General features: G+C 53.4%; 1 protein-coding gene and 1 pseudogene across 4 annotated transcripts; one reads left to right on the top strand and one right to left on the bottom strand.

The window, feature by feature from the left end:
• Nucleotides 1-46,458: 46,458 nt before the first annotated feature.
• Nucleotides 46,459-62,753, bottom strand: LOC117072192 (annotated as a pseudogene).
• Nucleotides 62,754-62,797: 44 nt separating this feature from the next.
• On the top strand, nucleotides 62,798-101,538 carry ELFN1 (extracellular leucine rich repeat and fibronectin type III domain containing 1). Of its 4 annotated transcripts, none has more exons than XM_033193239.1 (2): nucleotides 62,798-62,952; nucleotides 97,870-101,538. In XM_033193239.1, the coding sequence occupies exon 2, from the start codon at nucleotides 98,169-98,171 to the stop codon at nucleotides 100,653-100,655; it is 2,487 nt and encodes an 828-aa protein (XP_033049130.1). In that variant the 5' UTR covers nucleotides 62,798-62,952; nucleotides 97,870-98,168; the 3' UTR covers nucleotides 100,656-101,538. The 4 variants fall into 4 exon arrangements, with proteins under 4 accessions (XP_033049130.1, XP_033049128.1, XP_033049129.1 ...); XM_033193237.1 differs by lacking the exon at nucleotides 62,798-62,952 and adding an exon at nucleotides 95,928-96,044; XM_033193238.1 differs by lacking the exon at nucleotides 62,798-62,952 and adding an exon at nucleotides 96,328-96,641.
• Nucleotides 101,539-142,078: the final 40,540 nt, after the last annotated feature.

The following is a 142,078-nucleotide window of genomic DNA, read 5'->3' as shown; positions in this document are numbered from 1 at the left end:
TAGGCTGTGCGGAGGGAGAAGTGTGCAGCTGCCACCTGACTAAGGAGAAGGGGCGGAGGGGCTGGTGTGGGGAGAGGCAGAAGCCCCTGTGACTCCAGCCTGGAGCGAGGCCCTGCAGGAAGACCCAGGACCCCGTCTGCATCCCACAGGCTTGGAGCCTTGGCCTCAGGGAACCTTGGGGCCCACGGACCCCGCTGCTGCCACGCAGTTTGTGCCTTACCTGGGTTTGTGCTCATGGGCGTTGATCTGGGTTGAGGGCCACAGCCTCACTCCTGTTTTTATAGACACTTGGGGTCCCAGCCCAATCTGCCCAGGGGTTCCCTGAGGCTCTGGGGTCCCACAGACCTGGGTCAGAAGCCCCACACTGGCTCCAGCTTGCAGGGTTGCTGGGTGAGTCCCTCCCTGCCTGTGGGCTTTGCACTCCTGCCTGCAGAATGGGGGTGCAGAAGCACCTCCTCATTAAATGCTCAGGTGGCTTGAGTGGGCTGATGCCCAGGGCCTGCCCCCCTTGGGGGATGCCCACGACACCCACACTGCCATCCAAGTTTGGCTTTGGGCGAGTTCCCAGCTGCCTGCAGCTCTGTCTCGTCTCCGAGAGGCGGTCATGTTCTGCCTGCCCTCCAAAACGAACGGGATGGAAATGCGTTGGGGTGAGAAGGACCTACCCAGTCAGACCGTCCTGGCTTGGGGAGGACCAGGGCCGAGGGCTGGGGCACCCCGCAAGGTGCGATGTCTCCCTGCCTGCCAGGATGCCGAGTTCCCCACTGACTGGCCTTGGTCTGGGCCTGTTAGCCTGGGAGATAATGGGACGTGAAGCACGAGGTTTCTAGTCAGTACAAAGGAACCAGCAGGCTTTTTATATCTTGTTCTGTCACCCTGGCCAGGCATTTTATCTGTTGCCTGCTTGACAGCCTGTCATAGAGCCAAGCCCTGCCGGAGTCCCGGCCCAGCCTGTCCCAGGGTGGGGGGCTGCCTGCAGAGCGGAGCCAGCAGAGTCCTGAGCAGCCCCTGCAAGGGGAGCTCCCGTTGAGGGACCAAGCGAGCCCTTGGCCCAGCTCCGCAGCAGGCTGTGCCCCCGGAGCACCCAGCGTGGAGTCAGGAAGGCCCCGTCTGTATGAGTCTGCTCTGGCCGCAGTAACAAACCCCACAGACCGGGCAGCTTACACTACAGGAATTTATCGTCTCACATTCTAGAGGCTGGAAGTCCGAGACCAAGGTGTAGGCAGGCTGGCTTCTCCCGAATCCTCAGCCCGTGGCTTGCAGATGGCAGCATCTCCCTGTGTCCTCATGGGGCCGTCCCTCTGTGTGTGTCTGTGTCCTGATCTCCTCTTCTTACAAGGACACCCGTCCGATTGGATTAGGACCCACCCGTATGGCCTCATCTGGTCTTAGTCACCTCTTCAAAGGCCCTGTCTCCAAACACAGCCCCATTCTGAGGTCCTGGGGTTCCAAGCTTCCGCATTTGAGCTTCGGGGGCACCATGCAACCCGTAACACACCCCTCTTCCTGGAAAGTCCTCTTCCTGGCACCCCCTGACCCTTCCTGAGTGACTCAAGGCAGGCCCCTTCCCCTCCCAGCCTCCATGACCTACAAGGACGGTGTGAAGACAGGCCAGGATCATTGGGGTCATTTCTATGCCAGCTTGAAGTGCTGCACCTATGGGACCCTGCAGGTGACAGGAAGGGTGGAGAGGGGGCCGGGCACCGCAGCATGTCTGCGGCATGGATGCTGGAGCCTGACACCTGGGCCTGGACCCCAGCCCTGCCACATACGGGCCATGTGACCATCAGCAAGTTAGATAACCTCCCAGGATCTCACGTCCTCGTTTGGCAAACAGAGGCAGTCATGATCCTTCCCTTTGGGCCAGTGCACAGAAAGAATGAATGAACATGGGTAAGGTGTGCCTGGTGAGTGCTGTCCGGGCTGAAGGAGGAGTTCGAGAAGGCGGCTTTACGAAGGGAGGTGGCCAGGCATGGTGGCTCATGCCTGTAATCCCAGCACTCTGGGAGGCTGAGGCGGGTGGACCACTTGAGGTCAGGAGTTCCAGACCATCCTGGCCAAAATGACAAAACCCCATCTGTACTAAAAATACAAAAATTAGCCGGGCATGGTGGTGCATACCTATAATCCCAGCTATTCGGGAGGCTGAGGCACAAAAAGCAGAGGTTGTAGTGAGCCGAGATCGCACCACTGCACTCCAGCCTGGGCGACAGAGCAAGACCCCGTCTCACAAAAAAAGAAAAAGAAAAATAAAAGGGAGGTTATTTGGGGTGGAGTGGGCCTCAAACCGTGGGGAAACATTTGTGCTTAGTTCCATGGGCAGCTTTGGGGATTTGCTCCACAGGGACTCCCAAGAGATCAGTGTCCGCAGGGTGACGCCGGCGGTTGGGTGACCAGGAGAGGTAGAGGGGAGAGCGGGCCTTTGCTGAGATCCTGTGGAGGTGATGAGGTTGGAGGAGGGGCCATGTGGAGGAGACTGGCTAAGAGCAAGGAGGGGACAGCCTCAGGGACCACGCTGTCTGGTGCAGTAAGGGGGTGCTCATCCCTCCCCAGCACAGAGCCTGGTGAGTAAATTCAGGTGCACAAGGCCAGCAGCTGCCACAGCTGGGCAGTAGTGAGCTCCCTGGCAATGGAGGAAATCAAGCACATTCTGATGCTCACTGAGTAGGGAGACTTGACTGGGAGAAGCAGGAAGACCCGCATCATGGAGGGGTGGCTTTTATTTTTATCAGAAGCAGTGGGGGGAGTTCCGAGTCCTGGGAATAAACACTGGAGGAGGTGATTGGAGGAGATGGCTGTTCGGGTCCAGGGCTGAATCCGCGATAGTTGCCTGGTTTTCTGCATGAATTCTTGCTTTCACGGAGGCCCAGGGGTCGGGCAGCACGGTAAGTCAGGCTGTGGGCTCAGGGTCCACACACCAGCAGCCCTGGAGGAAGTGATTTCTCCGGAGTCAGCTTCCAGCGGGCTCTGAGGTTTGCAGCCGTTGACCTGGCCTCAGAGCTGAAGCTCTGCCCTGCAGAGGCCCCGAATGTCCACCCAGGGGCGGCTTTCAGGGCCGGCGTGCCCCGAGCCAGGCAGATGAGGGTGGTTGTGAATGGAGGCCGCTGTCATTTACTGCCTCTGTCCCTAGGGATGAGGCCGGAACCAGGGAGCTCCTGCCAAGGAGACAGATGTGGAGGTGCCGGCTCCCCTCCCAGAGGAAGCCCGATCAATCCCCGCAGCCGCAGAGCCCCGCCGAGCTCCTACTTAGGCCTGGTTTTCTCTCACGATGGGGGCTTGGAGCGAGCGGCCTTCCCATGGGAGACGCAGGGGAAGGCCCGCTGTGGGAGAAGAGGAACTGAAGTAGTGGCCATGGCTGGGCCAGTCCATTTGGCAAGGACACAGCTTACAGGGGGTGCTGGGACTTTTGGCCTTTTGCCAAAGCACCCTGCTCCCTGGAGCCACCTGCCCGGCCCTCCCTCAGGCTGGTTTGGCCCCAGCCAGGTAGGTTCAAAGTCCTGTGCTGCTGGAGTGGAGTCCAATAAGCCCCTCCTGGCAAGACACTGCCCACCAGGGCACCTCAGGACGACGGCCTGGGCAAGAGGCCCATGGACGGGCGCCTGAACAGGCCCAGGACCCCTAAGCTGAGGCTGACGGACAGAAGTGTGGGAGAAGCCAGCCGAGGCTTGGGAGGGCACTCAAGGTGGAGGCACCAGTATGAGCCAAGGCCCGGAGGGAAGCGCTAGATACAGCCCTGGGTCCTCTAGGCCAAGGATGGGGACCTTTTCTGAGAACATGAGGGTTTCCATATTGGAATGTTGAAAGGCTGGCTCCAGTCACAGGCTGAGGGAGGCTGGATCGGAGCTGGCAGGAATGGAGGCCCAGACTTGCATGGTGGAGCGGACGGAGCCAGGCAGCATCAAGGGGTAAGGCCAACCTGTGTAGCCTCAGAGAACTGAGACAGGGACCCAGGACCTGAGGTCTGCTCCAAGCAGGAGGCCGTGGGCAACCACAGTCTTGCCCTTGGGTGGGGGAGGCTCTGCTCGAAAGAGGGTGGGGAGAGCGACAGGAGCACCCGCATCAGGGGTGGGACTTTTCCCTGAAACTTGACTCTTGATGCTTTTGTAAGTGATTAAAAATCCCCCTAACCAACAATGCCCGTATCAAACAACGCCTCCTCCAGGAAGCCACCCTGGGTTGCCTGGGACGGAGATCAGCTCCCTCTTGGTATCTGTGGCACCAGCTTGCTGTGGGGAATGTTAGTGCCCAGGCTGGGTGATCTTAGGCAAAGGACTGGACATCTCTGAGCCTCAACACCACCCTGACTTTATCAAAGGACTAATAAAGTCAAGCTCCAGGACTGCTGAAGGAACTGAGATGGGGATTCTCATGAGCTAAACTGTGTCCCCAAAAGACACATTGGTGTCCTGTTCCCAGTATGTGACCTTATTTGGAGACAGGGTCTTTACAGAGGTGATTAAGTTAAAGTGTATTGGGGTGGGCCCTGATCCGGTGTGCCTGGTGTCCTCATGAACAGGGAAAATTTCAGCCGGGCATGGTGGCACATGCCTGTAGTCCCAGCTACTGAGGAGGCTGAGAGGCAGGAAGAGCACTTGAGCCCAGGAGGTGGAGGCTGCAGTGAGCTGTGATCGCACCATTGCACTCCAGCCTGGATAACAGAGCGAGACCTTGTTCCCCCACCCCCGATGTTTTGTTTTGTTTTGTTTTGTTCTGTTTTTTGTTTTGTTTTGAGACAGAGTCACTCTGTCGCCCAGGCTGGAGTGCAGTGTCATGATTTTGCCTCACTGCAACGTCTGCCTCCCAGGTTCAAGCGATTCTCCCGCCTCAGCCTCCCTGGTAGCTGGGATTACAGGCTCATGCTACCACACCAGGTTGGTCTCTAAATCCTGGCCTCAGGTGATCTGCCTGCCTCGGCCTCCCAAAGTGCTGGGATTACAGGCATGAGCCATTACGCCTGACCTCAATTTTTTTTTTAAAGGAGGAAATTTGTGCACAGACAGACATGCACAGAGGAAAGACATCCCTGTGACTGAGTGACGTGTCTACCAGCCACGGGGCACCGGGGCTTGCTCAGGGATGCTGGAAGAGGCAGGAAGGATCCTCCCCGAGAGCTATGAGAGGGAGCGCAGCCCTGCCAGCCCCTTGGTTTTGGACTTCAGGCCTCCAGAGCTGTGAAAGAGCAGATGCCTGTTGTCTTAAGCCCTGCAGCGTGTGGCACTTCTTTATGGTGGCCCCGGGACGCAGATACAGGGACAGATGTGGGCTCCCTGCAGAAATACTATGAGCTCCTTGTGGTGTTACACCAGCGGCCCCCCTCACCTGCCCTGTCTGTGTGGCTTGAGGTGCAGACTCACGGCACCTTGTTGGCCCTTCTTGCCCCAGGTGCTCCATGTAGATGCTAATATGTGATGGAGGAAAGAAATAGGGGGATCATGCATGCACACATATACACGTGTGGACAAGCATGCAGGCATGCACACAGACACACACACGTGCACATACGTGCAGGCACATGCACACAAGGACACATACATGTGTACATACATGCAGGCATTCACGCACACATGCACAGGCACACACCGGTACATGCATGTGCACAAGCATGCAGGCATGCTCACACACAGAGGCACACACACACATACATGCAGGCACACATACACAAGGGCATATGCATGTGTGCACACACACAGGCTCACATATACACACATGCACAGGTGCACAAGACACATACGTGTGCACACATATACAGACATGCTCACATATACACATATGCACAAGTGCACACAGGTACATACTGTGCACCCACACAGACATGCTCACATATACACACATGCACAGGTGCACAAGACACATATGTGTGCACACACATGTGGACATGCTTACATACTCATATACACACATGCACAGGTGCACACAGGTACATACGTGTGCACACAGACATGTTTACACATATACATGCACACAGGCACTCACACACTTGCAGGATGTGCTTGGACACAGGCCCAGATTAGCACCCTGCTAGAGATGGGGACCAGCTCCTACGCAGACCCCGCCCTGCCTGCCCATCCGCCTCCTGGAGCCAGCGGGCATCTGCGCCCCAGTGCTTGGCTGCAGTGAGTCAGGCCTTGGGGAGGAATGCACCATGCTCAGCTCTGGGAGCAGGCCAGGGCACCAGTCCTGGGGGCCAATGGCCCAGCGTGTACAGGCTGTTTGCTGAGGGTGTGCTTTGGGGAAGGGCATACCCGGGTTCCAAAGCGCCTATTGTGAACATCTACTGTGTACAAAAGTGACAGTGATGATCTGACCAGCCTGATCCCTGAGGGGCTCATGGAGGGAAGCTGGGGAGGAGGGAAGACGAGTCCTGAGGCCCCCCTTCATCATAACAGCAGGAGGGGTGCGCCGAGCTCAAGGCCACGTTCACAGGTGGCTGCTGACAGCACCTCCATCTCCACCCAGGGCCCCCCCGGGGTGGAGGCTGAGGCCCCTCTACCATTTCCTTACCAGTCCTAGACATCACAGGTCTCTCCTTCCAAGTGAAACATCCTGGTGGTTGAAACTTGTTTTAAGAAATAAGATACCTCTGGGCACAGTCCACGTAGGAGCCTGCAAAATGTCACTCCTGTTATCTTCTCATTAAGCCCTATTTTAGTCTGAATAAAGCAGAATGAATCACAGGGGACCAGGTGAGCAGCCCTGAGGCCTGGGCCATTTGCCTTCATCAGTGAGGAGGGCGTCTGCACCCCAGCCTTCAGCATGTGGGGGGAGCAAAGGGGGCGCCCAGCCTCACCCCGCCCAGTGCACCCCTGCAGCAGCCAGGGAGGGCAGGCCCTGGCTCCTGGGAACATGGCGCCCAGCTGCCATCCACATTGCTGCTGGTAAATATGGACAATTCAGAGAAATGAAATAAGGCAGAGAGAGAAAAAGCGACATCCATGATTCTGCCAGGCTACATACGTGTGTGCGTGTCTGCATATATCTACACACACGTGTATGCTCACACACAGAGCCACACATCACTTGACAACAGGGATATGTTCTGAGAAATACATGGTTCTATGATTTTGTCATCGTGCAAATATCCTAGAGTGACTCACATGAATGCAGATGGCAGAGCCTACGCCACGCCTGGGATGCGCGGTACAGCCTGTGGCTCTGGGCTACAAACCTGCACAGTCTACCCCACGCCTGGGACGTGCGGTACAGCCTGTGGCTCTGGGGCTACACACCAGCACAGGAGGTGACTGCATTGAACACCGTAGGCAGCTGCAACACAAGGGTAAGTGTCTATGTTTCTAAACACATCTAAACTCAGACAAGGTGCAGTAAAAAGAGGGTATTATACTCTTCTGGGACCACCATTGCATATGTGGTCCATTGGTTACCAAAGTGTCCGTGTGTTGTGTATATACATATATACTTTTTCTTTTTCTTTCCCTCCCTCCTTCCCTCCCTCCCTCCCTCCTTTCCTTTCTTTTTAAAAATGTATTTACAAATTTGGGATTCTTCTTACTAGAATCCCCAATTTGCAATTTATTTGATTTTAGGGTTTTTTTTTTTTTTTTTTGAGATAGAGTCTCCCTCTGTCACCCAGGCTGGAGTACAGTGGTGCAATCTCAGCTCACTGCAACCTCCACCTCCCAGGTTCAAGCGATTCTCCTGCCTCAGCCTCCCAAGTAGCTGAGGTAACCAGCCCAGTAACCAGGTGCTCACCACCACACCTGGTTAATTTTTGCATATTTAGTAGAGATGGGATTTCACCATTTTGGCCAGGCTGGTCTTGAACTCCTGACCTCAAGTGATCTGCCTGCCTCGGCCTCCCAAAGTGCTGGGATTACAAAGTACTGAGATTACAGGTGTGAATCACCGTACCCAGCCCCAGTTTGCAATTTATAATCTGCTGTCTCCTCACCTAATGTTAGATCCCACGGCTTATCCTTGACAGAAGATGCCAATGAAGGTCGGCATTTCTGCAACCTCTGGCTTCCAGGTAGGCTGCCTCCCTCCCCAACTTCCTCTGATCATCATGCAGCTGAGGAACAGATGGGGAACCAGGTCCACAGAGAGGTATGGCCACCTTCACGGGGTCATACAGGTGAGCAGCCGCGGAGGCCAGAGCTGAGGCCACCAGGGAGCTCCTTGGGTGTCCAAAGGCTTAAAAAATTCTGGTTGCCTTCCTGGCTGAGAAATGATATGGTGGGTGATGCAGATGAGGGTCCAGGGTGTCTGCCCCAGGGAGGATGACCAGCAGATGGTGCAGCCACGTGGAGGACACCTACGCCATGCATGAGGCTGGGAGACTGTGCTGGGGGAAGAAGCCGCTCGCCAGGAGGGCATATCCATGAGCCCAGGTGTGTGGAATTCTGGAACAGACTAGATCCACCCTGGACTAACCTGGACTAGAACTAACAAACTAGAACTAATTCTAGAGCTAACCTACGGTGGAAAACATCAGAATGGCAGTGGCCTGTGGGGGGCCAGAGGTAGGAATGCACTGGGCAGGGGTATGCAGCAACCTTTTGGAGCATTGTCTTTTTTATTTTTCAGAGGAAGGGTCTTGCTCTGTTGCCCAGGCTGGAGTGCAGCGGCTCAATCATGGCTCACTGCAGTCTTGACCTCCTGGGCTCAAGCCATCCTCCCACCTCAGCCTCCCGAGTAGCTGGGACCACAGGCATGTGCTGCTATACCTGGCTCATTTTTTAATTTTTGTAGAGATGGGGCCTCCCTGCATTGCCCAGGCTGTTCTTCAACTCCTGGGCTCCAGTGATCCTTCCACTTCAGCCTCCCAAAGTGTTGGAATTATAGGCATGAGCCACTGCGCCTGGCCTGATGTCTGTCTCTTGATAAGGGTTTGGGCTGCAGAAGTGATCCATTAGTCAGAGCATTCAGTGACTCCTTCAGATTTATACTTTTCATGGTATGTGAATTTTACTCAAAGGAATAAAAAATATGAAACGAATATTGAACTCTAGTTCACGACAAGCAGTTGGCCTGTTAAGGGGAAGAGCGTACTGGTGCCTGCAACTTGGAAAGAGATTGATTTCTGGGTGGGCAGAGGGACAGAAAAACAAGATGAAGTGGGTCTAGTGAAACGTCAGTTGTGGAATGCAGGTGACAGCATCTGGGTGTTCGCCGTGAAATCATCTCGACTTTTCTAGGTGTTTAAAACATTTCAAAGTTCTATGTGAAAAGCAATGAAAAAGAATCTGGGCTTTGCAGACAAACTGCTGGGAGGTGGCCACGGCCCAGTATCTGTGTGGTCCTGGGTGGGTTTCTCAGCCTCATGGTGCCTCAGGATCCTCACTGTTAAGTGTGAGTGGTAATAGCACCACTGCCCACAGTGCAAGTGAATTAACATAGGCAGGGCACTTAGACACTGCCAGGCACACAGCAGGTGCTTAATAAATGTGCCCTTTGTTGACAGTATTCCTCAGCCCTGATAGTAGCCACGTGTGCCCCAGCAACTCGGAGATGCTGAGGGACAGCTGGGGTTTGCACTGGGTTCAGGTGCAGGGGACCCCAAAGAGCCCAAACAAGCTTGAGAAGGGAGGAACAAAGTGGGAAGACTCAGCTGGGTGTGGTGGCTCATGCCTGTAATCTCAGCATTTTGGGAAGCCAAGGCAGGAGGATCACTTAAGCCCAGGAGTTCGAGACGAACCTAGGTAACATAGCAAGACTCCATCTCTACAAAAAAAAAAAAAAAAAAAAATTTAGATTAGCTGGGTGTGGTGGCACATGCCTGTAGTCCCAGCTACTCAGGAGACTGGGGTAGGAGGATCGCTTGAGCCTAGGAGTTCAATGCTGCAGTGAGCTATGTTTGCACCACTGCATTCTAGCCTGGGCAACAGAGCAAGATTCTGTTTCTAGAAAAAAAAAAGCAGGAAGACAGACTCACACTTCCCAATGTGAAAACTTCCTACGGTAATGAGGACAGTGTGGTACTGTGGTAAGGACAGATATGTACTGCAATGGGCTGGAACTGAGAGTCCAGAAATAAACCCTTGTATTTTCACTCTGTTTATTTCCAATAAGGGAACCAAGACAATTTGATAGGGCTGGGGGAAGAGGAGTCCTTTGACACATGGTGCTGGGCCAAGTAGCAGCCACATGCAAGGGAATGAAGATGGACCCTTACCTCACACCATATACAAACATCAACTCAAGATGCATCCAAGGCCGGGCATGGTGGCTCATGCCTGTAATCCCAGCACTCTGCAAGGCCAAGGCAGGTGGATCACCTGAGGTCAGGAGTTCAAGACCAGCCTGGATAACATGGTGAAACCCTGTCTCTACTAAACACACACACACACACACACACACACACACACACACAATAGCTGGGTGTGGTGGTGAATGCCTGTAGTCCCAGCTACTCAGGAGGCTGAGGCAGAAGAATTGTCTGAACCTGGGAGGTGGAGGTTGCAATGAGTCGAGATCCTGCCACTGCACTCCAGCCTGGGGAACAAGAGCACAACTCTGTTTAAAAAAAAAAAAAAAATGCATCTGAGACCTCAACAGAAGAGCTAAAACCATGAAACTCTTAGAAGAAAATACAGAACTAAATATTCGTCGTAGGGAAAAGATTGTCAGATGCGACATCAAAAGCTCAAACAACCAAAGAAAAAGTCGGACTTCATCAAAATTTAAAATTTGTGTGCTACAAATAACGGCAACATGAAAATGAAAACCAACCCACAGAAAGGGAGAAAAACATTTGCAAATTATACATCTAATTAGGGAGTGTGTCTAAAACATATTTTACAAGTCTTACAACTCGATAATAAAATTATAACCCAATTTAAATATGAACAAAAGATTCAAATGGACATTTCTCCAAAAGATATGTAAAAGTTCAATCACACAGGAAAAGATGCTCAACATCATTAGTCACCAGGGAAATGCAGATCAAAACCACTAGGAGATACAACTTCACACTATCTAGGATGGCCATAATAAAAAAGACAGATAATAATAAGTGTTGAGGCTGGGCGCGGTGGCTCAAGCCTGTAATCCCAGCACTTTGGGAGGCCGAGACGGGCGGATCACGAGGTCAGGAGATCAAGACCATCCTGGCTAACACGGTGAAACCCCGTCTCTACTAAAAAAATACAAAAAATTAGCCGGGCGAGATGGCGGGCGCCTGTAGTCCCAGTTACTCGGGAGGCTGAGGGGAGAGAATGGCGTAAACCCGGGAGGCGGAGCTTGCAGTGAGCTGAGATCCGGCCACGGCACTCCAGCCTGGGCGACAGAGCGAGACTCCGTCTCAACAAAAAAAATAAATAAATAAATAAGTGTTGAGGCCCGGCACTTTAGGAGTCTGAGGCAGGTGAATTGCTTGAGCCCAGGAGTCTGAGACCAGCCTGGGCAATATGGTAAAACCCCATCTCTACTAAAAATACATAAATTTGCCAGGCGTGGTGGTTCATGGCTGTAGTCCCAGCTACTCTGGAGGCCAAGGTGGGAGGATTGCTTGAGCCTAGGAGGCGGAGGTTGCAGTGAGCCAAGACTGTGCTGCTGCACTTCAGCCTGACAGTGACAGAGTGAGGCCCTGTCTCAAATGATAAAGTAAATGTGTTGGCCGGGCACCGTGGCTCATGCCTGTAATCCCAGCACTTTGGGAGGCCGAGGTGGGTGGATCACCTGAGGTCAGGAGTTCAAGACCAGCCTGACCAACATGGAGAAACCGTGTCTCTACTAAAAATACAAAATTAGCTGGGTGTGGTGGCTCATGCCTATAATCCCACCTACTCTGGAGGCTGAGGCAGGAGAATCAAACCCAGGAGGCAGAGGTTGTGGTGAGCCGAGATTGTGCCGCTGCACTCCAGCCTGGGCAACAAGAGTGAAACTCCATCTCAGATCTCAGGAAATAATAATAATAATAATAATAATAATATTATTAATATAAGTGTTGACAAGGATGCAGAGAAATAGGAACCCTTCTACATTGCTGCTGGGAACATAACGTGGTATCTATTTTGACAGAGTTTGTGAACTCTTCAAAATGTGAAAGATAGGCTTACCATATGACCCAACAATTCCATTCCTAGGGATTTACCCAAAAGAAATGGAAACACATGTGCACGTGAGAACTAGTACATGATATATCTAGCTGTGTGACTCACATTTCCAGCATGAAAACAGCCCAAATGCCCATCAGCTGATGAACAGGTAATAAAATGTGCTCCAGCTATTCAGTGGAGTGCTATTTGGCAATAAAAAGGAATAAAATACTGAAATGCTACAACATGGATGAACCTCAAAAACAATGCTAAGTAAAACTAGCCCATCACAGAAGACCACGTATTGTCTGATTCCATTTATAAGAAATATCTACAACAGGCCCGACGTGGTGGCTCATGCCTATAACCCCAGCACTTTGGGAAGCTGAGGCGGACAGATCACTTGAGGTCAGGAGTTTGAGACCAGCCTGGCAACATGGTGAAACCCCATCTCTACTAAAAATACAAAAACTAGCCGGGCGTGGTGGTGTGTGCCTGTAATCCCAGCTACTCAGGAGGCTGACATGGGAGAATTCCTGGAACCTGGGAGGCAGAGGTTGCAGTGAGCTGAGATCACACCACAGCACTCCAGCCTGGGTGACAAGAGGGAGACTCCATCTCAAAAAAAAAAAAAAGAAAAAGAAAAGAAAAGAAAAGAAAAAAAATCTAGAATAGTCAAATCCATAGAGACAGAGCAGATGAGTGGTTGCTTACCATTGTTGGGGGATGGTGAGGAATGATAAGTGGTTGATAGTGGATATAGGGTTTCCTTTTGGGGTGGTGAAATGTCCTAAAATTAGATGGTGGTGATGGTTGCACAATCCTGCAAACATACTAAAAACCATCGAATTGTACACTTGACATGGGTGAATTGTACGCTATGTGCATTATCATCAAGAAAGCCTTTTAAAACAGGTAGCCTTGGGTTCCCATCCTCACCTGCTCTTGCAGGATCCCCTTAGGCAAATCACTCCCTAAAATTCAGTTTTGTCACCTGTAAAAGGGGAAAGGAAGGATTGCCTCCCTGGATTACAGTGGGGACCAGATGAGACGTTAGAAAACAATTTTCCATTTTCATTTTCACATTGAAATTTATTACAAAGGAACACGTCTGCACATTGCACAGAATTCAAATGGCATTACAGGGGCACACAGGGAGAAGTCTCATTTTCTGGGGTGATGGGAATGTTCAGTATTTTGAGCCAGGTAGTGATGGCAGCCAGTGTCCACATTTGTCTGACTTCAGAACTGTAGTTCCCAGCAGTATAAAACTGAAGAACTATGAATTTCACTGTCTGTAAATAAATAATACATTAAAAATATTTTTTTATATTGAGTCCCCAGCTGGGCACAGTGGTTCACACCTGTAATCCCAGCACTTTGGGAGGACAAGGCGGGTGGATCACCAGAGATCAGGATTTCGAGACCAGCCTGGCAAACATGGTGAAACTCCGTCTCTACTAAAAATACAAAAATTAGGCCGGGCGCGATGGCTCAAGCCTGTAATCCCAGCACTTTGGGAGGCCGAGGCGGGCGGATCACGAGGTCAGGAGATCGAGACCATCCTGGCTAACACGGTGAAACCTCGTCTCTACTAAAAATACAAAAAAAAAAAAAAAAAACTAGCCGGGCGAGGTGGCGGGCGCCTGTAGTCCCAGCTACTCGGGAGGCTGAGGCAGGAGAATGGTGTAAACCCGGGAGGCGGAGCTTGTAGTGAGCTGAGATCCGGCCACTGCACTCCAGCCTGGGCCACAGAGCGAGACTCCGTCTCAAAAAAAAAAACAAAAACAAAAACAAAAATTAGGCGGGCGTGGGGGTGCATGCCTGTAATCCCAGCTACTCGGGAGGCTGAGGTAGGAGAATCACTTGAACTTGGGAGGTGGAGGTTGCAGTGAGCTAAGATCACACCACTGCACTCCAGCCTGGGGGACAAGAGCGAGACTTCGTCTAAAAAAAAAAAAAAAAAGAATCCCCTTCCACCCTCTCCCCCAGCCTTGGAGCCCCCAGGTTCCTACAAGAGGCACCCATTATTTCTAGTTTCTTGGGTCTCCTTCAAGAAATCAGTGTGTGCAGGCAAATAAAATGTCATTTCGTTACCTCCTTTTTGTACACAGTCTTAAAAAAAAAAAAAAAAGGTGCCATATACACTGTCCGGCCCCTTTTGCTTTTTCACCCTAAAGAACATCCACAGATGAACTCCAATCAGTCCACCTTTATCCGGCTGGATGTGCCATGATGATTTAAGCACTCCACTGTCAGCGGGCACTTAGGATCCTTCCAATCTGCTGCTATTACAAAGAGTGCTTCGGCGAATAACCTTGTACAAAGCAATATATCATTTTTCACATTTGCGAGGAGTATCTGGAGGACAGATTCCTCGAAGCAAATGCTGGGCCAAAGGGTGTGTATATTTGGAATGTTGACATTGTTTCAGAGGTTCCAAGGGTGTCTGCTTCCCCACACTATTGCAACAGGGTGTGTCCTTAGACTGTTTAATCTGTGCCTATCTGATGAGTGAACAATCACATCAGTACAGTTTCCAACTAAGAGTGAGCGTAGGCACTTTTTCATTTGTTTAAACATCCTTTTGATTTCCTTTTCTGTTCATTACCTCTGCCTTTTTTTTTTTTTGCCTCTTGGCTATTTTTTTCTTATTGATTTGTAAGAGCTCTTTATATAGAGAGGGAACTGGCTCTTTGCCTGAGATAGAAATTGGACATACCATTTAATCTATGGCTTCGGGGTTTTACGGGCATTTGTTGTTCTTACTGTGAAGTTCTGGGAACTGGAAGAGATTGTCACCATTCTTCTCTGGTTACCATTTTCTTAGGATGGGTGTCGGGGGGGCGGAATTCTCTCCCCGCTCCTTCGCAATTTATCCCAGCTGCTCCGTCCCTCCCCTGCTTCCCACAAACACACTCAGGCAACCGGGTCATTTGCTTCCAGCCAGGCCATCCTCAGCAGAGAGGGGGCACAGGAACCACCTGCAGGGGTGCAAAGGTATCAAAGCCATCAGGTGAGTCCTCATTTATCCTGGAAGTGGGTGCGGTCATGTGGGGCTGGAGTGGGGCACTGAGGCCTGGAGGGGAGTCAGTCTGTCCTGCTCTCTCCAGCTCACACTCTGCTGGATGAAACTGACACATCAAGTCATTGACTGTACAATACAGTGAGAACTTGCCCAGGGAATCCCAGGGTGTCCAGGGACACAGGATTGTCAGTGGCAGGGTGTGGGGGAGGAGGGGTGTGTGCGTGCTTCCAACCACCTAAGAAAAGTGTAGCCCTGAGGCCCCACAGCCCCAGGCCCCTCCAGCTCTTACTGACCAGCCTCTCCCCCATGAGTAGCTGGGTGGGTCATGAGATGGTGGTTGATTTGTTTCCATAAAAATGAGAATCTTATTGGCAGTTTAGCTCTTTTTTTGTTTGTTTTTGAGACAGACTCTTCTTCTGTTGCCCAGGCTGGAGTGGAGTGGTACGACCATAGCTCACTGCAACCTCCTCCTCCTGGGCTCAAGTGATCCTCCTACCTCAGCCTCCTGAATAGCTGGAACCATGGCGCACGCCACCGCACCCAGCTAATTTTTTATTTTTTGTAGAGATGGTATCACTATGTTGCCCAGGCAGGTCTTAAACTGGGCTGTTTTATTCTGAACGAGGACCTTGTCATGTACATCAGAAGGGCCTGCTGAGCCCTGGATCTGGCGACGGTGCCCAGGTGGCTGGGGGTGCACCCACCATCCCCAGCTCTGCCCTGGGTCTTGGCCCAGCCGACGCATCTCTGGAAAGACAGGCTGTCTGATGGACTGGCTGTCACTGCTGCATTGGGGCTGCTGCCGGGCAGTGGCAACACCTCAGAAAGGAGGCCTGAGCAAGTACGTGTGTGTGGAGCGACTGCGTGAATGCGTGTGCATGCAGATGGGAACATGCTTAGTACAACGGCCTTCGAGTCTGACCATCTGGATTCAAACCCTGGCCATTTCCAGTTTATGGTGACCCTGACCAAGGTACTTGATCTCTGGACCCCTTGATTTTACCCTCTGGGAACTGGAGATCTTCATAGCTAGTTCACTTCTAGGGTTACCGTGTGAACTAAATGACTTGATGTCAGCCCCCAGCCACTAGGATGCTCCATCACGGGAGGGATGGTCATCGTGCCACACCAGTGTGCGTGCGTGTGTATGAGGGTTACTTGGGGTGGGGCGGGGTGTGTGCAATTCGGGGGTGTGTGAAGCAGGATGCCTTTGCAACTCTCCGCACAACCACAGTGAGGGATATGGGGTGGGGAGAGATCCAGGTCTTCCTGTCCCAGTGAGGCTGTGGCATCCTCACGTGGGGGACAGGCTTGTGGAGGGAGCTGGGGTGGGTAACCACACGCGTCTTCCCTGGATGTGCGTCTTCCCTGGATGTGCTGTAACGTGTCTACACCACATAGGCTGCCTCTGGGTACCTGTGTCTGCTGGGGGAGGGGGATCAGGAGGAGATGAATGTCAGAGAGAAAGAGAGGAAGACAGAGAAGAAAAGGAGAGAGGAGAGGAGGAAAGGGAGACAGGGGAGAAGAAGAGGAAGAGGAAGAGGGAAAGAGACAGAAAAGGAGTGGTGGGGAGGAGAGGGAGAGGGAGAGGGAGAGGGAGAGGGAGGGAGGGAGAGAGAGAGAGAGAGAGAGAGAGAGAGAGAGAGAACAAACATATCCTCTGACAGAGGCAAATAGCGGCCGGGGAGAGGGCTCCAGAAGAGGCCAGAGACAGATAGCCTCCAACCCACCTCTTCTCTTTGGGTCTGTCCTGGGGTCACCCATTCCCAGCCTGAGGTGTGTCATGCTTTTGAGGCACAGCAGCCCGAGGCCAGCCAGGCCCTGTGAGGGGCCCTGCCCTCTCACGGGTCAGGAAGGCATATGTGAGCACTGGAAGGAGCTGCAGAGGGAGTCAGTCAGGGCTGAAATCCCTAAGCGCCCTGGAAGGCCCGCAGGACAGCTCCTCTCTTCTAGCTTCCTCCAGGGAGCCAGGTCCGGGACTCTCCAGGCCCGCAAGTAGGGGAGGGGGGAAGTGAGAGAAAGGGGCTGTGTGCCCACCTAGGCCACTGCGTGCTTCAGAGCCGGGCCCCTCCCTGAAGAATCAGGCAAGAGACCCCCCCAGGCTGGGCTCTGCCCGCTCTGGCTCCCTGTTCCCTGGAGGTCCGGGTGCCCCCGCGCAGGGACTAAGGGCTGGACAGCCGCAGGCAGGGGCTCCGTCCTTGGCCTCCACCCTTCGTGTCCAGCAATCTTGGGAGCAGGTGGTGGCACTTCCTCCATGCCCTGGCCTGAATCACGGTCTCAGTGTCCCCAACCCCATCCTGCAGGAACAAGTGTGGTGGAGGCTCAGGATCGGATGCCAGGAGCTCAGAGGGCGGGCGGCCGCCCCGCGGGCTGGACGTAGTTTCTGGGCTGTGGAGAAGCCGCTGGGCCCGCATCCGGACGGGAGCCCCGCGCGTCCATCCCCGGCTCGGCCATCCTCGGGGCGCGATCTCTGAGGCCTACCACCCCTGTCCCGGGACCTCCTCTAGGAAGGACGCCCGGGGAGCTGCCCCCTCTCCTCCAGCAGTCACCTCCCCTCCCCCTCCCTGCCTTCTTGATGGTGTGGGGCTCCCTGGCCGGGGCGCGGCGCTGGCAGCGGCGTCCAGAGGGTCGTGCCCAGCGCACGCTGGGGGTCCCAGGCTCCGCAACACCGCACACCGCGGGTTCGTGAAGCGGCGCGCGGGGGCTTAGCCCGGCGAGGGCGCTCTTGAGCCTGGTTTGGAATTTTTAGCCCACGCGAAAAGCCGCAGGCTGGGGAAGGGGCGGTTGGGAGTGGGAGACGCCCTGGGAAGCCGTGAGACCGCTCGGCGAGGGCTCGGGACCACCAGGGAGCGGCGGGGGACCCCTCGGCTTAGAGCCCGAGGGAGCGACTTCGGATCCGCCGGGATTCGGGAGGCGCAAGAAGGGGAGAGGGAAATCCGTTAAACCGAACCTTCCGGGAATCGGAAGGCGCCGGGCCGCTCCCACGCCTCCCCCTCCTCCCGGCCGAAAGGCAGGGGGCGACGCACTACGGCGAGGGAAAGGAGGGAGGGGTCGGCGACCTTAGGGGAGGGCGAGTCCCTGGGGACGTGGGGCCCCTGGGGGCCGACCACCCTCTCGCTCCACCTCCCCGCCCCCAAGTGCCCCGCTCTCCCCCTGCCCAGCAAACGCGCGTTCTGCGGGCTGTTCTTTGGCCCTCGCGGACGCGCGCGCCCACACAGGGTCTGACTTGGGGTCAACTTCCACTCGATTGCCGGGCGCGTGGGAGCACAGCCGTGTCCGCACCCAGGTGCCCACCTCCCTGCGCCACCCAGGGTCCCGACCCCCAGACCTTCGGATGCTTCTCTTCCAAACCGAAGCCTGGGAGCCGCTGGGTGGCCCGGGGCGGAGGCAAGGGGCGCGCGGGGCGGGCCAGGAGGAGGGGGAGAGGCAGCCTCTCGGCTTCCCACGCCGCCCCCGAGGCTGGCTCCAGGAACTTGCCCTCCGGAACCCCCCTCCGGCCACCCCCTAGCCCACCGACGTGCGGGCAGCGACCCCGCCCCCTGCCCCTACGGCCCCCGCCGCGGCCCCCGCCCCCTCCCCAACCCTCCCCGCGCGCTCTCCCACATGAAACCTTCCATCACGCTCAGAAAGAATGTGCTACAACCTCGGCGCTGCCGCGGCCGCCGCCACTGCGCCCGCGCCCGAGCCGGAGCCGGAGCCGGAGCCGCCGCTCCCCCGCCTGCCCGGCCAGCCCCGGGCTCCGAGCGCGCGGTCCCCGCAGCCGCCGCCGCCCCGCGCTCGCCCCGCGCTTGACGCAGTGAGCGCCGCAGCCTGGCTCCCGCCGGCTCCGCTGGGCTCCGGGTCGCAGGCCGAGTCCAGCCGGGCGGGCTCCGGGAGGGGCCGGCAGGGCGGGAGGGGGAGGAGGGCTGTCTGGAGCCAGCGAGCCCGGAGGAGGAAGAGGAGGAGGAAGGAGGGGAAACCGCCGCCGCTGCCGCCGCGCTCGGGGAACCTGGGTGCGCGCGCTCTGCTCGCCCGCGACCGTGCCTCCAGCCCGGGGCCCGCACCCCGGCCCAGGTAAGAAGGAGCCTGCGGTGCATGGGGCTGTCCGGGGCCGGGGGACCCCTCTGCCGCCGCTGCGGGATCGGAGGGTCCCCGCCCCTGGGGGAGGCAGGGAAGAAGATACTCTCTCAGGGGGCGGCGGAGGTCAGCGCAGGGTCCCCAGCGGCTCTTGCAGCCCGGGCCACCCCATCCCGGGTGCCCTGACCTCAGAGTCCGCGCCAGGGCCGAGTCCCCCCGCCCGCGGGGCTCTGGATGCGGCGCTCGGGGCCCGCGGTTCCGGGGTGTCCCCATCCACCCACCCGGGTTCGGAGGCGGGCGCACCCGAAGTTCGCGGCCGCCGAGCCTGGGCCGGACAAACTTCCCTCCCCGACGCCGCGGCTGGAAGGGCCAGGACTCTGGACCCCTAGGGCTAGGGAGGCGCCGCGGGGACCCCGAAACTTTACCGAGCGCGCTGAGAGCAAAAAGCCGACTGGGCAGAAAGAGGGGGAGGGGGTTGGACGCGCCTTTGAGTGCGCTGGGGTAGCCGCGGCGCCCCAAGTTGAACCACAGACGAACCCCTCTTCATCTAAAACCAGGTCTTGGAGGCGGAGGTGGGGAGGGAGTAGGCTGTGGGTGCCTTGCCTTCGCAAAGGCTGCTTGGGGGGCGCAGTGCCCCGCCCCGCCCGCTTGAGCCTCCGGAGGGGGTGTTACGGGACCCCCGCCCCCACCCCAGCCGGTGGCCGGGCTAGCCTGCCCGCCGCTGCGGAGCTCCCGGGAAGGACCCGCTCGCGGCTATTAATAGGCGTCGGTGACCCGAGCCTCTCCCGGTCCGGGAAGCCGACGCGGTGGGGCTGGGCTGGGCTGCCGAGTGGGGCGGGACCCCGGGGCCCAGAGCGGACCCCCAGCTCTCCTGGCCCGCTTCCGCCGCTCTTCCCTCCCTGCCGCCTGCTCTCCTCCCATTATCCCCTCTTCGATCTCGGGGTGTCGCCCCCCCGGAACTTTTTCTCTTCCCAAACTGCAAGGTGACCACCCGGTTAGGGTCCTGGTCCGTACCCGCGCAATCTCAGCACCGTTCCCGACCAAGTCCTCCGCCGCGGGCTGAGCGCGAGTCCCCGGGGCCAGGCTGCCCAGGGAGGAGCAGGGACTTCCTACAATCCGAGCCCTTCCTCCCAACCCACGGCGAGCGCAACACATTCGCCCGCCCCTGCGGCCCCATCAGAGGGCGAGAGGAGGTCGCTGAGGGCAGCCTCGGGGGCTGTGGAGGGTGGGTGGCACCCGCGAAGCTCCTGGAGCGTTTAGGGATGCAGCTCGGGCGGCGTGTGCAGGGAGGAAGCAGCGTCCCGACGTCCCCCATTCAGCGTCGCCTTCGCGCGCCCCGAGGGCCCAGGAAGGTTCGGTCTCCCCCACCCCACCCCTACACTCAGGTCAGACCCTGAGTGGATTTGAGGATCTGGGGGACAAGGAATACGGAGTCCTTCTTCTGCCTCGGTGTCTGCAGAGCCCAGTCCGCAGGCAGCGTGGGGATCTTTGTCCCCAGGGCCAGCGCCGGCCCCGCCCCCCTCCCCGTTAACTCCAGGACTCCGCCGCCCTCCAGCTTCCAACCTCTCGGCTTCACCGCCGCGTCCCGTCCTCTCCTCGGTTCTGGGTCTGGGGGAGGGGCAGGGGGCGTGGAGCGCGGCGTTGGGCCCCGGACAGATGTCCTCGCGGCGGCGGCGCCCGCGTCCCGGTAACAGAATTAATGACTTACACGCAGGCCGCCAATCGGCGCGGCCACGGGGGAGGGGCGGCCTGGCCGGGACTCCGGGGACTGGGTCGCAGCCGGACGGCGCAGCCTTCCCTCGGGGTTGGGGGGCGGCCGCGAGGACTCGACCCCCGCCGTGCAGCCCCGCCTCCAGTCCTCTGCCCTCCCCTCCCCCAGCTCCAGGTTTCGCTCTCTGCTGGGGTCCTGGCTCCTCAGGTTGCGGGATCACGCCTCACACTCCCCCGCGCGTACCCCTACCCGCCCCTCCAGTTGACCTCTGAAGTTCTCCGTGGATCTCAGCCCCGAGTGGCCGCAGAACTGACCTCTGGGGTCAGGCAGTACCGGTCAAGGGCGCTCTGAAGAGGCCCCCGGCCTCAGTTTGCACCCCGAGGAAATGGGCTCATAATGCCTGCTCTTGGGAAGTAGCAGGACGTCCTGGTGCGACTCCTCTGGGCAGGCGCCCAGCACAGCGCAGGGCACACGGGGGACACCTGCGAAGGCCAAGGAGGTTCCTTCCAGAGCTTCGGCTGCGCTTGGCCAGCACAGGGCCTGGGGGAACCTGCTGGAAATGGGGAACCAGTACCTCTCTTGGGGTTTATGTTTGGCAGGCGGAATGGACAGGCTGGGCCGGTGGTCATCTGCACAGGGCTGGCCAGGCCAGAAGCTGGAGGGTACCTTACCGGGACCTTCCAAGCCCGACCAAGGAAGCTCTGGGGGCCGACCAGCTTCTCCCTAGTGGAGCTGCCGCTGGGGAGACCTCACAGACAGGCAGGGAGGAGAGGGTGCCCCTTTCACCGCCGGCCTCCTTCCACAGGCCCAGGCCTGGCACATCTCAGGCTTGCAGTATCTATCTGGTGGGTAAACAAGGACCTGCTCTTGGCCTGCGGCCTGGCTCTGACCGTGGTCCAGGTCGGGGCAGAAGGAGAAAGGCCAGAGCTTAGGTGTTCCAAACCACCGGTGCTCTTCCTGCTGGCCCCTGGGGCTGTGCTGGGTTTCCAGGTCCCCTGCCCCCCCAGTACTTGCATGAAATCGTGGGGACACTGGTTTTTGTCCTAGCACTCCCCTTCAAGGCTCTGCACCCCCATCACGGGAGCCCCACCCAGCCAGCCAAAGGAGGCCACAAGCTCTACCTTCCTAAATTCGGGCCAGTTCTGGAGGCCTGGGAGCCAAGGCAGCTCGGAGCCCACTCCCCGATTCTGGCTCCTGGAGAACCCTAGGACCCAGGCGTGTCAGGCCCTGCAGCCGGGCTAGGCCGGTCCATATAGGACTGAACGGCGCCGTGGGCGTTCATTCACATTCCCTCTCCGGTCCCCACACATTATAGGATTTATCTTGATTTGCTGCCTTTGAATTGAGTCAACTCTTTTGTATGCTCGTTGAATTGCCCAGCTGCTGGCGGCGAGCGGAGAGCGTGCCGGGGGTACTGAGGCCGGGAACCAGAGGCGGGCGGGGGACAGGAAGCGGGGAGGGGGCGCCGGCGGGGGCGCGCGGGCTACGCGGGGACTGGAGAGGGCCCCCAGGCGCCGGCCGTTCTGGAACGCGGGCTTGTCCAGGCACCTCCGGGGCCTGCCCGGCCCAAGCATGGAGTCTCGAGGGCTCCTACCGGAGTCCAGGCTGCCCCTGGGGCTCTGCCTCCGACGCGCTGTGTGGGGCGAGACTCTCGGCCTCTCTTGACTCAGTTTCCCTTCCTGTAACATGCGGACGGGGGCTTCTGCACAGGCAGGTTGTCAGGGTGAGACTGAGCCGAAGAGTGCTCGAGAATCCCCTTAAGTCCTCCCAGTGGTTGGAGTGAATGAAGGAAGGAAGCGAGGCCCGGCTTGCGCCCCGCGTTCTCTGCCCCTAGGTCCCTGCCCTCCCGGATAAGGGGCGGACAGACGGGAGGACCTGAGAACACCTTGGCTTTGCTTGAGGTGGTGGGAGTCGCGGGTGGCTCGTTCAGCCAACAGCTGTCGCCCCCACTCCCCCCACCACCTTTTAGATGTGGGCGGAGAGGGCCGGGAACGGGACCGCGAGGACGCCCCCTGCGCTTTCTAGGACCTCCCCTCCTCCCCCAGCCCCTGCGCGTCGCCGGGAGAGGGAAAGAGCGGGGCGTCGCGGGGAGCCGAGGAGAGCAGGGGCTCCGGAGGCCGGGGAGAGAAGGGGAGGGCCAGAGGCTCCGAGCCGGACTCGCGCCGGAGGAAGAGGGGGTGGAAGGGAGCGCGCAGGCGGGCGAGGGAGCGAGGGAGCGAGGGAGCGAGGGAGGGAGGGAAGGCGAGAGGGAGGGAGGGAAGGAGGGAAGGGGGGCGGGCGGGGGCAGGGCGAGCTTGAATTCCCCCCCGGCCGCGCGGCAAGGGGCGGGGCCGCGCGCGCAGATCGATGGGCGAAGCTGGGGAGGAATTTCAATCCCGGGAGCGAAGTTAGAGCTTGAAGGACGGCGGCGGCGGCGGGCGCAGCCCCGGAACCGAGGCCGGGCGGGCAGGTAAGCGGCGAGCACGGCCGGGCGCTGAACCTGGGGGACTTGGGACCCGTATCACTCCCGGGGAGCGGCGCGGCCAAGCCCCCCGCCACCTCGAACCCCGGGCGTCCCCGAGTGCGCGGCGTGCGCCCCCGGCCCCTGCTGCGCCCCCAGGCCCGGCGCGCGATCCGAGCGCAGCGGGCAAAGTTGGAGGAACTTGGCGGCGGCGGAGCGGGCGCAGGTTCAGCCCGACAGAGCCCAGGGGCCCGGGTTGGGGTCGCTGCCGCAGCCCGCACGCTGCCCCGTCCCTCCGAGAGGTACCTTCCCCAGCTCCTCTCTCCCCTCCGTCCCCCTTCGCAGTCCGCACCCCGCCCCGCGCCCCCAAAACGCGGTCCCCTGCCCTTCCCGGAAACCAGGGGGCTGTCCTCACCTCCTGGCTGAGTCGCTGACCCCTCCCCGGACTCCCACAGCCCTCCCAACTGGGCCGCCCTCCCCCAGACGCTGCGAGCCTCCTCGCTCGGCGCGGGGACCGTCCAGCCACGCACGCGGAGGGGTCACATTCCTGGTACCAGCCCCTGAGTCCAACCCCTGGCGCGGCGGGGGGGGGGGGGCTTCGCTCCGAACTGAACTTACTGGGTGCTCCCCACCCCTCGCCCCACCTGAAGCCCATCCTCGTCGTCGTTCCTTTGGGGGGGGGATGGGAGGAGGCTGCCAAGCCTCCGTGCCCCGACCTGCCTCTAAAGACAAGCGCCCCTATTTCCATCCTTTGAAACCCGCAGGTCACCTGCTTGATGCTGAGGGTGGGGCGGGGGGCACTGCCTGCCGTTACCGCACCCCACCCCCATAAAAACGACAGCCTCTGAGATGAAAGTCAGGCTTTTCCAGGTCTCAGCTGTGTGACCTTGGGGCAGGTGAATCTCAGAGCCTCAGTTTCCACACCTGTGAAATGGGGATAGGCTGATAATGCCTTCTGGAAGAAACGAAGGCGTAGCAGAAAGGGTGGAGGCCGGGCCGAGCCAGGTGTACATGTCCCCCAAAAGCCTCCGTGCCAGCACTTTCCCTTCCTGCACACCCAGAGTGAGGCCTCTTTGGACCCTGTCTTGGGTGGGCTGGCTCTGCCGCTCACTCCCTCGATTGGGCTAAGGGCTGTGCGGAGAGCCTGGAGACAGAAACTGTGGAGGGACTGGGAGCCAGGAGCAGATATAAATGGCAAATCTCCCCACATTGCCTCTCTGAGGGGCTGCCCCCTAGAGAGACCCCCAGCCTCCAAAGAGGTCTTCAACTTGCACCCAGCCTTGGGGGAAACCCCACTGAGTGGGACATAGGTTGCTTGAAAAGCACCAACATGCTCCTCTTCTGTGCCTGGCTGGCCCCTGACCTCCTTCCCCCGGGTCCCTGCCCCTGCCACCTTTTAATTGAACAAGCATTGAGAAAACTGGCTCACAGGACCCAGCCCAGGTTTGCACCCCACTCCACCAAAGGTGGGGGGACACACTCCAGAGGGCCGTGCATGGGAGCAAGTCATCCCCCTCACCTGGATTTGAGGGGGTTTGGAGTCCAGCCAGGACTCCAGCACTTGTGTCCCTCATTTTCCTGGGCATATGGTGGTCACAGAAGACCTGGGGGTCTCCAAGTCAAAGGTTGGGGGCCATGCCCCTCCCCCATCCTCCAGCCAGCTGTGCAGCCCCCTTCTCCTCCGCCACAGAAGCAGGCCTGCTCTGTGCGTATAATTCAGGATGATACAGCAGGCCCAGCAGGCAGCTCCTGACTCCCAGAAAAACCAGTGGGCACCTGAACCAGAGCCACACTCCTGAGGCCTGGTAAGTCTGGGGTAGGGGTGCAGGAATGTGGTGGGCACCTGCACCCGGGACCAGAGGAAGGGAGGGAGGGCGGCATCCCTTCCCCACCGTGCCCCGGGGCTGCCACTGGAAAGCACTGATTTTTCAAAGAGTCTTTGGAGGCAGGTTCCCCACACCTGGGCCAGGGAGAGGCTGCTGCTCCTCCACCTCCCTACCACAGTCCCCACCAAGAAACAGGTGTCTGGGGCCCCAGTGAGAGCCCAGGGCTAGAGCCTGGAGTAGCTGCCTCTCTTGGACCCCGACATTTGAATATTTTCACCCTAAATGTATACTTGTAGGCTTCACCCGCTCTCCAGAAGAGAAAAATTAATGGGACTAAAATATGACCACAGTGCCTGGGATCAATGGGGTAAAATTGGAGTGGCTGCCTGGGTCCCATGTTGGTGGCTGTCTCTGTCTGTTTCCAGCACACACCCATCAGCTCGAGATTTTGGCAGAATTTTCTAAGCATTCAGGAAAGCCTTCTTCTAAGGTTCCCCTGGGGTCAGAGCCCCCACCCCAGGATCCCTACCCCCTAACAAGCCCAGTCACCATTTTGGTAGGGGACTCTGTTTCTCCATGCCAGACTCAGACGCCATCGCATTGGAGGAAATTTATGAGCAGAGGTGCTTGGACTTGGGGTGTTCATATATCTTCACAAGAAAGAAACAGGCAGGCCCTGGAGATGCCCGGTTGGGTGGTGCATAAATACACGAGGGGGCTGGTGGGGGCAGGATTAAAAATGCAAGTGAGTGACAGGCGATAGATCTCCAGGGCCGGGTGACGAGGCCATAAATTTCCGGATGTGAACCTGGAGCGGATGGTGGCATTGCCGCGGACACTGGATACATTTGTCATCTCTCCAGCTCCCCGCCCCTCGCTCGCTCTTTTTTGTTTTGTTCTGGATTTGGTTTCTTCCAGCACAAGCTCGGATGTCAAGTGGCCTTGGGTGGGTCTTTGTGGGGGTGGCTGGTGGTGGAGCCAGTGTGGTGGATGATGGCGCCCTCCATTCCAGCACCTGCTGTGCAGATGGGGAGACTGAGGCCCAGAGCGGGGTGGGGCCAGAGAGGGTGGTGGAGGGGTCCTGTGTCCGGTGTCTGTGTCCTGTTACGTTGGTTCAGGTCAGGAAATTCCAGCAGGGTGAGAAGTCTTGGTTGTTGGGGGCTGCTGCCTCCCCTCATCCCCGTGCACCCTGAGCCAGTCGGCGACACCACCAACAGTGAACAGGAAGCGGGGGGGGGGGGGGGGGCAGCTACGGCCACTCGCATCCAGCACCACAGCTCCTCACCTCCCCCCGACATCCCCTTCCCAAGGCTGGTGGATTGAGACCTGGCTCTGTCCCACCTCTTCCAGCCTCTCGGGGAGGGAGGGCAGGAGGTGGAGAGAGCACCCTGGGAGCACTGATGGCAAAGGAGGGCGGACTGTGTGCCCTACCTGGAGCCTGGGACAAAGCCCGGAGGAGCTCGGCTGCCTTGGAACGGGCATCCCCAGATGGAAAGACAATGGTCTCACAAATAAATGCGCCTCCTTTCCCACGGAGATCAGCCGGTCCAGTCCCATTTTCCTGAAGGGTCCAGCGTCGCCTGAGGTCACACAGCGAGTGAGCTGGAGCTATAGCTGGACTAGGCCTCCGCACCTGTAGGGCACCTGCCCCGTCCTGGGGCAGCCAGGGTCTTGGTCTTGGAGAAGAGCTGGAACCCAGGCTGAGGCGGTGGGGGGTCCAGCAGGGCTTGAGGGACCTTCAGAGGGGAGGCAGAGAGGACTACTCCTCCACTCCCTGCTCCAGGCCATGGGGGTGCGCGGGAGCCAGTGGGGAAACAGAGTCAGGTGGCGAGGACCACTGCTCTGCTCCCTGCTCTGGGCCATGGGGGGGTGCACAGGAGCCAGTGGGGAAACTGAGTCAGGCGGCGAGGACCACTCCTCTGCTCTGTGCTCCGGGCCATGGGGGGTGCACAGGAGCCGATGGGGAAACTGAGGCAGAGAGGACCACTCCTCTGCTTCCTGCTTCTGGCCATGGGGGTGCACAGGAGCCAGTGGGGAAACTGAGTCATGGAGGCCGGTCCACACCGCCCTCCCCCACCCACGTGGCCAGGACTCCTGGGGCTGTTCTGTGGTAGGAGACCCTGGAGTCTCAGGATCTCGGTTACTCAGCCCCAGTCGCCTCCCTTCTGCCCAGCAGTGAGTTCCTCCGCACTCACGGCTTCCAGGCTCCCCTCCGCTGTGAGCCGGACCCAAGCTCCTCTTTGGGGCTGAGGAGGAGGGGTCTGACTGGCCCCCGTAAGGTGGGCAGCATTTAGATAACCCCACAGGAAGAGGTGGGCATCCGGGCAGGAGAGGCAGCGGAAGGGCAGGTGTGAGGCCCCCGGAGCCATGAGGCGGGTGGGGAGAGAGGCCTTGACAGTGGACGATGACCCCCTGCCCGCGGTGTTTGCCCTGATGTCTTCCTCCATCAGTTCCGGGACAGACTCAGGCAGCCACAGTGGGAGAGACTGGTGGAAAGGACAGGGCCTTGCCTCCCCATGGGTTGTGCCCAGTGCCCCTGCATGAGGCTGGGGTATATTGGGATACCGAGCTCTGGGCTTCTGAGGGAGGGGTGGGGACAGAGGAGGCGCAGCCGGGCGGGAAATGTCCTTCGGCCCAGCCCAGCCATCCGTCACCAGTCACTGTGTTTGCTAGAGCCTCCAATTCAATATCTGAATTTTAAAAGATAGGGACACTGAGGCCCAGACAGGGCAGTGGCCGCAAGCCACTGAGGCTTGCAGGCAGCGGTATCTGGGCTCAGCCCTGCTCCCACGCTGGGCTGCCCACACCTCATGTCCGACCTCAGCTGGGAGAGTGCCCCTGGCCTTACCGATGGGGACCATGAAGCCCATGGCGTAGAGGTGAACTGGCTTGTCTGGGAAGCCAATTTCCACCCCTGCATACCCCCAGACCTCCTGTGGCCCACTACCCGCTCTAGGACCCCACGCCACAGAGGCGCATCTCTTTGCTGTCCACCACCTCCGGTGGTGACTTCTGTCAGAGGGCTTGTCACAGAGCACCGATCGTACTGAGAGCTTCTCACCGGCGCTGGACATGTGGCCGGGTGGTGACCGAGGGCTTGGGGGTCTGTCCATGTGACAGGTGCACACCCCAGCATTGCTGCCCTGACATTTGGAGGCTGTTGGGTTGGGTCCAGGTGGAATCCTGCCTGGGATGGAAACCCCAGGAGATGATTGACAGCGTGGAGGCTCCCCCATGTTTACTGACAGATCTGAGTCTTATTTTCAGCAGGATCAAACTCAGGCACCTCTTAGTCATTAACTCCGTCTAGTTTAATAAACACAGATACAAACACAGCCAGCCATGTGCCCGCCCTACGTGGATGAGAATCCCGGCCGACTTCCGGAGCCAGGAGCGGGGTCTGGAAATGGGGGGCCATCGGGGGGCTCCCCAGACCCTTGGCTGGTGCACAGGAGGCACTGCAGGGAGAGGGCTTTGCAGAGCACACAGTGAGGCAGCACTGGCCTGGAGGGACGAGTCAAGGACAGCTGTGCGCCTTCACAGTCCTGCACTGTTGAGACAGAGCCCGAAGTAGTGGCTGGGAAGGTGTCCCGGAAATACCCACGACATAGATGCCCCGCCAGGGTTGCGTGAAGGGGCAGCCAGTGCTTGGCTCCCTCACCACCATCTTGACCTCCACGGCCTCCCTAGAAGCCCAAGGGGCTGGGGACCCTCAGGATGTGTCTCCTGGGCCTGGACTCTGGGCTGTGCTGTGGCTCCTGCCTGGCCCCCCACTGGTCAGAGGCTGACCGACGGAGACTGGCTGGGAGGGGCACTGGGATGCTTCCCAGACACGTCTGGAAGGTGGCAGCTGGTTCCTAGACCAGATCCCAAGGGAGATGGCATTAGCCAAGTGCCTGTCTCTGCCCGGAGGGTGGTGGTAGTGGCTCCAGGGCACCCTGGCTTCTGTTCCCAGGGCGACAGTGTTTCCTGGAAATCTCGAACCCCCTGGTTTGTTGTGGCTCCTGAAGAGGGCCCCCCAGTCTGTTGTCTCCCTGCCTGAGGGGAGCCTGCACTAAGGCCTCTGCCCTCCTCACCGAGGGACCGTCCCTGTGTCTGTCTGCCCAGCAGAAGCCGTGGAAGGGCCTGGCCTCTGCCTTCCTCACGGAGGGACTGTCCCTGCATCTTTCTGTTCTGTGGAAGTGGTGGAAGGGCCTGGCTGTAGATCACGGGGTGATCCGGGTTGGGGAGCCTCTGGTGTTCGGCATGACCTGAAGTGGGTCCCTTCCCTTCCCTTCCCGGAGCCTCGGCTGGGGCGCAGGGGTGGGCGGATGGCTGTGGGGAGTGTAAATGGCTGACACCAGTTCTGGAAAGGGCAAAGCCACTGCTCCTAGCAGAATCCCCAGCCCTTCTGATTTGCCCTGCAGGACCCTCAGACTTGTAGCCCTGGATCCTGGATGGGGCGCAGCTTTGGTCCCTGCGTCCCTCTGTGCCCTGCCATGCAAAGAGGCAGGGAAGGAGGATGCTGGGGAAGGGAGAGCAGGTGCAGAGACCCTGCAGTTGAGACATGCTTTGTGTGGGTAAAAGGCAAGGCCAGTGCAGCTGGCCGTGGGGGCTGAGAGGTGAGCGGGAGAGGCCCCAGGGTCCGGGCTGCTCCCGTGTCAGAGCTCTTGGGAAGAGTTGGATAGTGCTCGGATTGCTTCAGGAAGTCTCTGGGGAGTTTGCAGCAGCTGAGAGACCAGGCTGGCTTTAAAGGATCCGTCTGGTGTCGATGGAGAAAGGGTTTTTAGGGGCACACAAGGGAATAAGCCACACAGGGGACTGCCGACGTCTGAGAGCTGTGAGGGTAGCCCATACTGGGTGACGACGCTGGCAACGGAGAGACAGGGAGGCTGTAACTTCTGTTTTGACAGTGCTTAGAAATTGGAGCTACATTCCTATGGAGAAAAATACTCTGTAAGGCAAAACCTATTTTCCTATTTATACTCATTAGGAAATGAGGGAGGCGGTCCTGTGGAGAGGAAGGTTGTGCAAAGCAAGTCTTGCTTCCCTTTGACAGCCATTAGCATTTCAGAGCTGTGTTCTGGGGGAGATAAACCCCTCACAATGGACTGGTATGAAACAGCGGGGTCAGCTTGGCACAGAACCCCTCAGGGTGCCCACAAAAGTGGAGCTCAGGGCCCATTCTTCAGGTATCTGGCATCCGGCTTCCTCCAGGAGACGGGATTCTCAGATCTTCGTTTGCGTGTGGCTCTGGGTGCAGATGGGTGTCCGAGTGAATACGGGAGCAGGCACACGTGTTCACATGTGTGTGCGTGTAGATTACTGCCTGTGTGAATAGAGGAGTGTGCACATGTGTGTGCGAACGTTCACAAGTGTGTGCATGTAGATTCGTGTCTGTGAATACAGGAGTGTTGTCACATGCATGAGCGCACACGTGTGTAGATGAGTGTCTGTGTGGATAGAGGTGTATGCACACCCTCCTGGCCCCGCCCACCCCTTTCACCTCTCAGGCACCATAGTGGGCAGCCGATGTGGGTTCATGAATGGTCGTGGCTCTGATGTGAATTTCCTTCAGTCTGAGGGTTAGGTTCTGTAAAATGAATTTGTTGTCTGCTTTTTCTCTTTTTTTTTTTGCAAATTCAATCGAGCGGATGGAGGCTCTGAGATGCAGGGAGACTGTGGAGCTCCTGCGGGCTCCTGGTGGGTCTGGGAGCGGCTGGCTCCCCTGTCCTTGGGGTAGGCGGGGAGGGACGTCAGGAAGAGAGTCAGGCCCCTGAGGTGTTTGCTGTCTGACAGACATCCGGGCTTATTTTTGTTCCTTCATTACATTGTCCCCACGGAGCAAGAGCATGCTACATCTGAGGGCTGTGAGTCTCCAGAGACAGCTTTTCAGAGAAACAACTCACCAGAAATCCAGTGTTCCCGTGCCCGAGTCCACACCAGTCAGGGACCAAGGGGACTCGGCTGAACAGGCAGCTCCCAGCCCTGGGCACCTGTGCCCTCCCCATGCACAGTGTGCGTGCCCCCGTGCTCCCACACACACTGGGGAGGCATGCCCAGGTGTGCACAGGCACAGGTGCATGCAGACACACACCATGGGGTCCTGGAGTGCAGCCTGTGCCAACATGGGACCTCAGCTCCCGTCCCACCATGACCGCCTAGGGCACCTGAGCCTCACACCCCACACCTGGGCTCAGAGCAGCTCTTCTGCCCCACCCTGCGCCCTGCATGCCGGTTGTGGGTAAGGCCCACACCCCTGGAAATCTTCCGACAGACCGGAGGGAGGTGCTGTGTGCCCATTTCACAGACCAGAAGGCCGAGGCATGGAGTGGGGAAGTAATGTGGTTCAGGCTCACAACTCACGTGTGCCAGAACCCAGCATAGCCTGTCTCAGACACCCCTGGGCTCCCACCCCACATTTTACAGAAAGGTCGGTAAACAGCCTCAGCACCTCCCACAGTGCCCAGACTGCCCCCAAGCCTCCTCCGGCGTCCTCTTCCTGCACCCACCACCAACCTCAGCCCCGCTGCCCTTGCCCGGCCCCAGCAGTCATGGGTGTGGCCCCTGAGCCTCGGCTCTCACTGTGCCTCCGCCTGTCCGTGTGGGTACCAGGGCACCCCCGCCCCCCGCGACGGTCTCAGTGACCACCCGGCTTAGCGAGTGAGGGAGTATTTGGCACAGTAGTGAAATCGGGAGTGTGGGGTGTGGGCATTGCGTGGACACACTGCAAGTTGGGATTTGGAGCATGGGTGATGCCAGAGTGGTGATGTCAGGGGCTGGCCTGTGCTCCCAGGAGTGCACACCCCAAGGACCTGGCCTTGGTGTGGGCAGAGGAGAGGAGAGGCCTGGGAACCCTGATCCCCATCTCCCATCACCTCCGTTGGGCTGTGTGACCCTGAGTTACACACTAATGATTATGTACGTCTTACAGGGATATTGGCACCTGCTCAGCTAGAGCCCACCCCTCATGTACACACACACACACGCACACACGACCACCCATGGCCTCCATTTGACAAAAGAGCAACTAGGGCTCTGTACCCTGCCAGGGTCCAGCTGGTGACGGGGGGTGGGGGGACGCATAGCTACAGCCCAGGCCTGGGTCCACTGTGCCGGAACCATCGCGGCTGCACATCCCCCTCCCTGCAGGAGGCTCTGGGACTTCCCCCAGCCTGGGAGTGCCTGGCCTGACCAGCTGAACCGTGGGCAAGATGCTCTGGGCCTGGGACCTAGAGGACAGTCCCGGGGTCTACTCTGAGGTCCCCTGCAGCAGGCTGGCTGAGGGAATCCACAGGAATGTTCCCTGGAGGTTGAGGTAGGAGGAGAAACTGAAGCCCAGGCTGCTGCCTCAGCCCCATCCCCACCGAGCTCTCCTGGGGAGGATATGGTGAGGGAAACAGAGGGTTCCTGCAAGCCTCATGTTCGCACCTGTGCACTGGAGATGCTAACTGCTGTCTGCTGGGGTGAGTCCCACCAAGCGGGGTGGCATTTGTGGGGCATCGGCACAGCCTGGATGCCATGGTGCTACCTGTCATTGTGCTCAGAACAAGGGTTCCTTCCACCTCCTCCCTAGCCACACTCCAATAGTGACTCCCTGCTGTGACTCTGCCCCTGTCCTTGGCACCATCAGCTGTTGTGGGTGTGGTACCCCCCACTCTTCTGAAAGCCCCATTGTGCAGGGTCACAGCTGCCCTGTCCCGTCCACCATAGGGCCCTGGCACCCAGATCACCATCCTTGAAGAAGGGAGAGGGCAGGGGCAGAGATGAAACGGGGAGCAGAAGAGGGTGTGTGTGCCCCTGAGTGCACCTGTGTGCAGGTGCACAGTTCATTAAACATGACCATGAAGTCGGGACATAGGAGTTACTTATCGAAAGTGTTGATTCATTGATTAATTCATTCACCCACCCAGTGGACATTCTCCGATGCTGGGCTCCGTGGTCTGGATACGAAAGCAAAGCAGATGTTATCCTGGGAGTAGCCTGGGCTTGCCTTGTGCACTCTGGCTCATTCTGACCAGAATGGGTCCGTGGGCCCAGGGCAGTGCTGGAACACCCCTTGGAGGGAGTGTCCAAGGCAGATCATGTAGGGGAACAAATTCTGTGTTCGATTTTTGGGAAGGTACCCCAAGGTCATGGGGAGATCCTGTTTTGCGTGAAAATCAAGTGTGGCAGGATGGTCAAGACGCGGATAGTCTTGGGGGCTGGTAAAGTCATTCTGGTTCTCGCCACCCTCAGGACAAGAAGACTGGTCACCTGGGGGATGATGCTGAAAGGGGCAGCGGCTGTGCTGTACTTGTTTCCTTTGCGTGAGCTTGCCTCTCCTTTCTTCCTGAGCAGCTTTACAGTGGTATCCTGTGCGCTGACACCGTCAGCGTGCCTTCCACTGTCCATCTGCACGCCCATTGCAAGGGTACCAGACAGTGGTATTTGTGCATTCACAGAGTTGCACAGCCATGACTACAAACCAGCTGTAGAACATTTTCATGCCCAACTGTAGTCAGCACCCCCCGCCCCACCCCCAGGCACTGATCTGAACTCTGTCCGTGGATTTACAATTTTTTTTGAGACCAAGTCTCACTCTATTGCCCAGGCTGGAGTGCGGTGGTGCGATCTCGGCTCACGGCAACCTCCCCCTCCTGGATTCAAATGATTCTTCTGCCTCAGCCTCTTGAGTAGCTGGGATTACAGGCGCCCACCACCATGCCTGGGTAGTTTTTGTGCTTTTAGTAGAGACAGGGTTTCACCATGTTGGCCAGGCTGGTCTCGAACTCCTGATCCACACCCCTTGGCCTCCCAAAGAGCTGGGATTATAGGCATGGGCCACCCCACCCGGCCTGTGGATTTACATTTAATGGACATTTGCATCAATAGGATCCTGCAACAGGCAGGCTTTTGCATCTGGATTCTAACACTTAGTGTCATGTTTTTGAGGTTCAATCATCTTGTCAACTGTGTCAGTTTTTGGTTTTTATTGCTGAATAGTATTTTGTTATATTGCTAGACCAAGTTTTATTTATCCATTATCCAAAACATATGCAGAGCATATGTATCCAGTGTGGGGCCAGTATGAGTAATGCCACCGTGAACATTCGTGCACAAACTGGGCAGCTTCCTGGAAGTAGAGTTCGTCTGTTAAGTTCATATTTAATTTGTTTTCTTTTTCTTGAGATGGAGTCTCACTGTCACCCAGGCTGGACTGCAGTGGCTTGATCTTGGCTCACTGCAACCTCTGCCTCCCAGGCTCAAGTGATTCTCCTGCCTCAGCCTCCAGAGTAGCTGCGATTATAGGCATGCATCACCATGCCCAGCTAAATTTTGTATTTGTGGTAGAAACTGGGTCTTGCCATGTTGGCCAGGCTGGTCTTGAACTCCTGACCTCAAGAGATCCATCTGCCTTGGCCTCCCAAAGTGCTGGGATTACAGGTGTGAGCCACCACAACCAGCCATATTTAAGTTTTTAACAAGCTGCCAAACAGTTTTTCAAACTGGCTGGACCGTGTTACATTCCCACCAGCAACATGTGAGGGTTCCAGCCCCTGCGTGTCTCTCACCACCTGCTATTGTCAGTCTTTTTATTACAGATCTTCAGGCGGATGTGTAGTGGTGTCCCATGTGGTTTAAATTTGCATTTTCCCAATGACCGATGAAGTTGAACATCTTTTCATGTGCTCATTACGCATTCATATTTCTTCTTTGATAAAATATCTATTCAGATTTTTTGCCCATATTTAATGGATTTGTCTTATTATTGAGTTTCAAAATTATTCAGAATTATTGTGAGTTCTGTATATGTTCTGGATACAAGTCCTTTATCAGAAATGTAATTTCTGATCTCTTATCCCACTCTGGAGCTTGTCTTTCATTTTCTTGATGGTATCTTTTTGGAGCACAAAAGTTTTTTAACTTATTATAAAGTCCAATTTATCATCTTTTTTCTTTTATGGAGCATGTTTTGGGTGTCATATTTAGGAATCATTTGCCTAACCCAAGGCCACAAAGATTTTCTTCTGTTTCCTTTTAGTACATTTAGCCTTAGCTCTTGCACTTAGGCCTGTTGTCCAATTTCAGCTAATATCTGTATGGTGTCTGAGGGTCAGAGCTTGTTTTTCTGTATACATGTTTTTGAAAAAGACTATCTTTTCTGCATTACATTTTATTGGAATCATAAATGAAAAAGTTTATTTCTGGACTCTCAATTCTATTCCATTGAATTTTTATTTTATTTTATTTTTTATTTTCAGAGACAGGGTCTTGCTCTGTTGCCCAAGCTGGAGTGCAGTGGTGTGATCATAGCTCACTGAAGCCTCGAATTCCTGGGCTCAGGTGATCTTCTCAACCACAGCCTCCCAAGTGTTTGGGACTACGGACGTGTGCCATTATGCCAAAATAATTTTGTTGTTGTTGTTGTTGTTGTTTATGTTTTTGTAGAGACAAGGTTTTCTATGTTACTGAGGCTGATCTTGAACTCCTGGACTCAAATGATCCTCCCACCTTGGCCTCTTGAAGCATTTTTATTTCTTTTTCTACTAACTGGAACTTTCAGAATAATTTTGAAGAGGAGAGGTGCTTTGTTCTTGACCTTAGAGGAAAAGTGTTCAGTCTTTCACCATATGATGTTAGCTGTGAGGTTTCAGAGATGGTCTTTATCAGGTAGAGAAGTTCTCTGCCATTTTTAGTTTATTGAGAGTTTTTCCATGAATAGGTATTGGATTTTGACAAATTCTTTTTGTGTATCTATTAAGGGGGTCAAAATTAGTTGATTTTCAGATGTTAAACCAACCTTGCATTCCTGGGGAAAATTCTACCTATATTTATATGTTGTTGGTTTTGGTTTGCTGATATTTTAAGGATTTTTGAATCTTATGTTTATGAGGTATAAAGGTCTGTTATTTTCTGTGATGTTTTTGGTTTTGGTATCAGGGAAAATATTGCTGTCAGAGAATAAGTAGAGAAGTTTTTCTCCTTTAATTTTTTTTTTGAAAAAGTTTGTGAAGTTTTGATATTATTTCTTTAAATATTTGACAAAACTTACCGCTAAAGTCATATGGGCCTGGGCTTTTCTTTGCGGGAAGATTTCAAATTAATCAGTTTGTTTTTTTTTTTAACTTGTTACGCCTTAGTTTAGTTAATTTTTTTTTTTTGGTTTACTGGTTGTAAGTCTATTCAGATTTTCTATTCTTATCAAATCAGTTTTGATAATTTGTGTCTTTTTAGGAACTTCATTGAAATTGTCTGATCTGTTGATGTAAAGTTGTTCATAATATTCCTTTGTATTTCCACATTCATTTGAAAACATTGTGTGGTCTTCTGGGTGGAATGTTCTATAAATGTCAGTTAGGTCAAGTTGGTGGTGGCGTTGTTCAAGTCTTCTGTGTCCTTGCTGGTTTTCTTTTTAATTGTTCTATCAGTTATTGAGAGGGAGTGGAGTATTGAAATCCCCAACTATTTTTGTTGATTTGTCTATTTCTTCTTTTAATTCTGCCAATTTTTGCTTCATGTATTTTGGGACTTTGTTGTTATAAGCATATTTATTTATAACTGATACATATTTCTGAGATACTGACATATTTATCATTGTGAAACCTTCCTCTTTGTCTTTGACAATATTTCTTGTCTTAAAGTCTATTTTATCTGACATTAATTTACCTATTCCAAGTTGGGTGTGGTGGCTCATGCCTGTAATCCCAGCACTTTGGGAGGCCAAGGCAGGAGGATTGTTTGTGCCCAGGAGTTTGAGACCATCCTGGGAAGCATAGGGAGACCCCGTCTCTACAAAAAATTTTTAAAATTAGCTAGGCATGGTTGTGTACACCTGTAGTCCTAGCTGCTTGAGAGGCTGAGGAGGGAGGATCACTTGAGCATGGGAGGTTGAGGCTGCAGAAAGCCATGATTACACCACTGCACTCCAGCCTGGGTGACAGAATGAGACCCTGTCTCCCCCAGTTTTTTTTTTACCTACTCCAGCTCTGTTATGGTTAATATTTGCATGTATGGCTTTTTCTAGCTCTGTTATGGTTACTGTTTGCATGTATATCTTTTTCTATCCTTTTATTTTCAACATATTTGTATATTTGAACTAAAATGTACCTCTTCTAGAGAGTATATGTTTGGGTTGTTCCCACACTTTGAATATGCCATTCCACCACCTTCTTCCCTCCATAATTTTTGATGAGAAATCAGCCATTGATCGTATTACTGTCCAGTCTGACAATCTCTGCCTTTTATTTGGTCTGTTTAGTCCATTCACACTTAATGCAATTTTTAAATTTCCTGTGGGTGCTGTTTTCTTAGTTGTTTTCTATGTCTCATGTCTTTACCCCTTCTTTTCTCCTGTGCTGCCTTCTTTTGAGTTAGGTAAATACTTTTCATGTGCCATTTTAATTCCTCTGTTAATTTTTAAACTAATTTTTAGAGTTACTTTCTTATTGGTTACCCTAGGGACTACAGTATGCATACCAACTTATTACCATCTATTTTTCATTACTGCTAACAATTTTGGTAAAATATAGAAACTTTACTCCAACATAGTTCAATTTTCTTCTCCCTGTTTTGTGCTATTATTGTCATGTATTTCATCAATATATGTTGACATATGTTGTGTTATAACATACAACAATATACTGTTAAAATTATTGCTTTATACAATCTTATGTTTTTAAAAGAAGTTAAGGGAAGGAAAGGGAAAGTAATACTTTTATAGAGCTTTTTATATTCATCTACATATTTACCATTTCTGGTACTCTTCATTTTTTTCTGTGAATTTGAATTACCATCTGACATTTCCTTTCAACCTAAAGGACTTCTCTTGGTATTTCTTCTAAATAAGCTGTACTAGCCCCAGATTCTTTCAGTCTTTCTTGATCTGTAATGTTTTTAGTTTTCCTTCATTCTTGGCTAACAATTTTTTTGTTTGTTTTCACACTTTGAATATGCCATTCCACCACCTTCTTCCCTCCATAGTTTCTGATGAGAAATCAGCCATTGATCATATTGCTGTTACTCTGGACACTGTGAATCAATTTTCTCCTGCTCCTTTCTTTATCTTTCAACAGTTTGACCATGATGTGTCCAGGTTTGGATTTTTCTTGTGTTCATCCTATTTGGTGTTTGTTGATCTTCTTTAATCTGTAGATTAATGCTTTTCATCAAATTTGGGAAATTTTCAGCCATTATTTCTTCAAATCTTATTCCTGCCTCTTTTGTTGTCTCCTCTTCTCTTGAGACTCCCACCACCACATATCCTAGTGCACTTGATGTCTCATGTATGTCAGAGGCACAGTTTATTTTTCTGTTCAATTTTTTCTCTGTGTTCTTTAGATTGAATACTACTATTGATTGATCTTCAAGCACACTAATTTTTTCTTTTGTCATCTTGCAAGCCCTCATGTGATGAATTTTTCATTTCATCTGTTATAGTTTTTAATTCCAAATTTTCCATGTTTAAAATAATTTCTGTGTCTTCATTGAGGTTTTGTGTTTTCAGTCACTATTATTATCATTTTCTTCAATTCTTTAAACGTAGTTGTCTTTATTTCTTTGAATGTATTTATATTGTATTTATATAAATATATAATATAAATATATATTGTATTTATATAAATATATAATATAAATATATATTTATATTATAAAAAGCTTTGAAGTCTTTGCTATTTCTAACGTCTGGGAACACTCAGTGACAGTTTCCATTGACTTATTTTTTCTGAGTATGGGTCACCCTTTCCTGTTTCATTGCATGTCTTGTAAGTTTGTGTTGAAAACAAACATTTCAGGTCATATATTGCAGCAGTTCCAGATTCTGATTTGTATCCCCAAGAGTTGCTAGTATTGGTGGTTTTCGTTGTTGTTGTTGTTTGTGTAGTAATTGACCTGGACTGAAGCTGTGAAATTCATTTTCCCCTATGTGTGATCATTGTGTCTCTGTTAGTTTGTCCTTGTTCTTTTTTTTTTTTTTTTTTTTTTGAGATGGGATCTCACTCTGTTGCCCCAGGCTGGAGTACAGTGATGTGATCATAGCTCACTGCAGTCTGGAACTCCTGGGCTTGAGTTATACTCCCACCTCAGCCTCCCAAGTAGCTGGGACTACAGGTACATGTCACCATTCCTGGCTTTCTTCTCTTTTCTTAAATCCCTACTTATTTTAATTCTGGCCTCCTAGATTACTTCTATGTTTGCATAGCTCTGTGGTCAGTCAGTGATCGGTTTGGGGTTGTTTACAAATACCTTGAGCCAGTCAGGCCTACACACTCTGCTGATAGATCTGCATATGGGTCTGTAAGCACATCCAAAGATCAGGTAGTTTTCAGGCCTGACCTGGTTCCTACTTTCTTCCAGACCCTCTTTTGTCTCCTCTGCATATGCCTACAGGCTCTCAGTAGGCCAAAAATTTGCGAATTGCTTGGGCCCTCTCTGCTCTCCCCTGTGTTTGTGTGCTACCCATCCACTGGGCACATGTGGAAGGCTTATCAGGTGTCTCTATGACTGTCATATTTCATGCAACTCTGTGTCAGATTCCCAGCTAGTCTACTGCTCTATTGCTGCCCCAGTCAGGATCACAGCTTCAGCCTAGTAGAACCACTGGCTTTCCCCATTCACTTGCCACTGAGATTGCTGCTTCTTACTGACAACACTTATGCTGAATGAGAGTTTGTGCCTTCTGCTCCAAATAAAATCAGCCCCTGATAGCAAAGCTGCTAGTTTTTATGGTTTGCCTTGCCCTGCCCTGCCCTGTTGGAATGACTGCATCAACCGGGGTGTGGGGGTAGATGGGAGAGCTTCAGGTAAGAACTCCACAGATTCCCCCTGTCTTAGCCTAAGTTAAGCAGTTTTTCATGAATGAAGGCCTTTGGTTAATTTCAAGGATGTGAGAATGATTGAGAATTTGGACTAGTTTTATAGTTGTTTTTTGGAGAGAAGATTTGGTGACCTATAGAATAGTGAAACTATTCTATGCCAGAAGTCCCACCCTGTGGTTTTTTTTTTTTTTAAAAAAACAAAACCTAAAAAACAGGTAACATGTACAATTCCATGAAGTACCACAAAGTGAAATTTATATAGGAACCATCTGGCTCAAGAAATAAAAATGATACCTGTATCTCAGAAGCCCCCATCCCATCTCCTCCTGATCATTACCCTTCTCTCCTCCAGTGGAATGTCACAACTGCATAAGACTGTATAATTGTCTCAAAATAGAAAATTTAATTCTAAGGAAATAAAATAATGCCATTGAAAATGGATGGTATATTTCAATAAAAGGGGTAAGATCAACTGGATTAATATACCTATAAAGAACTGAAACTCGATCCCTACCTCACACCGTAGATTAAAATTAATTCCAGATGAATTAAAGGTCCAAATGTTAAATCTAAAACAATTTTTAAAAGCCTTTGCAAACACTTGATGTTGTCAGTCCTTTTAAATTTTAGCATTACTAGTGAACACCTTTTCATAAGTTTATTGGCCATTTGGATATTTGTATGTATTTTTTTTGTGACCTATATGTTTAAAAGTCATGTTTGTCTTTTTTCTTTTGTTTATTTTTTTATAGAGACAGGGTCTCACTATGTTGCCCAGACTGGTCTCAAACTTTCTGGCTCAAGTAATCCTCCCACCTCAGCATCCCACATAGCTGGGACTACAGGCACATGCCACCATGCCTGGCTAATTTTTTTTTTTTTTTTTTTTTTGTAGAGACAGAGTCTCCCTATGTTGCCCAGACTGGTCTCAAATTCCTGGACTTAAGCGATCCTCCTACCTTGGTCTCCCAAAGTGCTGGGATTACAGGTGTGAGCCACTGCACCTGGCCCCATTTTTCTATTGAGTTGCTTTCTTTATCTTATACATTTGTAGGAATTCTTTATTTATAATCTAGTAATTCTTAATTTTTTGATTATATTTGTTGCAAATATCTTCTCTCATTCCATGGCTTGCCATTTCACTCTTTCAGTCATGTATTTTAATGAGAAGAAGTTCTTCATTTTAATGTTACTCAAGTTCTCCTCCATGGTTAGCACTTTCTGTTAGTCTTTTCTCACCTTAAGTTCTTGGAGATGCTCTCTAGGAGATTTATTGTTTTACACTTGACATTTAGACTTTTAATCTACCTGTAATTAATTTTTTATCTATGGTGTGAGGTATAAGGATCAAGTGTCAGTTCTTCCCAGGTATACTAATCCAGTTGATTTTACCCCTTTTATTGAAAAATACTATCCATTTTCAATAATATTATTTTATTTCCTTAAAATTAAAATTTCTATTTTAAGACAATTGTACAGTCCTTTGCAATTGTGAGAATAATACAGAGAGATCTCATGTACCCTTTATCCAGTTTCCCCTAGTGGCAACATCTTACAAAACTACAGTACAGTGTCACAACCAGGATATTGACAGTGATGCAGTTCAAATACAGAAAAGTCCCATCCCACAAGTATTCCTCTTTTTACCCTTTTAAAGCCACACCCCCTTCCCTCACCCCTATTCCATCTCAGACCTCTGGTAACCACTAATCTGTTCTCTATTTCTTTTTTTTTTTTTTTTTTGAGACGGAGTCTCGCTCTGTCGCCCAGGCTGGAGTGCAGTGGCCGGTTCTCAGCTCACTGCAAGCTCCGCCTCCTGGGTTCACGCCATTCTCCTGCCTCAGCCTCCTGAGTAGCTGGGACTACAGGCGCCCGCCAGGTCGCCCGGCTAGTTTTTTGTATTTTTGGTAGAGACGGGGTTTCACCATGTTAGCCAGGATGGTCTTGATCTCCTGACCTCGTGATCCGCCCATCTCGGCCTCCCAAAGTGCTGGGATTACAGGCTTGAGCCACCGCGCCCGGCCTGTTCTCTATTTCTATAATTTTGTCTTTTCAAGTACAAATGCTCCTCAATTTATGATAGAGTTACTTCCTGATAAACACATCATAAGTCAACAATATCATGTCAAAAATGCATTTAATACCCCAATAAACCCATTATAAAGTAAAAAAAAAATTATAAATCAAAACACCGTAAGTCAGGGACTGTCAGTCTGCTGTGTAAATGGAATCACACAGTATGTAACATTTTGGGATTATATTTTCCCCCCCACAAAATTCCTGGTGATTCATTCAAGTTGTGATGCTTATCAATAGTTTGTTATTTTCTATAATTGAGTAGTGACATTATTTCTTAACCTGGGTCTCTCTACTTAGCTTATTGTATGTAGTGTGTATACATGTGTGCATGCTCATGCATGTGTGTGCTTCTGTGAGTGTGGAAGTATGATTTCAGCATTGCACAGGCATGTAGTCACTATTCCAGTCATCTAATGTGTCTGAGGGCTGAGAGCTCAGCTGGATAAGTGAGGGGAACAAAAGATGAGGTGAGACGCTGGGAGGAACACAGATTCCCGGCTCAGTCCCCAAGCCACTGGTTGCTAAGGAACCATGAATACATTTCTGGGATTGCAGACTGACCCTGTTCCCCTGGGATCTGCAGAGGGCTCAGCTGGGCAGGCCTGGTTCCACCTTCGCTGGAGGCTGGGGCTGGTGCACTACAGACCCTTGAGATGCTGTGGAATTGGTGGCAAGGGAAAAGCATATCCTGTCTCCTTATTTTTAATCATGTTGTTGAATCTTCTAACAACATTATCCATTTACAGCGCCCTGAGCCAGCCAACTTCTCTGGCGTGGCCCAGTTTGAAGCCTCTGCAGTCATGTGCCCATTACAGGTGGCGCGTGCTACACTGAGATGAGTGTCTTGCCCAGATTCACACCATCCTGAAGCAGGGCCAACAGGGAGTCCTCTGGTTCTTTAGCTTTTGGTTGTCTCCATGAGACCTAGAGTGGTAACAGGAGCTCTTCCCCAAGCAGTCAGGGATCTGAGCCAATGCAGTGACAGAATGGGAACCCCTTGAGCCCTCTGGACACCTGGAATCCTGGAGAGGGCATTAGGTTAGGAATTGGGGATTGGGACTCTAGCCCTGGCACAGAACTGGCATGTTGCCTTCTTGACATATGCATCATCAGATGGAGGGGTGGATGGATGTATAGATGGATGGACTGATGGGTGGGTGATGAATGGATGGATGCAGGGGTGGATGGATGGGCGGGTGGATGGATGGGTGGATGGATGCATAGGTGAGTGGATGGATGGGTGGGTGAATGGATGAATAGGTGAATAGATGAATAGATGGGTGAATGGATGGAAGAAAGATGAATGGGTGGATGGGTAGATGGGAGAGTGGGTGAGTGGATAGGTGGATGGATAAATGAATGGCTTGGTGGGTGGATGCTAGAAGGATATATGGATGATGAATGGATGGATGGGTGGGTGGGTGAATGGATGAATGGATAGGTGAGTGGCTGGATGGGTGAATGAATGGATGGATGAATGGGTGAATGGATGGATGAAGGATGAATGGATGGATGGATAGGTAGATGGGTGAGTGGGTGGGTGGATAGGTGGATGCTAAACAGATATATGGATGATGGATGGATGGATAGATGAGTGTGAATGGATGAATGGATAGGTGAGTGGCTGGATGGGTGGATGAATGGATGGATGAGTGGATGAATGGATGGATGAAGGATGATGGATGGATAGGTAGATGGGTGAGTGGGTGGGTGGATAGGTGGATGGATAAATGGATGGATTGGTGGGTGGATGCTAGACAGATATATGGATGATGGATGGATGGATAGATGAGTGTGAATGGATGAATGGATAGGTGGGTGGATGGATGGGTGGATAGATGGATGAATGGATGGATGAGTGGATAGGTGGAGAGGTGGGTGGATGGATGGATGAATGGATGGGTGGATGCTAGGAGGACATATGGATGATGAATAAATGGATGGATGGGTGGGTGTGTGAATGGATGAATGGGCAGTTGGGTGGATGAATGGATGGATGGATGGATGGATGAAGGATGAATGGATGAGTGGATGGGTGAGTGGGTGGGTGGAGAGGTGGATGGATGAATGAATGGATGGATTGATGGGTAGGTGGGTGGATGCTCGAGGATGCCTGAATGAGAGAGGATGTAGATTAATGATGATGGAAGTAGATAATGAATGAATGGATGATGGATACAGAGACCTACAGGGACTGGAAAAAGACAATGTCAGTATGGACAGGAGCTTGGAAGAAGTGGGAGTGTAGAAGTCCCCCAGGTAAAGAGACTAATGTCACCAAATGACAAATGGAGACACTGAGGCCCCCAGAAGTGGCTTGTCCAAGCCTAGGGAGTCAGAGAGTGGCAGAGCTGGGACCCAAACCTGGTCCTGCCTAAGTCCTGATCCAGGCTTCCCTCTCCACTGCTTCACATCTGCAGACAGCGGGGTCTAAACCAGGAGCCAGGGGCCTCTGGGATGCCAGCGGTGATCCCAGCAGACAGGAGGTCTGTTTGTACCCTCGGAGGCCGATGCAGGGGATCTGGGAATCAGGGCTCTGGGGTCTCCACCCAAGGCTGCCACCTCCTGCTCTGCAGCCTTGGGTGCTACTCCTGGCAACAAGCATTGATTGAGCACCAGCTGTTTTCGGCGCTAGACATTAGGCCCTGGGCTGGACCCTGAGAGATTTGGTCAGGTAAGCTCTGTGGTCCCTGATGTCAGGGGACTTATGGCCCTCCTTCAGCTTCTTCATCTGTAAAATGGGCAGGGGGTTAGAATCGACACCTCTGAAGGCTGTGTTAGGCTGGAATTCCCAGCTTCAGGGTCCCAGGCCTGACCTGCCACTCCCACGCCCCAGGCCTGACCCACTGCCAGCTCTGCGTCCCACAAGCTGGCCACCGGGTAGGTCTCTGTTGGCATCGGTGGCCAGTGAGAGCCGAAGGCGTCGTGGAGGTTCGTGTGGACCACGGCCTCCCTGTGCAGCTGTCTCAACCCCACACCCGGGACATTGCCAGGCTGTGTCTAAGGGCTGGGCCAGGGAGCTCAGGATATGTTTAACTTTGAAAAATGGACCTTCACAGCCCATTAGGCCTCAGCGGCGCCTCGGGCGGTGTGGGGAAGAGGGAGATGCCAGGGCATGAAATCGCTGAGGTATTTAAAGGCCGATTCTGCATTCCTGACCAGCAATGTCTGCCTGCCAAGGCCGGCAGTACCAGGCTCCAGGCTGGACTGGCGCAGCGGTGCTCACGTGCCCACGATGGCCACAGTGGCTGGTGGGTGGAGGAGTGCCGGGCACAAGGGACTCCTTTCGGCTCTGAGTGTCATGACCCTCCTGGCATCTGCTATTTCCTGCTTCCGTGACCTTGGACAAGACACTTTTTGCCACTGGGCCTCAGTTTCTCCACTTTCACTGTGGTCTGTGTGCCAAGTAGCACTTCTATTTTTAGAAGCAGAAGCTGGTTGTAAACTGCACAGATCTGTCTGGCCTGCCTTGCCAAGGCCGGATTGCCAGAGGGTTCTGTGAGTACCGATAGTGGCTGCAGGGACGGGCTGGGCTGCGTGGTGGAGCCTGGGCTGCGTGGTGGAGCCTGGGCTGAGGGCTGCTCCCTCTGGCCATCCAGGTCCACTCAGGGCTCATGGCAGTATAGGGTGCACCTCTCTCCCGAGCCTGGGCTGGGAGGGCCTTGCGACAGGCAACGTGGAGAGGAGTGGGGCTGGGCGCTTAGGGCGCTTGAATTGGGGGTGCATCTGCGTGGAGCTGGAGAAGAGACAGCCAAGAAAGATCGGGGCTGATCAGCAGAGGCGGGTACTGCTGTGGCACTTTAAACGTGGAAAATTGCCTTCGTCATGTACGCTAGTTGCAGTGGCATAGACAGCGCGTGCCTGGGGCCAGTGGTCCACCTGCCAGCTGCACCTGCCCCTGGCTGGGTGGAGTGGGGAGGGAGATTCTTGAGGCCCTCCTGGGGCTCCCTCCCCTCAACCTCACCAGCTCCCTGACTCTGCTCTGTGACCTAGGGTCAGTTACCTTATGTCTCTGAGCTTCTATTAATATTTCCTTCATTGGAAACTAGGGACGTTTCCTTAATTCCCAGGTCTGAGGACTGTGGGAATCACAGGAGAGAAAGTGAAAGAACGCCCAGTGGGGGCCACATCAGCTTCTGCTTCTTTCTGTGTACCCTGCAGGGAATGGCAGGGACCTCACAAGACTGGCCTGGGCCTGCACCACGCTCTGCCTTGTGCTGGCTGGGCTGTTACTCTCTCAGCCTTAGTTTTGTTGTCTGTAAAATGGGCACAGGTCAGCCTCTCCCTGTGAACAAGGCTGTGAAGATTCAGCCCCAGCTGGGCTGGCCCATCCTTCACCCTTCTTGAGGGGTGTAGGCCCCCAGGAAGTGACTGCCCATGCAGACCCCTAGTGACCAGATGCTGGGTTCTGCTAGGGTCCTGGTGGTGGGCAGCGCAGGTCCTGGAGACATTCATGGCCATGTGGACACCTTCAGAGTCCAGCAGACGTGGGGTTAGGAAGACAGGATGTACTGGCTGGGGAAGGCAACGCCCATCAGGGCAGCCTCAGAAAGTGCCCGATTCCAAGAGCTTGGGCAGCCGTGTACACGTAGGTGACATGGACTTGGACTGCCCCGTGTGTCTGGGCAGGCGTGTACACACACTGGTGTGGCTGGGCAGGCGTGTGCACACACTGGTGTGCCTGAGCAGGCGTGTACACACACTGGTGTGCCTGGGCAGGCGTGTGTACACACTGGTGTGCCTGGGCAGGCGTGTGCACATACGTGTACACATAGGTGACATGGACTTAGACTGCCTGGTGCGCCCAGGCAGGTGTGTCCTCCAGGGACAGAGTGTACGGTGTGTGGTGTGGGGGGTGACCCACTTCTGGTGCGAGAACACACACACACCTGTGGACGTAGCCTTGTTGGGCGTGTGCACACCTGCGGGGGGTCCGTGTACACCGCTGTGTGAACACCTGGCGGTGCCCAGGCCGTGTGAACACATGGAGGTGAGCACGGACACACGCGTGCATGCTCTCTGTGTGTGTCCACGGACAGCTGTGCGCGCCACACTCACCCCTCCTCCTCGTCCCCATGGCAACCCCAGAGCAGGTGTCTGGGAGATCCTGATTGGTGCTGATGGACACGGGGTGCAGGGCACACAGGATGGGGCTCCCCAGGGACGGCTGGGCCAATCGGGGTTCCTGGACAGAGGCTCCAGCAGGAGTGAGAGTGCTTTCTCCTCCCCAGCCCGTGCCATCTCCCCCTGCTTGCCGGCCAGGTGGGCAGTGCTCGTGAAGCCCCCGTCTGGCTGTGATTCCTACAGGGCGATGGGAGCAATACAGCCCTGTCTGGCCTGTCCATGCGCCCACGCTTAGAGCTGAACAGCCCTCAGGGCCACAGACTCAGCAGGGAGCCCCTAGTCTCCTGGTCTCACTTCCTAGAAAGAGAAACCGAGACTTGAAGCAGCTCCAGCCGGGGGTCCCCAGCCAACCCGGGCAGACTCAGGCCCCTCACACTCCACCATGCCCACCTCCATGTGGAAGGAGGCAGGGAGCCCCAGGTCCCAGGCTTGGAAGGCCGGTGCTGGGCAGGGCTGGGGAATGCTGTTGCCTTAAACCCACACTGGCCTCCCTGCTGGCGGTTTTCCTGCCTCCCTTTGCCATTTTGCTGGTTATCAAAAACCTTTGCTGCAAGACCCAGGCCGGCCCAGCCCAGCGCCTCCCATCCTCCTGTGAAGTCATCCGCTCAGTTGGCAGGGTTCCCATGGCAACGGCAGTGATGTCACAAAGAGCTGGAGGAGGATGGCTGGAGGGAGGACTGGGGTGAGGCTCCGGGAGGGGATTCCTGGCTTCTCCCAGGCCTTCTAGAAAGATAGAACTCTGGTCCGTCAGTCACTCAATGGGCCGGGGCTTATGCCCTAGTAGCAGATCCCAGGGGTTCCCCCCGCCTCCCTGAGACAGGAAACCACCCCCTTGAAGCAGTCAACTCCCCCAGCACCCAGACACCCACCTGTCCAGGTGTGGAGGCCCTTGTAGGAGCGAGGGTATGAGACGGGAGGCCCTGACACCAAAACGTCACCGTCACCATGGCTGGCCCACACAGCGGCCCTTTGCCAAACTTAGACTGTCTCTGAGAGCTGCTGGCTGCACATCCCCCAGGGTGCATTTGAGACCACCTGTCAGCTGCCCTGCACTTGAGTTTCTTGATCTTCACTGCTATTAATAGTTTAATTCCAGAACCAAATAAATTGTCTGTTCGACAGAAGTGGAGGACTCTGAGAGTCTCCCTGACCCTGGCTGCCAACAGCAGCCCTGTGCCTGGCTGGGACAAATACCAGCTCCCTGCCCTCCCTGTTGAGTGCTGCAGAGGGGCATTGGGCGTCGTGCACATGTGCCCATCCCCCTCACTTTGAGTTACACTGCAGACGTCTCAGGACGCACGTGGCTGTGCCAGGCAGCACACGTGGCCGACAGGCACGTGGTGACCTGCCCCATGGCTCTGGAGCTCATCGCAGCCCGCTGGGGCTGTGAGGGTTTGGTCCCTCCACCAGGAAAGCCACCAGGACCCCGCTCCTGCCTGAGAACCCCAGGGAGTAGTAGTGTGCCGGGTATGTGTGACCGGCCTCCCAGCCCTTCCCAGCACCAGCTGCGTCCTCTTCCTCCAGGGCTGCAGCTCAGGGCTCAGGTGTCCGCGTCGAGGGCCCTCCCAAAAGGGCAGGAGCAGGACTATTGGCACAGGCCTGGGCGAGTCTCACTGGGAGGCGGGAGCAGACTCAGCCCCCCAAGTCCATCAGCCCCACTTTGAAAACCATGCAGCCGGGCACGGTGGCTCATGCCTGTAATCCCAGCACTTTGAGAGGCTGAGGCGGGCGGATGATCTGAGGTCAGGAGTTCAAGACCAGCCTGGCCAACATGGAGAAGCCCTGTCTCTACTAAAAAATACAAAAATTCACTGGGTGTTGTGGTGGACACCTGTAATCCCAGCTACTTGGGAGGCTGAGGCAGGGAGAATTGTTTGAACCCAGGAAGAGGAGGTCGCAGTGAGCTGAGATCGTGCCACTGTACTCCAGCCTGGGTGACAGAGCGAGACTCTGTCTCAAAAGAAAACCAAAAAAAGTGCTGGTTTGGTTTCACTGACTCCCTTTCATTTGTTCACAAACATTTACTCAGCAAATCTTGTTGGGCCCGCCAGGCCCTCGGGGTACCAGACAAAGTCTGTTTCCTCCTGGAGTGTGCATTTATTAAATGCCCATTGTATGCCGAGCCCCAGGCTGGTTTAGATGTGGGGGCACAGCAGTGAGCAGGGCAGACATGACTCCTGCCTGCCTTTGTCGGCCCCGGCTCTCATAACAAAACCTGGACACTGGGGTCTAGATACCAGCATACATTATCTCCCCGCCCCCAAGACTGAAAGTCTGGGATCAGGTGCCAGCGGGGTTGGTTCTAGGAGGGCCAGTGTCCTGGTTTGCAGATGGCCACCTTCTCACCGTGTCCTCTCAAGGCAGAGAGAGAGGGAGAAAGAAAGAGACAGAGGGAGAGAGAGAGAAAGAGGGGGAGAGAGGGGGAGAGAGAGACAGAGGGAGAGAGAGGAGAGAGAGAGAGGGAGGGAAAGAAAGACAGAGGGAGAGAGAGAGCACGCAAATGCCCTGGTGTCTTTCTTCTTTCTTTCTTTTTTTTTTCCCCTGGAGATGGCCTCCCTCTGTCACCCAGGCTGGAGTGCAGTGACCCCATCACAGCTCACTGCAGCCTCCACCTCCTGGGCACAAGCCATCCTCCCACCTCAGGTTCCAGAGTAGCTGGGACCACAGGTGCGTGCCCCCACACCCACATGCTAATTATTGTTTAAAACTTTTTTCTGTGGAGATGGAGTCTTGTTATATTGCCCAGGCTGGTCTTGAACTCCTGGCTCAATCAGTCCTCCTGCCTCAGCCTCCCAAAGTGTTGAGATTACAGGTGTGAGCCATGGCACCCAGCCTGGCATCCTTCCTTGTAAAGGCTCTAATCCTATCCTGGGCCCCATCCTCATGACCTCAGCTAACCCCGATCACCTCCCAGAGACCCTGCCACCTCCTCTCGTCGGCCTGGGGTCAGAGCTTCATCCCAGGGATGTTGGGCACACTTCAGCCCACGGCCCTGCCCGTAAGGAGCGGAGGGTCCGATGGGGTGACTCAAGTGAAGGAAGGCATTAGGAAAACAACAGGGGCCACAGGAAATGACCGTGAGCAGTGCATTAGCAGGGACTGGTCAGCCCCTTTTGGTGGGGCAGGCTGGGAGGCTTCTCAGAGGAGGTGACTCGCCCAGGCTGGGGTCCAAGGCCCAACGCCCCTCACTGGCTTTGAGACCTTGGAGAAGCCGCTGCCCTCTTTGATCTGGGCTTCCCAACAGGGGTGGGACAGCCAAGAGGCAGGGCTGGAGATGAGGATGGCAAGTTGCCCCTCCCCAGGCAGGGCAGAGAGGAGCCCCCACCCTTCCAGGCAGGAGAGAGGCCAGATCTAGAGGGGAAGGGGGAGGGTCTCATGCCTGTATTCCCATCCACGGACACGCAGAGGGCCTGAGCCCCCTGCTCGGCTGCCACAGAGTGTGGGACTGAGAGAGGAACAATCGTGACCCTGCCCCCTCCTCCTCCATGGGGGTATCTGGGCTGCTGGAGGAGCTGGTGCTGGGAGGAGCTGGTACTGGGAGCACCCTGGGGCCTGCACTCCCCACTCCATGGGGTGGGACTGACCACTGGGGTTGACCCTGCCTGCCAGGTCCCTGCACAGCCGAGGCCAGCCTGCTGTATGGCACATGTTTAGGGTCTGTGTTCCCAGCTTCCCACTGGCCTTGGGACCTCTGAGCCTATCGTCTCATCCACGGGTACAACTGGAAAAATTGGTATTTGCCAAATTTGCAACAACTCCTGTGTGATCTCAGGCCCCTCTCTAGGGCGATCTCCACCTCCTGCCCCCACCCTTCCTCCTTCCGGGATTTTGTCTCTGTTTTTCACCAGGATCGGGGCTGCCTGCCCATGAACACATCAAGGCATGTATCACCTGAGCAGATTTTAAAAAATTATTTAATTGAAATTTATTTGAGAGACAGGGTCTCTCTCTGTCACCCAGGCTGGAGTGCAGTGGTACAATCATGGCTCACTGCAACCTTGAACTCCTGACTTCAAGTGATCCTCCCACCTCAGCCTCCAGGTGTGGGAAGAAAGGAGAGACAGACAGGGCAGTGGGGCTGGGGCCAGGCCTGGGCTTTCCACAGAGCCGGCTGGCTGAGGGGCGGGTGCTGACTAAGGCAGCGGGCTTGGAGAAGACGTCGGACTTTCTTGTTTCTAATAAATATTTCCAAATGTGCCTGACATAACAGTTACCATCTCTCCTGGCCTTCTGCATCTCTCTAGGTGCCTTTTTTTTCATACGATGCCTACATTTGAACATCTCACCAAATTTTTAGCCAATTAGATTCCAAGGGAACCTCAGCCTTCGTTTCAGGCAAACAAGCAAATTTCAAGCCTCATTTTCTACTTCTAATAAGCACTTATCAAATTTACAGCTCTTACCTACAATCCATCAGGTTAATGCCTTCAGAATATTCCTGCCTCCCTTTTGTGGCAATTTTCTTTTCCTGTGTTGCACCCTCAGCGCTCGCTCTGACTTTGCTAAGCAAATTAGCACGTCAGCTTCCTGTCGGGTGAGGAATGGTTGGGCCACAACAGTGAGAAGATGGGGCGAGGGGGCCCGGCCACTGTTAGCAGCCGCAATGAGATTTTTTTTTACAACATATAAAACATTGTGCCATCCTGAATCACAAAGTCCTAATTAAATATGAATCCTTTTCTGGGGGCCTGGCATTTAAATATATGTAATAGCATATTATTTCTCTCTTTAATTTCGAAAGCAATATGCATGTGTATACACTAAAGAAAACTAGGAAAATGCTGAAAACAGAAGATGTAAGCTCAGGTTCCACCATGCAAGAGAAGCTTGTCTGCATTTGAGAGTTTCTCCTTCTGGTCTTTTTTCTTCTTCTGAGGATCGGCGTTTGTTTCAGGGTTGATATCACTCTTAAAAGAAACTTAAAAATTTGAGATGTAAGTTACATACAGAAAAGTTCACAAATTCTCACTGTGCACAGTTTAATGAATTTTCACAAGCACCCCAGTCAAGAAACAGAATGAAACCAGCCCCCGCAGCCCCAGAAGTCTCCTGATGTTCTCTCCAGGTTACCTCAGGGTAAACACTACCTAGTTCCTTCCAGCACAGCTGAATTTTGCCTATGTTTGCATGTTGTATAAATGAACCATCCTGTATATACACATTGTGTCTGGGCACTTCTGTATATGGAACCTGTGAAATTCATTCATCCTTGTTAGATGTAATGGCAGTTCCTTCCTCTTCACTGCTGTATAGTATTCCCACGTAAGGCCATACCTCAGTTGATGTATCCCTTCTCTGCTGATGGCCTTTTGGGTTGTTTCTAGTTTGGGCTGTTGCGGGTACTGTGAGCAGTGATGCAGTTCCCAGCACATGTGTTTTGTAGAGACATGTTGGTATCTCTGTCCATCTTGAGAATGGACTTGTTGAGTCTGATCGTTCACTGATCTCCAGCAGTTTCCAAGTTGCAGCCAGGTGCAATGGCTCACACCTGTAATCCCAGCACTTTGGGAGGCTGAGGTGGGCAGATCACTTGAGCCCAGGAGTTTTAAACAAGCCTGGGCGACATAGTGAGACCCTGTCTCTAAAAATTATTTTTTTTAATTAGCTGGGTGTAGTGACACATACCTGTGGGCCCAGCTACTCAGGAGGCTGAGGTGGGAGGATCACCTGAGCTCTAGGAGGTCCAGGTTGCAGTGAGCCGTGATTGCGCCACTGCAGTCCAGCCTGGGCAACAGAGCAAGACTCCATTTCAAAAAAATAAAACAACAAAACCCCCAAATTTCCGAGTTGCAAAATATTCATTAACGTTATTAAAATGACGATGCTGGCCGGGTGCGGTGGCTCATGCCTATAATCCCAGCACTTTGGAAGGCTGAGGCGGGGAGTTCACCTGAGGTTAGGAGTTCGAGACCAGCCTGGCCAATGTGGTGAAACCCCGTCTCTACTAAAAATACAAAAATTAGCTGGGCATGGTGGTGTGTGCCTGTCATCCCAGCTACTCAGGGGCTAAGGCAGGAGAATCGCTTGAACCCAGGAGACGGAGGCTGCAGTGAACCAATATCACACCACTACACTCCAGCCTGGTTCACAGAGCGAGACTCCATCATAAATAAATAAATAACCACAGTCAATAATAAGGGGGTGCTTTAATTGATTTAGTCATTCTCCTCTTTTTTTTTTTGGAGATGGAGTCTCACTCTGTGGACCAGGCTGGAGTGCTGTGGCACCATCTCAGTTCACTGCAACCTCTGCCTCCTGAGTTCAAGTGTTTCTCCTGCCTCAGCCTCCCAAGTAGCTGGGATTACAGGCGCCCGCCACCATGCCCAACTGGTTTTTGTATTTTTAGTAGAGACGGGGTTTCACCATGTTGGGCAGGCTGGTCTCAAACTTCTGTTCTCAGGTGATCCACCCGCCTCGGCCTCCCAAAGTGCTGGGATTACAGGCGTGAGCCACCGCGCCCAGCCTCATCATTGTCCTCTTATTGAAAACTTTGGTGGTTTCCATTTTCCATTTTTTTTTCTTCTCTATCAAGCAGCAATGGAAATCTTGCGCTGTGCCTGGTTTTCTCTCTGGGATTCTCTCCTTATGATAGGTTCTCAGGAGTGGGGCTGCTGGGTGAAAGGCACGCCATCCCCTCACAGCCCTGTGGTGGTGTAGACTGTGAGTTGGAACAAACCGTCTATACAGCAGGGTGCGAAAGTCCCGTCCGAGCCAGGGAAAGAATAACTGCCGTGTGAACCTTGTGTGAATGCATCTGTGTCACCACAGACGGGGTGAAGACCTAGAACGCTGGCGGCCCTCAGAGGCTTCTGGCACGTTCTGTCCGGATCCCAGCGCTCTGTCATTCCTGATCATAGCAGCCAGCATTCCTGGACAGTTGATTCTGGGTTTACCCGTTCTGAACTTCCTGTAAATGAAATCTTTGCATACTTCTTCCCTTCTGACCTCGTTCTTCTGGTCAGCACTCTCGGGGGAGACATACCCGTTCGTTGTGCTTGGTGCTGGTTCATTCTCATCACTGAAGAGTATTCTGTCCTAAGAGGGGTCGGGGATCGGTTCCAGTTTGGGGCTGTGGTCAGCTCCCTTGCATATCTCCTGCTTCACACATGTGGGGCCCTCCCCGAGGTTTATACCCCAGAGAACAGTTGCCGGTCTCAGGTATGCACGGTTTCACGCCAGCTCTTTCCCAGAGCGGTGGTGAGGCTTTGCACCCTCAGGACAGCGGGCGAGAGTTCCTGTTGCTCCACATCCTCCTGTCCCGGAGCCAGATCTGATGAGATGCTTGAAGCCTCCCCGTCTGGTGGGTGTGTCCCAGTATCTTACCAAACTTTCATTTGAATTTCCCTGATGAGTAATGAAGTTGAGCACAGGGTTTTTGGCCGTGTGGATGTCCTCATTTGTGAAATGCCTTTTCAAGATCTCTGCTCATTTTATGACTGAGGTGTTGGTTTTCCTTATTAATTCGTAAGAGGTGTTTATAGATTCTGAATGAGATCACAGTCTCTCAGAAGATAGCTATTGTGTAGCTTGTGTTTTAATACTTTGTATGTTGTATGTGTGTGTGCGTGTGTGTTTGTGTGTATGCGTGTGTGTATGTGTATGTGTGCGTGCGTGCATGTGTATGCTGTGTGCGTGTGTGCATACGTGTGTGTGCATGTGTATGTGTGCGTGCGTGTGTGCGTGGGTGTGTGTATGTGTATGATGTGTGTGTGTGCGTGTATGGTGTGTGTATGGTTGTGTGTGCGTGTGCACACGTTGTGTGTGTGGTATGTGTGCACGTGTGTGTATGATTGTGCATGTGTGTGTGCGCGTATGTGTGCATGTGTGTGCATAGTTTAGAGACAGAGTGTTGACCTGTTACCTAGGCTGGAGTGCAGTGGTGGGATCATGGCTCACTGCACCCTTGACCTCCCTGGCTCAAGTGATCCTCCCACCTCAGCCTCCAGAGTAGCTGGGACTACAGGCACACTCCATCACGCCTGGCTAATTTTTTAAACAAATTTTGTAGACATAGTGTCTTATTATGTTGTCCAGGCTAGATTTTCATAGTATATTTTTACGAGCAGAAATTCTTTATTTTTATGTAGTAGTATTTGTCAATATATTCTTGCATGAGTGGGAAGAAATTCTTTCCTGTCTCTTGATCATCAATATATTTTTCTGGCTGGGTGTAGTGGCTCATGCTGGTAATCCCAGCACTTTGGGAGGCTGAGGTGGGAGGACTGCTTGAGCCCAGGAGTTCAAGACTAGCCTGGGCAACATAACAAGACCCCTTCTCTAAAAAAAAAATTAGTGGGGCACAAATGTACATGCCTGTAGTCCTAGGTACTTGGGAGGCTGGGGTGGGAGGATCACCCGAGGCTGAGAAGCTCGAGGCTGCGGTGAGCTGTGATTATGTCACTGCATTCCAGCCTATGAAACAGAGTGAGACCCTATCTCAATCCACAAATATATATTTGTATTATATATACATATTTTATCTTTTTTCTACTTTATCTTTCAAAATGTATAGTTCTTCTTTTCCCGTTTAGGTCTGTAATCAGCCTGGAGTTGACTTTATATGTGATGTAAAGCAGGTATTCAGTTTCACTTTTTCCTATATATATTCAATTTATTAAAAAGTTATGCCTCCCCTATTAAGGGCTGTCTCATGGGTCAGTTTCTGGATTTTCTGTTTGTTCCACAGGCTTATGTGTCTAATCTTATAACAGTATCTCAATCACCATAGCTTTATAATCAACTATCATTATCTGATAGAAGAAGACCCTCCCTCAGCCGGGCACGGTGGCTCACGCCTGTAATCCCAGTGCTTTGGGAGGCCGAGGCGGGCAGATCACAAGGTCAGGAGATAGAGACCATCCTGGCTAACACAGTGAAACCCCATCTCTACTAAAAAAACAAAAAAATAGCCTGGTGTGGTGGTGGGCGCCTGTAGTCCCAGCTACTCGGGAGGCTGAGGCAGGAGAATGGCGTGCACCCAGGACACGGAGCTTGCAGTGAGCTGAGATCACTGCACTCCAGCCTGGGTGACAGAACGAGACTCCGTCTCAAAAAAAAAAAAAAAAAAAAGAAGACCTTCCCTCCACCTTGTTCTTTTTATTTGGCGACATTCTTGGCCTTTTTTTCTTCCATATACATTTTAGAGTTAGCTTGTCAAGTTCCACAAAAACAAAAATGGACTGTGATTTTTTATTGAGATTGCCTTGAATGCATAGATTAATTTGAAGAGTGTTGATGTTTCATAAATGTTCATTTTCTATTCATTACAGATGTATAGAAATTCAATATATATTTGTATATGAATTTTATGCTAATATTGTATTAATTTTGGTAACGTATACGTTCTTTTGGACTTTTTATATACATAATCACATTGTCTGTGGATAGCTAGAGCTTCATTTCTTTCTTTCCGAATCTTATAATTTTTGTTTCTTTTTCTTGCCTTATTGCAATGGCTGCAACTACTAGCACCGTGCTGAATCAGAGTGGTGGCAGCAAGCGTCCTTATGTTGCTCTTGATTGCAAAAAGTTACAACTGCACCATAGTGTGATGTGCTGTAAGTTACGCACATGTTAAGAGTGTTTGATCTGTATTGCTAAATGACTTTCCAAAAGAATTGTGCCAATTTCACCATAACCATGCCAGCCCTGCAATGTACTGGGATTTGTTTTAGTTCAGTGTTTTTGTTTTTTAGATCATGTCTCCTTTGATGGATCCATGGTGTTTCATTGCATTTTCTAAAAGTTTGCATTTCTCTGATTATACGGGAGGTTGGGCATTGGGCCATATGTTTTGTAACCACCTGAATTTTCTGTTTTGTGTTTGTTCCTTTACCCATTTGTTTATATGTTGTTGATGTTTCCCTAATCAATTCAAATGAGTTCTTTACATAATGAAGATAGTTATCATTTATCTGTCACATTCGCCACAAATATCTTTCCCTCTCTGCCATATAGCTTTTAATTTGGGTTACTTTTTATGTTCCTTTTTCTTATTTTTATTTGGTCACATCTGCCTCCTTTTTCTTTTAAAATTTATTCTCTTCCTTCTGAGCTTGGAAAGCCTCTCTCCCTCCTGAGAACTGATAAGTATTGAATTCTGTTTTCTTCCAGCATTTTTATGGCTTAATATTTCATATTTAACTGTTTACCCCGTCTGGAATTTGTGGGGCTGTGGGGTGTGAAGTGAGGAGTTAATTGCTGCTTGTAGTATACCAGGGGATGGAGCCTCATTTGCACTTCCAAGTCTCTGGGCTCGGCTTCCTCTGTCAGTGCTGAGCTGAGCAGGGGGAGATTAAAGGAAGCAGGGAGGTGGCATCTTGCGTGCTGGGATTGATTGTGGAGCCCTAATTACCACGGGGACAGTCCTACTCGCAGCCTCTGAGTTTCAGTCCAAAGTGAAGAACTCTCGGCTGAGTTTAGCCACATCCAGTGTAACCCTGGGGAGGCCTCTGCATGTGTTTGAGACTTGGTTTCCCGGTCTGTGAAATGTGGGTACTGATGACACCTGTCCTGTAAGGGCCATCACCGGGACTATGTTCGCCGGGGGGTTTGTCTTGCAAAAAGCAAGTGGCTGGGTGGGCTCAGTACAAATCCTAGCTCTTCTGTGTGACCTTGAGCAAGAGGTGTCACTGCGGTGTGCCTCAGTTTCCCCGTCTGAAAACAGGGGTAATAAAGCTGGAGTTTCCACCTCCTCATGGAGCTGGGGGATGATTCTGCAAGTCAGCCCATGGGAGGGCCTGGCGTTTGTGACAGGTGCACAATTGCTGGTGTTCTTGTTATGGGTGCTGCGCAGGAGAAGGTAGCCTGCAGCCAGGCATGGTGGTCTCTGGGTGGGGGACCCTGCCAGCTGTGAGTGGGCTGGTGGGTGGGACCCCCTCCCTTTCCCAGCGCTGATGGAGGCCATACTGTCCCCCTCGTCACCCCAAAACTGGGCTGTGGGGAGTGGGCACCCAGAGACCCGGTCTGTTAGTCCTGACCCAGACAAAAAGACCAGCATTGCCTGGAGAACCTACAATACACACACACAAGCACACACATACTCACACACGCACACACAAGCACACATGCGTGCACACATGCACACACTTGCACATACATGCACACATGTATACACACGCACAGGTGCACACTCGTGCATATGCTCACGCACACTCACACATGCATGTGCACACATGCTCACACACAGCCAGACCCTCCGTAAACACATGGTGATACACACAGAGCCATGTGGGTCACTTGGTCTTGGCTCCTTCCCACCCCAGGAGGCTCCACCCACAGCAGTACTAGGTGGGGGTCAGCTTGGGGTCCTGAGTGTGACCTGGGGTACACAGTCAGATCACCCACTGCCCTTGCTTGTGAGTCCCGTCTCCCTCACCCTGAGACTCCACATCACGTCACCCCTGCGAGGTCAGTACCAGGCCTGGGCACTCCTCCCCAGCCAGGTGCCCGATGCCCAGTGGGGGGCAGGGACTTGAGTGCGAACATCCCCTGCCTGCTGAGGGCCTGCCATATGCTGGGGTGTGGGCTGGGCAGGCCCCACACCAAGGGTCAGCCCTGTCCACCAGGGCTCAAGGTCAGCTTGGAGCCTCGTGGCGCTCCTGGCTAGAGAGAGGGCAGCCGTGGGTGTCCCCATCAGAATGTGGAGGCGGGGACAGTGAGGATGGGCCCTGAATGGAGGAGCCAGCCTGGGTGGGTCTGCAAGAGGCTCCCAGGCGGGGGGACACAGCAAGTGCAGAGGGCAGAGGTGGGGACCTGCTGCTGGGGGAGGGCGTATTAGAGAACAGAGGGACACCCAGTGGCCAGAGGGCAAAGCCCGCAGGAGGAAGCAGCCCGAGGGCTGCACGTCACATCCACAGGGCCCAGGGTGGGCAGCATGGAGGTGGGGGGCGGCAGGGACCCTGGGCGGGGCGGCACAGCTGTGCAGGAGGCTAGGCTGCTGGCATCAGCAGGCGCCCCTCCTCCCCACCTCGCTAAACAATCATGCACAAAATATGCAAATGGTATAATTACTGTTATTTGTTTTGCTGATATAAGTGTTTGAAATGCAAATGTCAAGTTTGGGCGCCTTCATTTTTCCAACCCTCTCACCCGGACATTTGCAAGTTGATGAGTTGTTCCTCGTCCTGGAAGGAGGAGGAGGAGCTCCCCCCAGCCGCCAGGGTGCCAGGAGAGTGAGTCCAACTCGGCAGCCGCCGAGGGCACCGCTGGGCCCCTCTTCCGACAGCACACAGTGGGCACCTCAGAAAGGAGGCCTCACAGCCTCACTGTGCACCTGTGTGATCGGCCCCTCGGAGCCTCAGTTTACCCTCATCTCTGGGGGCTGCTGTCCCTCTGGGCCCCGGCCCTTTCTGGCCCTGCCCTTTCCGGCTGATGGCAATTCAGTGGATGTCTTTGGGCCTTGGTTTCCCGTCCACAACATCCTGCACAGATTCGTTACCCTTCTGTAAAGCGGGGTCTCAGCGTCCCGGGATGGTCCTCAGGGAGGTCTGATGAGCCCCCGAATATCACAGACAAAACTGCCTGCGTATTTTCCAGGGTGGGTTCTTAGCTTTGACCCCTCCAGCTCAGCGGTCTCTGAGGCTCCCCAGCCTGCGATTCCAGACAAGATTGAGCTGTGAGCCTGCACCCTGACGAAGGGATCGTGACCATCTGTCACGATCATCCTTGTTCTACAGTGAGGGAAAGTGAGGCACAGCATTTCAGGGGCTTGTCAAGGTCATGGGTGTGGTGGTGTCGTTCAGTTGCCAGCCTAGCCTCCCTCTAGGTTCCTCCTCCGAGCCACCACAGACCACATACAAGGGCAGGAGCCACCACTTCTTCAAAACCCAGCAGCTGGCCAGGTGCGGTGGCTCACGCATTGTAATCCCAGCACTTTGGGAGACCGAGGCAGATGGATCACGAGGTCAGGAGTTCAAGACCAGCCTGGCCAAGGTGGTGAAACCCCGTCTCTACTAAAACTACAAAACTTAGCCGGGCGTGGTGGCAGGTGCCTGTGATCCTAGCTACTCGAGAGGCTGAGGCAGAGAATTGCTTGAACCTGGGAGGCAGAGGTAGCAGTGAGCCGAGATCGCACCATTGCACTCCAGCCTGGGCAACAGAGCAAGACTCCATCTCAAAACAAACAACAACAAACAAACAACCCCGCAGCTCCACATCCTCCAAGTCCCACCTTGCACTGCTGCCTCCCACACCACCCTGAATCTCCACGACATGCAAATCTGGGCATGCCCCCTGCCTTCCCAATGCAGCCCCTGGGCCAGCAACTGCTGTGTGTCAGATCACCAGCAACCCCACGAATCCCTGACCAATGCTGGCTATTCAGAAGCATGGATTTCTAGCAGCAATGCAAGGGCCACTGTGAGGTTGTCTGATCACCTTCACTCCTGTAAAGCGCACAGCCCCAGAGAGACCACCCTCCAGGCCTGGCTGGCTTCTACAGGGTGGATGAGTGGGCCCCTGCACCCCATCTTGTGTCCAGCCCCTCAGGTGCCATGTGTTGGCAGATGCCAGGTTGGATGTTGGGTTAAAGCTCAGGCCGTGCCCGAGGGGGTGCGTTGGATGCCTGGGCCTGGATGTGTCTGAGCGAGCCTTTGTGGAGAGCGATGGGTGTGCCTGTGCACGTGAGTGTGCATGCCTCTGTGCGTGCATACGTGTGTGTTCATGTGTGCACACATGTGCAACACGTGTACATATGTGTGCACGTGCATAAGTGTGTGTGTGTACACTCAGTCTGCTTGTGGCGCTAATGGAGAGTGAAATGCTCCAGGGCAGGTGCCCTGATGTGCACACCGTGCCTAGCACACGCATATGAGAACACACAGAGCCCACTCCCAAGGAGTCTGGGCCTCTGCTCACAGTGACACCGTGGTTCCGTGATGCCTGGGTGTTCCGCCTTTGGATGGCTTTGCTGGAAAGTCTAAGAGCAGCTGGAAATCCGTGTCCTGGCCGGACCCCTCCACGTGACTATGGGCTGGCTGCACACGTCTGTCTTCCTAGTCTGTAATATGGAGTGCTTTGCAGAGCTGGGCTGGGTATGCAGTAGGCACTCCACAAGCATGCATTCCTGCCTCTCCCCTGGGGCATTGTGGGAGGCTGGTGGACAAATGCCCTGCGTCACAGCATCTGCCCTCCCAGTGTGGGAAGCAGGGGCAACCCTGGGGCTGATGGGTGCCCTGGGAGGGGCCTTGGGCAGGACCAAACAAAGAAACTGGGCATGGGCTGGGTAGACGGCAGGGGGGCTCACGGGGCAAAGGCCTGGGGCAGAGCAGGTGTGGGCCTGGAAGTCTCCCCCTATGTTATTTCAGTTACCTTTTCCCACACAGGTTCAGTCTCATTAGCATATTCAAATACACACCATTATTATTTCAATTAGTGGTTAAGTAATTATCTCTAACTGATGAGCATCCCCCCACTTCCCCACATATTTTTTGGTTATTTACATCCGCTTCTAACCCACAATTTTAGGTAATTACATGCCACTCACTCATCTATTTGCACACACACACTTCCGCCAGCGACAGGTTCCTGTTCGCCTTCTAGCACTTGCTCCAGCTCTGGAGCTGTGGGAGCGGGTCACAGGCAGACAGACCAGGGGGCCCCTCCTGACCCCTGCCAGGGCCTCCTGAGGTTCCCTCAGCCTCCAGGGGCACAGGTGCAGCAGAACCCAGCGCCAGCCCCCACACCAACCTTGCCAAGCCCTTTGCACCCAGAATCCCTCTTTGTCCTGCAGACACCACCTCTTCTGGTCCCTGCACCCCACCAGTACCCCACAGTGCTTCCCCTTCTGCCCTCCAGGTGCAAAGGCGTCATTCATGGGGCTGGGCTCTGCACCACACCCCAGCTGTGCGTCCCTGGCAGGATGACTTCCCTTCTCAGCCTCAGTTTCCCTATCTGCAGAATGGGAATCAGGTACCTCCTCATGGTGAAGGAAGCAAGTATGCTGGTGAAATGAGATGAGGCCTGGAGAATCCTCAGCACCAGGGCTGGGCGTGCAGAGCTTCCTGGAATTGATCCAGTGGGTGGATGAATGACCTGACCTGTGGGTAGCATACTTCACTGATCAGCCCAAGGTCTCTCGCTCAGCAGACCAGCACAGAGCTGGGCTTGGGCCTGAGGCTTCTGCCTCCTGACTTAGTTTCCTTCTCGGTCATTGGCCTGGCCTGGCACTTGGCATCCTCTACTCTCAGGCAGCTGGGGTGGGAGGTGCCAGTGAGAGGGCCCTGCCAGGGATGGAGCAATTCTGGTGAGCACACCCAGGGCCTCTACCTAATCAGTCCAGCCTGTTGTTTCATCTGCCTTCACCTCATGGAGGGATGTTGGATGCAGTGTGCCTGGAAGGTTCCTATGGACCCAATGGCCCCAGAGCCTCCGGGGCTGCAGCCCCAGAGGTGGGCCCCACCTTTGCCCCAAACACCTGGGCCACCGCCAAGTGACTAGAGCTGGAATTGGTTGCAGTGACCCCAGGTCTGGCAACTCCCTCACTCTGCAGTTCAGCTCACATCTTGCATCTGCTGTTGGCTCCTCTCCCCTCTGTCCCGGCTGGCACGTGGCTCCATGTGTCAGCCTGCTCTGTGTGTCAGGAAGTCCCCGGCCTCTACGATTTGTTCTTGAGTTGTGACGTACCTGCAGTCCGACACATGTGTGACCAACAGCTGGTGGCTCTGGCAGATGGGGTCTTCCAGCAGCTGAGAGGGCTGCAGGAGGCTGTGCTCCATCCCTCCTCACCCTCCTCCCCTCTATCTCTGTGCAGGTGCAGCTGCCTTGGCGACCATTTGTCCTACAGTTTGTCTGAACCCAGGCTGTCCTGTGTGCTGGAATGAGGCGAACATGTCTATGAGCCTGGCAGGGAGGAATCCTCCAGCCTATTCCTCGCTGGTACACCAGGTTATTGGCAGGCCCTGACACGCAAGTAAGGTATGCTCTTGTTCCTCATGCTCTCCGCAGGGGGTTGCAGGGAAGGAGGACAGGAACAATTCCTAATGACCTGTGAGCAGGTGTGCCTGGAAGGAGATGGAGACAGAGCCAGGTGTCCTGCTGAAATAAGCGTTTCTTAGGGATTGACCCTGGTTCAGTGGTGCCGCCCTCAGATGAAGAGAGTGGACAGAGGCCACAGGGGTGGCCTCAGAATTGGACAAGAGGAGCCTGGGGCTGACGGGGGACCTGGAAATGGGCTAAGTAGGTGGTGGCCATACTCGGAATATGCCCATTATCCTTCCCTGACAAGCCAGGATCAACCTTGAGGATTAGAGGAGACTTTATCTTCTACCACTTTTGTGAACAGATACGGTCCAGTGTTGGAGCATAAAACCACTATGTGAATAACATGGCGTAGGTCACATAGGTCAATATTGACTTGCAGTATATATTTGAAACAGGTTCTTGTCTGGAACAATATATACAAATTGTTGAATTGAATGCCTAGGTGAATAGGGGGGTGGAGGTCTCCATCCCAATGGCTTGCCAGATCTTTTGGTGACCCAGTTATGCAGTGTCTTTTCTGAGTTTCATCCTGCAGTGGGAAGGTAGCTGGACAAGTTTTTTTTCTGCAGCATTTTTCAGAAATAGCAGATATGTCCTCTCTGGACAACTGTACTTTGGATTTGGGCAACTGTACTTCATCCAGTTCTGGGACTCCAACTCAGCAGCTTTCAAATTTAGCAGGTCCTGTTATGTAGTTTGTCTAATAGAGCTTGGTTGTAATATCTGACTTGACCAGAAGGAGGCGCTATTAAGCGACATAGTACACTGAAAAGTCTGGATTTTAGACTGTGGGTTTCCTCAATAAATAGCTCGTCTTCCATATTAAAGAGTTCTATATATTGAATGTATTTAAAGTGGTTGTGCTGCTTATGTTCTGCCAATTCCAATGGACTACAAGAGGAAGGCATCTGGGAATTTTCGGGTTCTCTCCTTTGTTACATGGGGGGACAGACAATCCATCTAGAACCTCCCAAGTCTTGCCTTTTTCTGCTGATGATCAGATGATTCCCCAGACCCCTCCTCAGCTTTTAGAGGGAGGCTTCTCAGGAAGACAAGTTGAACTGGGCTCTGGGGAGGGATCCCAGAGGACCTCGTTTCCTGGGCTCTGTCCTGCCCCCTCACCCCTGCCACTATGGCATTATTTGAAAGCCTCACCAGGACTTGGTAGGAAGGAGTTCCACGCACAGCATTGGCCCTGCCAACAGCTTGTAGCATCTCCAATTTGGGAGGCCCTCAAGTCTCATCTGTTGCAGCTGTCTCATGTTACAGGTGGGGAAACTGAGGCCCGGGGGGCCACATAGTGATGCAGAGTCAGATCGGGGCAATAAGTCTCCTCTAACTCACAGGCCAGTGCTCGTTTCTCCATGTCTTTCTCCTTCCTTCCTACAAAGGCTGGCAGGCGATGGGGCCCCCAGGACAGGCTGCTCCCTGCCCAGGCCCCAGCCCCTGGTCCACTGCGCTGTTAGCTCTGTCCTGCTCTGCTGCCTTGAGTACTGCCTAGAACATTAGGCCTGGAAGACACCTTCGGGATCATGAACCTATCTTTCTCGTTGTATAGATGAGGAACTTCACACCCAGAGAAGGGAAGGGACTCGTTCCTGAGACCACCCAGCAAAATCTTCACAAAGTGGGGGTGAGGCCCCAGATGTTCCATGTCCCTAGCCTGGAGTTCCCTGAGGCACAGTGGGCTGCCCTGCCTGAGCCAGGATCAGCAGGGACTCAGATGCCAGCCCTACCTGGCCCCATCTGTGGTCTTCCTCCTCCCCAGTGGGATAGTCCCTCCTTCCCATCTGGGATCCCTCCAAGCCCTGTTGACCTTGATACCACCTTTGTATTTCAGGGAAGATCCCCCTCCTCTTGGGAATATATGGACCAGGCTCCTGGGGCGTTCACAGTGAGAGCCCCGGGTCCGGGCTGCATCTTCAGAGTGGAGACAGAGTGTCCTCCCTGTGTGCAGACTCTGTGTTCCATGTGGGTCTGTCAGTTGGCCTAGAAAGTGGAAATGAGGGAATGAACCCGGGGTGGGTCCACTGCGCAGGGGTGGGTGGTGGCAGCTGCCACTGAGGCCAGCCTGTGGGACCCCTACTCAGCCTGTGCCCCAAACATCCAGAGGCCAGAGGAGAGGAGGGCAGGGAAGGGCAGGGAGTGTGGGAAGGGGAGGAGATGAGAGAGGAACAGAGAGATCCAGAAAATATAGAGACTTCCAGAAAGAGGAGGAGACAGCCAGAGGCTCAGAGAGACATGGGAAGGAAAAACCTTGAAAAGAGAGAGAGCAAGAGAGTGAGAGAGAGAGAGCGAGCGAGAGAGAATGAGAGCGAAAAAGAGCGAAAGAGAGCGAGAGAGAGAAAGCATGCTCAGAAACAGAAATCCCAGTTTTCAATTCTTCACGTATTCGTCCAATCTGTGCTGATCACCTACCGAAGCAAAGCCCTGTGACAGTGATCTGCACCTGCCGTTCTGTGGGTGACAGTGTCCCCACCTGAAATCTGAGGATGTCCCCACAGACCCTCTCTCGATGGGGCTTCCCTGGGCTGGGAGCTCTTGGGAAGACAGGGCAGTCTGGGGGAGGGGGGCAGCAGCTCAGACCATGCCAGGAGCCCAGAAACCCCCGGCCTCCAGACTGAGACCCACGTTGCGGCAGAAAGAACACAGAGGCCCACAGGGCTGCGGCAGAGCGCGGACAGTTAGGGCGAGGCCAGCGGACTGGGCTGTGTGGACCCCAGGCCATTGCACAGCCATTGGGGATGGGACAGTGGTTGGGAGGCCTGAGCTGAGCTTTACTTGAGATGGCCAGCGGCAGCCACGGGCCTTCCCTCTCTGTGTCTTTGCATATGGGGGTCCTTTTGCCTGGAACACCCTGTCCCCCAAGTTTGTCTGATTCTTTTTTTTTTTTTCCTTTTTTTTTTTGTAATCTTGCCCTGTCGCCTAGGCTGGAGTGCAGTGGTGCAATCTCGGCTCACTGCAAGCTCTGCCTCCAATTTTCAAGTGTTTCTCCTGCTTCAGCCTCCCAAGTAGCTGGGGTTGCAGGCACCTGCTGCCATGCCCGGCTGATTTTTGTATTTTCAGTAGAGACGGGGTTTTGCCACGTTGGCCAGGCTGGTCTCAAACTTCTGACCTCAAGTGATCAGCACGCCTCAGCCTCCCAAAGTGCTGGGATTACAGGCATGAGCCACCACACCTAGGCTTTCTTTCCTTTTTAAAGGTCAGACCACCTCTGCCCTGCTGGGTTTTGGGTGTGAAATGCTGGGCAAGTCATTTTCTACCTCTGACCTCCCTCTTTTATCTCTTATCTTTTATCAGGACAGCTTCAAGTCCCTGCCCACATTTTATCTATAAAATAGGGAAAATTAGGCCCCTCCCGGGAGGGAAGCCTTCATTAGGATGTGTAGACTGCCTGGCATCAAGCAGGTGCTCATTCAACCACACTGGGCATTGCCCTGAGCATGGAATGGGAACGCAGCAGTCTCCAGAACACCGATGCTCCATCCATGTTAGTTCCTTCCTCCCAGAGATACCTGTCCTTCCATCCCAGCCCCAGTTCAGGCTCCTTCAGGCTCACCGCAGCCTGGTGGGATCACCCCAGCCCCGTAGCCTCCAGAGGCCTCTCCAGGCATGAAGTCTCTGTCTTCTCTCTTGCATCAGCCCCACGTTGCTGATTCTGTGCTGTGAGCCTCAGAGCCCGGCAGGTGGGAGACAGTGCATAAATGTTTGTTGAATAAGTAGATGGGACGCTTCCCAGCCCGACCCACCTCAGAAGGCAGGTGGTAAGACAGATGGGCCCTGGCTCCTGTGCGGTCTGACGTTGGAGGCAGCTGCTCTGCTGGTCTTCCTCGGGAACTTGGGGATGGGACGCATTGTTTCCGAGATCCCTTCTAGGGACATCCTTTTGTCATTCAGCGAGTTGAAGTTTCCCAGCTTCTAACACCTCTGCCCCTCTCCTCCATTCCTGCATTCAAGGCCTGGTCCCTAGAAGTTGCTTTTATCCAGGCAGTGATTGAGAGCTTAGAAGGGGCTCTCTGGTATCCTGTGACCCTGGGTGACCTTGGCTGGACTCGTTCAGCACCAGGGAGAGAGGCCGGGGGTGGGCCGGCGGCTGTGATAGGAGGCAGAGGCCTGTTCAAGACAGCAGGGCCTGGGAGCCCAGAGAGGTGAGCCCAGACCCTGTCTGCAAGCCCCTTCCCCTCTGTAGGTCTCAGTTTCTCTCTCTGGGGAGTGGGAACGATGCCCTTGCTGGCAGAAGTGCTGCTGAACTGCAGGGCTGGCATCCCCACAACTCTCCCAAGGCCACCTCACCAATCCCCGCATCCTGAGTGCAGCCGCTCCCCCAACACTGCTGCACGTCCGGCTCCCCTCCCCCACCTCTCCAGGAGCAGTTATTTATCTGCCAGAGGGTGACAGGCGGCTGTGGCTGGCGTGTTGAGCCGCTGTCCAGAGATCAGCTGGTGGCTGCCGAGCAAACAGCGCGAGCTAATCAGCAAAAGGTCACACCGCCTCCCGGAGCCCCCGCGTTTGAAGTCTTGCCTCACGCAGGCGGGCTGGAAGGAACCTGGGACGTTGAGTCGTGGCTCAGTGACCAGGACAGCTTCAAGTCACTGCCTACAACTCATCGCCCACTTGACCAGCCTATGCCTCTGAGGCTGCGTCTTCTAGAGATTCCCCAGCCCCAAGGGAAACCCATTGCCTGTCTCCAGGCTGAACAAACCCTCTCATGAGAGAGGCTCAGCCCCCAGCATGTGGAGGAGCCAGGCTTAACCACCCCAGCCCTGCCCGCTCCCCCTGCCCGGGACAGACTGTCTCCTCAAAGCAGCAGTGCAGGGCTGGGCAGCATCCCCACCAGACTCCATTCACCACTCCCCACACCACCTCCGACTTCAAGCCTACCGCCTTCCTGTAAATCCATTCACTTTTTAAAAACCTAAATACATTTATTTAAAAGGGAAGCTTTATAGCACTACTACAAATGGAAAACAAGCCTCTCTTGCCATAAATAGAATTCATAATCATAAAAATAAATTCAGTGGAAACAAAACAATGTTATTAAATTCTAGTTGGATGCTGTAGCCCCGGGGGAGGTTCGGAGCCCAAGGCCTGCGCTTGCTTTATTAAAAAGTGAGAGCAGTAAGTGTGCAGAGGTGTTCAAGACTTACCAACCCTGATCTGAGACTTTCTTTTTGTTGTAATCAAGAGTATTAAAGTGAGAGTAACTTTCTCATAAAATGATTCAGTAGTATTTTATGCTGTGTCAGCTAGGGACGGAATTTGTCTGTGCAAGACAAACCTAAACACTGCACGGTTGAACCCCACATGAGGGTCATTTTTCTTATGCAAAGAGGGTGGCAGTGGAGCTGGTACATAGCCTAAGGGGGTTGTCAGTGGCCCAGGTTCCTTGTAGCTTCCTGCTCTGCAGCTGTGGACATTTGTCCTCATGGCCTCAGGATGGCTGCCACACCTCCGGCCATTGTATCTGCATCTCAGGCAGAAAACCAGGAAGTGGGTAGAGGTGAAGAGGAAGGGAATACACCAGCTAAGTCTGTTCCTTGTCATTAGGAAGGTAGCAGCCAACACCTGAGCCGTTCTCTTGCCCACGGCGGTCACTGCTGCCTTTCGGTTGGTGCTTACTACACGTCTTATTCGTTTGCCAAGTGGTTATTTGGCACCTACTAGATGCCAGGCAGTAGACCTTGTCCTGGTGGTATTCACAAGGTGCATGCTGGCATTTGTAAGATGAGCCACGGCCCATTCTGGGGCATCCTCCAGGGGCATCCCTTACCCCAGCCTGGATTCTCCCTGCTTCCGCCTCCACCCAACACCTGGCTGCTTTTCCTCACAGGAGCCCAGCACAAGGGCAGCCCCTGCCTCCATCCTATCTCATCTCTGCACACACTTGGAACTGCCCAAGCCCAGCCTGGATGGAGTCGCCCCATGGGCCACCCTGGATGAGAAGGGAGCTGTTCCTTTCCCCTCCCCAACACCTGGGTCTTCTGCCAGCTTCTGCCTCCTGCAAAGCCCCTTCCCCGCCGCAATCAACCTGCTCCTGCAGCAGGCCAGGCTGCAGGGATCCAGCTTCTGCTCCTAGATCTTCATTGGTCTTTTAATTTCCTCCTGTCATTTACATCATGTGACTCCTGTAACTTAATTAGGAGACAGAGGGCATGGCTGCAGATGCCCGGCCCCCTGCCTCTGGCCTCTCCCGCTGGGCAGGCCCTGGAGATTCCCTCCTTCCCCTGGGTCAGGGCTCCTGAAGGCTGCCTCCGGCCCCAATTTGCCCATCCCTGCCGCAGAATTTGTCTTTCAGCCTGAACTCTGGCCTCCTCCCCTCGTAGACCCTCCCCCTGACTTTGAACTCTGGCCTCTGACCCCTGGTCTCTGACCTGCTCTTTGGCACCCAGCGGGAGGGATCTGTCCCAGGCCCAGGTTTAACTGTGGGCGCCATTGCTCACCAGCTGTACACACAGAGGCAAGTCATGTAACTGCTCTGTGTTCTTCCTCAGTGAGTTGGTGGTGAGGGTATGTAAGTGAATGAGAAGCCAGGAGTCCTCTCAGCTGTGCCTGCTCCCCTTCCACTTGCTCCCGTCTCCTGCCCACCCTGAGGTTCTGCCCACCCCAAGGTCCTACGACCCTGCAGTCCAGCCTTGGCTTGAGCTACCTCTAGGTTTCCCTGCTGGTCCCACAGCCAGAGAGTCTAGGGTCATCGTGCTGTGTGCTGTGGAGGCCCAGGCCTCAGGGAGTCACACAGCATCTGGTGAGGTGATGGCCTGGCTAAAGTCTGAAGCCCTCTTGGGGCCTTGGCATGTGCCCGGAAAGCCCTCTGGGCAGGTGCCACTGAGTCTCCCCCATCCTCCCTCTATAGCCTCAGCTGCCTTCCTTCCTGCTGCTGGACATGGGTGTATGTCTATGTGTGCATACGTGTTTGCATGCCCCAGGCTGGCCCAGCTACGTGCCTGCACAAGTGTGATCCCCAGGCCCCCGACATCCCCGAATGTGGATACAGAATATCCACATTCTGTGCACACAGGTGTGTGCATCCCTGTGCATACATGTCACGTGATGACCCCTGGGGGCTGTGTGCATGCCGTAGCCGTCCCCTCCCCCTGCAAACTTAGCCCCAGTGACTCCCAGCCAGGGCTGCAGCCACACTCCCCCAGCCCCACCCGGGAAACTGTGAATCCAGCAGCGAAAGTGGGTCAGAGAGCGTGCGGGGGAACTGGAGGGCCTGGGGAGGAGGCCAGCGCCAAGGTCTGGCTTGACGGCAGCCATGGAGGGGGAGGAGGGAGGAAGGAGAGTTGGGAGAAGAGGTGGAACTGCAGGGGCCAGGGCGCAGGTGGCCAGCACGGGGCATGGGAGCCAGAGGGAAATTAGCAGACAGGGCTGTTGTTTTTCCATAGCAATGATTTGATCTGGAGAGACGTGGCCCAGAGCTCAAGGAGCTGCTTCTCTGCCAGAGTGTGCAGGAGGGAGGAGGGGGAAGCGTGGAAGGAGAAGGGCACATTTACTGAGCACCTGCTAGACGCAGCCTCTCCGTAACACCACAGCCCTGAGCGATGGGCATCAGTGGTGCCACCACACACAGGAAATAGAGGCAGACAGGGGCCGTGCATCTGCCCAGAGCAGGAGCCCAGGAGAGCTGCCCATGCTCCAGTATCACAGCCTTGCTGTTCTCTACATGGAGATCACAGACACCTGGAGCAGCCTGTGGGGCTCTCTGCCTGCCCTAGCTTAGGCTGCTCAGGACGTTGGAGCATCCTGGCCTGGCCACTTGGCCTGGCAGCATGGCCCTGAGATGCCATGAGTACCTCAGTGGGCCGCAGTTCCAGGCTTGCTCAGCTGACACGCTGAGCCTCTGGGACACCCAGGAAGGGGCAGGTGGAGGTAGGCAGGGTGCCCAGTCTGCAAGCACATGCTACGGTCCTACTGTATGCTCCACTCAGAAGAAGGTGTGGGGGAGCTGGAGCCCTAGCTGTGCCCCTGGGAGTCCAGGCCTGGCTGGGGATGTGGTTCATGGGGGGCCCTGACCCTCCCAGAGAGGAACGGTGCATGCATGCAGAACTCAGAGAATGAGACAGATCAGAGTGGCCTTCTAGGAAGGAAGAGTGTGTGGAACTTAAAGGGGCACAGGGGGCTTCTGGGTGTGAGGTGAGAGACGGCAGAAACAGTGGCGTCTCCACCACGCATGGCATGTACAAAGTATAGGGACGGCCAGGGTAGAGCTGCGGTGCCAGGGTGGGAAAAAGAAAATTGGGCATATCAGGGACAGATTGCAGGGGAGGAGGAGGAAGTTGTAGTCCTGCTTCTCCTCCCTTCCCCATCTGCCCAGAGTACCTCCAGATTGTGCCAGACCCCCTCCCTTGTAATCTGCTCCTCTGAGCGAGAAGCCTCTCATCTGTATTAGGTAGGACAAGCTGTTTAAATAAGATAGAAGTTTATTCCCGGCCGGGCACGGTGGCTCAAGCCTGTAATCCCAGCACTTTGGGAGGCCGAGACGGGCGGATCATGAGGTCAGGAGATCGAGATCATCCTGGCTAACACGGTGAAACCCCGTCTCTACTAAAAACTACAAAAAACTAGCCGGGCGAGGTGGCGGCGCCTGTATTCCCAGCTACTCGGGAGGCTGAGGCGAGAGAATGGCGTCAACCCGGGAGGCGGAGCTTGCAGTGAGCTGAGATCCGGCCACAGCACTCCAGCTTGGGTGACAGAGCGAGACTCCGTCTCAAAAAAAAAAAAAAAATAGAAGTTTATTTCTCTTTCACAAACAGCCAGAAGTCAGTGGCCCAGGGCTGGTAGGGTGGCTGTGTCACCATCAGCTGTATTTTCCATGTCTGGGACCAAAGTAGCTGCTCCTGCTCCCACCATCGCATCTGCATCCCAGCTGGCAAGGAGCATGTAGGCCCATTCCTTTTAAGGGAGTCGTTCACCAGTGGAACACTTCAACTCCACTCACATCCTGTTGGCTGGAATGTGGTCCTGGCTGCAAGGGCAGCTAGAAATGTAGTATTTTGGTGGGTCCAGCTTAAATTTGGAGTTCAATTAGTAAAGGAGGAAGAGGAGAACAGGGACCAACGAAGGGTCTTGGCCACTGATTCCTCTGGACACCCTGGGGCCACAGTACCTTGCAGGAAGAAGGGAGAGTGGGTTGTCCTCAGCGGGCCTGGCTGGAGAATGGGAAGTAGCACCAGGGGTAACTGACCCCTCCACAGGGCCTCTCCTTGGTCCTGGCTGAAAGCCTTTCTCGCTACAAGTTGAAATAGGAGGAAATGGGCCAGGCGTGGTGGCTCAAGCCTGTAATCCCAGCACTTTGGGAGGCCGAGGCGGGTGGATCATGAGGTCAGGAGATCGAGACCATCCTGGCTAATATGGTGAAACCCCGTCTCTACTAAAAAATACAAAAAACTAGCCGGGCGAGGTGGCGGGCGCCTGTAGTCCCAGCTACTCGGGAGGCTGAGGCAGGAGAATGGTGTGAACCCGGGAGGCAGAGCTTGCAGTGAGCTGAGATCCGGCCACTGCACTCCAGTCTGGGCGACAGAGCGAGACCCCGTCTCAAAGAAAAAAAAAAAAAAAGAAATAGGAGGAAATCATTAGCATGTGTTGAATGCAAAGGTGCCCAGAGAGACAGCGACCGTGTAATCTAGTGTCCAAACCAGAGCACTTCTGAGAGTACAAAGAGGCGGCATTTGTAGTGACGTCGGGACAGTAGGGCGGACCGGGATGGGCAGTCACCCACCTGGAGACCGTTCCATCTGTGTTCTGGCTGGGGAAGCTGAGGTCCTCGGTCACACCACAGTTAATGACGGAGTCACTCTAGGACTCCAGAAAGACCCCCTCCCTGGCCATGTTGGTTCCGATTCCCTCTTACCCGTTGATTGGCTTGTGGACCTCAGCTCTGACCTCTCTGGCATCCCATCCTGGACAGAGGGGTCTTGGGCCTCTGTCTTCATTTCTCTTCCTGAGAACCTCACCTCCTCTGAGCCACCCTCCAGGGGTTCTTAGGATGGGATGCACAGGAGGCTGGAAACGTGAGCTTCCTCTTTTTTTTTTTTTTTTTTTTGCCCCCAAGAGTATCTGGGAACTAGCCTGGAGCTGTCCAGGGTCCTGACCGCTTGCATCACGTCCAGGATTGAATGAGTGCCTCCATCTCCATTCCCAGGGGTTACCAACAGGGCCCCGCCCACCAACAGGACCAGCTCTGGGCTAGGCAGCCCCCTCTAATTCCCACTTCCGCAGCCAGGGCCCTCTGGACACACCCACCCCTGGAGACCCGTGTGTCTTAGAGATGGCCCCATTGTTCCCCAAGCCTCCCAGCCCCCGCAGTGCCCTCCCGCCCTCCCTCAACCGACAGAAGGAGGAGCTGAGTTTAGATGGGGCCACAGACTCTGATTCTGTGAGGACACTGCCCTTTCCAGGTCTGTTGGCAGACCTTTGGCGTCTTCTTGAAAACCAAAGACACAACAGGGCCCAGAGAAATCTCCCCAAATGGCGGGGTTCGAAGCACTGGGATCAGGCCAGGAGCAAATGGCTAGGAGGCGGGGGGGACCTCCCCCACCATCACCTCTGCAAACCCCAGCCCCAGCCACCGACACTCAGGTGGGGGCCTCCCCCACCATCTCCTCTGCAAACCCCAGCCCCCACCACCCGGCAGTCCATGTCCCAGGTTCCCCTTTCTCAGCCCAGAAATAAGACTCAGCTGACAGCATCTTGGCACAGTGTCCTTTGCGAGCCTGATGCTGCCTGGAGATGTCCCAGCCAGACACCTCTCCTTTTAAACCCCACTCTCTGCCCATTTACCCTGTCCCAGGGAAGCCAGTATCCTTGCACTCAGGCCCAGCCTGGATGGAGTCCATGGCCTTTGCCCTTACTCCAGTGGGAAGACGAAGATGGGAACAGTCGGGGGAGCAGACGTCTCCACAGTGGGCCCCAGGCTTCCTCTGCCTGCCCTTGATTTTCCCAGAGGCCTGCTGGCTCACGCCTGTTGGGAGGCCCAAACAGCTGCCGGAAAGGGGCAGCCAGCTATGCCCCAGCAAGCCTCAGGAATGGGTCCCCAGCCTCCACCCAGGCACAGCAGAGAACACCGAGGCCATGAGCCAGGGAACCAGTGTGCAGGTTTGTGGCATGAATGAATGGAAAACCGCCTTCAGTAACCCGGCCCCATCTAACCAGGCAGGTGGTAGACCAGATGGCTCTTTGCGCCAGCTTGTGTGCCAAGAATCTCAGCAGGTTGTGATGCCTTTCTGAACTCCTTAAAAGCTCCTTCCTATTCTAGTGCATCTTGGGCCCTGGAGACCACCTCTCTCCCCTTCCTGTGGTGGGATCCCCTCCTCTCCCCAGCACCCCCCACCACCTAGTACTTGGATCTCTCTTCCACAGTGTAAGCTCTTACTTTTATTATGTAACATAGAGCATCATTGTATTATTGTCTAAAATAACAACTACTAAATACTGAGCATGAAAAACTCAGACCTTGCATGCTCAGGTGACTGGCCTCTGGTACAGAGGCAGCCCCACACCCATCCTGCCTGGGCCCAGGTCCCAGCTGTGTCTCTTACCAACGTGTTCCATGTGCTCTCTCTGTGCCTCAGTTTCCTCTTCTGGAAAATGAGAATGATCCGAGGACTCTCCACATCATAGTGTTTCTATGTGTTTAATAACATGTTTAAATAAACATGTGTCAGCACTTGCACAATTAAACATTGGATAAAAGCTGTCTAGCATTACCGTAATGAGTTATCTCATCCCTGTGAGGTAGCTGAGAGGCACAGAGAGATTTAGCAACTTGTACTGGGGGAGGGAGAGCCGGTGGGAGGCAGTTACATGGCTGATCACTCACTCACCCTCCTCCTGGCTGCGCAATCAGGCCTCATGTTTTCAGGGAGGTACAGGGGTGTTACCTTGGAGTGGGATGACCTCACTATGTGACTCAGGGAAAATCCCGTTCCCTCTCAGGCCCTAAGTGTGTAGGTGCAAGCTCTCAGCGGGCAGGTGCCAATATTGGGAGCTTCTCTTGATGTGACTCCGGGCACGCTGGAAAGCACACACAAGGCAGCGAACTTGCTGGACAGTGCATCCCATTTGCCCTGTGCCATGCCGTAGCATGGCGCCTGGCACATAGTAGGTACTTTAAACGCCTTGTCGGCTGGATGAAGAACAACTGGGGCCTTAAAGCCATCAGCCTGTGAGGTGAAGGTTCAGCTTCTCATGGGCACCATTTTGCACGGCACTGAGTTACACACCTGCCAAGCCCACCACGCTCAGTCCATCAGGTCTTTCCTCAGTGCCCAGTGGAAGCCAGGCCTGTCAGGGTGGAACGGGGTGTTCTGAGGTGGGGATGGCCCCCAAAACCATCGGTTACTGTCTGTTGTCCGGGGGTCTGTGAAGCCAGTCAGTACCTCTGCCCATGGCATAGGGAGGTCCTGGAAGGGAGCAAGAAGGCCTAAGCTCGAGTCTCCCTCGTCCCCTGTGACTCTGTGACACTCCCTCCCTTCCCCTCTCTGGTGTTCAGTGATTCTGTCTGTGCTATGGGAGTTTTGTGTGACTCACTGCCAGAGACCCCTGGCTTGCAGCTCCAGGAGTGTTCTGGGATGGATACATCTCATCCTTTACTACAACAGGTATGAAGTGGACAGTCTTTTGCCCCAGCCCTGGGAATGGCTGAGCTGGTCAGGGGCCCAGGTGGCCCAGGCCTGGTCCTTGGGACTAGAGAAACAGTGCTTAGACCAGACAGGTGGTCCAGCTGGAGAAGGGGGCACATTAACAAGTACAGGTGATTAGCCCGACCTAGACTTACCAAATCAGGACCCCAGAGTACATCTTGGAAGCCTCTTTTTCTAAACTTCGTGAGTGACCCTCACAGCTAGCCCAATTTAGGATACTTTTTTTTTTTCTTTTTTTTTTTGAGATGGAGTCTTGCTCTGCCACCCAGGCTGGAGTGCAATGGCGCGATCTCGGCTCACTGCAACCTCCACCTCCAGGGTTCAAGCGATTCTCCTGCCTCAGCCTCTTGAGTAGCTGGGACTACAGGCGCCTGCCACCATGCCCCGCCAAGTTTTGTATTTTTGGTAGAGACAGGGTTTCACCATGTTGGCCAGGCTGGTCTCAAACTCCTGACCTCAAATGATCTGCCCACCTCGGCCTCCCAAAGTGTTGGGATTACAGGCGTGAGCCACTGCACCTGGCCAGGAGCTACTTTTTTTGTCCGCCTTCCACCCCAGCACTTTAGTGGCGTCTCTGGTGTCCTGCCTCTCCTTGTATACCTCCGCTAACGGGGAGCTCAGTCTTATATGGCAGCCCATTGCTTTCTAAAACATTTTAAAATTGATTATAAAATATTTACAATGTCTCAAATATTTAAGAAATCCCCTATAAATATTTCACTAGTTATAAAATATTTAATACAATCTAAGGAATAATACAATGAATACCTAAATACCCGCCCCCTTCCCAGCTTAGTCCCTGTGCACTGAAAGCTTCCCCTTTGAGATCCTATATCCCTCTTTCTCTTTAAAAACTTTTTTGGCTGGGCACGGTGGCTCGTGCCTGTAATCCCAGCACTTTGGGACTCCGAGGTGGGCAGATCCCATGAGGTCAGGAGTTCAAGACCAGCCTGGCCAACATCGTGAAACCCTGTCTCTACTAAAAATACAAAATTAGCCGGGTATGGTGGCAGGCGCCTATAATCCCAGCTACTCGGGAGTCTGAGGCAGGAGAATCACTTGAACCCAGGAGTTGGAGGTTGCAGTGAGCCAAGATTGCGCCACTGCACTCCAGCCTGGGCGGCAAGAGTGAACCTCTATCTCAAACAGAATTTGTTTTCTTTTCTTTTTTTTTTTTTTTTTTTTTTTTGAGACGGAGTCTCGCTCTGTCACCCAGGCTGGAGTGCAGTGGCCGGATCTCAGCTCACTGCAAGCTCCGCCTCCCGGGTTCACGCCATTCTCCTGCCTCAGCCTCCTGAGTAGCTGGGACTACAGGCGCCCGCCACCTCGCCCGGCTAGTTTTTTGTATTTTAGTAGAGACGGGGTTTCACCATGTTAGCCAGGATGGTCTCGATCTCCTGACCTTGTGATCCGCCTACCTCGGCCTCCCAAAGTGCTGGGATTACAGGCTTGAGCCACCGCACCCGGCCAAAAACTTTGTTTGCATAGTGGTCAAATACACATAAAATTCACCATCTTACGCATTTCAGCATGCAGTTCAGTGGTGTTCTGTGGATTTACAGCGCTGTGCGACAGACCCCCACAACATTATTGTGACACATGTTTTATACTGTGACCATATTAGTACAAATGCCTACGTAATACACTTTTGCCAGCTCTGAAGCTTTGGATATGGGGTGTGATACAGTAGGTATCTTGGACAGCTTGCTTGTTGGCTGGGAGGCATATTTGTGAGTGGGATCCACTCTGTGCATGTGGTCCAGTGGTTCCTTCTTTTTCACTGCTGCATAGTACTCCACCAAGCCCATGCCTTACAAGGTTCTGGTCCACTCTCTCGTGGACATCTGGTGTCCGCTCTGTCACCATTATAAACAATGCTGTCAGGAACATCTTTGGGCAGCTCTCCCAGCTTCTCCGGGGCTGTGCCCAGGCCTGGGGCTTGGGCTCTTGGGCTGCAAGAATCTTTGCCTTGGTGAGGTGTTGCCTAGTTGTTTTCCAGCACTGCATACCACATCCCACTGTCATTGTCAGGCGTGGAGAAGTCTCTGGGAGGATGAGAAGTGGCCACGTGCAGTGCCTGCCCTGAGTGGCGGAGCCTTCTGCTGTAGGCAGCTCTGTGAGTTGCAGTGCACCTGATGCCCCTTGCCTCAGCCAGACACCCCATCTCCTCCCACTTTTTTTGGATGAGCTGACGTTGTGTCCTCTCCCATTGGGGCCACTCATTCACCTGGAAACATGCCCACGCTGACCTGTAAGCCACACGGGATGTGGTTAGTCACACGGGCTATGGGGCCAGGCTGCCTTGGCTTGGGCCCCAGCTCCACCACTTAGTTGCTGTGGGAACTCAGGCAAGTTCACGAACATGTCTGCACCTCATCTGTACATTGGAAATAACAGCACAGATGTCACAGGGTTACCATAAGTATCCAACATGTTAATATATGGAGAGTTTCTAGCACAGTGTCTGGCGCGTGGTGGGTGCAATGTTAGCATGAGCTTTTATGATCTCCCTGGAGGTCTGAAACCAAACCCTTCATCATGGCTAAGCAGTGCTGGGCAGAACCAGATCACCTCCTCTATTCTACCTAATGTATCTCTATTAAGTCAGCCCACGTTACCTACTCAGGTGGCCATGTTTACCCTTGAACTTGCTCTTCGTCTTTCTGTTCCCTGAGGTGCTGTGTGGCCCCACCTCCCTGCTGGCTGGCTACGTGGGTGTGAGTTTTGCCCTGTGTGACTTGTGGGGATGAATTTGACCCTCAGCCAGTCCAGCAGGAGGGAAGGCTTGGGTCTTGGTCCTGGCCCTTCTGCAAACTCTCAAATGTCATCCAAACTGCTACTCACAGGTAGAACTGGGTGAGGACAGAGCTCATGACCCCTGCACGGACCCCCTTTGGGGAATCCCGGCCCTTTGAGGGACTCAAGCATAAGTGATCACTGACCGCAGCCTTGGCGGAAGGCGGGTCCCCATGAACGCGACTCCCCCCAGGGCCTGTCACAGAGGCCAGTGTGTCTCACCGGATTCTTCTCGGTGGATTCGCAGGTTCACGGCCACCACTGCCCCTTCCTCAAGGTCAGGGTCATCTGTGCCTCACACCCACCTCCCCTCCTGCACCCCTGGCACCCATTTTGGCCTGGGTCAGCCTCTTGGCCAACTTCCGAGGGCATCATCACCTTCATCTCCTTACCTCACAGTGGACACTGGCCCTGCCCTGATGTCAGGTGCCAGTCCCCTCCCCACCATGCCAGGCATGGCGCAGGTGAGGGCCCTGTCGGTAGGGGCACAGCCCAGGAGGCAGAACAAGGTGTCATGGCCCAGCCCTGCTGGGCGGTTCTGTCCCTAAGTAAGCTTGGGCTGGGGATCAAAGAGGGGTCTCCCAGAAGTGGGGCAGAGGCTAGGATTAGGGAGGGGGAACAGGTGACCCTGACACCCCAAAACCTGGTGGGTACAGGCAGTTTGGCCGGCAGCAGGGGCCAGGCACTGTGTTTAGGGAAGAAGGAACCCAGGGAATAGGCTGATGACTCCCAGAGGGAGGCTGCCCGCCCACAGCTGGCGCTGGAGCTCCTGGCAGCTGGCGGGGGCCCTGGTGGTGTGGAGAGGAGACAGTGGGACGGGACAGGGCACAGGCGAGGCCGGTGACAGGTGCGTGTGTCTGCCAGGTTGGTGCAGCCTTAGGCGGGAGCTAGACAGACGGGAGGGAGGGAGGGAGGGCGGCAGGTGCGAGGCAGAGCAGGGGTGGGGTGGGAGCAGAACACAGGCCTCCCTCCCGGGCCCGGCTGCCGTCTCATTGACTAAGTCACTCCTGAGAGGGTGCAGTCGCACCCCAGTTGGGTGGTTTCCAGTGTTGTCAGCTTCACTGAAAATGGAATGTCCTCTGGCTGCCCCAGCTGTCGGACGCCTGCCTGCTGTGAGGCAGTAATTAGATGCTCGTGTAACACGTGTGTGTGTCTGTGTGTGCACGTCAGGAAAGGGTGGGGAGTAGCAAGTGGTAGACCCGTGGCTGAAGGGGCCAGAGGCTGAGAACATGCCCACATATGCACACACAGTACACTTTCACACAAAAGTCACACTCAGACACACACAGTACACATTCACAAAAATAACACAGTACACACTTGCACAAAAATCACACTCACAAATACTTGCACAAAAATCACACACACAGTACACTCTCACCCAAAATCACACTCACAAATACACAAAAATCACACACACGATACACACTTGCACAAAAATCACACACACAGTACACCCTCGCCGAAAATCACACAAATACACACTCGCACAAAAATCACACAGTATGCCCTCACACAAAAATCACACAATACACAAAAATCACACACACACAGTACACTCTCACCCAAAATCACACTCACACGCAAATACACAACTTGCACAAAAATCACACTCACAAATACTTGCACAAAAATCACACACACAGTACACTCTCACCCAAAATCACACTCACAAATACACAAAAATCACACACACGATACACACTTGCACAAAAATCACACACACAGTACACCCTCGCCGAAAATCACACAAATACACACTCGCACAAAAATCACACAGTATGCCCTCACACAAAAATCACACAATACACAAAAATCACACACACACAGTACACTCTCACCCAAAATCACACTCACACGCAAATACACAACTTGCACAAAAATCACACTCACACACAATGCACACTCACACAAAAATCACACCCAGACACACACTGTTCTCTCCCAGGGCCTAGCGGGTCTTCAGCTGGAGAACGCAGGGCTCCGAGGTCCCCACCCACCACGGGCCTGACCCCTCCTTGCTCCATAGCGACCGCACCCAAGCTCTGTCCAGGCCACTGTGCTGGGATGGGGACATGAGCCACTGTGGGTCTCTGGGTGGTGCTCCCCCACCAAGCCAAGAGCTGCAGTCCTGCCTGCACGGCGCCTCTCCAAACCCTGTCGGTTCTTCCTCACCTTGGCCCTTTGAAGCCTAAATGAGAAGATCTATTTATAGCAGTCAGCATATGGACCCTGCCAAATGTGCCCGCTCAGACATATGCTGGCGGCACGCTCAGCCCGACGCTACGCCAAGTCCCTCCCCAAGGCCAAGCCAGCCCAGTTCCCCTGAGGCTCATGCCCACCAGCATGTGCTCTCCTGGGTCCCTGGATCCCCTGACATATGGTGGCTGCTGCAGAGGGAACCCGGGCCTCCAGGGAGAGCTAGCCAGCCACGCGCTTCTAGCCCAGGCTCTGTGCAGGGAGGGCCCCCAAGTCCCTTCTGCCCCCACCTCCTGGATACAGACAGGTGGGCAGGTGGGAGGTGACAGCCAGAAGCACAGCAAGGGCGTCACCTTGAGAAGAGGGGACGGGCCATCGTCCCAGCCTCAGGTGGGACATGAGCCCAGCTATTAGCAGTAGGGCCCGCAGGCGGGCTGGGATGCCTCCTCCACTAGAACCCTCCCCTGCACGTTCCAGGTTCTTCCACAGGGAACCCATGCCTACTGAGACAGGAGCCAGGCTGGGTTCTTCCCATGTGTCCTTTTATTTAGTCCTTCCAGGGTCATTTTACAGGCATAAAGATTGAAGCCCAGGGTGGGTGGGCCACTTGCCCAGGGGCACACAGCAGCAAGCAACAGAATCTGTGTCTAGCACTGGGGTCGGGCTGTGGGATTCCATTATTCATGTTCTCTTCAGTGCTCAGGGCCTCTGTGATCCATGAAGACAACAACCCTGTTCCGTCCATCTTGGTTCCCTCCCTGTCCACCCCCAAGCACTCAATAAATACTGAATGAATGAATGATTGTGAGAATGAAGGATGAATGAGCACACGAGGAAGGTGGAGATGGTGAGTGTGAGTCCCCAAGCTTCAGCCAGGCTTCTCCAACTTGCAGTCTTTCTCTTCTCTCTGGGGTAGCTAGAAATGATGAGACAAGGTCTTTTATTCTGATGGGGTTATCTCCTGAGGCTTTTATTCTGGTGGGAGTATCTCCTGAGGCTTTTATTCTGTTAGAGGTATCTCCTGAAGCTCAGATATTTCCAGGGGCCAAGAAACTAGGGCTGAATCCTCCTTTTTCTCTTTTCCATGAGAGGGATAGGGAGGGAAACTAAGTCTTGGGACCTTCAGTAGTGGGATGCCCCTATGGTCAGTACTGGGCTGCCCTAGAAGGACAGCCCCAGGCTCTCTCCCCAGCCCCACTCAAGGGGCTTCCCTTCATTTCCTCATTCAACTCAAGGACTCCACTCCCTTCCAATATTCTGTCTGCCTGGATGCCTTGGCCTTATCCAGTAGTCTTTTTTTGATTACCCAGGGTGGCATGCAGTGGTGTGATCATGGCTTACTGTAGCTTCCACCTCCTGGGCTCAAGGAATCATCCCGCCTCAGCCTCCCAAGCAGCTGAGACTACAGGCATGTGTCACCATGCCCAGCTGCTTTCTTATTTTTTGCAGAGATTGGGTCTTGCTTTGTTACCCAGTCCGGTCTTGAACTACTGGACTCAAGCAATTCTCCCACCTTGCTCTCCCGAAGCTCCGGGATTACAGGTGTGAGCCACTGTGCCTCACCTCCCCTAGTCCTTATTTGCAGCCTGTTGGACTTGTGAACACCCAGGGAATGGGCCTTCTCTCCACCCTGTGTGCAGGGGAGGGGTTTGAGAGAGGCCGAGACGTCCAAGCACTGCCCCTTTGCGTGGGCTGTATTCCGTCCAGAGCCATAAGAGGCAGGGCTGGACTTGGGTCCCAGGCCTTCCTGCTCCACCCAGGGGCCTCTCTTTCTGCCTCTCCTGCTCCGGGTTGTGAGGACAGGTTTTCCTTTAGGGCGCCAAACAGGGGTGAGAATAGGAGGTCTCCCCCAGGACCTGTGGTCTGCACCATAGCCTTGAAAGCAGCCTCTGCTCCCCATCCCCCCGCCACCACACTAGCCCCTGTGGAGGAAGTCGAGCCCCTGCCTGCACCCTCCCCAGAGACTCAGTGACTAACAAGGGGCAGCCTCTTTCAGACCAACCCCATTCTGCAGCTTTCCAGCTGTAATTAATGTTTGCTGTGTCATTAGAGAAATTCTTGATAGGCTCTGACAGGCAGAGGGTTTGCAGAGCTGGCTGGGTGAGCAGAAACCAGCTGCCAACAGCCACCCAGTCCTCCTCACTCAGGGTCCTGGCCACCTTCCCTCACAGAAAGCCGCCGCACCAACGCTCAAGGCCCCCTGGTGTGGGGACACCTCCTGGGCTTTGTTCAGATCCCCCACCTTTCCTTCTGTCCACGCAAATGCCACCGACGGCTTTGCAGACCACTTCACGCCCCAGGCAGCACACAGCACATGTATTTTCTCACGTTCCCCCACTCCAGGAACCCCAGGGTGATGTCAGTATTTTCAGTTTTCAGAAGAGAGAAAACAGAGGCTGGGAAAGACCCAGAGTTTTGTGAGCATCAGGAACTGAGTGGGAGGATCAAGCCCCGCCCAGGTCCCAGCTCCTGTCAGAGAAGGGGAGTTTCACACCAGCTCCTCCGTGTGCCCAGTGTGTTCACGAACACATCACATCTCACTCTCACGATGGTCCTGTTAGTAGCTATCAGTGGCCCCATTTGTCAGAAAGGTAAACTGAGGCTCAGAGAAGTTAAGGACATTCTGCAAATCACCCAGCTGGGGAGCGACCAGCTGCTCAGCAGGCAAACTCAGCTTAAAGCTTAGCTTTTCCTGCCCCGCAGAGCTGCCGCTGCTGGCTTCCCCTGGCCCTCACACCACACAGAGCCCCTCTGCTCAACTCACCACCAGGAGCCCTCCAATTCTCCAGTGGATTCTTAGAGCGAGAGCTCAGCCCCCTGTGGTGGATGGGGAAAGTGAGCTTGGAGGAGGCCTGGGGTTCCCCACCCACTCCCTCTTACTTGAGGACTTGGGTTTGGCGTGAGTCAGTGATCCACCACTGCCCGACAAAGTCCTGCACCCCAGGGGCTCAGTGCAGCTTCTTTTGCTCAGGGTTCCTGGGTCAGGCACTGGGAAGGGCTCAGCGGGGCGGTTCAACCCTGCTCAGCAGTGGCTCCTTCACTCTCAAGCCAGTGCCATGGCCCTGACCTCTCGGTCCCAATGGGACCACACCCCCCACCACCCAGGTCTCACAGCAAGGTGCTGGGAAAGCCGCTTTTCTCACCTGGTGGCTGCTTCCATGACACAGGAGGCAGGGAGGCCAGCCTAGCTAGAGGCTGTGCCCAGGACGGACATGGCTTCGCTTCTACTAGCGCCTTGGTCAAGGCTATCTCAGGCCAGCCCAGATTCAGGGGTGCTGAGCTAGACCCTGTGTCTCAGCAGTGGGTGGCAAGGTCTCTGCAGACTCCGGATGGGAGGTAGAGACGCAGCTGTCTTTTGCAGACAGGGTCTGCCCTAGCAGCCCTGCCTTGAGCCCCTATTTACTTCCTGCATCTGTTCCTTTTCTCCTATGTTAGAACGGCTGTCCCAAAGGGGCTGAGATGGCAGTTTACTCATTTTGTATTCTCTGTGCCCTCCCCTCCCAAATGCCTACCGGGATGTCCATCTGTCAGCATGGATGCCCCGGCACATAGACCAGCAGGTCCCAGGAGGTGGGTGGGGGTGGTCTCACAGGCCTAGCCTCACAGGCAGGGAGCTGGGGTCTCCCTCCAAGGCCCTCGGCAGCCCCACCTGACAACCAGCCCCTCCCAGAGGCCATCTCTGAATCCGCCGCATCAGACACCTTCTGGGCGGTCGTGAGCTCTCCCAGAGGAGGCTGCTCCGTCATTCACCCTACTTTGAGCCGACCCTGAATCGTGCAAATCTGGAAAGCACAGAAGATAAATGAGGTGTGACATTTCACTTGAGAACGTGATCATTCACTTTACAAAGCGGCGTGTGGTGTTTGCCTGTGGGGCTTTCCGGAACACATCCACTGGGGAGGGGGCCAAGCCCACCAAGCCAGGGGCTTCCAGCAGCAGCATTGCCTGATGAACTGGAGGAGGAAGCCAGGACGGCCTCAAACCCCAAACCAGCCAAGACCCTGCAGGAAATGAAACCCCACTCTGATTTCACCCGTGAATATTGGATCAAAAAGCCTCAGAGACACTCAAGGAAATCCAATTCCACAGAATATCGCAGAGATAAGAATCGGCCATGATTATGGAGAAGTTAAACAAAGAATTCAAAGTTGGCTTAATATTATCTATTAATAAATGACACAGTGTCCGCAGGTCAGCTGTCATGCACATTCATAATGACGAAAGGCATTTGATAAAATCTAGTGCCAATTTCGGATTTTAAAGCAACTGCTAGAAATAGAACCAGAAACACACTTCTTTATCGAAGTCAAGAATCTGTCTCAGTTCAACAGCCAGAATCATTCTAGGTGATGAGATTTTTTAATGATTCCCATTCAAAAACTTATATTAAAAAACAGCAAGGCTTTCATCATTGTCCAGAAATTCTGGACATAGCAATAAGACACGAAACAGAATTAAATGGGATGTCTACAGGGAAGAATTGTAATTATTTGCTGACAATATGATTCAAGACCTTAGAAACCCAAGAGAAGCAACTGAGAAAAAAATGACTTAATATAAAAATTTAATACGAAGGTGCTGGGCTGGAAATCAAACAAACATATACAAATCAATAACTTTTCTCTGTACTAACAACAGCTAGTCGAGACACATAATTAAATAAACGGTCCCCACTTACAACGGCACCAATGAAATAACAACAAAACCCTCCCAATTCCGAGGAATGAACTGACAAGAGAAATTTAGGATCTTTATGAAAAACTCTATAAAGTTATCCTGAGAGATATCAAATAAAACAAGAGTGGTGAGATGTGCCATGTTGGAATATTACCCAAAAGTTATTCTAGAATTAATTCATAGGTTTAATGCAGTCCCTCAACAGGCTGGTGGCGAGTTTTACAAAGCAAGGTAAAATCCTTCTAAAAGTTCATCTGAATGAATATTCAAATGGCAAGAGTAAAGAAATACAGAGACCTGTAGTCCCAGCTACTCAGGAGGCTGAGGCAGGAGAATGGCGGGAACCCGGGAGGCAGAGCTTGCAGTGAGCTGAGATCCAGCCACTGCACTCCAGCTTGGGCGACAGAGCGAGATTCCATCTCAAAAAAAAAAAAAAAAAAGAAGTGTGGACTCTCTCCAGGGTACTGGGGAGCCACGCAAGGTTGTAGGGGGTAGGAGGAGAGGCAGGAGATGCTCCAGCCTGGGTGGAGATAGAGCACCAGAAATCAGCCCAGGGGAATAGATTACTCAATATAGTGTCAGGGCAATTTGTTGCCTATTTGGGGGAAGAGAGAAAATCAATTTTGATCCTACTTTACACCAGAGAAATAGTTTGCAGGTGATTGACAGTTAAATGTAGGAATTCAAACAGTAAAGAGATTGGTAGACAGAGGAGGATGTCCCGTCTCAGGATGGCGTGGAGTTCCCCGAGCTGCAAAGCGGTGGAAGGCCATGTCGGTGGGGAGAAATATGCCCCACGTTGCTGATGACATGCAAGTCAAAAGCAAGCGTCTCCACGCTATGGCACTGGCTTTGTCTACAGAAACCTCTTTCCTGGGAAGCGAGCATAGGCCACAGCGGGGACAGCGCTGGACAAGCTTCGGGGAAACGCCATGTGAGAAGATCAAGAGATGCCACGTTTTTCTTTTCTTTTCTTTTCTTTTTTTTTTTTGGAGACAGAATCTCACCCTGTCACCCAGGCTGGAGTGCAGTGACACAATCTCGACTCACTGCAACCTCCGCCTCCTGGGTTCAAGCGATTCTCCTGCCTCAGCCTCCCGAGTAGCTGGGATTACAGACACCTGCCACCACGCCGGGCTAATTTTTGTACTTTTAGTAGAGACAGGGTTTCACTATGTTGGCCAGGCTGTTCTAGAATTCCTGGCCTCAAGTGATCCGCCCACCTTGGCCTCCCAAAATGCTGGGATTACAGGTGCGAGCCACCACACCCGGCCCATGTTTTTATTTTCACAGCTCAGCCAGATCCAGCTGAGGTTCCTTGGCAGCCGGGACACCAGTACCCGGGACACGCAGTGCCTGACAGGTGGCTTTGGGGAGTGGGAATGGTGTGACTGTGTGAGCGAGGGCTGGTGGCTGGGGAACCCTGTGGGGGGAGTGACAGGCCTCTCGGGTGCTGATGGGCGTGGGGACAGCAAATGCCTTCCCGGTCATCTTGAGGCACGAGGCGCCCTAGGTGGTAGGATAGTAATTGTTTCATGGTGGTGTGTCAACATCCCTGGGGTTATGATAGAACTTTCTAGTAACAGACAGGAGATAGCACCCCTTCCAACTGTGGAAACATCCCGGTCACTGAACAAACTGGGCTCGGCCACTCCGTGCCTGGGGCGGCCATATCCCAGCCCTGTCCCAGCCCATCTTCTGTTGCTGAAACCTCCTGGACTTGAGCTGTCCTCCTGGCTCCGCCTCCCAAAGTGCGGGGATGACAGGTGTGAGCCGCCATGCCCGCTCCGGGAATCTGCATTTTTAAGTAGCAATGGGGTGGGTGTTGTTGCTGCCTTCTGGGCTTTGCTGTGGGGGAGTCTCCCAGGCTAGGCTTTGCTTGGTCATTTATTTCCCTTATTAGTTTAATGTTTGAGGGCTAATTGCTCATTTCTAACCTTCACCCCAAAACCATGCCCCAAATCTCTAGCATAATTAATAGCAGCCAAGAAATACACACAGATTCAGTCATCATGGTAACGCTGCTGTGCAGCAGGATCTGTGCTTGCAAACAGCCCACATGCCTGTGCACCTGCGCCTGGGGAGAGGGGAGCCAGGCCTCAGCCCCACCAAAGGGTCCTTCCAGCGTCTTAGGAGGAGGTCCTGTTTTACCACCAGACTGTGACCCAAGGTCAGAACAGGGACAGAATCTGCCAGCTTGACATCATCAGAAAGGCTTTGCCAGAGCTCAGGGGCTCCTGGAGGTCAGGGTACTACTAGGAAAAGAAGAACCAGCACCTCTCTGCCTTCAGTCTCAAACCGGCCATCTCTGAAAGCAACTGGAGAGATTCAGGTCAGACTAAAGATAGAACTTCCTGCTGCCAGGGTTATGAGGGTGTGATGGAGAAGTTGCCAGGCATCCTTGGACACCTAGACGTCTCCTTGCCTGGCTTAAGTGATGCACTTTCCGACGGTGGCGAGAGGGGGACCACTGTTCCCAGGGAGGGTCATCCCTCCTCTCCCAGGCCAGCCAGCCACCCACACCCCACATCCCTGCCAGTGCTGGAGCAGGGAACCATTGCGAAGTGATTTCTCCCTCCAACGGCGCCATACATCATGTTTTTTAATTTAAAAGATGCCCCGTGGAAGCATAACAGACCATTAAATGTTTGGGTCTCTAATTAACTCCAGATTAGCACGGGGCTGCAGGCCCAGAGGTAGGACGGCGAAATAAGCCTGGTGCATCCCAGGAGGCAGCACTCAGGGCCCCAGCCCCATCCCTGAGCCCTCCCCACTCGGGTTGGGAGGAGGCAGAGGGGACCAGGCACCCCCTTCCCCACCTGCCAGGGCCTTGGGGAGGGGCTGCCTCACCGAGCCCTGGGCTCCTGCTCCAGGGCCTGCCTCTGCGTATTCTGGGGCGAGGCAGGAATCTGCATTTTTACTTTTTTTTTTTTTTTGAGACAGGATCTCACTCTGTCACCCAGGCTGGAATGCAGTGGCACAATCATGGCTCACTGCAACCTCGACTTCCTGAGCCCGTGGGATCCTCCTGCCTCAGCCTCCCACCTAGCTGGGATCACAGGTGCACACCACCACACCCGGCGAATTTTTTTATTTTTTGTAAAAATGGGGTCTCACCATGTTGCCCAGGCTGGTTTCGAACTCCTGGGCTTAAGCCGTCCTCCTGCCTCCGCCTCCCAAAGTGCTGGGATGACAGGTGTGAGCCACCATGCCCGCTCAGGGAATCTGCATTTTTAAGTAGCAGTGGAATGGGTGCTGTTGCCGCCTTCCTGGGCCTTGCTGTGGGGAAGTCTCAACTTCCTGGCTAGACTTTCCCACGCTGAGCCTCTGTTTCCCCCTCTGTCCAACTGAGGTAACACTAACCTTTGCCTCCCTGAACCCCGGGGAGGGGCTCTGCGTGTGGGAGGGACCGCGCACCAACGGACCATGGAGTAAACAGGAGCTTTTCTCTGTTGCACACTCGCAGGGTGTTCCTGCTCTTGGGGGAAGGGCAGGGGGAGCCCTGAGGCTTCCATGAGTTGTGTGGATGGCCTAGGGTCAGATGGTAAGGTTGTCAGGCACTCAGCACCGTTCCCACAGCCCCCTGACCTTCCCCAGCACTCACTGAGTCCTTACACAGGGGGGACGTGGTGCACGCAGCGGTCCCCTCTCTTCTACTCCCCAGCCTGGCCTCCTGGAGGGCAAGGCTGAGGTCAGGGGCCTGCCAGACCCAACCGTGTGGGCGTGTCCCCAGGAGCCAGCCCCGCTGAGTCAGCCCTCCCAGCCCCAGCCTTGCCTGCATCCCCCGCCAGCCTCTCCTGGACAATAGGATGGGAGCAGGGAGTGGAAGAGAGGGCCGGGCCTGGGGGTCCTCTGGAGCTCTGAGGCTCCCCCTGCCCTGCCCCCAGAGCTGGCGAGAGCCCTCCATGGGCCCCCCTGTGTGGGCACCAGGGCTGACAACTGTGCTGAAGGAAAACCCACGTGTGTCCAGCATGCGGCCCCGTCTCCCACACTGCCTCACACTGACCTTCCCTCCCCTACCGAGGAGGAAATGAGTTTCTACTGGGCACACCCTTGTACCCAGCACCATGCCAGGAGCCTTAAGTAGCTGGTGGTGCCTCCCCACCACAACCCTGGGAGGCAGACGCCATGATGATTTCTGTTTGACAGATGAGAGGACTGAGGTTAAGAGAGGTTAAGTGACATGCCCAAGGTCACACAGCAGGTGCATGGCAGAGCCAACACTGTCTCCTGGCCCGCGATGGTTCTGTGTCCCCTCACACAGCAGGTGCACAGGTGGGCCCCCCACCTGCTCCTAGCCTGGCCAGGTCACTGTGGCAGGCCTTGCGGCTCAAGGCCCAGCTGCCCTGATATGCCCATCACAGCCTCATGGGCTCTGCGGCAGAGCCCAGGGAGACAGGGCGAGAGCCAAACTGCAGAGGCAGGCAGACGTTAGCAGTAAACATGATCTATCGGCAAAACATTGGAACGATGAAAAGTTATTGATCTATAGCTTTCCACCCATCTCCCTGCCCCCCTCCCCCACGTGTCTGGCCCTCTGCCCACCTTTCCCCTTAGAGCTGGAAACTTCGCTCCATCAGCAGAATCCTCAGTCCAGCCCTGGCCCCAGCCCCAGACCAACCCTGGCCTCTCATCTGGTTTAAATGATCGAGACGAAGAACAATATTTTTAGACAGATGCACGCCCGTCCCAGCACGGCTGCTGTGATTATGCAAATTCAGTCGTAAGAAGTTTAAAAGCCTGGAACCACCATATTTCTTGATTTCATTAGTGATGACACAGGCTGCAGAAGGAACTTGGTGCCCGCCTTACACGCACTGTCCCCATTGTCCCCTGGGGGGCAGGGGGGTGCTCTCCGCAGGGGCAACGTGTGTGAGTGTGATCACGAGACATCACGAGGGCTCCAGCCGGGGAGACACAGACACAATCCCAAGAGTCCTTGGAGGCACCTGGTTCGACAATTTCATGTTAGGATGGGGGAAACTGAGACCTGGAGACGGGAATTGGAGATCCCGGACTCTGGCTCCGGCCCAGATGCCTGGCCTCTCCTGCTGTGGCCAGTTCTCCTAGCAACTCCAGTACTCAGAGAGGAGAGGGTCTTCCAGGAGAGGATTCTCAGGAAGCAATGCCATGCTCTCTCCTCCCACCCCTTCTGAGCAGAGAGGCCCAGGGAGGGGAGATGATCTGGCCAAACAACACGCTCCTCTCCCAGCACTCAAGCCCTTCCACCTGCCCCCGCTACCCCTGCAGCCCCACCTCCCGCCCAGCATTGCCCACCACTGCCTGCGCCCTGGGCACCCCACACTCCCTGGAGGGGCCTCCCACCTTCATGGCTCCAACACACCTCCTCTACCTGAGATGCCTGTTACCCTCCTTCCCTAACAAACTCCTACTCATCTGCTGAGGCCCTTCAAGCCTCGGCTCCTGCCAAAGCCCTGCCTGGTTACCCGCCGTCTCGCACACCTCCCTAGCTCCTGCCAGGCCTCCTGTTTCCCTGCAGGCCCCACTGTGGTCTGTAAGCCCTTCGGGGGCCCCATGGTTCCTAAATGTCCAGTGTCTGGCAACCCATCTTCAGTGGACAGAACAAGGCCAGGAGATGAACACGGACCCTCCTGCTCTGGGTCTCAGGGGCACGGCAGGAGGTTGACTCGCTGGCCCCTGGCCCTGAATCCCAGCAGGTTCCAGCTGGAGTCGGGTCTTTTCTGCTGTCCGAGGGGGCAGGGTCCCACTCTCAGATGCTAAACCACTCGCCCTCCACCCATCCAGGAGAGAGAACCTCTTCAGGAAGGTCAAATGTGCTTCAGACTCCATCCTGTTGAGTGTTCCCTCCACCTTCAACGTTCCCTGAAATGGCCAGCTCATTCTGTCAGGGGCATTCCCGCTCACCCCACCTCCCGTCAGCCCTGCCCTCCGCGCCCGCTCCTGCTTGAACACCCCTGCTGATGGGGGGCTCGCTATCTGTCACAGCTTGTTGGACAGAGCTCTTTAGCAACTGGGTCCCAGGAGTGCTCCTATTTCCAGAGGCCACTGACGGTTCCTGCCCCCTCTCCACCCTCCAGACAGGCCCAGAGCTGAGCACATTCCAGGGTCACTGGGCCTAACGTCTGACCCCATTCTCTGTTCTCCTGGCTCCCATGTCTGTCCCCCAATAAGCCCTCTCTGTGAATAGGCTATGCTGGCTGCCCCTTCCTTCCAGCTCCCCACAGGCACTGCCTGTGGGAGGCAGGGCTGCCCCGAGATGGAAGCCCGGTAGGCTCAGGCCTGGGACAGGCAGATGCCCCCAGGACAGCCGAGGTCTCCGCGCAACGAGCAGACTGCGCCAGCGGCTGTGAGTGAATGCAGTCGTTCTGGGAGCCCATTTCCCCGAATAGCCCAGGAGACCTTGGCCATTCCCTTCACTTGAGGGGCTTCCCATCCAGACCACAAAGGGTACGTGGTCCCGTGTCCCATGGCGTGGCCTGTGGTCCTCTCGTGGCTGCCCAGGGCCGGGCACGTGGAGGCCTCTCTCCCCCTGGGTGAGGGGCATCAGACACTGAAGCTGGTGGGGACATGCATGACCCAGTGGGGTATGGCCCAAAACTGAGAGGCAGGACCTCCTGTGGGTTAGGGTTAGGATGCCCTAACTCCCTGTGGGCACCTCATATCTTTCCTGAGGGGGTAACAGCTCTTACGGGCTTGATCAAACGTGAAAAGGATGGCCAGGCATGGTGACACACACCTGTAATCCCAGTGCTTTGAGAAGCTGAGGCAGGAGGATGGCTTGAGTCCAGGAGATCAAGGCTGCAGTGAGCTGTGATTGCACCACTGCACTCCAGCCTGGGCAACAGAGTGAGACCCATCTCTTTAAAAAAAATACAAAGGAAGCTAATGTTTGTGAGAAACCACAAACCCATTGGGAGGAGTGGTCTTTACTCCCATTTGACGGAAGAGGAAGCAGAACTGGCGCATCCCAGCCCGTGCGCAGCGTGGCCCGAGTCTGTCCAGTGCTGGCTGCCAGGCACCGCGCTGGCCCTGGGATGCCACAGCAGTGACCAGGACACACAGCTCCTGCTCTTGCAGTGGCAGGAGCAGCTCCAACATGAATTAAAAGTAAATAACCAAGCACAACATCAGGGAGAGAGAAGTGCCAGGATTTAAACTAGGTGGGGGCCGAGAGTGAATTCGGGGTGCAGAGCAGGGAGGGCTCTTGGGGTGATGCTGCTGCATCTTGGACTGAACAACAGGAGGGAGCCGGAGCTTCCCAGGTAGAGGGGTGGCTGGTGCAGGATCATCAGCCAGGAAGGGGGTGTGCATTGGGGACGGGGAGTGAGAAGGCGCGGAGGCTGATCCGGTGGGCCCTGGAGATCGTGTTTGGAGGCTGGATTCTCTGCCATGCGCGGAGGACTAGATGCCCTCAGGGCTGCGCAGAGGGTGGGGCCTCAGGACTGCCTTGGTGGTTAGCAAGGCTCCCTCTGGCTGTGGAGGGAGAATGGATTTTGGGTGCCAGGAGATGAGGTGGAGCCAAGGGCGTCATCCCTGCCGGAAGTGGATTTGGGCAGTTTGGACCAGGGCGGTGGTGGTGGGAGTGGAGAGATTCCGGATGCTTCTGCAGGTGGATTTGGACCAGGTGTGGGGGGAGGAAAGAGAGGAGTCCAGGATGCAGCATCAACTTTAGGTGGAGGAATGCGGTGGATGGTGAGCAGGGAGATGCCAGCAGGGACAAGATCTTGGAGCAGCCACTTAGACGCGACGGGAGAGAATCTTCAAGTTGGGGGCAGCTGAGGGCCTCGAGATAGATCGGGGGTCAGCTGCACGGAGACAAGAGCACAGGGCAAGACACCCTGGGAGTGCTGGGAAGGGGAGGCTGTGAGGACTGAGCCTGGCCTGGAACACGTGGAGTCGGGGTGAAGGTGAAGGAACCTGGATGGAGAGGTGGCAGCTGGGATGCCGTAGTGGAGAGGGCTGCAGGAGGGAGCTGGCAGCTGCCTGGGCCAAGGGCTGCCAAGAGGCTGAACAAGACAAAAATGGGCACTGGAAGGGCAGAGGTCGCCAGTGACCTTGGTGAGAACGGCTCAGAGGGCCCCAGAGGGGACGCTGGACGGGGTGGAGCTGAGGATGGAAGAGGAGGTGAGGGAGGGGGATGGAAACCACTGCCGATCCTTCCAAGAAAACCTGCCACGTTGAGGCAGAGGCTGGAGGGCACGCAGGTCAAGTTGGTTTGTTTTACGGAAGGTTCTAGAACTAGAACCTTCCAATACATTGATACAATAGAACTGTATCGAGTTCCATTACAGCAGCTACTAGCCACGTTTCTGGTGCTCCAGAGCCACAGGAGACCTGTGGCTGCCCTGCTGGACGGTGCAAGTACAGAACCTCCATGCATCCAAGAAAGCTGCAGAGGAAGGATAGCATTGCAGAGGGCTGGAGGTATCAGACCCCAGGAGTGCCCATTCCAGAGGGGCCACAGCCTCTGCATCTCCCTGAGGCAGGAGGCCAGGCCCGGGGAGCAACAGGTGCAGATGGGCTGAGAGTAAGGGGAGCTCCTTTCAGGCAGCGGGGAGCAGCCCACCTGAGGGGTGCCGTGGGCCTGCTGCCCTCCCTGAGGCCTTGTGGTCCACACCCATGCTAGCCTCTGGGTCTGAGGTTGCAGGTGTGCTGAGGAGGGGAGCAGGGCTGGGCCCGGGTCTGTGCAGGAGAGCAACGCCCGTGTGGGGTCTCCACACCTGCCTTCCGTGCCGACCAGCACTCCTTTCTAGAAATGTTTAATGAGCGGATCACAGGATGCAGGGTACAGGGGCAGGTGTGCGTGTGGATCAGCGAGTGCATCAAGAATGACTGAGTGAGCGATCCCAGCTGGAAAGGGCCTTGGGGGGCCTGTGGTCCATCCAGAACCTTCCTGGGTGATTTGGCCTTTCCCTCTTTCCTGTGCCAGGTCTATAGCCTCTGCCCTTGGGGGCTCCCAGACCCAGGGCGCCTCCCAAACCCTTCCTAGCACAGCACCCATCCAGCCTGTCCCCCCGGCCCCCAACAGGAGGCTGCACAGGGCTGACTCACAGTGTGACCTTGGAGAAGTCCTTCTCTCTCTGTGCCTCAGTTTCCCCACTGTGAAGTGAGCTGCAGAATGAAAACTTCGGGGCCCTTTGGCTGGGCGTGGTGGCTCACACCTGTAATCCCAGTACTTTGGGAGGCCGAGGCGGGTGGATCACTTGAGGTCAGGAGTTCGAAACCAGCCTGACCAATATGGTGAAACCCTGTCTCTACTAAAAGTAGAACAATTAGCTGGGCGTGGTGGTATGTGCCTGTAATCCCAGCTATTTGAGAGGCCCAGGCAGGCAAATTGCTTGAACCTGGGAGGCAGAGGTTGCAGTGAGCTGAGATTGCGCCATTGCACTCCAGCCTGGGCGACAGAGCAAGACTCCGTCTCAAGAAAAAAAAGAAAAAGAAAAGAAAACTTTGGGGCCCCTCCAAAACTTGGGGCCATAGAGGGGGCAAAATCCCGTGCCTCTTACGGGGCTGCGGGCCCACCCTTCCTCACTGGCAGGGCGCTGGCCACACGGGGAGTCACGCCCACACACCCCGAAGATCCCCCTGCCCAGGAGACTCGGCAGTGAGGCCAGGCTGGGGGTCGGGGGAGGACTCCCCAAGCCCCTGCAGGCCAGGCTCCTGCTCACCTGGACTCTGGGGCAGGGGCCGAACAGGAAGGTGAGGGCTGAACACTGGGCTGGGGACGGCCTCCCTCCCTCATCACGTGGGCTGCCCAGCCCGATGGAGGAGGGCTCAGAGCCAGGTGGGGAGGTGAGGCTGTGCTCCCAGCACCACTCCCAAGGAGTCTGATGCACAGATTCTTATACTCACAATGCGGGGAGTGGGGCATGGTGGTAAGGAAAGGGCTGGCAGGGGAGGAACCAGGTGAGCCAGGAAGCAGGAGACAGTGTGGTGCCCAGCTGGGCCCTGGAGATGTCAGCTACTGCTGCACACTTAGAGCATGTTTCCTGCATGCATGCAACATGCCAGACATACAGACCCCCGTGCATGTGTGAACATGAGGAGGAAATCTGGGGGGCTCCGAGCTGCACCTGTGCCACCCACACCTGCCTCCCCTTAGCCCCGGACACACCAGGGCCCCAGGCCTCGCTGCCCAGACAGGGCGCCCTCAGTGACACCTGCTCTGCCCAGTGCCCCAGTGAGCATGGCCTGTGCACTTATGTACACAAGCCCTGTGTACACACATCTGTACACGCACGCACGCAGACAACCTGGCACACACGTACGAGGGCTCACGTGTACCAAACACGGGTGTGGGTGGACGTGGGTATACATGTGTCCACAAACACACATGCGCACACACACACGTACACACACACACACGTGACCCCCATGAGCACGCAGCCCTCCAGCCCTCAGCTGCGGGGCCCAGGAGAGCCTGGACAGCCCCAGGCCCCAAGCCTCCTCCCTGTGCCTGTGATAAGGGCTCTTAGGCCCTGTAATCCTCCTTACCTTGACTTTGGGTTATTTTGAGCAAGAGATTAAAGGTGATTACGATTGTGAGCTGAGGCGCCACGCTTCCTACACGCTTCCTGCGCGGCCGCTGGCCAGACCCGCCCTTCCGGAGGCTGGGCACAGCCGGACGCCATCCGCCCCAAGCCCTCGGCCCGCCCCCGGCCAGCACGCGCCTCTGCCTGAGACCTGGGCCCCCAAGAGGCCTGGGAAAGCTAAATCCCAGCACTGGCACAGGTTGTCTGGGCACGGTGGAGGGATGGTGGGGAGGGATGGAGGGGCTGGCGTGGGTGCGGGATGGCAGGTGCACATGGCATGACGGTGACTGAGACAGTGCTGACTCTCCCGTGATGGTGGATTTCACATCCAACCAGACCACGTGGGGACCCCATTTTCCCAACCCAAGCAGCCCCCAGAGCCATTTTTGAGTGGGCCTAGCCAGGTCCCACCCGGCTGGGCTGGGCGTCCCCTGGCCACTCCAGGCCAAGCCCTGGGTTAGCTCCCCGAGGCCTGCTAGGACCTACCTACAGCTCCCATGCCGTCTGACTTCTCTTTAAATCAGAAATAGACTCTTCTCCAGGAGCTGGAACAAAATTGTTCTTTATGAAGTTTCCAAAGGGAGGAAAAAACCCATTTTACATCATTATTTTTTTTTCTCTAATTTAAACCGCTTCAGTGCAGACTAGTTGCAAACGTCAATATCAGTGAAATACACCCAGCTGGCTGCACGCCAGGCCACGGCTTGGTGACAGAGGCCGGCTGTAAATCCACATACTAACAAGCAAACACACACCCATTTCTCTATCCTGCAGGGGAAACACAGGCGGCCAGGAGGTGAGGCTGCACACCAGGGGCCCCCTTGTCTCGAAGGCAGTGGTGGGGGGTCCGTGGGGGAGCAGGAGCCCAGCGGCGTGCCTCGCTCCCCGGACGTACCTCCAGCCCCATCTGCAGGGTGCTTCCTGCCTGGGGCTTCCTCCCCTATGTCTCGGTCCCTACATCCTCTGTGTCCAGGCTCAGCAGACACTAGGGAGATAGAGGAGGCACCGTCCTGCCTGGAGACCCTCGGGGTCCAGTGGAGGCTGAGGAATAGAGCAGAGGACCCCATATGGTGGCAGGGAGGATGGTGGGAGAGGCATCGGCTCCCCCAGGGACCTCAGAGCTGTCCCTCTCCCAGCCTGGGGAGGATGAGCAGAGCCTGGAAATTCTCGGCGGAGCAAGCGGTTCCCTTCCTTCCAGAAGGGAGGTGGCCACACTCCACCAAGGTGAGGTGCAGACAGTGCCAAGTCCCAGTGCCGGGCAAACGCCCTCAGAGACCATCCAGCCAGCTCATTTGGGGAAACTGAGGCCCGGAGGGGGCACAGCATGCCGGGGACACAGGGCAGGCGAGCTCAGCCCGAGACCTGGTAGACACAAGTCCCTGGACAGGCCAGAATCCCGGTGCCTCCCTCCCAGAGGGCTGGAGAGGAGCCCGCGCCCTAGAAGGATTCTGTGCCGTGGGCTGGGGACCCTGCGGCAGGTGCACAGGGCAGCTCCTACAGGCGGCTCCAGGGGCGTTGTGGCCGGGCCTCCTGGGAGCAGAAGCGGCAGGCGACAGGCACCGTGCCGAGTGGGGGCCTTCACACGCGCATCCCTGGCCACAGCCAGCCAGCAGAAGCCCCGTCACTCCTCAGCCAAGCGACTTTAGGTCCCAGTCTCCTGCCTCAGTTTCCTCATGCGACCAGGGTTGTGCCAAGAGTGAAATGGGCTTCAGGGGGTCTCAATTCTGGGCTGTCAGTACCTTGGAGCCCAGCCAAGCAGGTAGTGCCCCATCCATTTTGCAGATGAGGAAACTGAGGCCCGAGAGCCGAGGAGACCCCTCCACGGGAGGGTGAAGCATTTCCTCTGTTATCCTGACCCGTCTCAGGACCCCCAGGGGCTTCTGAGGAAAGGGCTTCTGTTTTCTTCTGTGTTTTACAGAAGAGGCTTAGGGGGCTCAGCGGAGCAGGGACTCAGCCCACGTTCAGATGCGCTGCTGTGAGATGCTGGCCATCCCCTGACCGCTGTCTTCTCTTCTGTCTTGCAGCAGGAACGTCGGAGCAGGAGGAGCCAGTGGAGCCATCAGGACACCCAGGCCCATGGGGCAGGAGGCCTCGGTCACCGCAGGACTGGGGCGGAAGACAAGAGACGGCCGGCCGTGAGGGAGGCACCCTCCCTCCCTGCGCTTAGGTCACGCGGCCATGCAGTTTGGGACAGGACACCCCTGAGAGTGCAGGCACCTCCCCCTCCCGCCCCTCCATCCCTCTGGGGGCTGCCGCCTGCCCCCCCCCCCCCCCCCGGTCCCCCTGGGCAGGCTGAGTTGGGGCTCCCTGCAGGGCAGTCCCGATGGCCGGGTGTGGGTGGGGCGCGCTGTGGGTGTGTGTGGCGGCCGCCACCCTGCTGCACGCAGGCGGCCTGGCCCGTGGGGACTGCTGGCTGATCGAGGGTGACAAGGGCTTCGTGTGGCTGGCCATCTGCAGCCAGAACCAGCCGCCCTACGAGGCCATCCCGCAGCAGATCAACAACACCATCGTGGACTTGCGGCTCAACGAGAACCGTATCCGCAGCGTGCAGTACGCCTCGCTCAGCCGCTTCGGCAACCTCACGTACCTCAACCTCACCAAGAACGAGATCGGCTACATCGAGGACGGCGCCTTCTCGGGCCAGTTCAACCTGCAGGTGCTGCAGCTGGGCTACAACCGGCTGCGCAACCTCACAGAGGGCATGCTGCGCGGCCTGGGCAAGCTGGAGTACCTGTACCTGCAGGCCAACCTCATCGAGGTGGTCATGGCCAGCAGCTTCTGGGAGTGTCCCAACATTGTCAACATCGACCTGTCCATGAACCGCATCCAGCAGCTCAACAGCGGCACCTTCGCCGGCCTGGCCAAGCTGTCGGTGTGCGAGCTCTACAGCAATCCCTTCTACTGCTCCTGCGAACTGCTGGGCTTCCTGCGCTGGCTGGCCGCCTTCACCAACGCCACGCAGACCTACGACCGCATGCAGTGCGAGTCGCCGCCCGTCTACTCCGGATACTACCTCCTGGGCCAGGGCCGCCGCGGCCACCGCAGCATCCTCAGCAAACTGCAGTCAGTCTGCACCGAGGACTCGTACGCGGCTGAGGTGATCGGGCCCCCACGCCTGGCACCGGGGCGCTCACAGCCGGGTCGCTCCCCGCCGCCCCCACCTCCTCCAGAGCCCAGTGACACACCCTGTGCCGATGATGAGTGCTTCTCCGGGGATGGCACCACACCACTGGTGGCCCTGCCCACGCTGGCCACTCAGGCCGAGGCCCGCCCCCTCATCAAGGTCAAGCAGCTCACCCAGAACTCGGCCACCATCACCGTCCAGCTACCCAGCCCGTTCCACCGGATGTACACCCTGGAGCATTTCAACAACAGCAAGGCCTCCACTGTGTCCAGGCTGACCAAGGCCCAGGAGGAGATCCGCCTGACCAACCTGTTCACGCTCACCAACTACACCTACTGTGTGGTGTCCACCAGCGCCGGGCTGCGCCACAACCACACCTGCCTCACCATCTGCTTGCCCCGGCTGCCCAGCCCGCCAGGCCCGGTGCCCAGCCCCTCCACGGCCACCCACTACATCATGACCATCCTGGGCTGCCTCTTCGGCATGGTGCTGGTGCTGGGTGCCGTCTACTACTGCCTGCGCAGGCGGCGGCGTCAGGAGGAGAAGCACAAGAAGGCCGCCTCTGCCGCAGCAGCTGGCAGCCTCAAGAAGACCATCATCGAGCTCAAGTATGGGCCGGAGCTGGAGGCGCCCGGCCTGGCCCCGCTGTCCCAGGGCCCGCTGCTGGGCCCTGAGGCTGTGACGCGCATCCCTTACCTGCCTGTGGCGGGCGAGGTGGAGCAGTACAAGCTGGTGGAGAGCGCGGACACCCCCAAGGCCAGCAAGGGCAGCTACATGGAGGTGCGAACCGGGGACCCTCCGGAACGCAGGGACTGTGAGCTGGGCCGGCCGGGTCCCGACAGCCAGAGCTCGGTGGCCGAGATCTCCACCATCGCCAAGGAGGTGGACAAGGTCAACCAGATCATCAACAACTGCATCGATGCGCTCAAGTCCGAGTCCACCTCCTTCCAGGGCGTCAAGTCGGGGCCCGTGTCCGCCGCCGAGCCGCCGCTGGTGCTGCTGTCTGAGCCGCTGGCCACCAAGCACGGCTTCCTGGCGCCCGGGTACAAGGACGCCTTCGGCCACAGCCTGCAGCGGCACCACAGCGTGGAGGCGGCCGGGCCCCCTCGTGCCAGCACCTCGTCCGGCAGCTCCGCGCGCAGCCCCCGCGCCTTCCGAGCTGAGGCTGTCGGGGCGCACAAGGCCGCGGCCGCCGAGGCCAAGTACATCGAGAAGGGCTCCCCCGCGGCCGACGCCATCCTCACTGTGACGCCCGCGGCCGCCGTGCTGCGGGCCGAGGCCGAGAAGGGTCGCCAGTACGGTGAGCATCGGCACTCGTACCCCGGCTCCCACCCGGCCGAGCCACCTGCGCCCCCCGGGCCGCCGCCGCCGCCTGCGCACGAGGGTCTGGGGCGCAAGGCCTCCATCCTGGAGCCGCTCACCCGGCCGCGGCCCCGCGACCTCGCCTACTCGCAGCTGTCCCCGCAGTACCACAGCCTGAGCTACTCCTCCAGCCCCGAGTACACCTGCCGGGCCTCCCAGAGCATCTGGGAGCGCTTCAGACTGAGCCGCCGGCGGCACAAGGAGGAAGAGGAGTTCATGGCCGCGGGCCACGCGCTGCGCAAGAAGGTTCAGTTCGCCAAAGACGAGGATCTGCACGACATCCTGGACTACTGGAAGGGCGTGTCGGCCCAGCACAAGTCCTGAGCCCCCCCAGACCCGCGATGCCCACTGGACCAAAAAGGATGCAGGATCCACCCAGAGACTCACACGCACAACACCACAGCATCCAACACATGCACAACACCACAGCAACTGTGACAGCAGTCAGGGGGCCCTGCAGAGGCGAGGGGGGCGCGGGCGGGGACAGACAAGGGGGACACGTCCCGAGCTCCTGTGGCTGGTCCTGGGATGCGCTCGCCGCCCCGGGCGGTACGTGTCCATACACACACACACACACACACACACACACACACGAGGGACTTCGGAAAACTGTGTCTTAGGGATGGGGGGTGGGGGTGGGGATTTTTTTTCATTATCTTTCCTCTTTTGAGTCTTCTCTGCCTTTTCTTTTCCTCTCTCTTTATTTTCTTCCTTTTATAAAAAAAATAATAAAATACAAGTTCTTTTAAAAAGACATAAAACGCCGTCCGTGGGGGGTGTGGCCGGCGTGGCCACCTCGGGGCCCCTCGCGTGATCTCCTCGGTCCGTGGTTTTCTGTGGATTCTCTGTCCAGTCTGTCTCTTCGTTGCCGCCTCCGGAGTCCACCGCAGAGGGGCAGTGTGAATGCCGGCGGCCAGGTGGCCTCTGGGGCAGGTCCTGGAGCCCTGCTGGACTCAGGGTGGGTGGAGGCTGTGCCTGTGGACGGCCGGGGTGGCCGGAAGGGCCGAGGCCTGGGAGACACGTCCCCCAGCCCAGCCCCCGTGTACACTGTAGTCGTTCTATTGTACAGAAAAAAAAAATTTCTATATTTGCAATGTTTGCTGTAAAATGAGAAAGAAAAAAAGACTATGTCTACTAAAAAAAAAAAAAAAAAAAAAGACTATGTCTACTTAAAAAAAACAAAATCTGCAAAGGAAAAAAAGTCAAATGCTTGTTTGTCCTGGATTTTTACTGTGAGTTTCAGGGAAAGAGTTGAGGTTTCTTTTACGTCCCGTTTTGGGGGGTGGTTTTATTGATTTTGGCCTTGGGGTGGGGACATGCTGTGCTCTCTTGGCGAGGGCATGGTGTGACCAGGGGGGTGCATGTGGGAACCCTTGGGAGATGGGCGGCCCACACTGGGCTGGAGCATGTCTGAGAGCCAGTGTGGACTGGCAGGAGCCAAGCTCAGGTGGCAGCGGGAGGATGGGTGGGAGCAGGGTCTTGGCGTGGTGGATCTGCGGTGCGGGGCTACTTCTGTGTGTGTCTGGCTATGCCTGCCAGCGGGGTGTGTGCAGAACCCAGCAGCTGAGGGGTTGTGAGTGGGCCTGGGACGCCCAGAGGCTCTTGAGTGAGGTTCTGGGTGAGTCGATGGTGTGGGTTTGCATGTGAGTGTGAGCGTGAGGTGGTTGGAGGGTGCGTCTGTGTGAGGGTGGGCTCCCCTGCCATCGCCAGAGCCCCAGCTACAGGAAGTGCCCAGAGACGCCTAATTCTGCGGGGGTCTCTCAGGATGCTGAGCCCAGAGCGAGACCCTGCACTGCAGCCCCTCCACACGCATCTCACCCACCACCCCTCCCCCAGACAGCCCGCCCTTGTGTGGCCCATGTTCTGAGTGAATAAGAGGCTGGGGTCCACGTGGGACAAGCACCAGCTTGTTCAGCATCCCGGGGGGAGGGTGGAGAGAGTCCCTGGCTTCCTGCTGCCCAGAGCATGGGGTGCCCCTCATTCCACCTACAGGAGCCAGAGCGAGAGTCTGAGGAAGAGACTCCACTCCCCGGCCCTTGAATCCACCTGCCAGTTGAGTGGAGGTCTTGTACCCAACCCAGGGAAACCGCCTCCAGCCCTGCACCCCACGCAGAGCTGCCTTTCTGCTCAGGGGGAGGGCCCTGCTGGGAAGGGGAACGCCTCGCCCTGGGCCCTTCCCTCCCACATGGCCCCGGGGACCAGACACCTGCCTGATGCTGGGACTTCGAGTCAAAGCTCCCTGTCACCCCTCCCTGCCTGCCTGGATGGCCCCTCCCCTCTCCTTCCTAAAGTCCTGGCTGCTGAGCCCCCACCCCACCCCTCCATCGAGGGCAGACCCACCCCCAGTCTGAACTCTGGCACAGACCCAGGGAGGCAGGAGGCTGTGGCTAGAGCCAGATCCCAGAGGCAACAGGAACCAGGAGACTCCAGGGCAGGAATTGGAGGGATGGAAGCTGGTTTTCAGGCTCTGACAGGTCCCCAAGAAGGGACCTAGTCTCATCCTGACCCAGTGGGGGACAAGGAGGGAGGGAGGAAGAGCCAGTGGGGGTAGGAGCAGAGGCAGCCTCTGCTTGCATGCCCTCGGTGACAGGAAGTTCACCCCTCTCCTCTGTAGCTGTCTCCAGCTTTTGGGACCTTCCTTAGAGCAGAAGCCCAGGGGCCCGTCCCCTAGAGGCCACAGAACTGAGGGCCCATCTGTCCCTTCCAGCTTAGCCAGCCTGGTCCTGCCACCTGAACTCAGGTCACCCCACCAGGGTCCTGCGAGTGTGAGGCCTACTCCGGGGATGCACGCCCGGGTGGGCTCCACGGGCACCCTGTGACTCAGCCCTCCAAAGGGTGCCATTTCTGAGGACGCTGCATCACCAGCTCTTCCACTTGACCCAAGGTTTCCGGTCAACCTGAGACTCCCAGCCCTGGGCAGTTCCCCGTCCTCCATGAGGGGTCCCGGGAGGGCATGGGAGACTGCTGGAGACCACAAGGCCAGGCCCAGGGGAGAGGAGCGGGGACCAGGAGCGGGATCCAGGCTGATGGGTAGAGACCCAGCGAGGGCCCCGGCGTGCCCAAGGTCACACAGCAACTCAATGACTGTCTGGTCATGGGACAGAGAGGCTGCCAGGCCTTCTCAGCCCGACGCTCCCTTTCACTGAGGAGCAAAGATGGGCTATTTATAGGGAATGCGGGAGAAGGGCAGACACCAAAGAGAGACACCTGCCTTGGGGACACCCGGCAGCTGGCCAGGAAGGGCGAGTGTGTGGGAGGGCAGGTGCCCAGGGAGAGTCAAGGGCCCACAGAGGAACAAGGGAAAATGGCAGGTGGCGAAGTGCACGGTCCTCAGCAGCCGGGACACCCAGCCCGGGAGCTCAGGCCTCCTGGGAGCCGTGGGGCTTGGCCCCGAGTGTCTGCGAACGCTCAGCCAGTCTGGGGACAAAGAGCCCCGAGTTCCCATGCCCTTGCTTGAAGGTGTCATGGTGGGGGTGACAGGATGTAAGCAGAGGAGACACACACTTATGAAGCGCCTACTGTGTGCAGGCCTCTGTGCCAAGCTCTGTATGGGCACAGGGAGGAGCCCAGCCCAGTCCCGGTCCCCGGGGAGCTCACAGGCTGGTGGAACACTCAGTGTGGAGGGGGGTGACCCTGCTCAGGGCAGCAGGGGAGGCACTGGAGGTCCAGGAAGGATGGGAATTCCCCACTGGGAAGAGCCGGGAGAGCTTCCTGGAAGCGGTGGTATTTGGTTTGGGTGAGAAAGTGGGTGGAGGCTGCCAAGGTGAGAGGGGTTGGTGCCCCGTGGGCTCAGAGCTGGGCTCAGGAGCAGGAGGAAAACCTTCTAGAACCAGCCTTGCCCTGCAGCTGGGATGGGTGCCCAGCTTCTGAGGGGCAGCTGGAGGGCAGCTATTGCTCGTGTGTGAGACCAGGGCTAAGCCACAGTGAGCGTTCAGGCCCAGGCCATACCCCAGGACCGTGTGACCACAGCAAGCCACTGGCCCTCTCTGCCTCAGGCTCCTCGTTTGTCCAGCGGGGGATGCCAACGCCTGCCCCTCCTGCAGTGCACTGGTTATCCATTGCCGTTTTCATGCTGCGTAACCCACAACCACAGTGTGGCATGGTCCCTCGGGGGGCGGCTGGCAAGAGGGCACACTCTCATGTCGGGGGCACAGGGAGGAACGGGTTCTTCCCCACAGTCTCCCGTCCTCCATTGAGCCAGCACGGGCCGGTTCTTGTGGTGACAGCCGAGGGACCAAACCCCAGGGTCACATCTGCTGGGATCCCACACACCAGCGTGAGCCACAGGGCGGAGCTCAGAGGAAAAGCGTGGACAGGGCACCCCAGCCCAGCGGCCCGTGGCCAAGGCTGCAGACACGGAGGGCAAAGATGGGGGGGCCTCTGTGCACCGAGGCCAAAGGCATGGCTGAGTCCAGGTATCCCTCCCTGGGGCAGAGGGCAGAGCCAGAAGAGCTGGAAACCCAAGGCCTCAGGTCTCTGCCACCCACGCATTCACTTAGCACACAAACACAGAGAGCCTGCTGTGTACCAGACATGCTGCCTGCCGCTCCTCACCAAGAACATGTCAGCCACGGTGGCCTACTGTGTACCAGACATGCTGTCTGCCCCCCTCTCCACCAAGAATGTGTCAGCCATGGTCCCAACAGGAAAGAGCAGAGACCCCAAAGTACAATCCTTCAAGGGTCCCCCCTATGAAGGGACCATTTCCAGAGACACCAAGCTGATGGCATACCTTGGGCCCCTGGGAGAGGGGGAGGAGGAGAGCCCCCGAACCCAGACGGAGAGAGAGGTGCAGAGAAGCCCACAGGGCCCTGGAGCAGGACCTCAGGGGAAGTTCCCAGTGGGCCTGGGCAGCCTCGCAGGAGGACTGGGGACACATGCCCACCCCGGCTCCTCCCCCGATCTCCCTCCCATCTCCTGCTGGGCTCCCTGCTGGCTGCATGGCCAGGACACCAGGAAACCCAAGATGGGGTGCACAAGGTTCAGTCCACAGTTCAGAGACAACCTGGAGTGGGCGACAGGGGAGGCTGACCGGGGGGCAGCCACAGAGGGGGGGACGTCATCTCCACTGGGGACAGGGAGGCTTTAGAGGAGGTGATCGTTGAAGACCCTGAAGGTAGCCAGGCACGGTGGCTCATGCCTGTAATCCCAGCACTTTGGGAGGCCAAGGCAGGCGGATGACCTGAGGTCAGGAGTTCAAGACCAGCCTGACCAACATGGTGAAACCCCATCTACATCACTGTGGTACATAGTACATCATTGTGTACTAAAAATACACAAATCAGCCTGGTGTGGTGGCAGGCACCTGTAATTCTAGCTACTTGGGAGGCTGAGGCAGGAGAATTGCTTGAAGCCGGGAGGTGGAGGTTGTAGTGAGCCGAGATCGCGCCACTGCACTCCAGCCTGGTGACAGAGCGAGACTCCGTCTCACAAGAAAAAAAAAAAAAAAACCCACAAAAAAAGTAAACAAAACAACAAAAACCAGACAAACAAAAAGACCCTGAAGGACAAACAGGAACTGGCGTGGCAGAGACAAGGCGGTGGGGACAGCGAGCGGACTTCCACTCAGAGAGGATGGCAGGGGCCAAGGTGCAGACAGCACAGACCCCTGAGCCCACCCAGAGGGGCCACCATGGGGCAGTGAGGGGGCCTGGTCTGCTGAAACCAGGGACGGGGTGGAGCCAGGCTCGGCGGCCTGCTTTGCAAGTGTGAAGAAATGACAGAAGGGGCTCTGGGCATAGGGAGCCATTGACAGTGTTCTGTTCTGTTCTGTTCTATTCTATTCTATTCTATTCTATTCTATTCTATTCTATTCTATTCAGACAGGGTCTTGCTCTGTCGCCCCTGGAATGCAGTGGCACGATCATGACTCACTGCAGCCTCAAATTCCTGGGCTAAGGTGATCCTCCTATCTCAGCCTCCCAAGTAGCTGGGACCACAGGTTCACGCCACCACACCTGGCTATTTTTGTTTGTTTGTTTGTTTGTTTGTTCTGTAGAGATGGCAATTTGTTATGTTGCCCAGGCTGGTCTTGAACTCCTGGACTCAAGTGATCCACCCACTTTGACCTCCCAAAGTATTGGACTTACAGGTGTGAGCTGCCTCACCCAGCCAGTATGTTAAAGAATAATAACTTTTATTGATGTTTTTCTTATCTCAAAAGTAATCCTTTTGCTACATAAACTTTAGAAAAGAAAGAAGGAAACAGAAATCATTTGCTCGCCCCACCCCGAGCTCACCATGGGAATATATCAGTATCGGCCTTTCTAGCCCTTTCTCTCTAAAAATGCAGCAGGCTTGAAATCTCTACCCTGCAGGCAGATGTGCAAACAGGCATCTCTTTATTTTCTGTAACAACCGGTGTTTGGAGCCTCTGTTCCCCCAGGGCGTAGGGCGTGGTGCATGAAGATGGGGAAATAACCGTGTGTTTTAGGATCCAGTGTAGAAGAAAACATTGGTGATGCCCTAAGATCTGGACCGTCTGTATTCAACTATCTCCTCTCCACGCATCGAGTATGATGCTGTCTATCAACCATCCTTGGCAGGCTTGAGAAAACAGGAAGAGGGAGAGAATTGTCAGAGCAATGTTTGAGTAAGATGGGATGAGATATTGTGCTCCATGGAGGGGCTGGCCCTTGGCCAGGCAGGTCTTGGATTTGGCTGTTGCTCCTCCTCAGAGGGAGAGAACGTGGGGATGTGGGCTCTGGTGGGGCATAAGGACAGTCTCTTTGGGTGAGTATGATTTTCTCAGTATCTCTTCTCACCCCATTGCATTGCCCTTTTGTTCTACTTTCTAGGAGTCTTTAAAATTTTTACTTTAAATTTGAGGTAATTATAGAGTCACAGGAAGTTGTAAAAATAGAGTCACCCAGCTTCCCCCAGTGGTGACACCTTACGTAACCGACGTACAGTATCAAAACAAGGAAGTCAGCTTGCACCTGGGTGTCATTCTGTTAACTATGATCTGATTCAGTTCCTAGCAGCCTGCACACACATTCACCTGCGTGTACGCGTGTGTTGTTCTTTGCAAACTTACCCCACATATATAGATTTCAGTAACCACTGCCCCGGTCCAGATTCAGAACTGTTCCGTCACCACAGGGATCTTGCCATCCCCCACTCCACCCCAACGCTACCCCTGCCTGGCAGCCACAAACCTCTCCTCCATTTCTGTCATTTTGAGAACATTATATGAATGAAATCATGCCCTATTTAACCTTTGAGGCGTTTTTCCCTCGCTCAGCATAAGGCTCTTAAGAGCCACCCAAATTCTTTTATTTTATTTTTTTTGAAATGGAGTTTTGCTCTTGTTGCCCAGGATGGAGTGCCATGGCACGATCTCAGTTCACTGCAACATCCGCCTTTCAGGTTCAAGCTATTGTCCTCCCACAGCCTCTCAAGTAGCTGGGATTACAGGCACCTGCCACCACACCCGGTTCAGTTTTGTATTTTTTAGCAGAGACAAGGTTTCACCATGTTGGCCAGGCTGGTCTTGAACTCCTGACCTCAGGTGATCTGCCCACCTCAGTCTCTCAAAGTGCTGGGATTACAGGCGTGAGCCACCACCGTGCCTGGTCCACCCAAGTTCTTTTATGAATCAACAGTTTAGTTTGCGCCTTTTCATCGCTAAGTAGTATTCCATTGTATAGATGACACACCCGAGTTTGTTTAACCTTATTCACCTGTGCAAAATCATTTGGGTGGTTTTGCACTTTCGGGCCACTACAAATAAATTGCTATGGACATTCATGCACAGGTTTTGGTGAGAACTTAAGTCTTCATCTTTCTGAGGTTAATGCACAGGCATGTAGTTGCTGGGGTGCATAGTAAGTGCATGCTGGCTGCTCAACTGTTTTTCGGGGGGGTTGCACCCATTTTTTGTCCCCACCACCAATGTATGCGAGATGAAATTTCTCCACACCCTCACTGGCATTGGATCGTATCATTATTTTCTGTTTAGCCGTTCTAACAGTGTGTGGTGACATCTCATTGTGGTTTAATTTCTATTCGCTGGTATCTACTGATGGTGAACACCTATACGGGTGCTTATTTGCTCTCTGTACCTCTTCTTTGATGAAATGTCTCCTTACATCTTTTTTCCCCTTTCTCTCCCTCTCTTTCTTTTCTTTTCTTTTCTTTCTTTCTTTCCTTTCTTTCTTTTTCTCTTTCTTTCTTTCCTTTCTTTCTTTTCTTTCTTTCCTTTCTTTCTTTCCTTTCTTTTTCTCTTTCTTTCCTCTTTCCTTCTTTCCTTTCTTTCTTTCTTTTCTTTCTTTCTTTCCTTTCTTTTTCTCTCTTTCCTCTTTCTTTCCTTTTTCTTTTTTCCTTTCTTTCCTTTCTTTCTTTGTTTTCTTTCTTTTTCTCTTTTTCTTTTCCCTTACTTTCCTTTCTTTTCTTCTTTCTTTCTTTCTTTTTTTTTTTTTTTTTTTTTGACAGAATCTCACTCTGTCACCCAGGCTGGAGTGCAATGGCACGATGTCAGCTCACTACAACCTCTGCCTTCCTGGTTCAAGCAAGTCTCCTGCCTCAGGCTCCCCAGCAGCTGGGACTACAGGCACATGCCACCACAACTGGCTAATTTTTGTATTTTTAGTAGAGACAGGGTTTCACCATATTGGTCAGGCTGGTCTCGAACTCCTGACCTCAGGTGATCTGCCCACCTCAGCCTCCCAAAGTGCTGGGATTACAGGTGTGATCCCAGCCCGGCCTTTTTTCCCATTTTCTAAATGTTTTGTTTGTTTCTGCTGTGGGGTCTTAAGTGTTCTTTACACTGTTTTAGAAACAACACCTTTGTCAGTTGTGTGCTTTGCAAATATTTTCTCCCTGCCTGTGGCTTGTCTTTTCATCCTTAGAAGGCAAGAATTTTTTGTTTTAACTTTTTGAGGTTTAATTGATCCATTTTTTAATTTTGTAGGTCATGCTTTTGGTGTCACATTGCCTCGCCAGAGGTCCTGAAGATGTTCTAGTATTTCTGCTATATTTTATTTTAGAAGATTATAGTTTACTTTTTACATTTAAACTCATGGTCTATTTCGAATTAATGTTCAAAAGCACTGGGACGATGGGCATGAGTCTAATGTACCCAGCCAATCTCTCTGCTTTTAATAAGTGCCGTCACCTTCGGCTGTGCCTGGTGTCCTTAAGTCCAAAGTGTTTGTGATTCTTCCTTTCCTGGGACTAAATTTCTAAACAAGGACAGCCACCCATTGTGACTGGTGTTGCCTTTTAAACTAATATAATCAGTGACTCTTCTGGACTTGAGTCCTAAGATCTGGACCGTGTCTATTCAACTATCTTCTCTCCCACGCATCGAGTAAGGAACTATCTGTCAACCATCCTTGGCAGGCTTGAGAAAACAGTCACTGAAATCACTTTTCCGAAGGACTTAATTCCTTCCCAGAATTTCAGCTGGGGAAGGCTGTCATGGGGCCAGTCCTGTCACAAGGCAGTGAGGCTTTCGTGCCCCGCTGTGAGGCGGTCACTGACCACAAGCCGCCCCAGGGTGAGGCAGCAGGATCCCTGACTTCTGAAAGAGGGGTGGTGCAAACCCCCCGAGGAAAACCCTCTAGAGGGGAAGCAGGTGTGAACCTCAGCAACGGCGCCAGGCAGCAGCTGGAGCTGGGTGGGTCACCAACAGCATCTGCCACCGACTCCCATTGCACTATTCAAATGCATTTGCTTCTCACATTAGATGGCTTCTATCTGACACAGCTTGCCTGCATTTTAGCGGGTTCATCTGCTGAGACATTTGGAGAGGGGTAGAGGAGTGAATACTAGTACCCACAGGTGTAGCATGCCCAGACCCATGACTGAAACCTAAGTATAACCATAACCATACCCTAACCCCAACCTAACCCTAACCCTAACCCTAACCCACAGGTGCAGTATGCCCAGGCCGACTACTGAAACCTAACCATAACCCAAACCTAACCATAAGCATAACCCTAACTTAACTCTAACCCAGCCCTAACCCTAACCATAAGCCTAACCCTAACCCTAACCCTAATCCCAACCATAAGCCCTCATCACAGGCAGCCTTGCTTTCTAATGCTGATCACGGTCCATTACCCTTGCCAGCTGGTGACTGCTTTCTTTTCTTCTTTTTTATTTTTTTTCTTTCTGAGATGGAGTTTCACTCTTGTTGCCCAGGCTGGACTGCAGTGGTGCGATCTCAGCTCACAGCAACCTCCACCTCCCTGGTTCAAGTGATTCTCCTGCCTCAGCCTCTCAAGTAGGTGGGACTACAGGCACCCGCCGCCACACCAGGCTAACTTTTGTATTTTTAGTAGAGACGGGGTTTCACCATGTTGGTCACGCTGGTCTCAAACTCCTGACCTCAGATGATCCACCCGCCTCGGCCTCCCAAAGTGCTGGGATTACAGGTGTGAGCCATCACACAGGGCCCCAGGTGAGTGCTTTCTTTGCTTGTTTCTATCTTGGTGAAAGGAGCTCAGAGTAAATAGGCAACATCCACTGTGTAATCAAACCCAGGTTCACCTGCTTGCTGTTATTAGAGAAGGCAAAACTTGACAGATGGGTGCTGGTAGGAGGAAGAGCAGTTGTATTCGGAGGGCCAGCCGACCGGAAAGATGGTGGACTAGCGTCCTAAACACCATCTTTAGTCAGCACAAGTTTCAAGCTTGGTTTATGTTACATGTAGGGGAAGAGGAAGGGGTTGGGACCAAGAGGTGACTGATCTGGGAGCCAGGGAGGGTCCAAGGAGATCGGACACTTCTTAGTCCTTGACCAGGTCACAGTGCTCCTGTAAATTTTTTTTTTTTTTTTTTTTTTGAGACAGAGTCTCGCTCTGTCGCCCAGGCTGGAGTGCAGTAGCCAGATCTCGGCTCACTGCAAGCTCTGCCTCCCGGGTTTACGCCGTTCTCCTGCCTCAGCCTCCCGAGTAGCTGGGACAACAGGTGCCCACACCACGCCCGGCTAGTTTTTTGTATTTTTTAGTAGAGACAGGGTTTCACTGACGGGGTTTCACCATGTTAGCCAGGATGGTCTTGATCTCCTGACCTTGTGATCCGCCCGTCTCGGCCTCCCAAAGTGCTGGGATTACAGGCTTGAGCCACCGCGCCTGGCCACTCCTGTAAATCTTTAGCAAAACCTAGTTAGCTCTTTACACAGCTCCTTTCAATCCCAGAGTTAGTTTTAAAAGTCACACGATTGCTGTTTTTGCATTTTTGCCTCAGTGCTCTAAAACCATCCCAGCCTACATGCAGGAGAAGAAAAAGGCCCCTTAGCAAACGTGGAGTATGTTGGCTGTTTCGCTGTTGCAATCGTTTTAAATGTAGTGGGACATTTTAAATAGAGACATAGAGACGGTGTTTTGTTATGTTGCCCAGGCTGGTCTTGAACTCCTGGACTCAAGTGATCCGCCCACCCTCATATCCCAAAGTACTGGGATTACAGCTGTGAGCTGCCTCGCCCAGCCAGTATGTGAAAGAATAATAACTTTCATTGATTTTTTTTTCATTTCAAAAGTAATCCTTTTGCTTGTGTCCCCTGGTGGAAGCCTCTTGCCTCTGGGAGCCAGGATCCTGGGAGCTGCGGAGCCTAAAGTCATGGGATGGAAAGCAGACATTCCCCAGGTGGGTCACCGGTGGTGATGGACAGTGGGGCCACCCCTACCCCCTCCCCTCTGGCTCTCAGGAACCTGTCTTCTATTCATCGGGAAAACAGCACCGTATAAATAGCACCACTGTGTTAGCATGTGTGCCACATGCCAAAGGACGTGTCCCTGTCTTCACAGTGTCATCTCCAAGCAGGTCCCCTTGCTGTCATTACCATTCCACCCCCACCCCTCTATCCGGCTGGCAGTTTTGGGGTGATGTACTGTGTGGTGGGATCAGAGAATCCTGGGGTCCTGTGCTCACCGACACACCTTCTCCTCCATAAAGCGGGTCCCTTGAGCCAAAGTGATGTGAGGTGGGTCCTCGTGCCAGCGCATCAGACACTCCACGGGCCTCTGGGTTGGTCCTGGATGAATCCCAGGTAGCACGAGTCCAGGCCAGAAGGAGTCCAGTGAAATCCACTTGCCACCACCACCTCGAGAGACAGCCTCATAGCGAGGTTCGGACATTTGGCAGTGGCAGAAGCTAGATGAGCCCTGGTGAAGGGAAGTTCTTGTGATTGGACCCTGCAGACCCTCCCTCCCTCCCTGCTACCACGGCTGTGCCAAATAAGAGCCACTGCACCATCAGTGAGCGGCTGAGGGTGATGCTGAGGTGGCCAAGGGTGGAGACTGGGATGGCCGAGGATGGAGGCTGGCTGGCTGAAGATGGAGGCTGAGGTAGCCAAGAGTGGAGTCTGGGGTGACCACAGAGCCAGGCTGGGACGACTGAGGGTGGAGACTGGGGAGGGTGACAGTGGAGGCTGGGATGCCTGAGGATGGAGGCTGGGGTGACTGAGGATGGAGGCTGGGGTGGCCAAGGATGGAGGCTGGGGTGGCTGACGATGGAGTCTGGTTGGCCAAGGATGGAGACTGGCTGGCTGAGGGTGGAGGCTGGCTGGTCAAGGACAGAGGCTGGCTGGCCAAGGATGGAGTCTGGGGTGGCTGAGGATGGAGCCTAGCTAGCTAAGGGTGGAGGCTGGGAGTAGCTGAGGGTGGAAGCTGGGGTGGCTGAGGGTGGAGGCTGGGGTGACAGAGGATGAAGGCTCAGGTGGCTGATAATGGAGGCTGGCTAGCTGAGAGTGGAGGATGTGATGGCTGAGGATGGAGGCTGGGGTGGCTGAGGGTGGAGGCTGGCTGGCTGAGGGTGTAGGCCAGGGTGGCTGAGGATGGAGGCTGGGGTGGCCGAGGATGGAGGCTGAGGTGGCCAAGGATGGAGGCTGGCTGGCTGAGGATGGAGGCAGGTGTGGCAGAGGATGGAGCCTGTCTGGCCAGTGATGGAGGATGGCTGGTTGAGGGTGGAGGCTGGGCTGGCCAAGGATGGAGGCTGGTTGGCCAAGTATGGAGGCTGTCTGGCTACGGATGGAGGCTGACTGGTCAAGGATGGAGCCTGGCTGGCAAAGGATGGAGTCTGGGGTGGCCGAGGATGGAGGCTGGCTGACTGAGGGTGGAGGCTGGGGTAGCTGAGGATGGAGGCTGGCTGGCTGTGGGTGAAGCCTGGGGTGGTAGAGGATGAAGGTTGGGGTGACTGAGGATGGAGGCTGGCTGGCTGAGGGTGGAAACTGGGATAACAGGATGGAGGCTGGGGTGGCTGAGGGTGGAGGCTGGGGTGGCTGAGGATGGAGTCTGGGGTGACCGAGGATGGAGGCTGGCTGGCTGAGGGTGGAGTCTGGGGTGGCTGAGAGTGGAGGCTGGCTGGCTGAGGGTGGAGTCCAGGGTGGCTGAGGATGGAGCCTGGCTGGCCAGTGATGGAGGATGGCTGGCTGAGGGTGGAGACTGTGGTGGCAGAGGATGGATTCTGGGGTGGCAGAGGATGGAGGCTGAGGTGACCAAGGGTAGAGTCTGGGGTGGCTGAAGATGGAGGCTGGGGTAGCCGAGGGTGGAGCCTGGGGTGGCCAAGGATGAAGTATAGGGTGGCTGAGAATGGAGGCTGAGGTGGCCGAGGGTGGAGGCTGGGGTTGCCTAGAGTGGAGGCTGCGTTGGCTGAGGATGGAGGCTGGCTGGCTGAGAATGGAGGCTGAAGTGGCTGAGGTTGAAGGCTGGGGTGGCCAAGAGTGGAGTCTGGGGTGGCCAAGGAGGCAGGCTGGGGTGACCAAGGGTGGAGACTGGAGTGGCTGAGGTTGGAGGTTGGGGTGGCCTAGGATGGAGGCTGGCTGGCTGAGGATGGAGAGGATGGAGCCTGGCTGACCAATAATGGAGGCTGGCTGGCTGAGGATAGAGGCTGGGGTGGCCAAGGATGGAGGCTGGCTGGCCAAGGATAGAGTCTGGGGTGGCCGAGGATGGAGGCTGGCTGGCTGAGGATGGAGTCTGGGGTGGCTGAGGATGGAGGCTGGCTGGCTGAGGGTGGAGGCTGGGATGGCTGAGGATGGAGGCTGGGGTGGCTGAGGGTGGAGGCTGGCTGGTCAAGGGTGGAGGCTGGGGTGGCTGAGGATGGAGTCTGGGGTGACCAAGGATGGAGGCTGGCTGACTGAGGGCGGAGTCTGAGGTGGCTGAGGATGGAGGCCGGCTGGCTGAGGGTGGAGGCTGGCTGAGGGTGGAGGCTGGCTGGCTGAGGATGGAGGCTGGTTGGCTGAGGATGGAGGCTGTGGTGGCTGAGGATGTGAGGATGGAGGCTGGCTGAGGGTGGAGGCTGGCTGGCGTCCCGGCATGAGCCATCCTTTCCACCTGTTTTCTCAGAGCCTCGTCTGCTGTGGGCTCCCTCTGGTGGGTGCCACCATGAGCTGCAAAGATTCTCGTCCTTTGAGCCCACTCCTGCAGGTCCCTGATGTCTCTTCCAAAATTATTTGTCCCCAGTATTCCAATCTTGCTCCTTCCACCTCCCCAGCCCAGCAGCCACGCCATTTGCCGCTGCTCAGGAGTCCGTGTGGATCCCTACCCTGCGTCCCTTCTCTCTGCACACGGGAGTGCGGCCTGCTGGGCTGCCCACTCTCAGCTCCCACGAGCCCAGCCTTCTCTCCCTCATCAGCCCATCTTTGAACCCACAGGCGTGAGCTAATACAGAGTCATGGGAGCAGCAATCAGGAGACACCAGCGTCCAGGCCATCCTTCTGTGTAGCTGGCCAAGCCCAGTCCTGCTGATGGGCCAGTGTGCGCTTGTAGCTTGGTGGGTTTCTCAGCCTCCGGCTCAGGGTGGGCAGCCTGCAGGTGGCACAGTCACTGGACACCCCGTGGTTAGATGCCCGGCCAGGACCAGGCCCCCCAGTAAGCCAGGAGCTGCTGTTTGGAATTGGATGTGATTCCCCACTGCAGCGTGGACCTGCTCCGGGACTCCGATCTTGCCCTGTGCTACAGAAATGTACTGTGGCTGGCCTGATGTCCTACCCAGCACACTCACCCTCCACAGGTGCCTTGAGCGCCACAGGATCTGCCAGCCAAATGGCCCAAGCGGCAGGATTCCTGGAACCTGAGTCTTGAGCTGTGGTAGAGTCCTTGCATCAAAGCGCCACTTACACCTGGCATTTTCCATGCCTTTTGATAAGTGTGGCAGGGCCGTTTTACCTCACGCAGAATAATCTGCCTCTGCAACTAACACAGCCTACTGAGCCTGGTGCTTCTGTCTTCGTGGTAGAAGGTACTAGGCACAGTCGCTTGTCTTTTACCTTTCAGAGAACATCCCAGCCTGCCAAAGACTGTTACCAGGGGCCCCCTGGCCATCTGCCCAGTGGGTGAGGGCAGGATCAAGAGTTCATCCTTCAGGTCTGCAGGGCCACGTCTGGTACTGTTTTAGGCTGAGTTCCCTCGAGCCAGAGCCTGAGACAGGAATTCTTTCCTAGTAATTAGGGGGTGTTCTCAGGAGGAAGAGGAGAATTGTTTGGTTTTGCTTTTGAGATAGAGTTTCGCTCTTTTTGCCCAGGCTGGAGTGCAGTGTTGCAATCTCGGCTCACTGCAGCCTCCACCTCCCGGGTTCAAGTGATTCTCCTGCCTCAGCCTCCCGAGTAGTTGATTACAGGCGCCCGCCACCACGCCCAGCTAATTTTTGTATTTTTAGCAGAGAAGGGGTTTCATCATTTGGCCAGGCTGGTCTTGAACTCCTGATCTCAGGTGATCCTCCTGCCTCGGCCTCCCAAAGTGTTGGGATTACAGGCATGAGCCACTGCGCCTGGCCAGGAAAGGAGATTTGAACACAGACCACAGAGGGCCTGCGATGTGAGGCCCCAGGGAGGAGACGGCCATCCGCAAGCCAAAGAGAGAGGCCTCAGGAAGAACCAGCCTTGCCACATCTTGACCGAGGACTTCCGGCCTCCAGAGCTGTGAGCAATAAATGTCTGTGGTTTAAGTTGGCCAGTCTGGGGTGTTTGTTATGGCGGCCCTCGCAGACCAGCACGGCCAGGACGCTGCCAGTTCCCGGCTCTACCTGCCCTTCCTCTGACGGGGGAGGAGAGTGGAGGAGTTGAGCTGCTTGAATGCCATATGCCCTATGAGGCGTCTGCCTGATCCCACAGAGGACTCTGCCACACAGAAGGAATCACAGAATCTGTCCTGCCCTGGGTCTGTTGGGAACTTACTGCAAGCAACCAGGGGTGGGGACCGAGCTTCCTGACACACCATCGCATGGGGTGGGCAACTCCAGGTGCCAAGTCTCCAGGGAGGGCTGCAGCACCACCACCTGCAGCTATGGGACCCGGGGGGCCAGACAGGCAGACGGACCCTGCCCACCAAAAAGCCACACCGAGGGCCGGGTGTGGTGGCTCACACCTGTAATCCCAGCACTTTGGGAGGCCGAGGTGGGTGGATCACAAGGTCAGGAGTTTGAGACCAGCCTGGACGTATGTAGTAAAGATGGTGAAACCCCATCTCTACTAAAAATACAAAAAAAAAAAAAAAAAAAAAAGCACTGGGTGTGGTGGCGGGCGCCTATAATCCCAACTGCTTGGGAGGCTGAGGCAGGAGAATCGCTTGAACCTGGGAGGCAGAGCTTGCAGTGAGCCAAGATTGTGCCACTGCACTCCAGCCTCGGGGAGAGACCAAGACTCCATCTCAAAAAAAAAAAAAAAAAAGCCGCACCGAGGCATGTGCCCATGTGTTCATGTTTATTTGATGTAAAGATGTTTTGAACGCTTATTTAACAAAATATATCCATCTCTCGTCTTTACAGATTCTGTTTTGTTTCAGAATGTCATAATAGTCCCATTCACAACAGCCAAAAATAGAAATGACTGAAGTGCCCAGCAACAGAGGAAAGGCCGAATTACAATATGACCGGAGACTAAACGTCAGCAGCGGTGAAGATGGAAGGATCGCTGGCATTCAGGACAGCATGCGTGAGCTGCACCACCGCCATGCAGAGGCCTCACCTAGAAGATTCCCACGGGTTCTATTTTTAATCTGCTAAGAAACCCAGCCTGCTCCTAATAGAAAATAATATATAATTTGCTTTTTGTTTTTCAGTATCCCTCCCTCCCTCCCTCCCTCCCTTCCTTCTTTCCTTCCTTCATTCCTTCCTTCCTTCCTTGCTTCCTTCCTTCCTTTCGGAGATAGAGTCTTGGGCTGTCACCCAGGCTGGAGTGCAGTGGCGCGATCTTGGCTCACTGCAACCTCCGCCTCCCGAGTTCAATAGATTCTTCTACCTCAGCCCCCTAAGTAGCTGGGATTACAGGCGCCCACAACCATGTTCGGCTAATCTTTGTATTTTTAATAGAGATGAGGTTTCACCATGTTGGCCAGGCTGGTCTTGAACTCCTCAACTCAAGTGATCCGCCCGCCTTGGTGGCCCAAAATGCTGGGATTACACGCGTGAGCCACCGCGCCTGGCCCAATATCTTTTTATCTTAAACATTTACTATTCCGGGATTTATTTTGGCTTGGCATACAAAGTAGGGAGCTTCGGAATTTTCTTCCAAATGATTGACCAGATGTTCGGTACGGTTATGGAGCAATCCATTCTACACCCACTGATGCGAGATGCCACTCCCACCTCTCACTAAATCCTCATCTAGGTCCTGTCTGTTCCCGGCTCCTGTGTTCTCACTCATTGATCTATCTGTCTCTTCCTCCCCAGATTCAGGTTGCTTTAGCTGGCTTAGCTAGTGATGCATTTTAATGTCTAATAGGGTAAGCCCTCTTCATTATTCCTTTCTATTTCCACATTTTTCTCAGCTGTTCTCATGTGAGCATTCTTCAGATGAGCCTTAGAATCACGATCCCACATTGCAGAACGCTTGCTGGGCTTTTGTGTGGGATTGCTTTAAATTTATAGACTAACTTGGAGGGAAATTACATCTTTATAATATTGTCTTCAATGCAGCAACATCATAACTCTCTCCTTTTATGCAAAGTGGGTTTTTATATGCCCTGGTGGAGAAGACATTTCTTTTTCTTTTTTCTTTTCCATGTGTGTGTGAGTGCGTTTGTGTGTATACGTTTGTGTGTGTGTGCGCGTGTGTTTGTGTGCGTGTGTGCATGTGTATGTGTGTGTGTACCTATGTGTGTGTGCATATGTGTGTATGTGTTTGTGCGTGTGCTCGTTTGTGTGTACGTGTGTGTGCATGTGTGCGTTAGTGCGTGTGTGCATGTGTGTGAGTGCACGTGTGTGCACGTGTATGTGTACGTGTGTGCGTGTATGTGCACGTGTGTATGCATGCTTGTGTGTGTGCACGCGTGTGCGTGTGTGTGTGTTAGTATCCACCCAGCAACCACTTACCGGGCCTCAGAGCCTCTTTCCTTCGCACCCCCAGGAATGCCGTCCCCACCAAAGGGGTGGAGCCATGAACCAATTGGAGCCAGTCAGAGAACTCCATCTCCCTGATCACAGCGATGGATCGCAGCCCAGGCGTCGGTCCCTCCTTGAGATTTCATATATGGGTGTTGGGAAGTGAAGGCATTTTCTCTGGAATTACCATCTGTAACGATGGGGTGGGTCTGGGGGGAGTCTGCCTGCCTGAGAAACACAACAATAAAAACATTCGTGGAGCCCTTGCTGTGTGCCAGGCCCTGCTCTCCAAAGTTTGCAAGAATGGACTCCTGTTGTCCTCACAATAACCATGTGGGGACAGATAGGAGTGATGTTCAAAGCATTTAATAACTGGGCCTGGCGTGGTGGCTCATGTCTGTAATTCAAACACTGTGGGAGACTGAGGCAGGAGGAACACTTGAGGCCAGGAGTTCAAGACCAGCCTGGGCAACATCATGAGACACTGTCTCTAAAAAATTTAATAAATTAGCCAAGCGTGGTGGTGTGCACCTGAGTTCCAGCTGCGCAGGAGGCTCAGATGGGAGACTTGCTTGAGCCCAGGAAGGCGAGGCTGCAGTGAGCTAGGATCGCACCACTGCATTCCAGCCTGGGCCACAGAGTGAGACGCTATCTCAATAATAACAATGATGATGGTGATGACTGGCAGGACCCCGGCACTGCCTGGTTGAAACGGACCCCATACCGGTATGTACCAGCCACATCTCAGCTCTGATAGTCAGAATCATTGTCATCCCATTTACGAGTGTGAAAACGGGACACGGAGAAGTTTCAGAACTTGCCCAAGGCCTGGAAGCTGGTCAGTGATGGAACCTGGGCTCCCTCCTCAACCTGGAAAGTGGTCCAGGAGTGAGTGCTGCAGGTGACAGACCCTCACGGTGGCCGGCCTGAGGGGAGCAATCTGGGGAGAGGTGGGGACCCTCACCCCCAGCTGGAAGGACAGTGATCCTCGTCCGAGGGTAGCATGTTGGTTTAGGGGCCTTGCTACTGGGGTGCATCCCGTGCCTGCAGAGCCTGGAGCCCCAGAGTGGGAAGTGTCTCCAGCATGGAGTGCTCATGGCAGCTCCTTGTGACTTTTGATACAATCCCATAAGGAGGCCGTGTGGGGGTTCACACCTGTAATCCCAGCACTTTGGGAGGCCAAGGAGGAAGGACTGCTTGAGCCTAGGCGTTTGAGACCAGCTTGTGCAACACGATGAAACCCCGTCTCTACTAAAAATACAAAAATTAAGCAGGTGTGGCCAGGCGTATTGTCTCACACCTGTAATCCCAGCACTTTGGGAGGTTGAGGCAGGCAGATCACAAGGTCAAGAGTTCGAGACCAGCCTGGCCAACATGGAGAAACCCCGTTTCTACTAAAAATACAAAAATTAGGCGGGCATGGTGGCGTGCACCTGTAATCCCAGCAACTTGGGAGGCTGAGGCAGGAGAATCGCTTGAACCTGAGAGGCGGAGGTTGTGGTGAGCCGAGATTGCACTACTGCACTCCAGCCTGGGCGACAGAGCAAGACTCCGCCTCAAAAAAAAAAATTAGGCAGGTGTGGTGGCACAAGCCTGTGGTCCCAGCTATGCAGGAAGCTGAGGTAGAAGGATCACCTGACCCTGGGGTTAAGTCCAGGCTGCAGTGAGCCGTGATTGTGCCACTGCACTCCAGCCTGGATGACAGAGCAAGACCCTGTCTCAAGGAAATAACAATAATAATGGCAAGGACAGGAATGCAGCTGTGAACATTTTATTTTATTGAATTTCATGTATATGATTATTCCAGTCAAAAAATAAGTTAATTTTATAAAACCAAAATATCTTCAAAGCTACAATTTAGGCAACATCTTTATTTTCTTGACTCATTCTTTAGTTTTAAAATAAAATTGGCTGGGCACGGTGGCTCATGCCTGTAATCCCAGCAGTTTGGGAGGCTGAGGTGGGTGGATCACTTGAGGTCCGGAGTTCGAGACCAGCCTGGGCAACATGCCGAAACCCCGTCTCTACTAAAAGTACAAAAACTAGCTGGGCCTGGTGGCACATGCCTGTAATCCCAGCTACTCGGGAGGCTGAGTCAAGAGAATTGCTTGAACCCATGAGGTGGAGGTTGCAGTGAGCCGAGATGGCACCACTGCACTCCAGCCTGGGTGATAGAGTGAGACTCTGTTTCAAACAAATAAAAAAATAACAACTAAGAGTAAATTTCAATTAAAAATATATTAGCCAATTTTAGTAAAATATCTCACATGCGAAATAAAATTTGCATTCACCAAACCAAAATATGACACTTTGCAATTCATACTCTGTGTCACTCTTGAATTTTAAATCCAGATACAATCTCCACGTGATCACAGAGAATAAAGGGCTGACGGAAGTGGGGTTCCGTGTCTGTGCTTTTATGTTGCTATGTGCAGTGGGCAGAGTGATAGCCCTGAAGATGCCCAGGTCTGGACCCCCAGGACTCGTGACCCTGGTGCCTTGTGTGGCAATGGGGACTCAGGCAGGGCTCTGCAGAAAGGCAGTTTCCTGGGTTCTCCAGGTGTGCCTGAGGTCATCACAAAGGTCCTTATAAGAGGTGGGCCAGGGAGGGGCCAGGCACAGTGGCTCATGCCTGTAATCCCAGCAGTTTGGAAGGCTAAGGCGGGCAGATCACAAGGTCAGGAGATCGAGACCATCCTGGATGACACGGTGAAACCCCGTCTCTACTAAAAAAGAAATACAAAAAATTAGCTGGGCGTGGTCGCGAGTGTCTGTAGTCCCAGCTACTCCGGAGGATGAGACAGGAGAATGGGGTGAACCCGGGAGGTGGAGCTTGCAGTGAACTGAGACCGCGCCATTGCACTCCAGCCTGGGCAACAGAGCAAGACTCTGCCTCAAAAAAAAAAAAAAAAAAAAGAGGGGGCCTGGGACATCTGGATACAAAGGATGCTGCTCTGTGGGCTCTGAAGATGGAGGAAGGGCCCCTTGCCAGGGCATGTGGGCACCTCCAGGAGCTAGAAAAGCCGGGAAGCAAATTCTCCCTGAGCCTCCAGAAAGAATCAGCCCTGTGGATGCCTTGATTTTCACCCAGGGAGACCCGATTCAGACTTTACACTTAACCTATAGAACTGTATGAATAAGTTTGTATTATTTTAAGCCACCTAAATTTGTGACAATTCAGTACAGCAGCCATAGAAGACTAAGGCACTGGGTTAAATTTTGTTTTTTGTTTTGTTTTGTTTTTTGAGATGGAGTCTCACTCTGTCACCCAGGCTGGAGTACAATGGTGCAATCTCAGCTCATTGCAACCTCCTCTCCTGGGTTCAAGTGATTCTCCTGCCTCAGGATCCCAAGTAGCTGGGACTACAGGCGTGTACCATCACACCTGGCTAATTTTTGTGTTTTTAGTGGAGACGGGGTTTTACCATGTTGGCCAGGCTGGTCTTGAACTCCTGACCTTAGGTGATCCACTCGCCTCGGCCTCCCTAAGTGTATGTGTATGTGTGTGTGTTTGTGTGTGTATGTGTGTATGTGTTTGTGTTTGTGTGTGTTGTGTGTGTGCGTGTCATGCGGTGAATGTTCAAGTCCTAACCGCCAGTGCATGTGAATAGGACCTTGTTTGGAAACAGGGTCTGTGTATGTGTTTGTGCGTGTGTGTGTGTGTTTGTGTGTGTGTATGTGTGTGTGTGTATGTTTGTGTGTGCATTTGTGTTTGTGTGGGTTGCGTTTGTGTGTTTGTGGGTATGTGTGTGTTTGTGTGTGTATGTGCGTGTGTGTGTACGTATGTGTGTGTTTGTGTTTGTGTGTGTTTATGTGTGTGTGCATGTGTATGTGTGTGCGCACACACGCGCTGGGGCCGGGCATGTAACTGGGAATTCTCTAAATTAACTTCACATCTTCCATGGTGTTTATTAAAGACTAAGTAGTACAAATGCACTAAGTAGCAGCATACACACCACCTCACTTTGCTAGGGCTGCCTTTACAAAGGGCCACACACTAGGGAGCTCCAACAACAGAAACGTATTGTACCACAGCTCAGGAGGCCAGACCCCCACAAGCCAGGCATGGGCAGGGCTGGTTCCTTTCCAGGGCTGTCAGGGAGAGTCCATCCCTGGCTCTCTCTTTTAGCTTACGATCCTTGGAGGGCAGTTTTGGATGATCCCTTGGCTTCTAGAAGATACACCCGATCTCTGCCTTTGTCTTCACACGTGCATCGCTGTCTCTGTGTCCAAATGTCCCTCTTTTAATGGGGTCACCGGTCATATTACAATAGGGGCCACCCTAATGATTTCGTCTTACCTTGATCATCTGCAAAGACCCTGTTTCCAAACAAGGTCCCATTCACACGCACTGGCGCTTGGGACTGGAACTCTCAGCCCATGACACCCACGCACACACGCGACCCATGTCACATAACCACCACCAAGCCATTTTAACTGTGTGTGTGTATGTGCCTGTGCACGTACAACACACACACACACACACACAACCCATGTCACATAACCACCACCAAGCCATTTTAACTCTGTGTGTGTGCCTGTGCGTGTACAACACACACACACACACGCAACCCATGTCACATAACCACTGCCAAGCCATTTTAACTCTGTGTGTGTGTGCCTGTGCACATACAACACACACACACGCACACACGCAACCCATGTCACATAACCACCGCCAAGCCATTTTAACTCTGTGTGTGTATGTGCCTGTGCACGTACAACACACACACACAGAGTTAAAATTCACCAGGGAGAGCAGCAGTTGTTTAGAGCAGAGACACCACGGCGCCCACACAGGCCTCGTTTGAGGTCCTGCAACCAGCTGGCCTGGGGGGCCAGTGAGACCACCCACCTCTGTCTCTGCTCATGCAGCTTCCGGTGGGCTCTGTCACTTCCAACAAGAACAACACCCCAGGGCTGCAAAAGCAACACCCCAGTGCCCGCTGATGCTCACTCTAAGGTCGTGACATTTCTTCCCAGACCTAAAGCTTTTTAAATTTCATGTTGTTATTATTTTAAATGGGCTCTTTCCCCCATGTTATTCTGATAGCTATTGCTAATAGGCAGAAAAAAAGTATTTAGCTGGGTGCGGTGGCTCACGCCTGTAATCCCAGCACTTTGGGAGGCTGAGGTGGGTGGATTACTTGAGGTCAGGAGTTCGAGACTAGCCCGGCCAACATGGTGAAACCCCGTCTCTATGAAAAATACAAAAATTAGCCGGGTGTGGTGTGCGCGCCTGTAATCCCAGCTACTCCGGAGGCTGAGGCAGGAGAATCGCTTGAACCTGGGAGGCAGAGGTTGCAGTGAGGCGAGATCGTGCCGCTGCACTCCAGCCTGGGCGACAGAGCAAGACTTCTTCTCAGAAAAAAAAAATTTGAAATACATCTTTCTTTTTACAGTTTGCTTGAATTGACATAGAGTAAAAGTCAGCTTTTCTGGTGTGCAATTCTAAGAATTGGACGAATGCACAGTCGCGTAACCACCGCCAAAATCAAGGTGCAGCTCCTCAAAGACAGCTCTCAGGTGCCGAGCCTCTGCAACCAGCCTTCCTTGAACCCCTGAGCCCGCCCTGTGCCCCTCCCAGTGCTGTGAGCTGCTCCGTCCAGCCACCCTGCGGCATCACCCAGACCCAGGACTCCTGCAGCGGGAGCCTTCAGAGCCCGGCTTCCTTCAGCTGGCGTCAGGCGTCTGATTGATTCTGGTATGTACGTGTGTCCTTTTCATTGCTGAGTGGTATTGCTCGGTATGAAGGCACAACGGTTTCCTTATGCACCCGTTGAAGGCTGAGTTCCGTCTTTGGTAAATGTGAACAAAACTGCTACAAACTTGCAGGCGTCGGTTTTTGTGTGAGCATGATTTTTCAGTTTTCTGGCATAGAGATCCATGCTATTAAGGCAGGAGAATAGGGAATGAGAGTAACCAGGGATTAAGGGAGAAGCAAAAGACCAACAGGTGCAGCCAGTTCTAGGCAAGGTGAGGCAGCAGACAGGCCGCGTTTAACCTGCGATAACAACACAGATGCCTCCACTTCAGCCTCTGATGGACAGCAGGCCGAGCCTCCACTTCAGCCTCTGATTGGTCAAGGGCCAATCCTTCATAAGGGGTAACCAATCGGAGGCCTCTAAAGGGCACCAAGAGGGTGGTGCGAAGTTTTCTTGGCTCTATAAAAGCCCTGGGAGCCTTGCAATCAGGAGGTTCTTGAACCACCTGCTGGAGCCTCTCTTGCTCCGTGAGTTGTGCCTTTGTTCCTCCTCTGTCCTTTTTTTCTTCTTGTCTTTCTTTGCTTCATTCCCTTGTTGCTTTGTATGTGCATTTTGTTCAGTTCTTTTTTTCAACATGCCAAGACCCTGGACAACTCACAGCCAAGACCGTCCATCTGGTAACAGGTGTTGGCATCAGGCCAGGAGGTAAGCCCAAATTTGGGGATGTGTTTTTTTCTTCTTTCTTTGTCAAAGCTGCCATCTGGGGGCGCGGGTTGGGCAGTGAAAAGCCGCCAGGGCACCCGCTGCTTGAAGTCTCTGGTGACAGGATAACTCGGTCATGGAACAGGTCATTCAGGTCCTGCCGCGTACAAGACACGTCCACGCAACAGACAGGACGATGTTTGTGCGGCAGAATGTCTTTGTGGAGGGGACAGCTCCCTGTTCCGGTGTCTGTGTCCCTGTGCGGTGTGGGGAGGCGGTGGTGTGGAGTTATGTTTTTTAGGTTCCTCTTCTTAGAGCGGGGCAGGGGCCTCTCGTTTTTTGTATGAGTCTTTTTGCGTGAGAACCCGGAATTCTTCATTGTTCTGAGAGACAGATCCCTGACTTTGCTGTTAATAGTGTTAAGGTCTGTGGTAAGATCCCTTTTCTCAGGAGGGTTACAGGCTGAAGAAGCTTATTTCACTCGGTGGGACGTGAAAAGCTAAGCATGGCATCCCGGGACTAGGGGAATCACAGTAGATCAATCCATCGCCTATGGAGGACGCCTCCAAAACAGCGCCAGGGCCCACCCTGAGGTTCGGGATATCTGACACCCTAAGGCTGGGGACGTCGCCTGACACCCTGAGGTCTGGGACGTCTGACACTGTAAGGTCAGAAACATCTGCAATATAGAGGCCCTCCCTAGGTCATACCACTGTGGGAAACACCTTCCAGAATCCTGCAATCTGTAAAGCTTCTAAGACTGGCCCTCAAAAAGAAAGTCCTGAGGCCGGGCGTGGTGGCTCACACCTGTAATCCCAACACTTTGGGAGGCCGAGGCAGGTGATCACTTGAGGTCAGGGGTTCAAGACCAGCCTGGCCAACATGGTGAAACCCCGTCTCTATTAAAAACATTAGCCGGGAGCAGTGGCTCAAGCCTGTAATCCCAGCTACTCAGGAGGCTGAGGCAGGAGAATCACTTGAATCCAGGAGGTGGAGGATTCAAGAGTGAGCCGAGATCGCACCACTGCACTCCAGCCTGGCCAACTTGGTCTGAAGAGACTGAGTTTTAGACCTGAGACGTAGTCTTAAAAAAAAAAAATCCTAAGACTGAGCCAGATGTTGTGGATGACCCCCTCTTACAAGGGCCACTTGTCTCTTGGGGAACTCTGGCTGCCCCCATAGAACCCCTTGCCAAATGCTCCATCCATGCAAGGCAGCCGGAGCAGGAACAAATCCTTCTCAGGTACCCACATCCCCAGAGCGGATCACCCTATTCGGCAGCTCCCACAGCCTCTCAGGGGAGGAATGGGGGCCAGTCCAGTACAAGACTCAAGTCATTTCCCATAACGGATGTCCGACCATGTCAGGGAAAGTGGGGAAGGTACTCTGAGGACCCTGGCAGGTTTGTGGACAGGTTCCAAACCTTGGCTCACAGCTAAGACCTTCCAGCCAGTATCAATGGGATTGCTAGCTCAGAAGGTCACTGTATATCTAAGAAACTGTGAAACTGTTTTCCAGAGTGGCCGTGCATTGGACGTTTCCTCCCGCCACAGAAAATAATTCTGTTTGCTCTAAATACTCGCCAGCATTTCATATTGCCCGATTTCTTTATGGCACCATTCTTTATTATCGTTATTATTTTTAGAAACAGGGTACTCTGTGGCCCAGACTGGAGTGTGGTGGTGCAATCTCAGCTCACTGCAGCCTCCAACAGCTGTTTGTTGCTGGTCTATAGACATATTTTTTTTCACTTTTTATTGATTCTTTGAGACAGTCTCACTCCGTTGCCCAGGCTGGAGTGCAGTGGTGCGATCTCGGCTCACTGCAACCTCTGCCTCACAGGTTCAAGTGATTCCTGTGCCTCAGCCCCCCAAGTAGCTGGGACTACAGGTGCCACCACCATGCCTGGATAATTTTTATATTTTTAGTAGAGATGGGGTTTTACCATATTGGTCAGGCTTGTCTCAAAATCCTGACCTCAGGTGATCTACCTGCCTTGGCCTCTCAAAGTACTGGGATTACAGGCCTGAGCCACCGTGCCCGGCCAATTTTTGTCTATTGACCTTATTTCCCATGACCTTGCTAAATTCATTTATTAGCTGGAGGAACATTTTTGGAGACTCTATGGGATTTTGTTTAATTCAATCTGACAATCACTCTCTTTCAACTGGTGTACTTAAACTATTTACATTTGCTTTCTTTTAGTTTTACATTTTAAAAATAATTTTATTAAATTTTAAGCCAGCCACGGTGGCTCACGCCTATAATCCCAGCACTTTAGGAGGCCGAGGCAGGCAGATCACTTGGGGTCAGGAGTTTTAGACCAGCCTGGCCAACGTAGCGAAACCCCGTCTCTACTAAAAATGTAAAAATTAGCCGGGTGGGGTGGCAGGTGCCTCTAATCCCAGCTTCTCAGGAGGCTGAGGCAGGAAAATCCCTTGAACCCGGGAGGTGGAGGTCGCAGTGAACCAAGATCATGCCACTGCACTCCAGCCTGGGTGACAGAGCAAGACTCCAGCTCAAAAAATAAAAAATGTTTAAAGATTTATATTGACAAATTATAATTATGGGGTACAAAGTGATGTCATGATATACATATACAGTGTGGAATGATTGAATCAAGCTAATCAATATATCCATCTCATCAAACACTTACCATGTATTCGTCGTACCTGAAACTTTGTCCCCTTTGACCAGTATCTCCCCGTTCTCCCCACCTCCCAGCTTCTGACAACCACCATTCTACTCTGCTTCTGAGTTTGGTTGTTTTAGATGCCACGTAGGAGTGAGAACGTGCAGTATTTGTCTTTCTGTGCACGGCTTATTTCACTTGGTGTAATGTCCTCTGGGTTCATTCATATTGTTGCAAATGGCAAAATGCCATGCTTTTTCTTTTTTTTTTTTTTTTTTTTTTGAGACGGAGTCTTGCTCTGCCACCCAGGCTGGAGTGCAGTGGCCGGATCTCAGCTCACTGCGAGCTCCACCTCCCGGATTTACGCCATTCTCCTGCCTCAGCCTCCCGAGTAGCTGGGACTACAGGCGCCCGCCTCGTCGCCCGGCTAGTTTTTTGTATTTTTAAGTAGAGACAGGGTTTCACCGTATTAGCCAGGATGGTCTCGATCTCCTGACCTCGTGATCCACCCGTCTTGGCCTCCCAAAGTGCTGGGATTACAGGCTTGAGCCACCGCGCCCGGCCAATGCCATGCTTTTTCAAGGCTGAATAGTATTCCACTGTAGTATAACATGTTTTCTTTATTCATTCACCCACTGGTGCGCACCCAGTTTGGTTCCATAACTTGACTATTGTAAATAATGCTCCAGTGAACATGAGAGGGCAGATATCTTTTCAACATACTGATTTCACATCCTTAGGAGAGGGATCCAGAAGTGGGATTGCTGGATCACATGGGCATTCTGTTTTTAGTTTTTTGAGGAACCTCAATCATGTTTTCTATAATGGGTGTAGTAATTTACATTCCCACGCAAGTATACAAGGGTTTCTTTTGCCTCACATCCTCACCAACCCTTGCTATCTTTCATCACTTTTTTTTTTTTTAGATAGTCTCACTCTGTTGCCCAGGCTAGAGTGCAGTGGCACAATCTTGGCTCATGGCAACCTCTGCCTCCCAGGTTCAATCAGTTCTCCTGCTTCAGCCTCCTGAGTAGCTGGGATGAGATGACAGGCAAGTGTCACCATACCCTGCTAATTTTTTGTATTTTTAGTAGAGACAGTTTTGCCATGTTGGCCAGGCTGATCTCGAACTCCTGGCCTCGAGTGATTCTTCTTTCTTCCCCACCCCCGCATCAGCCTCCCAAAGTGCTGGGATTATAGGCGTGAGCTGCCGCACCTGGCCTCTTTCCTCTTTTTGATATTAGCCATCCTAACAGACACGAGGTGACATCTCATTGTATTTGATTTGTACATTTCCCTAATGGTTTGTGATGATGAGTATGTTTTCATTACCCGTTGGTCATTTGCGTGTCTTCTTTAGAGAAATGTCTGTTCAGGGCCTTTGCCCGAGTTGTTTGCTTGCTGTTGAGTTGTTTGAGTTCCTTCTATATTTTGGATATTAAGCCCTTATTAGATGTGTGGTTTACAGATATTTTTTCTCAATCTGTAAGATGTCTCTTCACTCCGTTAATTATTTCCTGTGCCGTGCAGAAGCTTTTCAGTTTGACGTAATCTCTCTTGCCTGTTTTTGCTTTTGTTGCCTGAGCTTTTGGAGTCAAAGCCAAACTATCATTGCCCAGACCCATCGCCTGTGGTTTTCCCCTGTTTTCTTCTAGTAGCTTTACAGTTTCAGGTCTTACGTTAAGTCTCTAATCCATTTTGAGTTTTTTTTTTTTTTAATGTGGTATGAGATGAGGGTCCAATTTCACTCTTCTGTCTTTGAATACCCAGTTTTCCTAACTCTTTATTCCAGAGACTGTCCTTTTCCCATTGTGTGTTCTTGGTAACTCTGCTGTAAATCAATTGATCATCAATGCATGGGTTCATTTCTGGGCTCTGTACTCTGCTTCATTGGCTGATGTATCTATTTTATGCTGGTAACATGCTGTTTTTATTTATTTATTTAGAGATGGAATCTTGCTCTATTACCCAGGCTGGAATGCAGTGGTGTGATCTCGGCTCACTGCAACCTCCGCCTCCAGGGTTCAAGCAATTCTCCTGTCTCAGCCTCACAAGCAGCTGGGATTACAGACAAGTGCCACAACACGCAGCTAATTTTTGCATTTTTAGTAGAGACAGGATTTCACCATGTGGGCCAGGCTGGTCTGGAACTCCTGACCTCAGGTGATCACCCACCTCAGCCTCCCAAATGGCTGGGATTACAGGCGTGAGCCACCGCACCCAGCCCAACATGCTGTTTTAATTACTTTAGCTTTTGTAACATAGTTTGAAGTCAGATAGTGTGATGCCTCCAGACCTGGGGCTGTTGTAGCTCAAGATTGCTTTGGGGGTGTGTGTGTGTGCGTGTGTGTGTGTGGTTCCATATTAATTTTAGGATTTTTTTTCTATTTCTGCGAAATAGGACATTGGAATTTTGATAGGGATTGCACTGTATCTGTAGATGGCTTTGGATAGTATGAACATTTTAACAATATTTATTCTTCCAGTTCATGAACATGAAATAGCTCTCCATTTATTTGTGTTTTAATTTATTTTATCGATGTTTTATAGTTTTCAGTATACAGATCTCTCTCCTGCTTGGTTAAATTTATTCCTAAGTATTTTCTTGTTTTGTGGCTGTGGTAAATGGGGAACAGTTTTCTTGATTTCTTTTTTAGATAGTTTGTTGTTAGTGTGTAGGACTGCTACTGACTTTTTTGTGTTGATTTCATATTCTGCAATTTTACCATATTTATTGGTTCTAAAAGGTTTTAAAAAAACATTTATAGGGCTGGGCATGGTGGCTCATGCCTGTAATCCCAGCACTTTGGGAGGCCGAGGCAGGTGGATCACGAGGTCAGGAGATTAAGACCATCCTGGTTAACACGGTGAAACACCATCTCTACTAAAAATACAAAAATTAGCCGGGCATGGTGGCGGGCGCCTGTAGTCCCAACTACTCAGGAGGCTGAGGCAGAAGAATGGCATGAACCCGGGAGGCAGAGGTTGCAGTGAATCGAGAGTGCCACTGCACTCCCGCCTGGGCAACTGAGCAAGACTCTGTCTCAAAAAAAAAAAAAACATATTTAATGTGATTATTAATATGGCTGAATTTAAAGCCTCCATTTTGTTGTTTTAAGTTCATCTGTTGGATTATTTTTTTGTTTTCCACTTTATATATCTGTTGGCTTTTTTGCTATATCTTGTATTTTTTAGTGGTTGTGTTAGAGATTATAGCATATATAGCGCAACTTTTCACATTCTACGTAAATATTTTACCACTTCAAGTACATTTCATAAACGGAGAGTTGTCTCCATCTTTATGTTAAGATTGTCATACATATTATGTCTGCATACATTGGAAACCACCCAGATAAATGTTACAATTTTTGCTATCAATAGTTATATATATTCTAAAGAACTTAAGAAGCAGTATTATATTTACCCTGATATTTGTGTTTCTACTGGTTTTCCTTTATTCCTAAGTTCCAGTTTCCCTCTAGCATTACTTCTTTTCAGTCTGAAAACATTTCCTTTAGGATTTTGTTTAAAAAATGTCCACTGATAAATTCTCTTAATTTTCCTTCCTGTGAAAATATCTTCATTTACCCTTCATTCCTGAAGGATATTTTTGCTGGACATAGAATTGTAGGATGACAGTTCTTTAGGCATCTTAAGCATGTTGATTTTCTGTGTTTTCTGAGGATAAACCCACAGTTACATAAGCCATTGTTTTTCCCATGGTTATCACATCCTCCAGCTGCCCTCGAGGCTTCTTTATCTTTATTTTTCAGCATTTTGATGGATGACGTGCCTGGGTGTCGTTTTCCTTGGGTTTATCCTATTTGGAATTTGCTGAGCTCTTGAATTGGTAAATTTATGTTTTCCAGCCAATTTGGAAAAGTGTGGCCATAATGTCTTCAAATGTAATTTTCCACTCCAATTACTTCTCTCCTTTTGGGATTCCAGCAACAGGAACGATCAAGCTTATTGTTCCACACGTTCCTGAGATTCTGTTCCTTTCCCACCCAGTCTTCTATACTCTCTGTTCTTCAGAGTGGACCATTTCTAGTCATCTGTCTTCAAGTTTCCCAAGCCTCCTCCTTTCCTCTCCATTCTAATACTGAGTCCTTCCTATGAATTTTTTATTTCAGATAATGTGTTTTTTTTTCAATTCTAAAATTTCCATTTGGTTCTAGTTTCTATCTTTCTGCAGAGAAATTTTATCCTTCCATTCACTTCCAGATGGTTCATTTTAACCTCATGAATTAAAAAAATTTACCTGTGTTATTCTGGGACTGGTGTCTGTTGATTGTCTTTTCTCCTTGAGTATTGCTCAGCATTTTTTTTTTCTTTTTTTCTTTTCCTTATTTTTTTTTTTTTTTTTTTTTTTTTTTTTTTTTTTGACGGGGTCTCACTCTGTTGCCGAGGTTGGAGTGCAGTGGTGCAATCTCAGCTTACTGCAACCTCCACCTCCACGGTTCAAGCAATTCTCCTGCCTCAGTCTCCTGAGTAGATGGGATTACAGGTGCCTGCCATGACCCCCAGATAGTTTTTATTTTGCATTTTTAGTAGAGACAGGGTTTCACCATGTTGACCAGGCTGGTCTCGAACTCCTGACCTCAGATGATCTGCCCACCTCAGCCTCCCAAAGTGCTAGGATTACAAGCATGAACCACTGCACCTGGCCAGCTTTTCTTTTTTCTATTTCTTTCTTTCTTTTTTTTTTTTTTTTGAAACAGGATCTCACTCTATCGCCCAGGCTAGAGTACAGTGCCATGATCTCAGCTCACTGCAGCCTCTGCCTCCCGGATACAAGTAATTCTCCAACCTCAGCCTTCCGAATAGCTGGGACTACAGGCACCTGCCACCATGCCCAGCTAATTTTTGTATTTTTACTAGAGATGGGGTTTCACCATATTGGTCAGGCTGGTCTTGGACTCCTGACCTCAGGCAATCCGCCTGCCTCGGCCTCCCAAAGTGCTGGGATTACAGGCGTGAGCCACCGTGCCTGGCCTTGGTTGGCTTTTCCTGTATCTTTTGTGGGTCGGGTAATTTTGGATAGAGGCTGGACATTTTGAATACTATGTTGTGAGGCTCTGGGTTCCACTTAACACTCTGGAGAAGGCTGCCTTGCTGCTGTTGCTTTAGGAGGCAGTGGTTCCGCTGGCCAGATGTGGAGCACACATTCTGGCTTTCTTTCCACAGGCAGCGGTTCCAACATCAGCTCAGTTTTCAAAGTCCTTCCAGTGTTGGTTGGGTCTCCCTGGTGTGTGGGCCCTGGAGGATTAGTCTGGGGTTTGGATGGTGTACATGGTGGTCCAGGTCTTGAAGCCTCACATACTTCCTTGGGAACGTTGAGGGAGTAGCTCAGGCCTGAGCCTGGGACTTCTGTTGGTTCATATGCTGGACTGGGCAAGGCCTTTCTCCAGCTCATTCTTCTGAGCGATTTCTTCCACACCCTCAGTCTCCCAGGGGCCCCCTTTCTCTGTCTTCTGGCTAGACATGTTTTTCCCCTGGGTTTTTGCTGTTGGTACCTACAGCACAGCACTGGGATTTCGCCCACACTTGGGTCAACGCTGGGGGTCAACAGAGGGAAAAACAGTGCAAAACTCACCCTCACTTCCAGTTGTTATTCAACCTTTGACTTCAGTCTCCAGTCTGCCTGCTATTATTAACACTTCACAGGCCCTCAGGCAGTTGATTTTTATATTCTGTTCCAAAGTTTTTGCTGTAATGAGTGGGGGAGAGAGGCTGTGTTACCGGTTGGGGGTGTCCAGGTTCTTAGCATCTTCAACAAAGAATTGGACAAATGCACAAACAGGCCAGGAGCAGTGGCTGCTCCCGCCTGTAATCCCAGCACTTTGGGAGACTGAGGTGGGTGGATCCTTGAAGTCAGGAGTTTGAGGCCAGCCTGGCCAACATGGTGAAACTCTGTCTCTACTAAAAATACAAAAATTAGCTGGGTGTGGTGGTGGGCGCCTGTAATCCCAGTTACTTGGGAGGCAGGAGAATCGCTTGGACCTGGGAGGCAGAGGTTGCAGCGAGCTGAGATTGCATCACGGCACTCCAGCTTGGGTGACAGAGCGAGACTCTGTCTCAAAACAACAACAAAACTGTACAAACAAAGCAAGGAAAGAATGAAGCCACAAAAGCAGAGATTTATGGAAAACAAAAGTACACCCCATAGGGTGGAAGCAGGCTTGAGCACAGGGGCTCAAGAGTCTGATTACACAATCAATTTTCTGGGGTTTGAATACCCTCTAGAGGTTTCCCATTGGTTACTTGGTGTACACCCTATGTAAATGAAGTAGTGGCCTGCAATGGGTCTAATTGGTTGCAGAAAGCGGCTAATCAGAGGCTGAAGTGAAATCACAAAGTTACCTCCTGTGGAAACATCTGATTGGTTGCAGAAAGTGACCAATCAGAGGCTGAATTGAAGTTACAAAGTTAAACTCCTATGCAAATGAAGACTTGGACCCTGGACCAGCCTGATTGGTTGTGGGAGCGGACCAATCAGAGATGGTTGTGGGAGGGGACCAATCAGAGATGGTTGTGGGAGGGGACCAATCAGAGATACTTTCAATTTTTTTATCTGCCTCACAGAAAAGTGGGCAGGGTGCAAAAGGAGTAGCCTCTGGTCCTTCTGTTACTTGGGCATAGAAATTGGGGTTTTCCTTTTGATTTAATCCTAGGAAGTCAGTATGAATTGCTTGTATGTTCGCTGTCTCTAGACCCTATTCTCCTTCCTCAGCTATAGTCAGTTTACTCCGTCCTGGCTGGCACCAGAATTCAGAATACTCATTCATTCATTCATTCCACAGAGTCTCGCCCTCACCCAGGCTGGAGTGCAGTGGTATGATTTCAGCTCATTGCAACCTCTGCCTCCTGGGTTCAAGCAATTCTGCCTCAGCCTCCCAAGTAGCTGGGATTACAGGCGCCTGTCACCACACCCGGCTAATTTTCTGTATTTTTAGTAGAGACGGGGTTTCACTGTGTTTGCCAGGATGGTCTTGATCTCCTGACCTCGTGATCTGCCCACCTTGGCCTTCCAAAGTGCTGGGATTGATTAGAGGCATGAGCTACCGCACCTGGCCCAGAATACACATTTTTAAGGTGACCACTTTATTGGGCTCTTATGAATTTCAATACTTTTTTTTTTTTTAAGGAAGCTATTTGACATACAATAACCTATAAAATAGATATAAAAATCAGGGAGTTTAGGAACAGAACAAATGCCTAGGAACCTGTTATGTGCCTTGTGTCATTCTTTTATCCCATGCTCTGGTCCCCAGAGGTGACCACCAGTCTGAATTAATGTTTATTATAATGACATCGCTTTTCCTAATAATTATGCTACTTTTGGGTACATCCATAAATAGTGTTTACTTGTTCATTATTGTAATTACACATAAAAATGGTGTCAGTGCATGTATTCTGTTCTTTTGCAGCTTGCTTTTTTTTTTTTTTTTTTTTTTTTCTCCTTAATAAGCCAGGTCTTTGTTGCCAGGCTGGAGTGCAGTGGTGCAGCCATGGCTCACTGCAGCCTCAAACTCATGGGCTCAAGTGATCATCCTGCCTCAGCCATCCAAATAACAGATTATAGATGCACACACCACCATGCTCAGCTAATTCTTTTTGTTGTTGAGATGTGGTCTTGTTATGTTGCCTAGACTGATCTTGAACTCCTGGACTCAAGCCATCTTCCCATCTCAGCCTCCCAAAGCACTGGGATTACAGACATGAGCCATGGTGCCTGGCCCCTACAACTTACTTTTCTGTCCAAAATTATTTTAAGATTCATCTACCAATGGGCATGGCTGTAGTTCTTTTTTTTTTTTTTTTTTTTTTTCTGAGACAGAGTCTTGCTCTGTCACCCAGGCTGGAGTGCAGGGGTGCAGTCTCAGCTCACTGCAAGCTCTGCCTCCGGGTTCACGCCATTCTCCTGCCTCAGCCTCCAGTGTAGCTGGGACCACAGGTGCCCACCACCACACCTGGTTAATTTTTTATATATATATTTTTTAGTAGAGATGGGGTTTCACTGTGTTAGCCAGGATGGTCTCGATCTCCTGACCTCGTGATCCACCTGCCTTGGCCTCCGAAAGTGCTGGGATTACAGGTGTGAGCTACCACACCCAGCCAGGCATGGCTGTAGTTCTTTAATCTCTAGTTCAGTGTTGTGGTTCATTGTATGAATATACATCCATATATTTATTCATTCATCTGTTAAGTGGAAATTGAGTTTTTTCTGGTGGTTTGATCTTGTGAACAATGATGTAGTGGCCCTTCCTGTCCTAGAGATCTGGTGCAGAAGTTTCTCTCGGGCCTGTACCTAGGAGTGGTCTAGGGCCTACCTGTACTTGGGCCAAAGGCTATCACATCGTCGGCGTGGCTAGATCATTGGAAGTTCATTTTCAGAACAACCATACCAATTTATCCCTCCATCAGTGCATAAGAGTCTCTGCCAACCAACATCCTTGCTAACACTTGACATCATCAGACGTGATCATTGTTGTCAGTCTAGTCTGTGCAAAAATGGTGCCCTGTTAAAGTTTTCATTTCCATTTCTTGGAATACTTTTTTTTTTTTTTTGAGATGGAATCTCACTCTATTGCCCAGGCTGGAGTGCGGTGGTGTGATTTCGGCTCACTGCCACTGCTGCCTCCTGGGTGCAAGCAATTCTCCTGCCTCAACCTCCTGAGTAGCTGGGATTACAGGTGCCACCATCATGCCCGGTTAACTTTTCTATGTTTAGTAGAGACAGGGTCCACCGTGTTGACCAGGCTGGTCTTGAACTCCTGACCTCATGATCCGTCTGCCTTAGCCTCCCAAAGTGCTGGGGTTACAGGCGTGAGCCACTACACCTGGCCATTTCTTGGAATACTTTAATATGGACCATTTTTGGCCATTTTTGTGTTGTTTTCAGTGAAAGCTTATTCATGCCTTTATCCATCTTTCCATCGGATTGTCATTTTTCTCTTTTGGGTTTTAGGAAGTCTTCATTCTAGACGCTAACCCTTTGTCAGTTACTGTGTGCTGGAATTATCTTCTCTGAGTGTGCAACCTCTGTTTTCACCTTGTGTTGACTTTTGATAAACAGCCATGCTCGCTGTGACTATAGTTGCAGATGGTACTTTCTGCGTTTGTGGTGTGTGTCTTCAGGGTCACAGTGTGCTTTTTGCATCTTGTGCTCTTTGCATCTCACGTTTGTACCTTGATTTCTGTTTTCTGGTATGAAATGATGGCTAAATGCCATTCTGCTCCCCTCCCCATAGGAATAACCAGTTGCCCAAGCACCATTTATCGAATGTCCATTTTCTCCTGCTGATTTCTGGCACCCCCTTTGCCAAGCATCGAGTTTATATAGGCACACGCGCCTCTCTGAGCTCTCGGTCCATCCTGTCCAAAGGGACTAGAATGGTACTTACTCCCGTAGTTACTAAGGATTTACAGTATGCCCTGTAACCTGGGAGGTGAAGCATTTCGGCTGTTCTTGACTCTGCTCTAAATTCTAGAATCAGTTCGCCAGGCTTCATGAAAATCCTGCGTGTGCTTCCAGGAATCAACACTGCTACACCATGTGGCTGAGGTTTGGGGTTAAGGAAATTGTCTTCACTTTGCTATGCATTTTTATTATGGATAGATAGATGTTCCATTTTTTAAAATGTTTTTCCTGGCCAGGTGCGGTGGCTCATGCCTATAATACCAGCACTTTGGGAAGCTGAGGCAGGAGGATCACTTTAGCTCAGGAGTTTGAGACCAGCCCAGGCCAGGTGCGGTGGCTCAAGCCTGTAATCCCAGCACTTTGGGAGGCCGAGACGGGCGGATCACGAGGTCAGGAGATCGAGACCATCCTGGCTAACACGGTGAAACCCCGTCTCTACTAAAAATACAAAAAATTAGCAGGGCGTGGTGGTGCGTGCCTGTAGTCCCAGCTACTTGGGAGGCTGAGGCAGGAGAATGGTGGGAACCCGGGAGGCCCAGAGCTTGCAGTGAGCTGAGATCCGGCCACTGCACTCCAGCCTGGGCGACAGAGCCAGACTCCGTCTCAAAAAAAAAAAAAAAGAGACCAGCCTGGACAACACTGTCTGACCCTATCTCCAGTGAAAGTTTAAAACAAACTAGCCAAGCATGGTGGTGCACACCTGTGGTTCCAGCTACTCGGGAGGCTGAGGTGGGAGGATCACTTGAGCCTGGGAAGTGGAGCCTGCAGTGAGCTGTGATTGCACCACTGCACTCCAGCCTGGGTGACATAGAGAACCCATGTCTCAAAAAATAAAAATAAAATTAAAAAAAGTTTTTCCTATGCTAGCGAGATGACCGGAGATGTTCCTTCCTTATTCTGTTACTGTGGAGAATGTATACACGTATTTCCTGATGTTAAGGCACCGTTTCAATCCAGGGATAAACTCGATTTGGTCATAATGTGTTACAGATACAGACACACACAGAAAGATCAAGCTATCGCATTATAACCAAATTAAATAGATAAAGCACATTACGGGCCAGGCGCAGGGGCTCACGCCTGTAATCCCAGCACTTTGGGAGGCCAAGGCAGGAGGATCACTTGAGGCCAGGAGTTTGAAACCAGCCTGGGGGCAACATAGCAAGACCCCATTTCTACAAAAAATAAAAAATAAAAAATAGCGAGGTGTGGTGGCACACGCCTGTAGCCCCAGCTACTCAGGAGGCTGAGGTGGGAGGATCACTTGAGCCCAGGAGGTCAAGGCTGCAGTGAACGGTGATCGTGCCACTGCACTCCAGCCTGAGCAAGTTCAGTAAGACACTATATTTTTAGAAAACCATTATGACCAAATGTATACACAGTCTTGCACTACATAGAGACATTTTGGTCAGTGACTACATATCCGACAGTAGTCTCATGAGAGATTGTAGTGGACCTAAAAATTCCCTATCGCCTGGTGCTGTGGAGGCCGTCACGTCACAGTGCAATGCGTTACTCGTGTGTGTGTGTGTGCATGTGATGCTGGGGTAAACAAGCCCTCTGCACCACCAGTCATAGAAAAGTCTAGCACATACATTATGTCCAGTGCACAGTACTTGCTAATGATTATAAACCATTCTGTTACTAGTTCATGTATATACTATGCTATACTTTTTTAAATCATGATCTTAGAGTATACTACTGATTAAAAACAAAAACAAAGTAACTATAAAGCAGCCTCAGGCAGGCCCTTCAGGAGGGATTGCAGGAGGCCTCCATTGGGACAGGATGTGGAAGGGAAGTCAGTGATATTGGCGATCCTGACCCTGTGTAGGCCTAGGCTAATACTGGGCTAATATGTGTATTTCTGTTTGTAACAAAAAAAGTTTTAAAGTAGAAAAAAGAGCCGGGTGCAGTGGCTCACGCCTGTAATCCCAGCACTTTGGGAGGCCCAGGCAGGAGGATCACCTGAGGTCAGGAGTTCAAGACCAGCCTGGCCAACATGGTGAAACCCCGTCTCTACTAAAAATGCAAAAATTAGCCAGGTGTGGTGGCAAGTGTCTGTAATCCTAGCTTCCCGGGAGGCTGAAGCAGGAGAATCACTTGAACCGGGAAGGCAGGGGTTGCAGTGAGCTGAAATCGTGCCACTGCACTCCAGCCTGGGTGACAGAGTGAGACTCCATCAAAAAAAAAAAAAAAATTAGAAAAAGTTTCAAAAATACTAGGTTGGTGCAAAAGTAATTGCAGTTTTTGCCATTAAAAGTAATGGCATTAAAAAGTAATGGCATTACTTTTGCACCAACCTTAATAGAAAAAAACTTACAGAATAAAGAAGAAAGAAAATATTTTTGTACAGCTATACGATGTGTTTTAAGCTAAGTATTACAAAAGAGTAAAGGTTTTTTTAAAGTTTACAAAGTAACAGTAAGCTAAGGTTATTATTGAAGAAAAAATATTTTTAATAAACAGAGTATAGCTTAAGTATACAGTGTTTATAAAGTCTCCAGTAGGCCAGGAAGGGTGGCTCACACCTATAATCCCAGCACTTTGGGAGGCCAAGGCAGGTGGATCACCAGAAGTCAGGAGTTCGAGACCAGCTTGGCCAACATGGCAAAACCCCATCTTTACTAAAAATACAAAAATTAGCTGGGTTTGATGGTGCACACCTGTAGTCTCAGCTACTCAGGAGGCTGAGGCAGGAGAATCACTTGAACCTGGGAAGCGGAGGTTGCAGTGAGCTGAGATAGTGCCACTGCACTCCAGCCTGGGCGACAGAGTGAGACCCTGTCTCAAAAAAAAAAAAAAAAGTCTCCAGTGGTGCACAGTAATGCCCTAGGCCTTCACACTCACTCACCCTCTCTCACCGACTTACCCAGGGCACCTTCCACTCCTGCAAGCTCCATTTGTGGTGAGTGCTATATCAGGTACACTGCTTTAAAATCATTGATCCTGTATTTTCACTGTGCCTTCTCTGTGTTTAGATGTGTTTAGATACACAGGTATACACTATTGTGTTGCAGTTGCCTGCAGTGTTCAATGCTGTCACCTGCTGTGCACATTTGGAGCCCTGGAGCCCTGGAGCCACAGGCAACACTGTACAGCCTGGGTGTGGGGTAGGCTCTACCGTCTTCGAGTACACTGCTGGATCTGTGGAAGTTCACTTACACATGACAAAATCGTCCAACAACACGCACACACAGCTATAACATTATAGCAATATGCGTGTAATATTCTATGCATGTCTCAGAACGTATCCCCAGCATTGAGCATTGCTTGACTGTATAATACTATTGCGGTAGGAGGTGGGAATCAACTCCAGACCAGATTGAAGACTGGCTAAAACACAGAAGAGGCACCGAAGGCCCCTCTCCATCAGACAGGTCCACCTGTGCCATGCCAGTTTAGCATTGCCACGGCAACACCCGAAAGTTACCTTACCTTTTCTTGGCAGTGACCTGGAAGTTACCACCCTTTTCTCTCTTTTTTTGAGATGGAGTCTCGCTCTTATCACCCAGGCTGGAGTGCAGTGGCACGATCTCAGCTCACTGCAAGCTTGCAAGCTCCCGGGTTCACGTCATTCTCCTGCCTCAGCCTCCCGAGTAGCTGGGACTACAGGCACCCGCCACCACGCCCAGCCAATTTTTTGTATTTTTAGTAGAGACGGGGTTTCACTGTGTTAGCCAGGATGGTCTCCATCTCCTGACCTGGTGATCCGCCTGCCTCAGCCTCCCAAAGTGCTGGGATTACAGATGTGAGCCACCGTGCCTGGCCCCTTTTCTAGAAATTTCTAAATAATCTGCCCTTTAACTTACGTATAATTGAAAGTGGAGTTTGGGCGTAATGGCTCGCAGCTGTAATTCCAGCACTTTGGGAGGCTGAGGCGGGTGGCTCACTTGAGGTCAAGAGTTTGACATCAGCCTGGCCAATATGGTGAAACCCTGTCTCCATTAAAAATACAAAAATAAGCCGGGTGTGGTGGCAGGCACCTATAATCCCAGCTACTTGGGAGGGTGAGGCAGGAGAATGGCGTGAACCCGGGAGGCAGAGGTTGCAGTGAACCAAGATACCACCACTGCACTCCAGCCTGGGTGACAGAGCGAGACTCCATCTCAAAACAACAACAACAACAAAAAAAAAAAAACAAGAAAGTAGGTATAGGTATGATTGCAGAACTGCTCCCAAGATGTCACTCTCGACACACTGCCTGTGGGGTAGCCCTGCCCTGCAGGAGAGTCACGGGGCTGTAACACCAGTAAAGCTGCCTTATTCTACCCCACTGCCAGCTTTCCCTTGAGATCTGTCCTAGGCGAAGCAAAGAACCCTTGCCAGCTAAGCCCTACTCTGGGACTCGCCTGTCCCGCATCACTGCTAGGTGGTGTGATTGTTTTTGTTGTTGTTTCAGAGATTTTGTGTATGTTTGTTAGAGTGCCATTAACTTCCCTTCTCTTACCACCCTTGTCTGTCGGGCACAAGGATTTTCCAATCATCAGAGAATCTGCTGCAGAACGCTCCCTTTGGCTGTCTTTCCTGGAAGACTTTGAATAAGATGTAAATCATCTGTGCCTGGAACGCTTTGCTAGAACTTGCTCACAAAACAAGCTGAGCCTCGTTTTTGTATTGTGAGAAGATTTCTAAAATACTGATTAAATCTTTGTTGTTGTTGTACAATTCAGGATGTCTCTTCTGAGTCTGTATTGGGAATTTGTATTTTCCTGGGAATGTGTCCATTTCATGTAATTATCAAATTTATTTGCAAAAAGATGTTCATAATATTCCTTTTTTTTTTCTTTTCTTTTTTTTTTTTTTTGAGATGGTCCCGCTCTGTTGCCCAGGCTGGAGTGCAGTGGCGTGATCTCGGCTCACTGCAACCTCCACCTCCTAGATTCAAGTGATTCTACTGTCTCAGCCTCTCGAGTAGCTGGGATTACAGGCAAGTGCCAGCAAGCCCAGCTAATTTTTTTGAGACATAGTCTCACTCTGTCGCCCAGGCTGGAGTGCAGTGGCGCGATCTCGGCTCACTGCAA

This window comes from Trachypithecus francoisi, unplaced genomic scaffold (assembly GCF_009764315.1).
Source record: "Trachypithecus francoisi isolate TF-2019V2 unplaced genomic scaffold, Tfra_2.0 Lachesis_group4, whole genome shotgun sequence".
In the NCBI taxonomy this organism is placed as follows: Eukaryota; Metazoa; Chordata; class Mammalia; order Primates; family Cercopithecidae; genus Trachypithecus; species Trachypithecus francoisi.
This window is presented reverse-complemented; position numbering and strand designations above follow the sequence as displayed.

Coding starts and splice junctions, on each gene's coding strand:
- ELFN1 (XM_033193239.1), top strand. CDS start 98,169: ATGGCCGGGTGTGGGTGGGGCGCGCTGTGGGTGTGTGTGGCGGCCGCC.